Source organism: Salmo salar, chromosome 06 (genome assembly GCF_965601325.2).
Source record: "Salmo salar chromosome 06, fSalSal1, whole genome shotgun sequence".
Classification (NCBI taxonomy): Eukaryota; Metazoa; Chordata; class Actinopteri; order Salmoniformes; family Salmonidae; genus Salmo; species Salmo salar.
In genome coordinates this window covers 40449674-40593852 of record NC_138296.1, presented here as the reverse complement: position 1 = coordinate 40593852, position 144179 = coordinate 40449674, and the positions used below count along the sequence as shown (strand labels likewise).

At 43.8% G+C, this 144179-nt stretch overlaps 6 protein-coding genes and 1 long non-coding RNA gene across 8 annotated transcripts; all 7 read right to left on the bottom strand.

The window, feature by feature from the left end:
* Positions 1–35561: 35561 nt before the first annotated feature.
* Positions 35562–47750, bottom strand: LOC106607219 (ribonucleoprotein PTB-binding 1). 2 transcript variants are annotated; one of them, XM_014203946.3, is made up of 15 exons: positions 47389–47750; positions 45682–45748; positions 45049–45518; positions 43222–43413; positions 42989–43109; positions 42280–42380; positions 42083–42154; positions 41692–41770; positions 41192–41355; positions 40949–41030; positions 40699–40838; positions 38655–38726; positions 38369–38497; positions 37678–37737; positions 35562–37575 (listed from the first exon to the last, which is right to left on the bottom strand). In XM_014203946.3, the coding sequence occupies exons 1-15, from the start codon at positions 47701–47703 to the stop codon at positions 37441–37443; spliced, it is 2199 nt and encodes a 732-aa protein (XP_014059421.1). In that variant the 5' UTR covers positions 47704–47750; the 3' UTR covers positions 35562–37440. The 2 variants fall into 2 exon arrangements, with proteins under 2 accessions (XP_014059421.1, XP_014059422.1); XM_014203947.3 differs by lacking the exon at positions 42083–42154 and having other exon boundaries at positions 47389–47749.
* Positions 47751–48363: 613 nt separating this feature from the next.
* On the bottom strand, positions 48364–62502 carry LOC106607218 (non-receptor tyrosine-protein kinase TYK2). The gene is made up of 24 exons (XM_045720483.2): positions 62329–62502; positions 61556–61764; positions 60008–60131; positions 56976–57108; positions 56210–56373; positions 55624–56008; positions 55307–55492; positions 54871–55028; positions 54637–54754; positions 54319–54502; positions 54048–54166; positions 53639–53806; positions 53151–53238; positions 52762–52889; positions 52401–52536; positions 51298–51449; positions 51024–51174; positions 50802–50893; positions 50452–50644; positions 50105–50223; positions 49699–49871; positions 49463–49580; positions 49206–49316; positions 48364–49111 (listed from the first exon to the last, which is right to left on the bottom strand). The coding sequence occupies exons 2-24, from the start codon at positions 61740–61742 to the stop codon at positions 48971–48973; spliced, it is 3528 nt and encodes a 1175-aa protein (XP_045576439.1). The 5' UTR covers positions 61743–61764; positions 62329–62502; the 3' UTR covers positions 48364–48970.
* A 5347-nt stretch (positions 62503–67849) lies between these two features.
* On the bottom strand, positions 67850–76697 carry LOC106607217 (hsp90 co-chaperone Cdc37). The gene is made up of 8 exons (XM_014203944.2): positions 76334–76697; positions 75794–76075; positions 75541–75646; positions 75343–75458; positions 74827–74949; positions 74562–74744; positions 68807–68878; positions 67850–68652 (listed from the first exon to the last, which is right to left on the bottom strand). The coding sequence occupies exons 1-8, from the start codon at positions 76442–76444 to the stop codon at positions 68512–68514; spliced, it is 1134 nt and encodes a 377-aa protein (XP_014059419.1). The 5' UTR covers positions 76445–76697; the 3' UTR covers positions 67850–68511.
* Positions 76698–76831: 134 nt separating this feature from the next.
* Positions 76832–79362, bottom strand: LOC106607216 (vascular cell adhesion protein 1). The gene is made up of 5 exons (XM_014203943.3): positions 79140–79362; positions 78321–78587; positions 77815–78147; positions 77443–77694; positions 76832–77171 (listed from the first exon to the last, which is right to left on the bottom strand). The coding sequence occupies exons 1-4, from the start codon at positions 79189–79191 to the stop codon at positions 77444–77446; spliced, it is 903 nt and encodes a 300-aa protein (XP_014059418.2). The 5' UTR covers positions 79192–79362; the 3' UTR covers positions 76832–77171; position 77443.
* A 1016-nt stretch (positions 79363–80378) lies between these two features.
* LOC106607215 (intercellular adhesion molecule 2) lies at positions 80379–87738 on the bottom strand. The gene is made up of 5 exons (XM_014203942.3): positions 87531–87738; positions 85563–85838; positions 85137–85466; positions 82931–83167; positions 80379–82427 (listed from the first exon to the last, which is right to left on the bottom strand). Exons 1-5 carry the CDS (start codon positions 87580–87582, stop codon positions 82315–82317), a joined length of 1008 nt encoding a protein of 335 aa, XP_014059417.1. The 5' UTR covers positions 87583–87738; the 3' UTR covers positions 80379–82314.
* Positions 87739–93078: 5340 nt separating this feature from the next.
* Positions 93079–100221, bottom strand: LOC106607214 (vascular cell adhesion protein 1). Its single transcript, XM_014203941.3, has 8 exons — positions 99770–100221; positions 98957–99232; positions 98531–98860; positions 98075–98425; positions 97687–97950; positions 97260–97589; positions 96761–97003; positions 93079–96012 (listed from the first exon to the last, which is right to left on the bottom strand). Exons 1-8 carry the CDS (start codon positions 99831–99833, stop codon positions 95786–95788), a joined length of 2085 nt encoding a protein of 694 aa, XP_014059416.3. The 5' UTR covers positions 99834–100221; the 3' UTR covers positions 93079–95785.
* Positions 100222–121493: 21272 nt separating this feature from the next.
* On the bottom strand, positions 121494–127439 carry LOC106607227 (uncharacterized). The gene is made up of 3 exons (XR_006770405.2): positions 127306–127439; positions 124226–124321; positions 121494–121892 (listed from the first exon to the last, which is right to left on the bottom strand). It is a non-coding gene; the product is annotated as an uncharacterized LOC106607227 (long non-coding RNA).
* Between the last annotated feature and the right edge of the window lie 16740 nt (positions 127440–144179).

The window sequence follows — 144179 nt, the reverse complement described above, 5'->3', positions numbered from 1 at the left end:
ATGAAGATGGATTCTAGGGTGTTAAGCTGATATTACAGATAATTAATGATATAATGTGACATAATAAGAAGCACCGGATAAGAAGCTGTAGGAGGATGATATTAATGGTTGCGCTCGATGTGCTCTTAGAGGAATACAAATTGCGGAACACCTCAAATGTGTATAAACATCTCTTCCTTACATCAATATGTTGGTATTGCTTAACAGTACAGTAGACCTATATTGACTTACAGGTATAGCCAAACAAGATCATATTACAAATAGTAAAGTAAACCAGTAACAGCAGAACAATGGTGAGAACACAGTGATTATCCTTGATTGAGGTAAAATAGTCATTAGAGAAGGTAAGACTGGATAATCTGGTGGATTAATGTCCCTTTAAACTGCCTGGGAGCCACTCACACTGGCCTCTCACAGGCTGAGACTGAGAGAGAGAGAGAGAGAGAGAGAGAGAGAGAGAGAGAGAGAGAGAGAGAGAGAGAGAGAGAGAGAGAGTGAGAGAGAGAGAGAGAGAGAGAGAAAGAGAGAGAGAGAGAGAGAGAGAGACTGAGAGAGAAAGAGACAGAGAGAGAGAGACTGAGAGAGCGAGAGACAGAGAGAGCGAGAGACAGAGACAGAGACAGAGACAGAGAGGGAGGGAGGGGTGGGGATTGGCTGGTGTGGTAACTTGGCCTCCCCTGTCTGTCATTCTTATCAATGTTTTAATTTGTGTGTTTTCAATCTTTTAAGTTATTTCTCCCTCATTAGAAAAAAAAAACTAATTTTAGACATCAAATGTTTCCTAAATTGGACCAACATCAGAGCGTGTTGTTTTGAGCAGCAGGTGTCCTACTTCAACCAATAATAATGTTGTCCCTACACCTGTCCATGGTCAGGACCAATCCCTCACCTGTGTTTGACAAGGTTAAGAAGCTCTAAAAGTCTGAATTCCTCAAGTGTGACATTTCTTTTGGCATCATCTTCCTGTCTGAAAGAAGATGCAAATATAGTTTTTAGGGCTTGCTGTATATTTTGGCTTTGAAGAAACTGGCGGTGGTTAATATGCCGCAGCCGGTGAATCTACCATTTCCTTTATCTGTGTTCTTGGTATAACCCCTACATCTGTGTCCACAATCTCTCTTTAACATTTGTCTCCTTCTCTACCACCATCCTATCTCTCAAGCTCCCTCTTCCACGTTCTCCTCCGTCTATCTACAACCACACCTCTTTCACTATCATCATACGTCCGGATTTCTCCTTGCTGCGATTGATGGATGTCCTTTTAATAGAGTTCAGCTGTGCGCTACATTCATGTAGATAGACATATTTCTCGTTATCTGTAATGAGAAGGGGATGAAGGAGACAGATAGCGTATGCTGGCTGGCCGTGCGTAATACCTGGCTGGCTGGCTGGCTGGCTGGCTGACTGACTGACTGGCTGACTGGCAGGCTGGCTGAGAGCAGATCAGACTGGAACCAGGGACCAGAGAGCACTGGTAATTGATGTTGAAATGAAGGGATGATGAGAGGCGATTTGCTCATGAGACCTGAGGTATGGTCGGAGGAGGAGGAGGAGCTCCAGTTCGACTAGGGACTCCAGAAGTGTTGTAACACCCAGGCAGGCATGCAGGCAGGCGTAACACATGGAAGTGGGTATGGACTGCATGGTGTTGTGAATGAGCAGTATGTCCAAAACAGTCTGGATGTCTCCCACACTACATATCCCCAGACAGACTCACAATAGCATGGCTCAAAACACACAGAAACACATACGCTTGGCCAACATGGCTGCGCCATCGAGGAACTTACTCTGCATGGCATTCATAGTTTATGATTTAACAATAACATGGCAAATGCCTTTACACTGAGGTATTTGTTACCTACCTCCTACTAAAGACAGAATACAAAAAAAAATAGAATCACTTTTCACAGAGAGAACTTGGTTGAACAAGTCCCACAGCGCTGACTGAATACAACACACACCGGGGGAAATGTGAGAGCCTGTCAACAGTCACAACTCTGAGGTTGCAAATACAACATCCCGATGGCAGAATGCTATAGTGACAAATGCTTTACCCTCATGACAAACATCTTTAGAAGATGTGCCATGCCCAGAGGGGTGCAAATGAGGACATTACACACACACACACACACACACACACACACACACACACACACACACACACACACACACACACACACACACACACACACACACACACACACACACACAGACACACACACACACACACACACACACACACGCATCAACACACTCACTGACACACAAACAGATGATCCAAACGCGAATGATCAATCCACAATCTTCCTCCACTCATCCAACCGCAGCAGCCGACACAGTCAATATCTTCCGTGCACACATTGAAAAGCAGAAAGGAAGCAGAAATAAAGCTCAACCAACACTGGAAGCTGAAGCTGGTTGGGTTTAATCTCATTACAGTTGGAGCCTTGGGCCTCCTGTCTCCTCTTCTCCACCTATTTATAGCCCCCTCACAGAGAGGAGGGTGGGCCCTGACATAAACTATGCTCCACTGGCTGGGGCTGATGTGGCCGGATTACTGACGGGCAACACAACCAATCACGGCTGGCTTGAGGTTCAGCTTCCTCTAATATGAAGTGACAAAACGTGAGAGAGCCCCGAAATCATTCATGACAGCTGGGCCACGGTCTCCAGCCACAGTCTCCTCCTCTCCCCCTCCGTTTTCCTCTACTCTCTGGTCTGCCTACGCCCCCTCTCCCTGGAGTCTCCTGTCCTCATCCCACCTGCCCTCCACAAAAGGCTGGGCTCCAGTGTCACCCTGGATGACAGCAAACAGGGTCTAAACACACAACGACATGTCCCTTCATCTGTCACTGGGAATAAACCTCTCAGGAGCAGAACCAGAGGAAGAAGGGGTGTGTGTGTGAGAGAGAGAGAGAGAGAGAGAGAGAGAGAGAGAGAGAGAGAGAGAGAGAGAGTACGCATGGCGTTAACGTCACCCTCAAAGACACCTCATTAGGCTGTTACTGTAGGTTATGTCTCTCAGCAAGGCCAGAATAACACTGGAATATACTGTAGACTCCCCACCCTGACAGTTTTCACAGTAAGTGTATGTGCATAAACTACATAAATCTCCAGCGTATTTGCATATGTGTGAGTCTGTGTATGAGAGATGGGGGCAAGAGGTATTTATGTAATAGGATGGAGCTGAGAATGGACTGATAAGGGTCAAGTGACAGAAAGCGAGAAAGAGAGGAAGAGAGAGAGAGTCAAGGCCAGGACGGCTCATCACTGTTGTTCATTTATTTACCAGTGTCCGAGTAAAACCCAGCCTCCGGCCTGCCTCCTCCCTCCTCCATCCGCTCTCCACGAATCCCATTCCGGCTTCGTGCTGATGACCTGTACTGACCGCCACTCACAGTGCACTGCAGCATGTAGTGCTGCTACTGCAAATGGCCACGGCCCAAGAAACAGTCATGGTATTTTAAAGAGGATCTGGCTCTCAGACTGACAAGTCCAGTATCCACCGGGAATACCATGTCCAGTCAGCAGGGACCTTTTGACCAGCTAATAGCCTGGATGGTGTTGAGCAGGATTTTTTATATTTTAGTCATTTAGCATACGCTCTTATCCAGTGTGATTTACAGTAGTTGAGGGCATACATTTTCATACTTTTTTTCTGGGTAATTCTCTAAAAGCTTGACACACCTGGATTGTGCAACACTTGCCCATTATTCTTTTCAAACTGCTTCAAGCTCTGTCAAATTGGTTGTTGATCATTGATAGACAACCATTGTCAGGTCTTGCCATTGCAGATTTAAGTGAAAACTGTAACTCGGCCACTCAGGAACATTCAGTGTCTTTTTGGTACTTGTAGATTTGGCCTTGTGTTTTAGCTTATTGTCCTGAATTCATCTCCTAGTGTCTGGTGGAAAGCAGACTGAAGCAGGTTTTCCTCCAGGATTTTCCCTGTGCTTAGCTCCATTCTGTTTCTTTTTTATCCTGAAAAACTCCCCAGTCCTTAACGATTACAAGCATAACATGATGCAGCCACCGCTATGCTTGAAAATATGGTGAGTGGTACTCAGTAATGTGTTGTATTGGATTAGTCCCAAACATAACACTTTGTATTCAGGACAAAAACTTAATTGCTTTGCCACATTTTTTGCAGTATTACTTTAGTGCCTTGTTGCAAAGAGGATGGATGTTTTGTAATATTTTTATTCTGCTTCCTTCTTTCAATTAGGTTAGTATTGTGGAGTAAATACAACATTGTTGATCCATTCTCAGTTTTCTCCTATCACAGCCATTAAAGCCTGTTTTAAAGTCACCATTGGCCTCATGGTGAAATCCCTGAGTGATTTCATTCCTCACCGGCATTGAGTAAGGAAGGATACCTGTGTCTTTGTAGTGACTGGGTGTATTGATACACCATCCAAAGTGTAATTAATGCACAAAAGGATATTCAATGTCTACTTTTGATTTATTTTTACCTATCTACCAATAGGTGCCCTTCTTTGTGAGGCATCGGAAAACCTCCCTGGTCTTTGTGGTTGAATCTGTGTTTGAACTTCACTTTACAGGGACTTTACAGATAAATTGTATGTGTGGGGTACAGAAATGAGGTAGTTATTAAAAAAATCATGTTACACACTATTATTGCACACAGAGTGAGTCCATGTGACCTGTTATGCACATTTTTACTCAGGAACTTATTTAAGCTTGCCATAACAAAGGGGTTGAATACTTATTGACTCAAGACATTTCAACTTAATTTTTTTATTCGTTTGTAAAAAAAAAAAAAATGAAAAACATAATTCCACTTTGACATTATCGGGTATTGTGTGTTGGCCAGTGACAAAAAAATCTCAATTTAATCAATTTTTAATTCAGGCTATAACACAACTAAATGTGGGAAAAAAATCAAGCAAGGGGTGTGAATACTTTCTGAAGACACTGTACACAGAACAGATGGACAGGACACTGTGACAAGACAAGCTGTGTTTCCACTTTGATCTAACAGAGGTCAGGAACTGTATAAGTGAATCCTCTCTCCTGAGGCTGAGGGAGAGACCAAGCAGAATAGCAGTGTGCATTACCAGGTTCCACTGTACACCTAACAGTGGGCTGTATGGCTATACATCAAGGCTTCTCATACATTATGTAGAAACCTTGAGTGTTTTCAATAACCTTGTCAAGATGCTATGTCTTGGAAAGATGCTGCTCTATATTCCAAAATCATACATTGCTGTTTGTGCTTGGATGCCTTTTGTGGTAGGATTTCTCAGAATCATGCCTATGCTTTAGCAGTAGCAATGATTTGTTTTGCTTGCTACAGAGAATGAGTAAGGTGCTACGGATGTAGGATCTTAATTTGATCAGAGAAGCAAACGTTAACTTGTAGTGTATTCAAGGTTTAAAAAGGCTTCTAAAGTTTGTAATTTACACTTTAAAATGTCAGACTTGATTTGCCCTGACGAAAAATGTATCAACCCCTAGAAAAAATGTCTATTAATTATAATCCACATAATAATTCACATTTCCTGTTGGTGCAGGATTATTTTCAAATTAAGACCCTACACCTGTAGATGCTGCACTCATATATGCGTGCACATCCACCCACACAAACACTTACACACACATCAAACCCACAGACAGCCATCGACACTCAAAGTTGAAATATGAAGAAAAAAAAGTATAATCAAATTCATGAAGCATTTCAAGCCAGTCAGTGTGTTTCTACGTCAAACATTATTAACTTAAAAATACTAATATCTGCAAAAATCTCAAGTTTAGTCACATCTATCTATAAATACCATAGCAAGTAGTACACTTTAACATTTCCTGGTGCCATCAACTAAATATATATTTGTGAGCAAAATGTTATTTGTCTGGCGGTTATGTAAAGATGGTGAGTCAGAAACAGTTGCTTCCAGTTCAATTCCCATACAACCACAGCAGAGCAGAGCCAAGCAAGACAATTCCCATACAACCACAGCAGAGCAGAGACAAGCAAGACAATTCCCATACAACCACAGCAGAGCAGAGACAAGCAAGACAATTCCCATACAACCACAGCAGAGCAGAGACAAGCAAGACAATTCCCATACAACCACAGCAGAGCAGAGACAAGCAAGACAATTCCCATACAACCACAGCAGAGCAGAGACAAGCAAGACAATTCCCATACAACCACAGCAGAGCAGAGACAAGCAAGACAATTCCCATACAACCACAGCAGAGCAGAGCCAAGCAAGACAATTCCCATACAACCACAGCAGAGCAGAGCCAAGCAAGACAATTCCCATACAACCACAGCAGAGCAGAGCCAAGCAAGACAATTCCCATACAACCACAGCAGAGCAGAGCCAAGCAAGACAATTCCCATACAACCACAGCAGAGCAGAGACAAGCAAGACAATTCCCATACAACCACAGCAGAGCAGAGACAAGCAAGACAATTCCCATACAACCACAGCAGAGCAGAGACAAGCAAGACAATTCCCATACAACCACAGCAGAGCAGAGACAAGCAAGACCATTCCCATACAACCACAGCAGAGCAGAGACAAGCAAGACAATTCCCATACAACCACAGCAGAGCAGAGCCAAGCAAGACAATTCCCATACAACCACAGCAGAGCAGAGCCAAGCAAGACAATTCCCATACAACCACAGCAGAGCAGAGCCAAGCAAGACAATTCCCATACAACCACAGCAGAGCAGAGCCAAGCAAGACAATTCCCATACAACCACAGCAGAGCAGAGACAAGCAAGACAATTCCCATACAACCACAGCAGAGCAGAGCCAAGCAAGACAATTCCCATACAACCACAGCAGAGCAGAGACAAGCAAGACAATTCCCATACAACCACAGCAGAGCAGAGCCAAGCAAGACAATTCCCATACAACCACAGCAGAGCAGAGACAAGCAAGACAATTCCCATACAACCACAGCAGAGCAGAGACAAGCAAGACAATTCCCATACAACCACAGCAGAGCAGAGCCAAGCAAGACAATTCCCATACAACCACAGCAGAGCAGAGCCAAGCAAGACAATTCCCATACAACCACAGCAGAGCAGAGCCAAGCAAGACAATTCCCATACAACCACAGCAGAGCAGAGACAAGCAAGACAATTCCCATACAACCACAGCAGAGCAGAGACAAGCAAGACAATTCCCATACAACCACAGCAGAGCAGAGACAAGCAAGACAATTCCCATACAACCACAGCAGAGCAGAGACAAGCAAGACAATTCCCATACAACCACAGCAGAGCAGAGCCAAGCAAGACAATTCCCATACAACCACAGCAGAGCAGAGACAAGCAAGACAATTCCCATACAACCACAGCAGAGCAGAGCCAAGCAAGACAATTCCCATACAACCACAGCAGAGCAGAGACAAGCAAGACAATTCCCATACAACCACAGCAGAGCAGAGCCAAGCAAGACAATTCCCATACAACCACAGCAGAGCAGAGCCAAGCAAGACAATTCCCATACAACCACAGCAGAGCAGAGCCAAGCAAGACAATTCCCATACAACCACAGCAGAGCAGAGCCAAGCAAGACAATTCCCATACAACCACAGCAGAGCAGAGCCAAGCAAGACAATTCCCATACAACCACAGCAGAGCAGAGACAAGCAAGACAATTCCCATACAACCACAGCAGAGCAGAGACAAGCAAGACAATTCCCATACAACCACAGCAGAGCAGAGACAAGCAAGACAATTCCCATACAACCACAGCAGAGCAGAGACAAGCAAGACCAAGACAGGCCAACGGAGGCCAATTTCTCCTCCATCTCTACACACCCACCTCTCTCTCTCTCTCTCTCTAGAGAACACAACCTCTCCGGCATTTCAAAATCAACACATTAATCATGTCATAAGTCAGACGTGTTGTATTTTCTCAATCAGAATGTATTGCTAAATACTGTACATGGTGATATTATGGAAAAATGATCAACATGTATTATTTCCAATCCAATAGGGAAAAGAGGACATATAGACAAGGCACGGCCATGTATTGGCTCTGCTGAAGCCAGAGAGTACAGTATAGTTTGACAGTCAGCCAGTGACATATTCTGCTGCCTGCGATGGCTGCCATCTGTCCTTCCTCTGTAAGCGAGACCCGGGATCGCCACCTTCTTCTAATTATCCACTGAATTGGGAGATTGTGATCCTGCCAGTAATTCTGGGAAAGATGTATCCCATGGGGCCTGGTGTATTAGGCAGCAGAACGACAGGAAGTAAAACTGCCGTTGCCTCAGCCTGCATACTCTATACAGATACACACAGGACGGACTCTCTCATGTCTGGCTGCATTTCCTGTGGCGAGCCACATTCCATTCCCAGGTGATGTCATTCACTCAGTTCTGCCCTTTCGTTGTGAGTTGCTGACCTAAACGAGGTACTTTCTCCGCCTGTGTGTGTCTGTGTTTGTCTGTGTGTGTCTGCATGTGTGATCCCTTTTGTACCTTGCATTAGTTCTCCATTCTGCTCTGCTTCTTTCCGCTCCTGTCTCCAGTATGACTACTAGGTTATTGATGGATGGGAAATGTGCTGTGACATCCAGCTGACATCCAGTCTCTCCTCTTCAGTCGGGCAGTCTCTCCTCTGAGAGAGAGCAGCAGACTCCTAAAGCACCCTCCAGGGGGTTGGCCTCTCGCCAAGCTGCTGTTGCATCTCTGCCTGTGCCCTCCCTGCCCACCCACCCACCGCACCAGCATCACAATTTGACAATGGGATTGTGGGCCGCTACGCTTCTGCTGGGATTAGAGTGGTCTCTCTAGAGTGTAGAGTCTAGTAGTTCACTGGGCAACATGGGGGAGAAAGAACTCTTCACACCTCTAAACTGCTGTGGAGTTTCTAAGATTGGGTGCTTGGCAGTGTCACACAAGGGAATCGAAATGATGAAATAATACTACAGGTCTCTCTCAGGAATATGACTTGGTCTCAGTAATAAAGGTACATGTTACTTACCAAGAAAACGAGAAAGTCAGGGACTGTAAGGAATTTAAAAATAGAAATATCTTTGAGGGTACATAAATATCACCCTGGCTGTGCTTGTCTAGACAACAATTCTGTGACTCGAGTCCCGAATGGTACTGTCAAAGCATCATATTTCTGTGTCATATACATCAGGCTGTTATATTATTATTATAGTGACACATGATCACACATGGGTTATCCAGCTATGTCACGGTTTTAAATTATTTAGCAGGCTACCAATCTGTATCTAAACAAACTAATCCACTTCCATTCTTCTCTCTAGGTATCCATAGTAACAAGGCTATTCAGTTGAGTCATTACTGCAGATTGCATTACTATGGATTCTTGGAAGGGTGATGATGTAAATGGGAGCGCTGCATGAACAGATATGAAGTTTTATTTGTGACTTTAGGGGAAGCAGGAGATGAGATAATGCACAGCACAATGGTAGTGGTGGGCAGCTCATCTCACCTGGGGAGATGGAGCGACGGCGAGGAGAGCGAGAGAGGTTGAGATTCAGAAAATGCACGGTGAACAGAAGAGATAGTCTGCTATCTAGATCATGATGAACTCAGTGGACGAGAGGCGAGGGGGAGTGGGAAGAAGAAGAAATGAGAGTTAAGATGAAGGGAGGGAACAGCAGTGTGATTAACACAGCAGTTGGCAAGAGAGAGAATCTGAGAGGCATCAGGGATCTTCTGAAGAGGACAGAACCACAGAATTGGGAGAGAAAGAGAGGAGAGAAAAGCCAATATTTCTACCAGTTAACAGCGCTGATGGGAGAGTAGACCAGTGCCGGGAGACTTGCTGTGATCGAAGTTAGTAATTACAGTGGACAAGGAGTCATATTAACAATATTATTATATAAGGAGAAATAGAAGAGTCAACAGGGCTTATCAAGAATAACAAGCCAGGTGAGAGGATGACGGGGTGTGGAACACCTGATATTCTGGAGAGAATGAGAGAAGGGGGGAGAGAGAACGAGAGAAAAGGACAGTGAGAGAGAAATCACTGGAGACAGGTAAGTGGATTCAAGGCGCTTGAAGAGAAAAGGAGACGACTAACCGGAGGTCAAGTGTAAAACGCTGAATATCATAAAAGAGAAAATGTGTTGAGAGTCATGCAGACTAAAGAAGATAACCAAACAGCAAGGTTATAAATAGCTGATATGCAGCAGAATGTCCAATAGACAAACAGCAGGAGAGATGGAGGCTGAGGTTAGCAGAGATGATGGATCTAGACTAGAGAGAGAGGGGGAACATGGAGGAAGCCAAAACAGAGCCTGCAGGTACTTGAGCAGAGAACAAAGTAATGAGCAGGAAAAGCTACATCTGGAGGGGCCCTGAAGGACCCCTGTTTTACTCACTGGCCTGAGATAGTGTGTAAAACAACCTGTTAGGTGTCAGTGGAGAACGCCTGAACGTCTGGCTTTTCTGGATCAGCCTGAGTGAACACTGAACAGATAGAGTGTACTCCGGCTGTATGAGCAGCCATCAGACACTAATTACAACCAAAGGTTAACATGGAAACACACTGTATGTGCAGAGAAAAGCCTACATCTGAACCAAACTGTTTACACTACATAAATGATAACGGAGAAATTGTGGTTATCATACATTATGTATTGTTAGTATAATTCATGCACAGTACATGAACCGCATGTGGCTATGTAGAGTATACGGTATGTGTTGTTGAGTCTGTATATCGGCAGTATGGGAACCTCACAATGCAGCTGGATGTGATCAACTGCAGGTCTATCTAATTAGGTGCTAAACGATTATGGCAGCGAGCCAATCAGCAGTTACAAGAGCAACCACAGAGTTTAACGCTCACTCCTGGATAGGGGCAGCATGGGAGGCGGAGGCGTAGGGAATGCCTCAAGCCGTAGGGGAGGAAGGGAGGGAGGGGTGGAAATGGTTGGAGACTCAGGCGAGTGAATAAGATCGTTTCAGAGCACTGTGACTTATCCGCGGGGGGGTTCAGAGGGCAAGGCTACAGAAACATCCCAACAGCACTGATAATGTATGTGTGGAGGTCATGTGCCAAAACATCACCCAGTAATACCCATCAGAGGCTGAGGCTTTGCCTTTTTAGGTAAATGTAGCTATTATTCACATCCATAAAACAAGTAACCATAGCAACAGGTTCCTCTTTCAGCATCTGTCATTCTTCTGGTAACTAACTTTCCAGAGTGTATTGGGCTTGGGACAGTGACTGATAGATTGAAAGACTGTCATACAAAAAAGAGAGCGAGAGAGAGAGAGTGTGAGAGAGAGAGAGAGAGGATGAAACTGTCTGATACACATGGGGAGACAGTCAGCCACTCAGACTCTGTTACAGGTTACATTATACAGCAAGGACAAGATAACTAGTTGAATTTGTAAAACATTTATGAAAGCAGTCTCTACTCAGGTTGACTGGCTGTTATAAAAATCCAACTTCCACACACACGGTTGGTTTCCTCCACAGGAAGCTGGGGCCCCCAGGGGACCATGATGATTGACTGATGTGGTATCCGTTTGCTATCACTGACATCTAAGCTATAACGTGTGTATTTGAATTTTGCAGCACTATTTACTTATTAGCGTTGATGACCCCTATGTAAAGTATTCATGATGAGGACGTAAAGTGTTTGTTCAAGCCACAGAGATGCCAAAAGCAGGAAGAAAAAATGATTACAGCACCGCTCTCTCCTGCATCTGATAGATGGAAAATAAGATAAGGGCAGAGGGATCCTACAACATAGCAACTGCATGTAAACATCCATTTACCAGTAAAGGTCTAAGCCTTTCGAGGGGGGTTCTACTAAGCTAACAAATGCAATTGTTTTAAGATGGTTATACCATGGATGCTTTTTCTATTTGATTTTGAATTTTAGGACCCCTATAGGTATCCCAAAGAATATTTTTAAATTATTTCATTAAACATTGAATTTAGCGTTACTGCTATTAGCCCATAGAAACGCATTGAATAACATCTTCATATTCACACGTACAGCACCCGATGTCACAGGAAGTCGAAAAAGATCATCAAGGACATCAACCACCCGAGCCACAGCCTGTTCACCCTGCTACCATCCAGAAGGCGAGGTCAGTACAGGTGCATCAAAGCTGGGACCGAGAGACTGAAAAACAGCTTCTATCTCAAGGCCATCAGACTGTTAAATGACCATCACTAGCCGGCTACCACCCGGTTACTCAACCCTGCATCTTATAGGCTGCTGCCCAATATACATAGACATGGAATCACTGGTCACTTTAATAATGGAATACTAGTCCATTTTAATAATGTTTACATACTGCTTTACTCATTTCATATGTATATACTGTAATCTATTCTACGGTATTTTAGTCAAAGCCACTCCGACATTGCTCATCCTAATATTGATACATTTCTTAACTCCATTCTTTTACTTTAGATTTCACAATAACATCTGCTAAATATGTGTATGTGACCAATACAATTTGATTTGATTTGATGCATGGCAAAGCAGACAGTCCAAAAATAAATTAAAAGGAAGATTATTTTAAAGTCTGTATTTTAGAGCTTTAAGAAAGATCAGGATTTATATATATTTGTACGCATAATTAACCTTTTTTTTGTCACCGAACTACTTCCATATACGTATACTTCCATCCAGTTTTTTAACTGGTACCGGGCTACCTTCAGACGAGTCTTGTGGGAATCCTAGAGCTAAACAACCAACACGTATGTGTTTGTGAGAGTCTCACCTTTCGACAGTAGGAGTGCGTGGGTAAAATCACTGGGGAAGCCAAGCCAGGGAAAAAAAGCCATATTACCACATATGTGTTGTGATAATTAACCTGTTAGTTCATATGCCTTGCCTAAAGGCTGAGACAATAAGAAGACACAGTGCAGAAGAAATTCAACCACACCTTTGTTTCATCACAAAACCGGAGAGCAACATCTGTCCAGTGAAGTCCACGACGTATATTGCATGTAACAGACAGTATGACCTACAGTATGGTCAAGCAATTTCATGTTTCCGAAATATTCGGACTACTGAACAACTATTGATTGACAACCACAGAGAGTTACCGCAAGTCACAAAGAAAACAGGAGCTGCCTCCACTATTCCAGCACCATTTCAACTTCAACATTTCAACATCATCAAATCACCTCTGCTTAGTCTAATACAGTAACAACTAAAAGATACCTAAACCTATTTAGTCCAATCAATATAAGCTAAATATGATGTGGCTGTCCATGGTACTGATTTCTGTGTGTGTGTGTGTGTGTGTGTGTGTGTGTGTGTGTGTGTGTGTGTGTGTGTGTGTGTGTGTGTGTGTGTGTGTGTGTGTGTGTGTGTGTGTGCGTGCATATGTAGAAAAAGCATGTTAACTCACCCTACTTGTACAGAAACACCAATGCCATTCTCCTCTCTTTCATGTTGCTGAAACAGTCTATGATGCTGTCATACAGTACACACTTAAAATTTTTGTTGTCCTGGGCTACCTGAATAAATTGCTTGCTCACTAGCCCAACTTCCTTTCATGGGCAAGAATTAGTCAGCTAGTTAACATTAGCCTTCTACATCTAGCTACATATTGAACTTCCATCCTCTCAGGCCAGAGGCACAATGTGTGACTTTATGGATCAGAATCGCCGTTATAATCAATGGCCAGTATGGAGAATGAAGTAAAACCCCAAGTCCAAATCCCTATTTCCATCCATGGCTAATTTAGGAAAGGGCCAATTTTAGCTAGCTAGCTAGCCACAAGAGCGCGACAACACAGCAAGATGCAACAATTCAAGTGTGTTTCTGTTAATGGCATTTGGCTTGATGTGATGTGATTGGTGTGAAACCAAATCCAAGCTGGCTTCCATTGACACTTTTTTTGGTGCGCCAGGACCATTCACAGTTGAGCTCACTCAGTTTATCAAGGCCAAATGCTCGCTGGCTTCCCTTGCCTTCAATGCTACAGGCGGCAACAATATCATACACTTTTTGACCAGACAGCATCAGATAGATGGGCTACACATACAGAGACAGAGGGGCGCTGTTTTGTTTGGTCGGATGCCTTCTCTCCGGTGAGATACATTCAGCCTCTTGTGAATTGAAGGGAAATTATGAAACACAGAGAGATGAAATATACATTATTTGATATTTTTGGGAAGCCTGGCTTCCCTTGGCACCCATGGATACACGCCACTGCCTTTCAATGGTGTGGTCATATTAGTATGTAGCCCAACTGTTCAGACTCTACAGACAGAAGTTGGCGCTTGTGGGGGTCAAATGGTCAAAGCGATCATTTTGCTAGGACTGTGGGAGTGGTCTGAGTGACGGACCTAATGGGAGGGGCTTCATAGGATGGATATGTAACCTGGAAACTAGCTGTTGGTAGAGGGGTTTGGACCTCTCTTTGTGATCGGTCTATTAACTTATACCGCCTGATGATGTTACCAGGCAAGCCAAAACTCATCCCATGCAAAACCTGCTGATTAGAAGGTCCTGCATAGATTGTATTTTCAACCAGCAACTATCAGGAAATAACACACTTACAGTGTTCCATTCATCAGCTGTTGTACAATATTTTACAAAAAACTGGAGAAACTGAATTTTGACTGCACAGGGCCTTTAAAAATGCAGGCATGTGCCATCAGCAGGACATCAGTAATGGAATGAGCAGATGTTCGTGAAGCTGTGTTCCCTTAGATACCATGGGCCTGAAGGAAGCTACACTAGCCCTGGGTTACAGAGAGGGAGAGCTGCCTGCTGGAGACAAACTGTTAGTAATAAAGCTTGATAAATCCAGAGAGGGGCCCAGGCACCCAGCTCACAACTTTCATTATTATTCTGATGTCAGCGCGGGGGGCGGGATATTGCTCGAATAAATGAAAAGAATGAAAATGGTGTGACTCCCCCCATACGATATGAATGTAGATAAAGCAAGCCTTATTACCATCCAGACACAGCTAACACACCATCCTGCCCCCAACACATACAGACACACACACATACACACACAAACACACAGCTACACATGCACAAACATATTTGATTAAAAACAAACCACTCCCATAATATTTATTCATACAACGTACGCATATTCATACATACGCTGTCCTAATTGCAGACACCCACAAACAGATGCACACAATTTCACTAATGACCTAAAGTGCACACAGACATATTTCTGACCTCACAAACACACTCTTGTGTACACACAAAATACACACAATCACAGACACACACACACTCTACTTATCAGCCACGGCTCACAAACACCCTTATGCTGTGTTTACACAGGCAGACCAATTTTGTTCCTTTTTTAACAAACTGTTATTTTTACATTTTTTATTATTATCTATTTATTTATTTATTTAAATTGGGGAGGTTACAGGTATATTATCCATTTCAAATTATATGTTTAGAAAACCTGTACCCGTAGGCTGCCACTCAAACAAGGAAAACAAGTATGAAATACATACAGAGTTTAAGATATAATAAAACAGGAAAACAAAACAAAACATTTGTGTGCCTCCACCCTCAACCTCCCATCCCATTCCCCCAACCCCACTCAGCCAACACCCCAACCCAACCCCACCCAGCCCAGCCAACACCCCAACCCAGCCCCACCCAGCCCAGCCAACACCCCAACCCAGCCCCACCCAGCCAACACCCCAACCCAGCCCCACCCAGCCAACATGTCTCCACACAACCACCCCAACCCCACTCAGCCAACACCCCAACCCAACCCCACCCAGCCCAGCCAACACCCCAACCCAACCCCACCCAGCCCAGCCAACACCCCAACCCAGCCCCACCCAGCCAACACCCCAACCCCACCCAGCCAACATGTCTCCACACAACCACCCCAACCCCACCCAGCCAACATGTCTCCACACAACCACCCCAACCCCACCCAGCCAACATGTCTCCACACAACCACCCCAACCCCACCCAGCCAACATGTCTCCACACAACCACCCCAACCCCACCCAGCCAACATGTCTCCATACAACCACCCCAACCCCACCCAGCCAACATGTCTCCACACAACCACCCCAACCCCACCCAGCCAACATGTCTCCACACAACCACCCCAACCCCACCCAGCCAACATGTCTCCACACAACCACCCCAACCCCACCCAGCCAACATGTCTCCACATAACCACCCCAACCCCACCCAGCCAACATGTCTCCATACAACCACCCCAACCCCACCCAGCCAACATGTCTCCATACAAACACCCCAACCCCACCCAGCCAACATGTCTCCACACAACCACCCCAACCCCACTCAGCCAACACCCCAACCCAACCCCACCCAGCCCAGCCAACACCCCAACCCAACCCCACCCAGCCAACATGTCTCCACACAACCACCCCAACCCCACCCAGCCAACATGTCTCCACACAACCACCCCAACCCCACCCAGCCAACATGTCTCCATACAACCACCCCAACCCCACCCAGCCAACATGTCTCCATACAACCACCCCAACCCCACCCAGCCAACATGTCTCCATACAACCACCCCAACCCCACCCAGCCAACATGTCTCCACACAACCACCCAACCAGCCAACATGTCTCCATACAACCACCCCAACCCCACCCAGCCAACATGTCTCCATACAAACACCCCAACCCCACCCAGCCAACATGTCTCCATACAACCACCCCAACCCCACCCAGCCAACACGTCTCCACACAACCACAACAACCCCACCCAGCCAACATGTCTCCACACAACCACCCCAACCCCACCCAGCCAACATGTCTCCATACAACCACCCCAACCCCACCCAGCCAACATGTCTCCATACAAACACCCCAACCCCACCCAGCCAACATGTCTCCATACAACCACCCCAACCCCACCCAGCCAACATGTCTCCATACAAACACCCCAACCCCACCCAGCCAACATGTCTCCATAAAACCACCCCAACCCCACCCAGCCAACATGTCTCCATACAACCACCCCAACCCCACCCAGCCAACATGTCTCCATACAAACACCCCAACCCCACCCAGCCAACATGTCTCCATACAACCACCCCAACCCCACCCAGCCAACATGTCTCCATACAAACACCCCAACCCCACCCAGCCAACATGTCTCCACACAACCACAACAACCCCACCGAGCCAACATGTCTCCATACAACCACCCCAACCCCACCCAGCCAACATGTCTCCACACAACCACCCCAACCAGCCAACATGTCTCCATACAACCACCCCAACCCCACCCAGCCAACATGTCTCCATACAAACACCCCAACCCCACCCAGCCAACATGTCTCCATACAACCACCCCAACCCCACCCAGCCAACATGTCTCCATACAAACACCTCAACCCCACCCAGCCAACATGTCTCCACACAACCACAACAACCCCACCCAGACAACATGTCTCCATACAACCACAACAACCCCACCCAGCCAACATGTCTCCATACAAACACCCCAACCCCACCCAGCCAACATGTCTCCACACAACCACAACAACCCCACCCAGCCAACATGTCTCCATACAACCACAACAACCCCACCCAGCCAACATGTCTCCATACAACCACAACAACCCCACCCAGCCAACATGTCTCCATACAAACACCCCAACCCCACCCAGCCAACATGTCTCCATACAAACACCCCAACCCCACCCAGCCAACATGTCTCCATACAACCACCCCAACCCCACCCAGCCAACATGTCTCCACACAACCACCCCAACCCCACCCAGCCAACATGTCTCCATACAACCACCCCAACCCCACCCAGCCAACATGTCTCCATATAACCACCCCAACCCCACCCAGCCAACATGTTTCCATACAACCACCCCAACCCCACCCAGCCAACACCCCAACCCCACCCAGCCAACATGTCTCCACACAACCACCCCAACCCCAGCCAGCCAACATGTCTCCACACAACCACCCCACCCCCACTCCCTGAAACCATGTTTTCCACCCTTAGCAACTAAGGTTGCTTGTCAGTCACCCAGCGGTAATCATATATGATTGATTGAGAGGTTCAAAGAGCTAACATTGTTAAGTAACATAATAGATGCAAAGCATTGAATATTTACATTCATGCACTTGAAAATTCATGTTGTAACTTTGCCCCAGAGGCAATTAACCAAAAACATCTGATCTTTTCACATCAGATCTTTTTCAGATCTGATCTGAATGGTCAAAAGACCAATTAGTGAAAAAAAATATCTGAATTGGGCTGCCTGTCTAAACGCAGCCTTACACTCACTCCCCCTCTTTCTCCATCTTTCTCTCTGTGCCTTGCCACCCACAGTAAGGGAGTAGGGTCATACGGAGTTAGCCCTGCTGCACTAATGCTTGGACTGGCTGTGAGCTTGTCCTGGAGACTGGAATACAAATCAGGCTTTTCCACTCCAGTCAGTGTTGAGCTGGCCTTTTTCCCAGGAGCCTGCCGTGTCGGCAGTCTGTGGCCCAGAAGAAACCTGACAGGAAGGAAGCTAAGACTGGGCACCCGGCTCCCCGCAGCCCGCAGGGGCCCACGACACCCACAGGACTCTGTTATTATTACTGTAATAATCAGTGTCTTTACTGGACTACTGCTCTGGAAACCACCGATTTGGAGAGAGAGAGAGGGAGAAACAGAGAGAGGGAGGGGGGGAGAAACAGAGAGAGGGAGGGAGAAAAAGAGAGAGAGAACCAAAAACACTCCAACACACTCTTTCACGCCCACACACACACATTCAGGAGAAACATCTGGGGGTATCAGTGTGTCACATGGGAGGAACAGCTTGGAATAACAGCATGAAGGCCTGCCTCTTTTTCTCACTCTAGCTTTCCTACACATAAACACAAACAGTACACAGACACACACACACACATTCTCTCTTGTGCTTCTGTGTTGAATATGTGAAAATACAATTATACAACATGTGAGTCAGTCAAACAGAGGTGGCGTTCAGTTCTCCTTATTTTCCCCCTGTTCTTTGAACATTTGGGAAATAGCAGCTCAAGAGTTGCCAAAGAAGCCATAGTCATATTGATGAAGTTAAAGATTGATATTGGACTGGGAGGACTTTTAATTGTTGTGAGAGAAACAACAGTCAGATATAGATGTTTGTCTGACTTGGCTCATCCAATTACAATGGTTCATTAGGAAAGCTTTAACAGAGTAGAACTTTCAGTCCTGATGACGCTTTCCTGTGCAACTGTTACTATCTAGAAAAAAACTAAGTACTTATGTGGTAATTCTATCGCCATATTGGATTGAAGCATAATGGATCGCTATTTCATAACCTGTGGGCAATGTCTCTGTGGCAATCATAAAATGAAGCATTGTCAGTAATACCCAACCTAGCCTTGTCCAGAACCAAGCTTCCCTAATCAGAAAGCCTGTTACTTTTTAGTAATTTAGCAGACACTCTTTTCCAGAGCGACTTACAGTAGTGAATGCGTACGTTTCATACATTTTTTCTCCGTACTGGTCCCCCGTGGGAATCGAACCCACAACCCTGGCGTTGCAAACACCATGCTCTACCAACTGAGCCACACGGGAGCAGTACAGACCCGTTGATGTCAATGGCTGTGATCGAGAGCATCAAAACCGTGATGTATCGTGGGTAAATTGTGACGCACTGACTGACTGATATCCAAATAATATTGACTAGTTATTTAGGATGCAAGGTGATTTGTAGATCAGTCCGTCTCACCTCGCCTTTAACGTCAGCTCAAATCACATTGTATTTGTCACATTCTTTGTAAACAACAGGTGTAGACTAACAGTGAAATGCTTTCTTACGGCCACTTCCCAACAATGCAGAGAGAATAGAGAAATAATAGAAAGATAATAACACAACCAATAAATACACAATGAGTAGCGATAACTTGGCTATATACACTGAGTACCAGGACTGACTCGATGTGCAGGGGTACGATGTAATTGAGGTTGATTCTGTATGTACATGCAGGGAGGGGTAAATTGACGAGGCTACAGGATACATAATAGGCAGTAGCAGCAGCGTATGTGATGAGTCAAAAGAGCTGGTGCTAAAAGGGGTTGATGCAGATAGTCCAGGGAACTATTTGGTTAACTATTTAGCAGAGGCATTGTCGTGCCTTCGTCACAACTGTGTTGTTGTGTGTGGACCATATTAATTCCTTAGTGATGTGGACACCGAAGAACTTGAAGCTCTCGATCCCCTCCACTACAGCCCTGTCGATGTGGATGGGGGGGGTGCTCGGCCCTCCATTTCCTGTAGTCCATGATCAGCTTCTTTGTCTTGCTGACATTGAGGGAAAGGTTGTTGTCCGGGCATCAAACTCCCAGGTCACTGACCTCCTCGCTATAGGCTGTCTCATCGTCGTTGGGGATCAGGTCTACCACCGTGGTGTCGTCAGCAAACTTAATGATGGTGTTGGAGTCGTGCGCAGCCACGCAGTCGTAAGGTGAAGAGGGAGTATAGGAGGGGACTAAGCACGCATCACTGAGGGGCCCCCATTTTGAGGGTCAGCGTGGCGGATGTGTTGTTGCCTACCCTCACCAGCCCAGGGGTGGCCCACCAGGAAGTCCAGGATCCAGTTGCAGAGGAAGGTATTCAGTCCCAGGGTCCTGAGCTTAGTGATGAGCTTGGAGGGCACTATGGTGCTGAATGCTGAGCTGTAGTCAATAAACAGCATTCTCACATAGGTGTATATCAGTCCACTAATACAGGACTAGTAAAGGCAATACTTTTGTGAAATGTCTTTCTTCATATATATATTATTATTAATATAGTTTTTTTTAATTCTGATGTTTCAGGGATGCTGCCGCACCCTCAACACCACTACTTCCTGCGGCTATGACGGTTTGTGTCAAGAACTGCAATGCTGCTGGGTTTTTCACGCTCAACAGTTTTCCGTGTGTATCAAGAATGGTGCACCACCCAAAGGACATCCAGCCAACTTGACACAACTGTGGGAAGCATTGGAGTCAACATGGGCCAGCATCCCTGTGGAAAGCTTCCGACACCTTGAGTCCATGCCCCGACAAATTGAGGATGTTCTGAGGGCAACTCAATATTAGGAAAGTGTTCCTAATGTTTGGTATACTCATGGTATGTGCATACTGTATTCTCGACATAGCTCACCCTATATAACTACTGCTGTACATACCTTTTTCCTATTTATACAGTGAGCTCCAAAAGTATTGGGACAGGGACTTTTTCTGGGCTCTGTCCTCCAGCACTTTGGTTTTCAAATGATATAATGACTTTGAAGTTAAGTGCAGACTGTCAGCTTTAATTTGAGGGTATTTTCATCCATATCGGTGAATAGTTTAAAAATGACAGCACTTTTATACATAGTTCCCCCATTTCAGGAGACCAAAACTATTGGGACAAATTCACTTATATGTGTATTAAAGTAGTCAAAAGAGAAGTATTTGGTCCCATATTCATAGTACACAACGGCTACATCAAACTTCTGACTCTACACATTTTCTGGATGCATTTGCTGTTTGATTTGGTTGTGTTTCCGATTATTTTGTGCCAAATTGAAATGAATGATAAATAATGTATTGTGTCATTTTGGAATCACTTTTATTGTAAATAAGAATAGAATGTGTTTATAAACACTTCTACATTCATGTGGATGCTACAATAATGATGGATAATCCTGAATGAAATCGTGAATAATAATGAGTGAGTAAATTCACAATAGCAGGGGAGTACATGACAAATAAACTTTTATACGATTTCTTCAAATATAACATCAAATAAAAAGTTAGCAGCAGGAAGCCAGTGTACCATTTTAGCCGTTTCGGGTAATACAAAAGTCCCCAGACCTCCAAGGAGGCGTAACAACAGCGTGATTTTGAGGTATGGCTACGCTACCGAGACTATAGCCAACCAAACCCAGGTCTGTTCCACCGTTCAGGGCAACAGAATCTGCTGGTTCTCATCTTAACCTTTAATTTGATTCAATTCAATAAGAAAGATGATATCATACTGAGGTACTCAAGCCCTGAAATGAGAACCACTGCCTGTAGGTGATGCACCTGACCTGTCCAGGTATGTTACATGGAGATGCCCAACCTCTATGTGAACTGTACCCATGGATGGCGTATCAGCTATGCCTACATTGCCAATAGCCGAACGTTTCAGTGGAAGATTATCTGAGTCAAGTATGCACGCACGAACGCACCCACTAGACCTTTGAAACCATTACAAACGCGCAAAACAAATGTATTTCTCTTATCTATATAATATGTTTTTCATGGTCATATAGACCTAGGCTACTCTTAAAACGTTATTGATATTTTCCCTTGTTATTCCTGTTTTTGTGTGGGCGGGCGGGTTTACAGACAGTGCCAATCCGAGTGCTGAAACTCATGTTCTCTGACATGCCCAAGACGCATAAAGCATCACCACCGAGAACCCACGCGTCCCGCCTCCCAATACCAAACACTTCATATCAGTTAACCCTTCCGGCATACTTTAACACAGAGCACCACCCACTCATTATTACTGGCTCTATTTATGCATATGTACGGTGATTATAATGTTTGGAAATGTTTGTTGGATGCACGTCATACCGTTTATTTCCAACACAATTGCCGATGGAGGGGTTCGTGGTTCCTTGGAACGAGGATGGCCAGGACATCCGACACTTCCTAAGCCCCGGTCTGTCGCTCGTGTCCATGGCATTAGAGCGCTCTATCCCTCGGTGGTGATGGCGGTCGGTGTCGGAGTATCCCCGGTGTTTGATTTTGATGGGGGTCCGTGGCTGCCTCCAAAGATGTTGCGGAGGTTTTAGGGTCGCCTGCTCCCGGGGAACGGGGAGCGAGAGAGAAAGGCTCTTTTTCGAGCACGGTGGTGGTACTTCCATCATAGTGCAAATTAAAATATCCCTTTTATATCTCAACTTATTGACAAAAATAATAATATGGCTATATATTCTTTGACTTCAAATTACTAACCTATTAATGTCCATCATTGCCACTTGATCGTAGCCTACCCTGTGTAATTGTGTAGACAAAAGTGACCAAGTCAAGTGCAGTCCGATGTTATATGTAATATTCTAAATAAAAACATTTAAACCTTTCGACCATTATCACAGTGGTACTGTCAGGCAGTGAATGTGACTAATTTCACCCAGAAAGTGTCTTTCTTTCTCCTACCGTTTATCCAATTAAATTCCCAACCAAAAGTTAATATCTATTCTAAATGTAAAACGCTTCCCTTCTTTTTTGCTGAGAGCTTCGCCAATCGTTAAAGTATCCGTCTGGTAGGTGACGATAGCCCCTCGCCGGTGCTTCCCCTGAAGTTTGACGCCTCGTCGCCCATTGCGCACTGGATCACTTTAGTTACAGAACAATGTATTGCTTTTATCAGCTCCTTATTGCAGAATCACAGACCGCTGGCTTTTGTGCGATGCGGGGTATTATTACTGCTCCCGACCGCACATGTCTGTCAAAGCTCGCTTGTAACTGTTCGGTCTCCAGCTGTAGCCATAAAAAGTAACACAGAATACCGTCGTGCATCTGGAACTACATAGGCTGAGCCGCACGCGCGGAGCCCACTGTCTCGACTTTCCCCTATATTAAAATGTTTGATCCAATTACTTCAGATTAAATTAGACTTCGAGCAATAGAACATCTCCATTAATTACATAATTTCGGTTGCCTTTGGAGTTGTGGTTGTGCCTGTATCCAAAACCCACGCGATGTTATTTTCTTCGCACAATGCATTATCAAAAGCAAAAGGCTACCAGAAAAGCATTGACTGTCGAAGTCCTGTAGTCGCTGCTTCCATTATCTGTCCATTGTCACGTCTGAACTCCAGATTGACGACAAATGTTACATTAACCATAACGCATCATCTACCCCTCCAGTCTCTCTCTCTCTCTCTCTCTCGCTTCTTTCTCGCTCTCGCTTTTCTCTCCAGCAAGCCCACACTCGCGGCTCCTGTCCAGTTGGTTTATCTCTTTGGACTGAAAGGAATTTAATCATGTATTATTATTTCCCTCATATTGACGGTATTCTCCTGAAAAGCCCTCGATATAAAATCAAAAGAACTGATGTACTTTAACAGCCTACTAAATCGTTTTTCACCACTGTCTGATTTCAGTGCACTGCCGACGTGGTCAAAAGTGTAAGCCGTAGTAAATGGATAACCACTTCTCACAAAACGCGCTATTTGTTGTATCCGTTTTAGCTATTTATCGCAGTCGTTCCACTGGTGCGAGCTGTCACTTTGATTTCTCTGACCGTTTTCAGCATAATTGGATCATATCTGGACACGCAGGGTTGAAACCAAGAGCACTCTCAATACAAGATGCGTTTCTAGAGCGCATTCACAACTGCTTCTCATAGCATTAATCATATTATCGTTTCATCTGCTGATGCATAATGATCAGGGATTCTCAGCTCCAGTTTTTATTAAATCTCCAGGCACCGTGCGCCATCGAATTAACTATTTGTAATATCACATATGAGCACGTCTGCTTACCCATAAAAGCATTAAATAATTTGCTTTTTAATCTGCAGAAATGCTGTCACATCAAACATATTTTTGGGGGGTTTATCAGTTAGATATTCTACAGCTGTGGAGAGAGATGGCTATAGGCTACAGGGATCATTTAAAGTCCCAGTGCAGTCAAAAACGTGATTTTCTGTGTTTTATATATATATAATATATGTGTGTGTGTATATGTATATATATATACACACACACAACATGACCAAAAGTATGTGGACACCTGTTTGTCGAACATCTCATTCCAAAATCATGGGCATTAGTATGGAGCTGGTCCCGTTGCTGCTATAACAGCCTCCACTCTTCTGGGAAGGCTTTCCACTAAATATTGGAAATTTGCTGCGGGACTTGCTTCCATTCAGCCACAAGAGCATTAGTGAGATCAAGCATTGATGTTGGGCGAATAGGCCTGGCTCGCAGTCAGTCTTTCAATTCATCCCAAAGGTGTTTGCCGGGGTGGAGATCAGGGCTCTGTGCAAGCCAGTCAAGTTCTTCCACACAGCTCTTGACAAACCATTTCTGGATGGACCTCACTTTGTGCATGGGGGCATTGTCATGCTGAAACAGGAAAGGGCCTTCTCCAAACTGTTGCCACAAAGTTGGAAGCACATAATTGTTTAGAATGCCATTGTTTGCTGTAGTGTGAAGATTTCCCTTCACTGGAACTAAGGGGCCTAGCCCGAACCACGAAAAACAGCCCTAGACCATTATTCCTCCCACCAAACTTTACAGTTGGCACAATGCATTGGGGCAGGTAGCGTTCTCCTGGCATCCGCCAAACCCAGATTTGTCCATCGGACTGCCAGATGGTGAAGCGTGAATCATCACTCCAGAGAATACATTTCCACTGCTCCATAGTCCAATGGCAGCAAGCTTTACACCACTCCAGCCAAAGCTTGGCATTGCGCATGGCGATCTTAGGCTTGTGTGCGGCTGCACGGCCATGGAAACCTATTTCATGAAGCTCCTGACAAACAGTTATTGTGCTGACATTGCTTCTAGAGGTAGTTTGGAACTTGATAGTGACTGTTGCAACTGAAGACAGACAATTTTTACAAGCTTCAGCACTTGCCGGTCCCATTCTGTGAGCTTCTGTGGCCTACCACTTCGCGGCTGAGCCATTGCTGCTCCTAGACATTTCCACTATACAATAACAGCAATTACAGATTCAGGTTCAGAAAACTTTTAATGTCCTCAGAGGAAATTCATCTTGCAGCAATCATAAAACATATCACATCTAAAAATGAAAATAAGTAGCAAAGGATATTAACAAACAAATAGGCAGAGTCAGTGCAGTTTCATAGTGCAAGTGCTACGTGCAATTAGTCCAACATTTTGGCTCTAGCAGGGCCGAAATTTGACGAACTGACTTGTTGGAAAGGTGGCATCCTATGACGGTGTCACGTTGAAAGTCACTGAGCTCTTCAGTAAGGCCATTCTACTGCCAATGTTTGTCTATGGAGATTTTATGGCTCTGTGCTCTAATTTATACACCTGTCAGCAACGGGTGTGGCTGAAATATCCGAATCCACTAATTTGAAGGGGTGTCCACATACTTTTGCATATATAGTGTATTTCCAAACTGTGAGGTTGGAATAGTACTGTGAAATTGTGAAAATGATGAAAATGCAGTTTAGTGTAAGAACTGTTTGAAAAGAACACCTGAAATGTCAGCCTGTTTTGTTGAGATTAAGTTTTGGCCTGCAGTATAAGTTAATAGATCAATAACAAATAGAGTTTCAAACCTTTCAGGTTACATATCCCTCACATTAGGCTTGTTCAATTAGGCCCCTCACTCAGACCACTCCCAGACAGTCCTAGCAAAATTCTTGTTTGAGAAATTGTTCTTTGCTAAGAAGCTATTTTTGTTTCTTTTTTGTCTTTTTTTTTTTAACAGTAAGGTACTTAATTGTTACCCAGAAATTACTTGATATTGAGGGCAGGTGGGACATATTTTTGGGGGGGCTTGCCTGTTTTGCATCTTATTTTGGCATTAATATGAGTCACATATCAGTTTTCAAACAATGTAAAAAATATAATATTATTGAGTGAATAAAGCCACATACAAACATGGTCTCTTTTTTGTTTTCTTGAGTAAGGCAGCTCCAAAATGCAGGTGTTTCAGCCTAGCTCAGTGTTTTCTGTGGTGGTGGGACAAGCCAGCAGAAAATAGGAGTGTTGTGCTGTATGAGTGTTGTGCTGTGATTGGCTCAGTGTCCTGTCACTCATGGGGAAACTAAGTCACCAGTCCTTAGTAAGGGTAGACATCGAAAATTCTAGCCCTCTGCATCCTGCCATATAGTTACATTAGTAGTGCCCTTCCAAGAAGGCTCAAGGTCATTGGCCACAGATAAAATTACGTCAAATCACGTTATATGTACAGTAGCTTTGATTGGACTGATCATGTCAAAATCTTACTTTCAAAATCTTAGCTAGCAGTCATCATCATGAATCAAGTCGACAATCTACTTGCAAATCCTTTTTAATCCTTGTCATATGAAGAGAAATAATGAAGATAAATTATAGATAAAATGTATCGTGCTCATTGGCCATAGGAGATTAACATTACACAACAAGTTGGAAATCGCAAATTCAACAATGAGTGGTTTGAAAGGAATCGGTGACAGTGGCTAACCGCAAGCATTGCAACTGGAAAGTCGGAAATAAACAAGCTCAGACTGGGAAAATACGTTTTGAACGGTCATCCAACTCGGAATTGTCAATCTTTCTCTTTCTTTGATGACAATATCTGCCCACGAAGGACCGCCGCGCCACCTTCCTGTTTAAGTGAGCACGTCACCACAACGTGAATCCAAAAATGTCTTATATGCTGCTGCATAAATGATGTAATATACCAGGGAGATATGTATACTGTAACTAAGAAAGTAATATGAAGTGTATGTTGTGTAGTAAGCTGTTAGTTGCCCATGTGCTTCACCCTAATAATTTGGTCTATTTTCACCTCTTAATTTCACCTAATGTTACTGTTCTGACTCAGTGGTGCACATGTAGCCTATAACCTGTTTTTGAGAAATGTCATCATCTGATATTGTAAGAGCTTTCATTGTCTTCTTCTTTGCCCCCTTTATTTATCCTATGGTTCTGACTTGGTGAACAGGGAAAATATAAAACATTTCTGCATTTTGTCGCTGTACATTTCAAAAGTGCTGAACACATAGATCTATATATTTTTTCTTTATTTTATTTAACTAGGCAAGTCAGTTAAGAACAAATTCTTATTTACAATGACATCCTACACCGGCCAAACCCGGACAAAGCTGGGCCAATTGTGCGCCGCCCTATGGGACTCCTAATCACGGCCTGTTGTGATATAGCCTGGATTCAAACCAGGGTGTCTGTAGTGACAACTCTAGCACTGAGATGCAGTGCCTTAGACCGCTGCGCCACTTCCGTTTTAGCTCGCTCGTTAACGTCTTAAACGAAATTTACGGAATGCCTCTTATCCGCTCATCGTTCCTTCAATTGTCAGTAGAAACCACATTTGTTTAAGCAAGTCAGCCATATCAACTATGTTTTTTTAAAAGGCAGTAAACGAGGCTGAATTAATTGTTTCGCTGGCAGACAAGGCTCCACTGACAGCCAGGTGTAGCAGTGGTAAGGATTCACTCCATTGTGCTGGAAAGAAAGCTCTGCTGTTGGGACAACTTTATGTAGGCCCTAACAGTTTGTGGGCACCGCTTGTCGCCGTTATAGTGCAATTAATGTATTGTTTAGTGTTGTGTTGTGTTTTGGCTTTGCTGGCATGCATCTAAAAAATGTGGGGGTGTTTGCCCCACCAAGATTTACATGCTAAAATCGGCACTGATTGAGATAAAAAAACAGCTGCATTGGGCCTTTAATACAAAAATAATGGAACCTTGTATATTCACATTTTATAAGTCTAAATGCATTCTCCAAATCATAACAAAGATACCTGAGCCCTGTAACCACAGAACAAGGAATCTACACAGCGTCGAAAGAATTCCACAGGGACGTTAGCCCATATTGACTCCAATGCTCCCCACCGTTGTGTCAAGTTGGCTGGATGTCCTTTGGGTGGTGGACCATTCTTGATACACACAGGAAACTGTTGAGCATGAAAAACCCAGCAGTGTTGCTGTTACATTTAGTCATTTAGCAGACACTCTTATCCAGAGTGAATTACAGTAGTGAGTGAATACATTTTTCATTCTTATCCCCCATGGGAATTGAATCCACAACCCTAGCGTTGCAAGTGGCATTCTCTACCAACTGAGCCACACGGGACCAGCTCTTCACACAAACTGGTGCTCCTGGCATCTACTACCATACCCCATTCAAAAGCACTTAAATCTTTTGTCTTGCCCATTCACCCTCTGAATGGCACACATACACAATGCATGTCTCAATTGTCTGAAGGCTTAAAAATCCTCCTTTAACCTGTCTCCTCCCCTTCATCTACATTGATTGAAGTGGATTCAATAAGGGACATTAATAAGGGATCATAACTTTCACCTGGAAAGAGCAGGTGTTCTTAATGTTTTGTGTATTCAGTGAAAATACTGTACCTGCTATGCTGATGAGGTAACATTATGAACACAGTGTCTTCTGATCCCTCCTGTCTCAGCCTCCAGTATTTATGCTGCAGTAGTTTATGTGTCGGGGGGCTAGGGTCAGTCTGTTACATCTGGAGTATTTCTCTTGTCTTATCCGGTGTCCTGTGTGAATTTAAATATGCTCTCTCTAATTCTCTCTTTCTCTCTTTCTGTCTTTCTCTCGGAGGACCTGAGCCCTAGGACCATGCCTCAGGACTACCTGGCATGATGACTCCTTGCTGTCCCCAGTCCACCTGGCCGTGCTGCTGCTCCAGTTTCAACTGTTCTGCCTGCGGCTATGGAACCCTGACCTGTTCACCGGACGTGCTTGTTGCACCCTCGACAACTACTATGATTATTATTATTTGACCATGCTGGTCATTTATGAACATTTTAACATCTTGACCATGTTCTGTTATAATATCCACCCTGCACAGCCAGAAGAGGACTGGCCACCCCTCATAGCCTGGTTCCTCTCTAGGTTTCTTCCTAGGTTTTTGGCCTTTCTAGGGAGTTTTTCCTAGGGAGTTTTTCCTAGCCACCGTGCTTCTTTCACATGCATTGCTTGCTGTTTGGGGTTTTAGGCTGGGTTTCTGTACAGCACTTTGAGATATCAGCTGATGTACGAAGGGCTATGTAAATAAATTTGATTTGAACACTACCATAGATACCTGCTATGCTGATGAGGTAACATTATGAACACTACCATAGATACCTGCTATGCTGATGAGGTAACATTATGAACACTACCATAGATACCTGCTGTGCTGATGAGGTAACATTATGAACACTACCATAGATACCTGCTATGCTGATGAGGTAACATTATGAACACTACCATAGATACCTGCTGTGCTGATGAGGTAACATTATGAACACTACCATAGATACCTGCTGTGCTGATGAGGTAACATTATGAACACTACCATAGATACCTGCTGTGCTGATGAGGTAACATTATGAACACTACCATAGATATCTGCTGTGCTGATGAGGTAACATTATGAACACTACCATAGATACCTGCTGTGCTGATGAGGTAACATTATGAACACTACCATAGATATCTGCTGTGCTGATGAGGTAACATTATGAACACTACCATAGATACCTGATATGCTGATGAGGTAACATTATGAACACTACCATAGATACCTGATATGCTGAAGAGGTAACATTATGAACACTACCATAGATACCTGATATGCTGAAGAGGTAACATTATGAACACTACCATAGATATCTGATATGCTGATGAGGTAATGTTATAATCATAACCATATAAATACCTGTTATGCTGATGAGGTATCTTTATAAAAGCTACCATATAAATACCGGATGAGGTACCATTATAAACACTACCCTATGAATACCGGCTATACTGATGAGGTAACGTTATAGACACTACCTTATAAATACCTGCTGGTAAGTGAGATAGGAAGCAATGTGAATTATATGAGTTTACTAGATTCATGAAAAGTGACAATCCATTCAGACCAGCCTTACTGACTGAACTTTTGTAAACTATATTACATGCTTCTGGCGAAATAACGTGGAGGTTATTCACATTTATCCCCCTGTAGAAATCTCACATTAGTCCTCTGAATATAGTGTATGCGTGTCTGTCTGTGAGAGAGAGAAAGAGAGAGAGAGCCCAACATAAACCTGTGCCTGCTGGGTATTTGATGTTTTGGAATATTGATATTAAGATGATTCCGGAAAAGGAGTGCTCTCGCTCTTTGATGCATCACCAACACATGAAAGACTCCTCTATTTATATCATGCCAAGAAAGCCCTGTGTCTGTCTGGCCTCTGTCCCAAGCTGTATATAGTGTAACGTAGTGTAGTGTGAGCACCAGGGAATTCTGGGAATTGGGGCTCCTCTTAGCGAGGCCCATGAAACATTAATCCACAACACTTTTCTGACAGTGAAGAATAATCTGGCCTGGCCACTCACTTTGTGTGTGTGTGGTGATCACGTGTGTGTGTATCAGTAAATATGTGGTTGATCATTTGTACTGTAGGACAATGGGTGGTGGAAGGTAGTCCATACATGCTCATATGCCTATGGTGTCAGAGAATGGCCACCATGTGAATGCAGCCATGCATAAGAATGTAATAGATGTATTTTCCTCCAGCGGGGTATCTGATGTATTTTGTTTTACGTGGTCTGATACAAACCTAGAAATGACCTCAGTGTCTACATTTTCTTTTTCTGCAGCGCTGCAGTGGTGGTGGAGCAGCGTGTTCATATTGGCTATGAGCCCGCTACCGACCTGCGTCCTCCTTTAAACTCCATTTGAACCTGCACTGCAGTGTCTCTCTGTATGTGTTTGTGTTCCAAGGCTGAGGTGGGAAAGAAAGAGATATGACGTGATCTAATGTATTAGGAATTGGAGACCTTGAGGAGACTGTGGTTTACTTCGGGGACCAGCTGAGCAATATCTATGACTTTAAAGGCCAGATAAGTAGATTTAGGAGCTTCTTAAGACCATATTGATGAGGCTGAGGGGCTGGAGAGGAAATCTGAGAGTAAGAGCCAGTAGCTGACCCATCCACAAGGCTGTCCAATTTCCTCACTGCCGCACTCCCATCTCCCCATCCACTGCCATGGCTTCTGTTTCAAACACAATTAGTAATGATGCTGATACTGCTTCTGTATGGAACATGGGCATTGGACACCACGGATGTGGCACCACTAATGTTGCACCACTAAAATGGAGAGTACATGGCAAAGCAATTGATTTTTATTTTAACTTTGGAACCAGTGGGGCTAGACCCATTGGCCACCACATAGAGATTCCTGATTAATAAAACATAGCAGGCAGCCTTACATTTTTCACATCACCTACCAAAGCTTTTATACAGTCAGCAATGCAAGCCATGTAGTGGAAAGGGGGGGGTTCAAGAGGTATTCATGCTACAACAGCTCCAGTATCTGAAAATGATTTTAAGAGTGTGATTTGTAAATCAGCCTCTGGTTGATTGAGTGTTCAACTGTCATTTCACTATACTGATTATAAACAGAATTGATCCTGCATAATAGGCACACTTCATGTGTGTAAGTGTAGCACAGGGAAAACATTGTTTTCTCTGCTGCTGATATTTACTGTGCAGTCCTCTGCTTTTCGAAGCACTTCTATCTCCCTCCCTCCTGTATTTTGGAAAATCACAGGTTTCTGCAGCATTCTACGGCAACTGTGTGCAGGGTGACTGCGTGGGTGGAAATATGAAAGGCAGAAATCTAAATATGTCTGACACCGTCCACTGAGCCCCATTTGGTGGTTCCCCCAGAGCTCTCTGGTTACAGACAGCAGGCACCACGAGAGAGATTAGGGGCACTAAAAGTATCAACAAATATACAACTACAAAATGGAGGTGTGCAGATTTATTGTTTCCAATATGCTAAAATGATGCAACCATCTGAGCAACGCTCCATTTCTATGGTAACATGTTTCCTTTGTCATGAAATTGATATGAACGTTCCATTTAAACCATATGAGAACGGTGTTCAGCCAACGTTCGCTGCCTAAATGTAAATCAAACATTTCCTCTACATGGCATCTAATTTGTTTCACCTCAGTGCCCCAGTCAATAACTGCTGCTTCTAGCGGTTGTGACCAGGAGACAGTAATAGCAAACCAAAGTCACCTTGTAGCCTGATTACAGGATGGAGGAGGACCGGCCTCTTCAGTCCCCCTTGTTTCTTACAGTGGAGGAGCTGAGGGGGTGAAGGGCACCAACAGTAAAACGTTAGACCACGGTGTGCCCTAACCCAACCCTGCTGTTTTCACAAGTATCCCAGTACTGGTGCCCTTAACCTCATCAGCGCGTTTTCTGCTGTAAGACACAAGAAAACAGAAAACATTAAAAAAATTATTGGACAAGCTCAGGTAGTAGTAGTCAGGCCAAAAGTTTTGAGAATGACACAAATATTAATTTCCACAAAGTTTGCTGCTTCAGTGTCTTTAGATATTTTTGTCAGATGTTACTATGGAATACTGAAGTATAATTACAAGCATTTCATAAGTGTCAAAGGCTTTTATTGACAATTACATGAAGTTGATGCAAAGAGTCAATATTAGCAGTGTTGACCCTTTTTCAAGACCTCTGCAATCCGCCCTGGCATGCTGTCAATTAACTTCTGGGCCACATCCTGACTGATGGCAGCCTATTCTTGCATAATCAATGCTTGGAGTTTGTCAGAATCTGTGGGGTTTTGTTTGTCCACCCGCCTCTTGAGGATTGACCACAAGTCTCAATGGGATTAGGGTCTGGGGAGTTTCCTGGCCATGGACCCAAAATATCGATGTTTTGTTTACCGAGCCACTTAGGTATCACTTTTGCCTTATGGCAAGGTGCTCCATCATGCTGGAAAAGGCATTGTTCATCACCTAAACTGTTCCTGGATGGTTGGGAGAAGCTGCTCTCGGAGGATGTGTTGGTACCATTCTTTATTCATGGCTGTGTTCTTAGGAAAAATTGTGAGTGAGCCCACTCCCTTGGCTGAGAAGCAACCCCACACATGAATGGTCTCAGGATGCTTTACTGTTGGCATGACACAGGACTGATGGTAGCGCTCACCTCGTCTTCTCCAGACAAGCTTTTTTCCGGATGCCTCAAACAATCGGAAAGGGGATTCATCAGAGAAAATTACTTTACCCCAGTCCTCAGCAGTCCAATCCCTGTACCTTTTGCAGAATATCAGTCTGTCCCTGGTGTTTTTCCTGGAGAGAAGTGGCTTCTTTGCTGCCCTTCTTGACACCAGGCCATCCTCCAAAAGTCTTTGCCACACTGTGCGTGCAGATGCACTCACACCTGCCTGCTGCCATTCCTTAGCAAGCTCTGTACTGGTGGTGCCCCGATCCCGCAGCTGAATCAACTAGGAGACGGTCCTGGCACTTGCTGGACTTTCTTGGGCGCCCTGACGCCTTCTTCACAACAATTTAACCACTCTCCTTGAAGACCCGATAAATGTTTGATTTAGGTGCAATCTTACTGGCAGCAATATCCTTGCCTGTGAAGCCCTTTTTGTGCAAAGCAATGATGGCACGTGTTTCCTTGCAGTTAACCATGATTGACAGAGGAAGAACAATGATTCCAAGCACCACCCTCCTTTTGAAGCTTCCAGTCTGTTATTCGAACTCAATCAGCATGACAGAGTGATCTCCAGCCTTGTCCTCGTCAACACTCACACCTGTGTTAACCAGAGAATCACTGACATGTCAGCTGGTCCTTTTGTGGCAGGGCTGAAATGCAGTGGAAATGTTTTTTGGGGATTCAGTTCATCTGCATGGCAAAGAGGGACTTTGCAATTAATTGCAATTCATCTGATCACTCTTCATAACATTCTGGAGTATATGCAAATTGCCATCATACAAATTGAGGCAGCAGACTTTGTAAATATTAATTTGTGTCATTCAACTTTTGGCCACAACTGTACTTACCCATTTCAAAACATTTTACCCTAGTGGACAACCATGATGTCCACAATACAATGTACCCTAAACACCAGTCATAACCCCCCCCCCCCTCCTGTTACCCACTGACTAGTCAGAGGAAGAACTGGACAAAACTAAGAGTTAACATTTCCACACTCATGTCTCTCCATTGGGATTCCTCTCCATTTCGTATTGACATTTATCCTCCTCGCCACAAATCGCACTGGGTTTGTGTTTATTGATAAGGTTAAGATTTAAATATTATTCTTTGGAGTTGACAAACACAGCCATGGCTTTGGGAGGCTTGCAAGTCAGGCTGTGTCAGCCAGTATGAATTGCCAGAGCCACGTTCACCGAGTCTAAAGTAGACAAACATCCTTCTTCATGTCTGTGCAACTGCAGGACTGTATTGTGCATGTGGGAGAGACGCTTTGGGGCCCAAGGCACAACAGACCCAGAAACAAGAAAAACATAACTATCCTCACCCCTAACAGCCATCCTACGCAGCAGTCATGACCGAAGCCATACTTGGTCAGTTTGTATCTGTATTCTGAAGCCATCTATTGTATCATTGATTTACCTTGACAGTGGTTAAGGCAGCCAACGAAAATGTCAGTTGATGAATAGCAGAATTGGTTTATGAAAGACTATCGAAATGCAGTGTTGGTGCATAGGGTAGACCTACAACCAAAAATGAGTGCAGGTCTGCAGCCAAACATCTGGTATTTGGAATTATGGGGTTGCTTTAAGCCAGTTGCATGAGTACAGGACTCTAAATGTATTAATTTCACAGTTAAGGATTATGGAGGTAATGTTATAAATAACATGTACCCCTTTGGGTTGTTCTAGAGAGAGCCATAGGAGTAACAATCACTTATTTCCAAGTTTGATCTGTGTTCCTCACTTATGAGAGAAGGCGGGGGGGGGCTTCAGGCGTGGTGGCTGCATCCATGGCAACGCTGTCAACCAAACTTTGCAAGTCAGTGTTTTCCTGAGTTAACTGATCATCAAAACGTAACACAAGCGTTGTCGAACACAGCCAGCGTACTGACCATGTAAATGAACTGACCACAAAAAGATTAATTAAATAACATTTACTTGCTCCAAAACAGACACATATGGCAGTACAGATAGCATGTATGAGGAAAAACAAAAGCAATCTTAATTCATATCATAGAGCAGCACCTGTTGGTCTATACAGAACATGGGGAAATCTACCATCAGACAGGTGGCTGCACTTGGTAATGGTCACTAAAACACAAAATATTGAGCAGCAGTTTCAATCTTAAAACAGACCAGAGGCCAAAGATATGATTGAGAAAACAAGAGTTTAGGACTCCGAGGAAATGATCAAGCTTTAAAGTATGTACACAGCAAAAAACAAAGGGATGTAGTCAAAAAGCCCACAGAGGGGAAGATGAGATGACAGGGGGGGAAAAAAAAACAACTGTTAAGGCTCAAGTGTAATTGCAGTTCCCATCAGAAGTCAAGAGGTAATGGTGATCACAATCAAAATGTCAACTAGATTATTCTTCACAGACTAAGAACTCAAATCACTGGACCAATCATAAGCTTAATTTCCATGCAAACCTTCCGAGGCAGACCAAGTAAACACCTGTTAAGAGTCACTGGACACTCCCATCATAGTAACACTTTAGATAGGAAGTCAACTTCTCCTGGACTGGAAAACTGGATGGAAATTCTACAACCTGTTTCAGTTTGTCAACCATCAGTGTGAAACTGTCAAGCTTGATTTAATATCAGTTTAGCCTGAGGATAAACAGCCCCCCCTGATGGTCTACAGGGGAGGGACAGCCAGCCATGGGGGAGCCAACCTAGCCATGGCTCATTAATAAATGATAGTACAGTTAATTCATGTTTAGGCTCTGGGTGGACAGAGGCCACAGGTGTCCCTGCTTACTGTTATAATCTGTAGATATTAAAGTCTGGATAAGGCACAGCTACCATCCTCTCCGAACGAACGAGAGCAAATCAGGTGCCATGGTGGTTGAGATGCAAATACTCAGCCGACAAAGAGCTCACGTCAACACAGAATATACAAGATTCTGCAGAGAACAGAGTGGGGGGGTGGGGAGAAGAAAAAAAAAAAAGTAGTGAGAACAGTAGAAATTCAACAAACCTGGAGAATTGTGACCCACCCGTGCCCTCCAAGTGCAACACTAAACATTCAGTGCAGAGAACGGGCACCCAAATGAGATGGAGAGGTGGAAGAGTAAAGGGTTGAAAACAGCATATTCCAGACTAGTTTTTTGGTAAGGGGACAATTTATCCAAAGGACAAAAGACAGAAAGAGAGTACTGCTACACACTACGTGAATCCAAGTAAAGGCCTGAATCCTGTCCAGACAGTCAGTACATAATCCCTGTAAGAGGAAGGAGTGAAAAAAAAATCCCATCAAACAAAGTATATACAAAAATATTGGGAGGCAAAACTTTTTAAAATAGAAACCTGTTGACACCATCACAACAGGAAGAAAAAAACTAATACAAAATATAAAAATTAAAATAAGTGCTCAGCCAACCAATGAAGGGAATACGCAGAGGAAAAAAAGACCTGAAATCAGATTTTACAATTATTTTCTTATAGTACAAGGTAACTCCCAGTTTGTAAACAAAGGGATTTCCTGATAGAAAAAAAAGACATAAAAAAAAATCAAAAGGATAAAACTTCATTTACAAGCACACTGAAATCATATATTTACAAAAAAAACATCAAAACTCCCATACACTGGCACACATTGTTATGTCCCGATTAGCGACAGGCTGCAACCCCAGCGCCCTCCAGGGGGTCACTGGCAGGAACACAAGTGAGAGACCACTGGACCGCCAAGCCCAAACCTAAAAGCTGATTGGAGGAGCTCCGGGGGGGAAATGGAGCCATGAGCCACATCCTGGCTGTTAATTGACAACTCGTACAACAAGCTTTGATTGGTTTACATTAGAAGATACGCTTGCGTTTCAGGTAGGAGTCAGCATAGTGGCCCCCCAGGCCCTGGGAGTGTTGTCCCACGTAGCCCCCTTCTGGGCTGGGCTCTGGAGACGGGATCAGACGCTTGTGACCACCAATGGGAGTCTAGAGGGGGCAGAGACATAACCACTGTAAACGCCATGGTGAAAAACGGGGACAGAACAGGAAATGGCAGACCAACCGACAATGACAAAGAGGCACACTGACCTTCATCCCCAGACCAGATGGGTACATGTTAGAGTGGCTCACAGGAGGCATGCCCACAGCCTGAACAGACAAACAGTGTTCAGTGATCAAAACAGAACCACAATGCATTGGTCTCATCTGAAAAGGAACAATATGTACGTTTTGATTTCCAGTAAAGACGAGCGGCTTGGGTCTTCGTCAGCGCAAAACTAAGAGGAACAAACAGGCACAGTAAAGCCCGATCTATCCCTTCAACTTTGACACAGTCCACTCAAACAGAAAGATGCGATATCAAACATCCGCATGTGACTTCACAGGATTCTGCTACAAAATCTCTGTAGGACACTCCTCCGCCATTTTGTTTGTCATCGTTCTGCCAGCATGGCTACTGTGGTTATGCAACAATGTGCGGCTTCAAGCATATCGGATAACGTGTTGTCCGCATTCGTCTGAGTGGACCAAGGACACGCAGATTAAGCCAATCATTTCCCGTAACATTTTCAGCCCAACTGTTTCATAATTTAGATAGCACCCATGTTGGGGACAAGGCTAGCCAACAGATGTCAAGGCATCTCCACTAAGTCTAAATAACAGAGGTCAGCCTTTATATTTTGATCAGACACCCAATCCTCATTAGATCTGTTGATTACATTGGGAAGAGGCAGAGGAAAAGTCTAAGCAGCAGTGGGGGTGGGTGTCAGTGTGGGCCTACCTTGTTGAGATGGCTGGAGGGGAGGCTGCCGGGGCCGGGTGCCACCGAGCTGTAGTAGGAAGACGAGGGAGGGCTGGGGGGGTAACTATAGTGGGAGGCCTGCTCACTGTAGCCGGGGTGACCAAACCGCTACAGAGACATTCATCATGTTATTCTGTGCTGCATGTACAGTTACACATGTATATATAAAAAGACAAGACTACAAAGGGGAGTGGAAATTGAAAAGGCAAGAGATGCCACAGTTTGAAGGCTGGATGTGAATAGTGGCGATGGTAGGGTCTCTTACCTGCTGTCCGAACCCTGCCAGAGCTCTAGTGTCCAGAGCCTCCTGCTGTTCATACAGATGGGCCAGAGGGTCCTGGGGAGAGAGGAGCCAGACGCCATTAAACCTGCTGCTCATGTAACCAAGTTAAAACCTGTTAGTGATCCCGTTAGCGGGATCAATTTGACAACATCAAGTGAAATTGCAGAGCGCCAAATTCAAACTACAGAAAAATCTATATTCAAGAATCACGAAAATATAAGTGTAATAAATCAAAATAAAAGCTTAACTTCTTGTTAATCCAGCCACAGTGTCAGATTTCAAAAAGGCTTTACGGCAAAAGCAGACCATGTGATTATCTGAGGACAGCGCCCCGCATACAAACACATGAAAATAATTTTCAAACAGGCAGGTGGCGACACAAAATTCAGAAATAACGATATAATAAATGCCTTACCTTTGAAGATCTTCTGTTGGCACTCCAAAATGTCCCAGAAACATCACTAATGGTCTTTTTGTTCGATAATGTCCTCCTTTATATCTCCAAAATGTCCATTTATTTGGCGCGTTTGATTCAGAAATACACCAGTTCCAACATGACTACAAAGTATCTAATAAGTTACCTGTAAACTTGGTCCAAACATCTCAAACAACGTTCCTAATCCAACCTCAGGTATCCTAAAACGTAAATACATCGATAAAATTTAAGACGGGATAAACTGTTTTCAATACCGGATAAAAACAACGTGAAGCGCCTTCCAGTTCACACCCACCAAACAGTAGAATCCATCTGAAGTGACACTTAAAGAACAGCTGTACTTCTGCATTTCTCAAAAGAAAAACATCAAACAATTTCTAAAGACTGTTGACATCTAGTGGAAGCCATAAACTGCAACGAGGTTCCTATTAAATAGAGCTTTCAATAGAAAACCAATGGGAAATACTATGACCTCAATTTATTTTCCCCTGGATGGTTTGTCCTCGGGGTTTCGCCTGCCAAATCAGTTCTGTTATACTCAGACATGATTTTTAACAGTTTTAGAAACTTTAGTGTTCTCTATCCAAATCTACCAATTATATGCATATCCTAGCTTCTGGGCCTGAGTTACAGGCAGGTTACTTTGGGCACGCTTTTCATCCGGACGTGAAAATACTGCCCCCTATCCCTAAGAAGTTATTAAGATTGTACCATACTCATAGTCCACAGCTGCAAGCTTTTTGGTGGCGCATCTGGCTAGTACGTTGTCAAGCGGGCAGTCCCGTGTTTGCGAGGCAGAGGACCCTAGGTTCAAACCATTGTGAAGACAGGGTAGCCAGACAGGAAGTGGTGCTGATAAGCAGGCCCACTGTGTTCCGTCACACTAGAAAAAAGTCCATGCAATGACCACTGGGCAGCAAGGGAGGTAAAAAACCCACCTGTGGCCACAATGACCTTAACCAAGACAGCAGTGTCCTCATATCAAAAAGACATCAATGACTAAGCATTCTATCACAACACATCAGATCAGCCAGGCCAGGCACTAGGGCTGGACAGTGAAAGTTATTTTTTTATTTATTTTTTATTTCACCTTTATTTAACCAGGTAGACAAGTTGAGAACAAGTTCTCATTTACAATTGCGACCTGGCCAAGATAAAGCAAAGCAGTTCGACAACATACAAAAACACGAGTTACACATGGAGTAAAACACTACAATCAATGATGCAGTAGAAGAAAAAAAAATAAGACTATATACAATGTGAGCAAATGATGTGAGATAAGGGAGGTAAAGGCAAAAAAATGCCATGGTGGCAAAGTAAATAAAGTATAGCAAGAAAAACACTGGAATGGTAGATTTGTAGTTTGAAGAAAGTTCAAAGATAAAATATAAATAATATGGTGCAAAGGAGCAAAATAAATAAAATAAATAAATACAGTAGGGGAAGAGGTAGTAGTTTGGGCTAAATTATAGATGGGCTATGTACAGGTGCAGTGATCTGTGAGCTGCTCTGACAGCTGGTGCTTAAAGCTAGTGAGGGAGATAAGTGTTTCCAGTTTACAGTGAAGGTTAGAGGATAAGGGGAACCTACCTGCTGTATTGGGGAGTAGTCTGGGGTGTAGGACTCCTGGTAGCGCAGCCTGTAGTTAGAGTGGATGTTCTGTGTGCGCTGGTTGGATGAGTTGCCTAGCGCTGGTCTCTTCCTGTAAGGGTGGGGCCTGCAGTTGGCGCCTGAGTGAAGGACGGCAGGAATGGAAAAGGTGAAAAACCCTACAGGTCAGTATTGGGAAGGAATCAGAGCCAAACTTCACAGGCTGCAGACAGTAGGAAGGGCAGCTCACCTGAGGATGGGAACAGGCTGTGGACATTGAAGGGGTTCTGGGGAAGATTCACATCGTTGGGAGGGTGTCCTAGTATGGACACCTATTGGAGAAGATATATATAAAAAATATATGTATATAAAAAATAAAAAAAAAAGAAATCAGGGGACTTGATGTTATGTAATGAGGCACAATGACTTGAGCATCCCTGCTAGTAGGGACAATATTAGAAAAGTATACAGAGCATTTTAATCATCATCATACCCCAGGTGCTGTAAGCCCCTCTGCCCCCATCACTCCACCCAGGTGGGAGATGGACATGCCCTGGAGAGTGGGGGAGGTGTTCTGGGAGAAGCTGGTAGGAGACTCTCTGCCCAGGGGGTGACCCATAGGGTCTGACTGGAGGCCCAGGGATGGAACCACACCGCCTGGGGACACGAGACAAACACCTTATTACTATAACACCCCATCACTACACTGTAGAGAGCCCTGAGATTACACTGAAAATCAATACAACACTAAATGACCTAGATAATAAGTACTGCCAAAATCCACTACATGTGTAAAGAACCTGCAATGGGATCACTAGCAGAGCAGCAGGGCTAGCATAGCATGCATATGCTCAGCATCAATGTAGAGCGTTGCTGTATATGATAAATAAGCCAAACTAGAGAAACGGCTACTAGTGAGTTGTTTTGGCAATACAAATAGACTTTAGTCATGCCAATAAAGAATTCTGAATTGAGATGAATGGAAGGCCAAACCTTGAGGCAGGTCTCCCAGCAGATGGACTCCCTGCTGGAGAGGCATAGCAGCCAGAAGGTTGTCCCCCATCAGTCCTGCCTGTAGGAGACATGAGTTACACACACACGCCTCAGTGACCCACAAGATGCTAAAATAGTCTACATACCAGATATTTACTGAACCAAAAATGTCACATTTCAGAATGTCACTCAGAATTCACAGTAAAACACTTCAAAACCAAACCAGTTGCACATTAATATTACTAGAAAAGCACCTCAAAAAGGCAGCAGCAGAAAGAAACGCTTTCCCCAAGGGAGAGCATTTACCAGCTTTGGTTTAGGGAGCAGTCCCTTCGCGACAAACCTATATCTACCACACGCACATCTACACACACACTCAGTGATCACTCACACAGGGAAGTAGTCGATTCTCTTTATTGTGCAGCACCTGAGCCCAGAGAAGATGATTCCCCAAAAAGGCTTGCTGATAGTAGAGGAGAGAATAAAGTAGGAGAAGTGTGGATGAGAGAGACTAATGAACCAACAAGAGGGGAGAGGAGCTGGAGGAGAGAGAGGTGGTGAGTATGCAGGGCATGGTATGCAGGGTACCTGTTGAACTTGGGCCTGGTTCTGGAGGAGGAGCTGGAGCAGAGCAGCAGAGAGGGCGGGGTTAGCCAGCAGCGGCATGGTGGGAGCAGCACCAAGGAGACCTGCAGAGAAACCATTTGACCTTAAGACCTGACAACCTATTCATTCGCCACGCAATATGCATCCTTGTTGCTAAAATTCTAATAGTTTGCCTAATTTCAGTTCGTGACAAAACAAGCAAGTGTAGAGAATCATTGTGTGATCTAAACCGATGTGAAATATATTTTCAGCTGGTATACAAAACCAAAAGTAAGACTCAAAAACAAAAACCTTAATGAGGAGCATAGAAATCGCGCACATAGAAAATATCGACCACTTCTTAGACTTGCTTACAATGAGAATGACAGAGCTATAACTCACATTTCTATGTGAATTTGGTCAGGTCGCCAAAAAAGTTAACTGTTGTAGCTTAAAAGCACGTGTCAAACTGATTCCACGGAATTTCTACGGGTTTTGGCTCCTCCTTTGTACTTGATTGATGAATTAAGGTCACTAATTAGTAAAGAGCTCCCCTCACCTGGTTGTCTAGGTCTTAATTGAAAGGAAAAAACAGCAGAAACTAGGCCCACCATGGAATGAGTTTGACACTCCTGCTTTAAAGCTTACCCCCACACCAGGGTAAGAGACCCCTACATTGTCTTCCTTTAGAAAATGGCATGATCTTACTCACCTTGTTTCCTGCCCTGGGTGAGGGGGTTGAGCAGCATCTTGAGGGTGGCAGGGTTACTGAGGCCTGTGAGGATCTGCATGGCTGTGGGCTCAGGGAGGAGACCTTTCCCTCGGTTCAGGGCCTGCGGAGGGGGAAGGGGAGGAGAGCCATTCAGAACAGTTGTTTTACCACAGTAACATAAGGGAGCAATAGTTCAAACATATGGTCTGGTGTGGCAACCAAGAGGTCTTTACCATGGTCTGGGCAGCGATGAGGGCAGCCAGCATGCTCCTTCCTGGGGGTCCAGGGGCACAGAAGGAGACCCGGATGTGGGTCCCGCCTAGCGCCCTGCCGTCAGCCTCTCTCTGCACCTGCTCAGCCATCTCCGCCGAGGAGAACTCCAACATGGCAAACCGCCGGAAACTGTCATCCTGGCCCTGAGCCAACTGAATAAAGGAAAATGAAGTTAATTATGCATTCCGTCCAAAACTAATGACTACGTTTGCCATTTAAATAGGTTTACACAGAATTCAGTAATATTAAACATCTTGGCATTGTAAAAAAAAAAATCCACACTGATTTCCTTACAGCAATTAGTAGAAAGGCGTATTTGATGCGATGGTAGAGACAGTAGGTGGGATAAAACTGAATCATGCCCAGTGGCATTCTGTAATATAAAGTAGAGAAAATACTTGGGACTTCATGTTCCCAAATCTTCTCTCCATGGCAAACCGCTACTACTGGAGTCTCAATGTTTAAAAGCAATTACCAATCAATTCTCTCCCGTTTGTCGTTCTACAAAAAGAGGCAATAAACAATGTATCAAGACCAAGTGAGCTAAGAAAAAAAGGAAGAGCTTCATATTCCTGAGTTTTAACCTGTCCAATAGTTAAATTGCCTCACTCACACTATTACGCAACAGTGTTCAGCCAGACCTCGAACTACTGTGCCCTATAGGTATATGAATGACTGTGTGTATGTGTGCTTGTGGTGCCAAAAGGACACTGCTGTCTCATTCCAGAAAGGCCTGTAGGGCCAGAGGCCTGCTGACTGACACCACCTGGGAGTCAGGTGGTCATCACCATAGAAACCAGCAATGCTCATTGCTATAGAAACAGAGTGGCCACAGGAAAAGCAGGTCAAAGGTGAGGGCTCGAAAGCCAGATTCATACAAAAATACTCCCATCTACAGCCACCTTTATGTGAACTGCCCAAGACCCTGTCATCACTACAGATGCCCCATGTTACATGATAACACAGCCACCTCAAACAGTTGTGTCAAACACACTTGCTCAGTATAAACAAAAGCAGTGTTTCCCCTACATGCACATAGTGGCAGTCCACTGCCGTTTTTAAATCGTGGCCAGCACTGAAAATGTAATTAATATACAATAAAAAAAAGTAATACAAATATTTCAGGATGGTAAAACGTTCAGTGTAAACCAGATATAAAGTATGTAGACAAGACCATGGAGATCTATATATATATATTTTTTTTTTATAAAAGAAGATCTTTAAGAACTAACAAAGTAAAAACAGTCCGGGACAATTTAAAATTCTGAAAATGTCACGGCATTGGCACTCCATTGATTTTGTTATAGGTTTGAGTCACCCAGAGAGCATAGGAAAAAGGTATAAGCAATGGCAAAGTGTATAATTGCAAGAAATTTGCTCTAAAACTACTAATTTTCTCTGCACAATGGCAAAATGTGTAGAATTGCAAGAAATTAACTTTAAAACAAAATGGTGTTTGAGGCCAAGAGGGCCTCTAATACCGTGCCATTAGCCATGCCAACGCTAACTTTGCCACCACTGCTAAAAAAAAAAACCTAGGGGGAAACAGTTGGAACAGCTTTCATGACTAACAAAGTAAAAAGAAGTGCCAAAAGTACAAGCAGGTACGTTCTGCTTGCTACTAGAGTATACTGGAGCCACTCAGATACAAATTGAACTGAGAAAAGCTACTAGATATATACTATCAATGAGAGCCAGATACACATGTTGAATCCTCTGAAAATATCAGTGCAAGTTTGTGTGAAAGGGCGTTGGAGTTCCTGTGCGCGTTCTCGCGTGTGACTGACCTGGCAGAAGATGGGTGCGTGCGTGTCGGCCAGGGCATTGCTGAGGTCCTGGGCAGTCAGCAGGCTGGGGGGCAGACGGTCCACACAGAGACACCTGGAGTGCAGCAGGGGGTAGGTGAGGGAGCCCACCTCAGTCCAGTGGACGTACAGCATCCTGGAGCCCAGCTGCTTCCCCAGCAGCTCAGACTTAGCCCTAGCCGCAGAGTCCTTCTTCATGTACTCCACGAAGCCGTAGCCCTTGGAGTGGCCAGTGGAGGCGCTGTGGACCAGGAAGCAGCGCTCCAGGTTGCCGAAGGGTCTCACCAGCTCCTCAAACTGCTGCTGGGAGAAAGCGTGGGGCAGGTTGGCGATGCACAGCAGCGCGTCGGTGGGCTGCAGCTGCACAGAGATCTCCCGCTCCCGCAGCATGTGCTGGTGGAACTCTTTGATGGCACATTGTGCCTGCTCCCCATGGAGCAGTGTGACGAAAGCTGAGGGGAGAAGAGAGAATATGAGCTAAGACATTGTGAAGAACTATGTGGAAGGTTACATTGCTCAAAATAGGAAGAGAATTGAGGAATCTTTGTCTAGCTCTGTCAGAGAGCCTGCTGCATCCAATTAGTCTTACATTTTAGTCTTTTTTTTTTAACCTACCTGTTCCCTTGTATTTGTCCACAAAGCAGTACTTCAAGTCATAGTTGCGCAACAGCTCATGTACCTCCTGAAAGGGAGAAAGTGTGGTTAGCAACAATCAGTGTTTCCCCTATGTTTTCCACAGCATTCTCCGGCCAACATTTTTAAAAGCCCTCCTTGGCCTGAGAATTTTGCTGTTTTGAAGCTAATTTCCTGCAATTCTACACATCTTGCCAGGGCGTATGCAGTGTTCTTACACCATCTGCGTGACTCAAACATAAAGATGGGGGCCCTATGCCATTTTAGATTCTCCCCATCTAGTTTTGATTGTTGGTTCTATCATATTTTTGGGCATGGAAGCAACGATTTTGCAGTATTATTAACTTAACCTAAATGAATACCATTACCTTTATAATACATTAAATGGGTTATTCTTTAACACAGAACAATAAAAAAAAATACATGTGATATTCCCAGATTGGTACAGGTCTACTTTTAAACATACAATGGTGTAGTATTGTAGGCATAAATTATGCTTAAAACTAAGTGTTAAACACTACAATCACTTGAAAACATGACAAACTAATGTGATGTGTGAACATCCCTAATCTAAAGCCATCTGTGGTGTAGCTCCAGCTGCATGTCTACTTTTATTCACTGACCAGCCCAGGGGGAGGGTCGAGGCATGTCCAATTAGGGACAGTGTGACATTGGCAAGTGCTTTCCACAACAATATTTGAGTATACACCATCTGTAGTACCTAAATGCTCAAAACAATTTAGGATGATTGCTTGCTTACAACAGGTGTCTTTGCCAATATGAAACAAAAGCAAAGTCCATCCCCAGCTATTGGGCAATGGTGGAAAAACAGTTTCCCATTCACTGTGCTAGGAGAAATGTTGTTCCACAATGCTTTGCCTGTTCCACAAACGAATCGCAATGCTGTCTAGCATTTTCTGAAAGCGGCTACGTTGCCTCTACACCTTCAACCCTTTGTCACTACTACTCACGCTCCCATCTCGAACTCCCAATACTCACGAACCCACTCAAACAATGAAACGCGCACAGGCCACAGTTCCCCACGAGTCAAGCACATTCCAACAACTTTATTTTAACAAAATGTTCCAGGGCCATGAAGTTTGTTTCAATGAGGGACATTAACTAAAAATAATTTAACGACAGACTTTCGAACTAGTCACATACGATGCATGTCAATCCATAGCCTGACAATTACTGGTCAAAACAAAACAAACAGTTTTGCTAACGTTAGCAACTAGCATTGCCTTTCCGCACGAGGATTTTAATTCTGCACTTTCAACTTGTCCATCAACCACGCGTGATGTTGGAGTGGGCAATCGCAGTCAGGCCGTGAATAACCACCAAACACCACCTACCCACGTAGCGGATACTTTGAGAGCTTAAATAAAAGTTTATTCGCGACATAATTAGTAACGACAATTAGTTCGCAAATCATTGTTAGTTACTAGGAAACTATGCTAACTAACGTTAAGATAAGCTAGCTAACTAGAATACAGACATCACCAAAAGTCAGCGAACTGACAACTGGCAATATAGTTAGATGTCAATTTCATGGCAAGGGTATAGTTATTTATCTTTTATATAACGTTAGATTAACGAGTTGTATCCTGGGCTTGATCTGATGAAATTACTGACCCGCGTTAGTTTTCTAACGCTAGTGAAAACTAAAATAAAGTTTAGGAAACTTACCTGATTGCTAACATCGGATGGCAGGTTTTTAATTATGATTTTCCGGCGATTGTAAAACTCTCGACGAGTTCTGTCCAAGCGACTCTCAATCTCTTCAGGGCTAAGCGTCGTCAACTCTTCCTCGACCCTTCGCTGACACTCGTTGTCCGATGGTGCATCCCCATCACTGGGCTCGACTTCGGGATCCCTGGATACCCAATTCTCGTGTTCGACAGCGGGGTCATAGTTTTTGTGAAGTGGACGGCTAGCGAAATTGGGCCCTGCGTTTGGATTTTCTTCTCTGGCAGCTGCGCTAACGGACACCGCGGCCGCCATCACCTTTGCTTGAACGTTTTCTGAAACTGACAACACCGTCAGATTTGAAGCAGTTTAAACAATACACACATAGGCGCAACTCGGTTTCTAATTGGACGAGAGGATGCATTTTTTTTTTATACCACGTCACGTCATGAGCGGGGCGGGTAGTTGTACTGGAGCTTGACTGTCATGAATCAGAACCAGTGATGCCCACTGCAAGTTCAACAAACCCACATGATCCAGTACATCGAATTGAATTACCGGTATGAAAATATGGAGAAAATCACTATATCATTTCTTATTCAATAGAAGTTAAGGTGTTTGCATTACATTCAGCTGTGCATGTCCCTGATTGACAGAGGAAAATTGATTTTATTTTGGAAAAGCTCAACTAATTGGGAAAATATTTAGGCATAAAATCAAATTAGCTTTCGCCTCTAGGCACACTGGACCTTAGCATATTTATCATAACACATCTGAGTAGACAGTTTGCTCAAGTTGACAAACAGAAGTGGACTTCCCTTTGCTTTGCACTCAAGCCTCTTTTAAAAAAAAAGAAATACACAATTGGGCATTTACATTCGGTGAAAGTGTTACAAATGATGAACTAACAATTCACAACCTGCATTTTTTGGGCTTTGGTCAAATTTATAAAACACAGTCAAGGGATACAAATGCTTAATTTTCAACATTCGCCCACTCAAACATTTAATACAAACAAACATAGGGAAAAACATGATATGATACAATAAAAACAGTAAATGTTTTATATTTACACCAATACAGAAATAAAGAGAAACTGTTGGTAATATACATGCCTCAATTGAAGTGTTATATTAATCATGTGAACATTATGAGTGACAAATCATGTGGAACGACAGCTCCTCTCCTGTTCTGGATAGTAAATATTTTATATGAATGGGATCCTCCAATTCTGGCTAAAATGTAGAACCTAATTGGATCAGTCACGGAACATGGACCAGGTTCTCCTCCGGAGACAGCACTATAGCTGTCATTCAGGGAATTTCACACCTAAAAAAAATAATATCTGTCGCATCAAAATAAAACAAGTGCCATCACTAAGGGCTCATCTATATGAATGAATGGATGAGAATTACTAAAAACCTGAGTTCCTATTTATTAATACAAAGAGCAGTCTACTCCTTCAGAACAGACAGAGGGCACTGTGGTGCAGGGTGTGGTGTAGAATCTAGAGTAGATTTATGTAGCAAAGTGCTGAGGTATACAGGAGTAAGGCCAGCCGGCCTGTGAAAAAGTAAGGTTCTCATTGGCTAATTTGGGCCAGCCGCACATTGGGTTGCCGTTCGTATGTCTTGCGAATCGCTACGATGGACTCAATAAGGGATTTGAAAGATGGCCTTCTCGCGGGGTCAAAGTCCCAACAATGCTGCATCAACATGTGGACCTGTTGAAAACAAAAGACAGGTTCATTTCCCTAGGTGCATCTGGCTTACAGAAATAATGAAGACTGTGTGAGAGTGTTTAGCTGTAGGCTTTACCTCGCTAGGACAGTCTCGGGGGCAGGGCAACCTATTGTGTTTCTCCAGCAGCTTGATCAGCACCATCACTGTCATCTGACCGTGCACGTTACCCATCATCTGAGTGAACTTCTATAAAAAAAAACACATACAAAACGCACACGTCACAACTAATACACTCAGCAAACCACACGCTGACTGCATCAGTATTATGTAAAGGGTTGGTGGCCTTGATTAAATGGATCATGTGGATTTAGACGGAGGGTGTCGTTTCGTACCACTGGAGGGCTCTGACGATGGTCACCGTGGGTCAGGACCTCATAGAGCGTCACGCCAAAGGACCAAATGTCTGAAGAAAAGGAAAACTTGCTCTCCTTCAGACACTCAATTGCATACCTGTAAAATAAAAGTCAAAGGTAAACCGTAAGACACCTTTTAATGCACACATCTGGACTCGAAATTAGCAGCCCAGAGCCCAGCAGGGAAGTAATTGCTCAATGGCTCCAGGACTCACCAGAACACAGGACTGTCTCCATCCTCTCGCACACGGTAGTAAACATCTCCCTCTGGGATGTATTTGGTAAGGCCAAAGTCCCCGATCTTCACCAGATGCTCATTCTCCACCAGTACGTTCCGGGCAGCCAAGTCCCGGTGGATGTATCGCTTCGAGTGCAGGTAATCCATCCCCTTAAAAAGGAAAAAAAGCAGAAGGAGCAGGAGGAGAAATGAGGGAGACCAAGGTGAAAGAGAGTAGTGGTTAGAGAAGAAAATAAAGTACTTTAATCTATTGTTGTATAAAACAATATTCCAATATTGAATAGCAAATCTTCAAACAATGTACCTGCTACAGAACCCTAGAAGGAATCTACATTACCTATATCTATATATTACCAGCCCCCCATGCAGTGCTCTTGTCTCACCTGGCAGATCTGCTGTGCAAAGAGGAGGCTGTGAGCCACGCCCAGGCGGTGTTTGACTAGGTACTCTCTGAGGCTGCCCAGCGGTAGGAACTCCATAATCAGCTGCACCGTCTGCCCTCCTGTGGAGACAACGAAACAGGCATTTACAGCAGTCACTCATACATACAGACGCTACCCTACACATGTAAATGTGAACAGATGCTGGAAACCCCAACACAAGAACATGTCATATGTAGGAAGGAGCCAAGCAAGAAATATAATAAACAAGCATTGTATGAAAATGAGACAGTCATATACAGCAGGTGGATGACAGACAGGTGAGCTTGGGTGGATCACATGCCACTCACCCAGCTCAGAGCAGCAGCCCTTGTACTTGACTATGTTGCCGTGGTAAAGAGACTTGAGGATCTCAATCTCCTTCATCCAGCCTTCACGGAGATGGCTGCCTCCCTCATGCTTCAGGGCCTTCACTGCTACATAGTCTCCTGTCCCGTCGTTGGCTGGGTCATACACATAGAGAATCACCTTCCCAAAGTGACCCTGGAGACAAAGAGAGAGCACAAAGCATTCTCTCAGTTAGAGGGAGGCCAGGGAATAATGTTTTACATAATGCTAGTAAATCACAAAGTACAACAGAAGATGAAGAGCACAGAGGGGTTTATAAGAGTCCTGTTGTCCTGCGGGGAAATTAACTCACCTCTCCTAAGTCCCGGATCTTTTTCAAGTAGCGTTTGAGGAAAACGTTGGGGTCAGCGTCCGGGAGAGACTCCAGGGGGGATATGTCAGGATCTGATCAGAAACCAGGAGAGCAACATTAAAGCAACACTAATCAATCACGAAAATGTGGTCAATCTAAATGCTAGAAGAGGAAACGGAGAGAAACAGACTGTGATCCAAAGAATAAAAGGAGGGGACATACTCTTGATCTGTAGTTCAGTGAGCTCTCGAAGCACAGTGCGGAAGGACGGCCTCTCCCGGGGTTCGTAGGTCAAACACATGCTAATGAAGCTGGCCAGTTCCTGCGACGAGGGCTCGGTGAGGCGACTCCGCGTCTCGTAGAAACGCTCTTTCTGTTGGCAGGAGAGAGGTCAGGGGTCAGCATGAATCACAGGCGTGGTAAGAGGATGGCAGATAAATGAGTTATGATTAGAGAGAGGAGAATTGAAGGGCAGTGACGATAGGGCTGTAGGTACCTCAGTGAGCGTGCTGCCACTCATGGGCAAATCTCCATTGTTGCAGATCTCCAGCAGTGTGGCTCCAAAGCTCCACTGGTCGGCAGCACTGCCGAATGGGGCACTGCTTGGCACACACTCCGGGGCGATCCATGGGATTCGCTCGACACGCTCTGTAGGGCATAGACAGTCTAAGTCAGACCAGGCTATATAATACCACTACATTCAGTAGTTTTTAAATGTTTTATTTCACCTTTATTTAACCAGGAAGGCTAGTTGAGAACAAGTTCTCATTTGCAACTGCGACCTGGCCAAGATAAAGCATAGCAATTTGACACATACAACAACACAGAGTTACACATGGAATAAACAAACATACAGTCAATAATGCAGTAGAACAAAAGAAAAAGTCTATATACAGTGAGTGCAAATGAGGTAAGTTAAGGCAATAATTAGGCATGGTGGCAAAGTAATTACAATATAGCAATTAAACATTGGAATGGTAGATGTGCAGAAGATGAATGTGCAAGTAGAGATACTGGGGTGCAAAGGAGCAAGATAAATAAATAAATACAGTATGGGGATGAGGTAGGTAAATAGATGGGCTGTTTACAGATGGGCTATGTACAGGTGCAGTGATCTGTGAGCTGCTCTGACAGCTGGTGCTTAAAAGCTAGTGAGGGAGATAAGTGTTTCCAGTTTCAGAGATTTTTGTAGTTCGTTCCAGTCATTGACAGCAGAGAACTGGAAGGAAAGACGACCAAAGGAGGAATTGGCTTTGGGGGTGACCAGTGAGATATACCTGCTAGGTTCATGAATCACATGGTCTCACAACACAAACTAAATAACCTCTAAAGCCTTCCTGCTAAGTGTCAATTTGATGGCAAGTGCAAGACAACCAGGAAGTGGGCCTCACAGCAACCAGGAAGTGGTTTGCACAGGACTTCTTGTGACTCAATCTGATCTAAAAGAATAAAGACCAAGCAAAATCACCAGAGACGGAAATTGAGGGTTGACAAAATAACTCACTGTGGAGAGATTCTATTTATCATGTAGTGAGTGTTGCCCAACATGGAAGTGGTCTGGTAGGAACTAACTGTTTTATTGGTCAAGTAGGAACTAACCTTCTCTGGACAGCACGTTGAGGGCGATGCCTGGATCACTCAGCTTGACGAAGGGAAAGGTGCCCTCCTCCAGACCACGGCGAGCCACCAGAATGTTTTTGGCACAGACGTTACCATGTACCAGTTGTTTAGTCTCCTGCAGTAACCAGGTGGTAGAGGTAACAACATAAAGTACATTCAGGACACTCAATAGTGGGAGATGAGGGTTGGCAATACATTAACTATGGACACAAGGGTTTAGAGTTTGAAACGGAGGGGCTATTACAGAAGACAGGAGATCAACATCCTAAAAGATTATTGTTTCATATGAGTGAGGAGTAATCTTAGTTTGTTGTGATGTGAGGGTATCAGGCTGACTTACAAGGTAACTCAGGGCACTGGCCAGCTGTTTTGCTACAGTAAATTTCCACTGAGGAGTGACCAGAGCCCTTTCCCTTCGCAGGAACACATCCAGAGGCCCAAACTCCACAAACTCCTCCACCATGATGTCTGCAGACAGGTCAAAGACAAGGATTATTATCAAGGATCACACCACTTACTGTTAGAGATGACCGACACTTCATTGTATTGAGTCTAATTTAAAGGCTATGGTTTGGCTGAGAGTCAGGCTTGTGGTTGTACTGTACACCAGTCCTGTTGCCTAGTAATTCAAACAACCAATACAATTAACCTTCTGAGAGGGAAGTGTCAGTGCTGAAGAAGGAAGTTGCACAGCTGAAAGAGGAAGTGTGAGGTGCCATGGTGACTTACTCTCAGATCCTTTGACAGACACTCCATGTACAAAGACCAGGTGACTGTGAGATACTTGGCTCATCAGACTGGCTGTTTCAAAGAACGCCTACGAGAGGACAGGAAAGAGGAAGGATTATCATGACATTGTGAACAAAGGTTCACATTCAACAGAGTTGAATTGGTGAAAACGGTAGTGTGATTGTGGCAAACTGTGTTGGAACCTGGGATGGTGTTATCGCCCAGAGCTAAAGTCCAGGCATTATCACACCGAGCTAAAGTCCAGGCATTATAACACCGAGCTAAAGTCCAGGCATTATAACACCGAGCTAAAGTCCAGGCATTATCACACTGAGCTAAAGTCCAGGCATTATCACACCGAGCTAAAGTCCAGGCATTATCACACCGAGCTAGTCTTCAGGTCTCAGGTAAGGTTACTCACCACGCAATCAATTCCTGTAAGAGGATAATGATAGATTAATGATAATGATAGATTAATGGTAACTCACTAATGCTATGTCCTTGTGGCTCTGGTCCAAGATCTTAAGAACCACTCGGATCTCTTTGCGATCAGTAAGATTGTTGTTCCACTTGTCCTCCTCATCCTCCACTCCGCCCCTCACCAACAGACTGCCCGAGTAGATGTTGGTCCTGGTCCCACGGCCCAGATGCTGCTCCTAAGCACAGGGACAAACAGACATAGCCATTTTAGAAGTACTGGGTACAAACCGGACAAAGATAGAGAAGAGCATCAGTGTTCAGTAGGGAAAAATGTATTGGAATTTAGTGAAACTGGGAGATACCGTTGCCAAGTGTTTCGCGACGGTGTGCCCTACTGAATATAACCCAGGTGAAACACACACAAAGGAGGGCGCTGACAGAGAGATGTATAGAAGAGAAGAATGCCCTCTCTCTCACCTGGGTGATCTCCTTGTCTTTGATCTGATGGAACTTCAGCTGAGTCAGACAGAGGGCCACAGAGTCAGGCTGAACACACTGGTCCACACCCTGCCTCATCACCAAGAGGTTGGACAGTTCTGCAGCACAAACGCTCATTTAAATACAGTATAGGAAACCATGGACACACAACACATCTTTACAGAATAACATCTCTGTACAATCTCTGTTGTATGTTAGGGGCAGAACAACACCAATGCACATCTATAAAAAACACATCACACAAACTAACCTGCAGGTCGGGGTAGGCAGCATTTCTTCACAGTGAAATTGTCCGTGCCAGACTTGAGCACAAAAGTCTTGAGGCTGTCGGTGAGCTCCTTGACAGTGGAGAACTCCCGGTCCCAGCCTTCCAGAGCAAACACTGAACCACGATGCAGGATCCTGAACTGCTTGTGGATTGCAGCTTGTCCATCCTATAGGAAGCCAGCAAAGACACACACATGCATCCAAAAATATAACTTCTGACATTGTATTGCTTTTTATGTTTTTGGACTGTACATTTTCCATGTTCCTCGTCCTTCAGGGCTTGGTGTGGAGGCACTTTTACCTGACTCTTGTTTAGAACAGCTAATATGATGCGGTGGTAGTCGAGGACGCTCCAGCGCACAAGAAAGGCTCCCTCTTCAACGGCTTCCTTCCTCAGTCTCTGCAGCACAAAGTCATCACTGAAAAAGACAGTCAGAATTGTAGTGGGAGCCAGGACAGTGTGTGTGTGTGTGTGTGTGTGTGTGTGTGTGTGTGTGTGTGTGTGTGTGTGTGTGTGTGTGTGTGTGTTACTCACTTCATTGGTCCATGGAGGCCATTGGTGGCACTGAGCACTACTCTGGGCGGAGCCACCTCGTGACACAGGTAGTGGTGTGCGTCTGCAGTAAGCCGGAAGTACCCATCCAGCAGGGAGACGAAAGACAGAGCCTCAAGGCTGGAATTCATTTGAACCTCCTACACACACACACATATAAACATATCATCCTCAGAAAACACCACCTACACACATTTCGCAGTCAGATACTCCGCTTCCATACAGACATACATCATATAGTAAGATGCAACTTCACACACACAAACCTATCTTGAGATCTGCACACTAGACTTAGGTTTTCGCATAAATCATGCACTGTTGTCAATGGGGGATTTGCACAAAACATGGAGCTACGTGTGTGTATGTCAAGATAAGTTTGGGGTCCAACAGAAAGCAGGTGAGAGGCAGGTGCTCGAACCATAGAGAAGTTGTCCTGTTTAATGATGCTGACGTTGGCTCCAGTGATGGTGACGTGGGAGATTTCCGGGAAGTCGCAGAAAGACGTCCATGTGTCAGAGGATTTAGGTTCTTGCTGGAGGGGTGATTGCTTCACACTTTTCCGATTCCCTAAGTAATCGTTCCCAAAGTAACTGTTGGCCTGGGCCTAGAATGGATAGACACAATTTACAGAGCATCCCACAGAAGGCATACTACGAGAAACACACAAAGGCAACTCACAGTTCTAACTAGCAGTCAAAAAGCTTGATAGACATCCAATGAGACAGACGGACATACCTTCTGCACTGTGATCTTCCTCCACTGAATCCCCTTGGTACCAGACACCATGACCTCATGCATGACCTGAGGGTCAAAGTTCTCAGGGTCAGAGGCCCCGCGGGCGTGGCTGGTGTTGAGGTAGGAGCCGCTCCCGTCGCCCCCGTCCGTCCTCAGCTCCAGGTGGGCCATGAGGAAGGTCTCTGTACCGAAGCGGGGGGCTAGGTGCTCAAGAGTAGACAGGTATTTATACATGACCTCCTGGGAGCCCAGGCGTCCTAAGTCCACAGTGTGCTCCTGGAAGGTCCTCACAAAGTCAGCAAACACACGCCGGATACGGATCTTGGTCAGGAAGTTGTCCCTCGCTATGTGTTTGGAGAAGGATCTCGGAATGCAGCGCAGGAAGCTACAGTATGGCAAGGGGAATATGGAAGTAAATCAAAACATTACTGTGTTTGTAAAGGCACTAGTTTTCCTATATAATGCACTAGTTTTGATAGTGAATAAGGTGCCATTTTCAACACAGCCTCAGACTATAGTAATATCTGAAACCTTGTCAAAGCCCTTCCGAAAGCAATGCACCCATCCCCTCTGACTCATGGCTTACCTGACAGACTTGGCCACTTCCTGTAGCGTGCAGCCTGAGCACAGGGCCTGATGAGAGAGGTGCAGCACAGCCATCCCCAGACTCTCATTCTTAAAGCGACTCAACTCTTCCTTTCCTTGAGCATCCTCCATCGGCGTGACATCATTCACAAAATCAAACTTTGCCTAAGAGAAACAAAAGGGAAATGTTTTATTTATTTAACCTTTATTTAACCAGGAAAGGCTCATTGAGATTTAAAATCTTTTTTTCCAAGAGCGTCCTGGCCAAGATAGGCAGCACCAAGTCATTACAAAAATTACGACAAACAACATGAAAAACTACAAGTAATCTAGTAAAAACCATAGAATTAACAAGAGTATAACAAAATCAAAAACAGCAAATTAAAAACATTGACAGGTCAGGGAATCAGTCTCAAGATCATTCATCAGTGATTTAAAAATACCAATCAGGACAAGTTCTTCCAGTTTAACAGTATTTTGTAAGGCGTTCCAAGACGATGGGGCAGAGTACATAAAAGCCCTTTTACCAAATTCAGTTCGGACATTTGGAACAGTTAGCAGGATAAAGTCCAGCGAACGAAGAGAGTACCCACCACATTTCTTAACAATAAAAATGGCCAAATAAAAAGGTAGTAAACCCAAAATGACTTGTTTCACAATATGAAAATGTCCGCGTGACACAGGAATATTATGTTAATGCACACTTCCACAGGAATATATGAATACAAACACATTTTGGATAAAACACGCCTCATTCTGAAACTCACCTGGCAGAAGAGGTATTCCAGGGAGGTCATTTCTAGTAGAGGTGAGCCCCCGTGCTCTGTCCCTGACCGTGGGGCATATCGCACCACTGACGGCTCCTTCTCACTCAACCCATGCCAGTTCCGAAAGTAAAACCTGGGAACAGAAAGAGAAAACTCCCTATATAAATATGCCTGTACATAAAAGCATACAGTGCATCGTCTCCCCATACAGACCAATTCTAACTCTCTCTCACACACACACACACACACACACTATAAAAACAGTTGGCTGGTATGCCCTCGCCCTTCTGAACGGTCGGCTGTGAATGCCCTCACCCGCTAGCACAATTATGCTGACTGGGATTTGGGTTCTGATCCTCCACAGGATGTCCATACAGAACAATGCTAATGCTTCTCTGGGTTCTGATCCTCCACAGGATGTCCATACAGAACAATGATGATGCTTCTCTGGGTTCTGATCCTCCACAGGATGTCCATACAGAACAATGCTGATGCTTCTCTGGGTTCTGATCCTCCACAGGATGTCCATACAGAACAATGATGATGCTTCTCTGGGTTCTGATCCTCCACAGGATGTCCATACAGAACAATGATGATGCTTCTCTGGGTTCTGATCCTCCACAGGATGTCCATACAGAACAATGCTGATGCTTCTCTGGGTTCTGATCCTCCACAGGATGTCCATACAGAACAATGCTGATGCTTCTCTGGGTTCTGATCCTCCACAGGATGTCCATACAGAACAATGATGATGCTTCTCTGGGTTCTGATCCTCCACAGGATGTCCATACAGAACAATGCTGATGCTTCTCTGGGTTCTGATCCTCCACAGGATGTCCATACAGAACAATGATGATGCTTCTCTGGGTTCTGATCCTCCACAGGATGTCCATACAGAACAATGCTGATGCTTCTCTGGGTTCTGATCCTCCACAGGATGTCCATACAGAACAATGCTGATGCTTCTCTGGGTTCTGATCCTCCACAGGATGTCCATACAGAACAATTTTTTTATTTATTTATTTTATTTCTCTTTTATTTAACCAGGTAGGCCAGTTGAGAACAAGTTCTCATTTACAACTGCGACCTGGCCAAGATAAAGCAAAGCAGTGCGACAAAAACAACAACACAGAGTTACACAAACAAACGTACAGTCAATAACACAATAGAAAAACCTATGTACAGTGTGTGCAAATGTAGAAGAGTAGAGAGGTAGGCAATAAATAGGCCCTAGAGGCGAAAATAATTACAATTTAGCATTAATACTGGTGTGATAGATGTGCAGATGATGATGTGCAAGTAGAGATACTGGGGCGCAAAAGAGCAAGAGGGTAATAATATGGGGATGAGGTAGTCGGGTGTGCTATTTACAGATGGGCTGTGTACAGGTACAGTGATCGGTAAGCTGCTCTGACAGCTGATGCTTAAAGTTAAAGAGGTGTCATGGAAAATTGCAAGATTATGTTATAATGCTTGTGTTGTATTATAATGGTTGTAATATTTGACAGAATAGAGTATTCTGTTAACTATTGTGTGTGTGTTCTACTGAGGATGGGCCTCTATGAGATAGCACTGACAAGAGGAGATTTACGATGTCTTTGGGTAATAACGCCTAAAAGAGCATTCCAGAGAACATGAGCTAATGGTTCTGTTCTATACCGTCCCAGGGAGAGACAGTTCCAGTTTGGAGTAGGAGGACCAGATACTGGTCTATACAATGAACACTGGTGATACAGCAGTTGTTGCTGTCTGCTATGTTTTATAGATATCTTTCATACAAATCTTAACCTTGTGACCCATTCTATGTATCTGTGGTTTGTCATGTACGTTGAGAGGGGTGTATCTTGGCTATAAAAGATCTTTGTACTTTTGTGTTGACACTTTTCAATGGTTCATTAGAGATAGCACATCATTGAAAGTTAAAGTGCTTTTGCAAAAGCATCTTAATTATTAAAGATGTAGTTTTAAGTATAACTCTGACTGGTGTGTGAAGTTTGTAACTCTCCTCATTTGGTAATGCAGAAATTAGCCACCACAGAGGGAGACATAAGACGCCCTTAGCTTCTGAGATTTTTGCATTTTGTTCCAATCATTGGCAGCAGAGAGCTGGAAGGAAAGGCGGCCAAACGAGGAATTGGGTTTGGGGGTGACCAGTGAAATATACCTGCTGGAGCGCGTGCTACGGGTGGGTGTTGCTATGGTGACCAGTGAGCTGAGATAAGGCAGGGCTTTACCTAGCAAAGACTTATAGATGACCTGGAGCCAATGGGTTTGGCAACGGATATGTAGTGAGGGCCAGCCAACGAGAGCATACAGGTCGCAGTGGTGGGTAGTATACTGGGGCTTTGGTGACAAAACGGATGGCACTGTGATAGACTACATCCATCACAGAATGCTGATGCTTCTCTGGGTTCTGACCCTCCACAGGATGTCCGGTAAGAACAATGATGATGCTTCTTTTTTCAGGGTTTTAATTTACTTTTCCTCTTCACACACTTCTGGTCATATAACATGAATCTAGACTGGGAGTAAATCTGGGTGGAATAGTACTTGTGTTATTCCGAATGAATTGTGGTTATTTTGATGCACGCACCACATTCAGGTATTCTTGTTGCTGTCCACAATAAAAATTGACCTCAGAAATGTGCGTCTTCTTTCTTCGGACAAAGATAACACTCTGACCTCAGTGGGTGCAGTGTCCAGTAGCGCCTTTCCAAGAGCTCTGATTGGTTGGGAACGGCAGAGCTAACTAAGGTAGGCTGAACTGCCAAACTAATGGGACTCAAGGGAAAATGAAGGGAGTGTGAGGGAAATGTAGGTTGAAAGGAGGGGACGGGATGGCCTTTTTTTAAACACACACACACACACACACACACACACACACACACACACACACACACACACACACACACACACACACACACACACACACACACACACACACACACACACACACACACACACACACACACACACACACACACACACACACACACACACACACACACACACACACACACACACACACTAACCTCATGCGATAATGGAGTGTCAGGCTTGTCTGCTCTTCTGGGTTGAAAAAATGGTTGGGACTGTACCAGCAGTGGGATTCAGGGTCATACAGGGAAAACAGGACATGGCACAGTGGAGTGATACCTAGGGGGAGAGATATATAGGTTACGCACACCTTGGATACACCCTTTCAATGACATACAGTGCATTCAGAAAGTACACAGACCTTGACTTTTTCCACATTTTGTTACGGTACAGCCTTATTCTAAAGTGGATTAAATAAAAAAAATGTCCTCAACAATCTACACACAAAACCCCATAATGACAAAGTGAAAATGGGTTTTTAGACATTTTTGCTAATGTAAAAACAAAAAAACTCTAATACCTTATTTACATAAGAATTCAGACCCTTTGCTATGAGACTCGAAATTGAGCTCAGGTGCATCCTGTTTCCATTGATCATCTTTGAGAAGTTTTATACAACTTGATTGGAGTCCACCTGTGGTAAATTCAATTGATTGGACATGATTTGGAACACACCTGTCTATATAAGGTCGCACAGTTGACAGTGCATGTCAGAGCAAAAACCAAGCCATGAGGTCAAAGGAATTGTACATGAAATCCTGCTTGGATTTGCCAAAAGGCACCTAAAGACTCTCAGACCATGAGAAACAAGATCCTCTGGTCTGATAAAACCAAGATTGAACTCTTGGGCCTGAATGCCAAGCATCACGTTTGGAGGAAACCTGGCACCCTCCCTACGGTGAAGCATGGTGGTGGCAGCATTATGCTGTAGGGATGTTCTTCAGCAGCAGGGACTGGGAGACTAGTCAGGATCGATTGAAAGATGAACGGAGCAAAATACATTGTTGATTAAAACCTGCTCCAGAGCGCTCAGGACCTCAGACTGGGGTGAAGGTTCACCTTCCAACAGGACAACGACTCTAAGCACACAGCCAAAACAATGCAGGAGTAGCTTCGGGACAAGTCTCTGAATGTCCCGATTGAAAATAGCTGTTCAGCGACACTCCCCATCCAACCTGACAGAGCTTGAGAGGATCTGCAGAGAAGAATGGGAGGAACTCCCCTGATACTGGTGTGCCAAGCTTGTAGCGTCATACCCAAGAACACCCGAGGCTGTAATTGCTGACAAAGGTGCTTCAACAAAGTACTGAGTAAAGGGTCTAAATACTTGTATAAAAAAAACTACGGAAATATCAAATTTACATATTTGCAAGCATTTCTAAAAACCTGTTTTTGCTTAATCATTATGGGGTAATGTGTGTAGATTTGAGGAAAATAAACTATTTAATCGATTTTAGAATAAGGCTGTAACGTAACATTTTGAAAAAGTGACGGGGTCTGAATACTTTCCCGAATGCCCTGTAAAACCCAGATGCCTGGAGTCATCAACTCAAACACACCCTTATGTGCCAGGCTGCCAATGTCCTCAAACATGAGGAAACAGAACACCACACAGCTAACCTGAGAGCCCTAAATTCATTCTCAATATTCACACAAAATATTGTTTCTGTTTCATTAAAACAATAAATGGTACATGTTCTTACCCACAGTCTGTGCTGCAGAGATTGAAAGCTCCTCAGCTGTCACTTTACCCTCTGTGTGGGTCAGATAGCGTTCCCCTCCCTTGGTCCAAAACAGATAGACATGGACGCCTGGTCCCTGAGGAGGCTCACACTGGCCTGTGGATGACCCTGTCCTGGTACTCTTGGAGCGGCCACTTCGAGACATCATGGACCAGGCTGGGTCACTACACCTGTCACAGCGAGGAAGTAAGAGAAAAGTATTTCACTGTAATCAATTACATGGTAACAAATCCAGAAAACAATTAAGGACATGCGTTTTATACATGGGTTTTGTTCATATCAACAACAAAAATTATACTCAAATACAATGTAAGCCTTATTGTAGCAAGTAAGCACATCTGGATCAAATAGATTTGTTACCATGTAATTGTTCAGCATTATTACCATGTTCTGAGAACTCGCGATATGATCCAATATTTTCTAGTAAGGCCTTCCGGGTATTGCACATGAACATCAGTAAAGACGAAAATGTAACGATAACATGACACGAAAATCCGGATATAATTTATCCAATGTTTCCACATTTTCCAAATCTATCTCACTGTTACATTAATCACTTCGTCATCGAACTGATTGCTCACGGATATGGTGGAATATAGCCTACTGTGTACTGTAAACAATTGTAAAGCCCACTTCCTATAATACTGATATAGTATGCTTTATCCGCCAATGCTGGAATTAACCCGGGTATTTCTAAATTGTATTGCACATTTGTCAAACTACAGGTTTCTTACCATTTAGTTGCGTCCCTAAAACGTGTAGTTAGAAAATCCAATGCAGGTTGAACCGAAGTCCACTACTCGTATGACTGATTTCCTAATGCGTGTTTCCCCTACTCCTACGCATTCCCGTGAAGCGCATAGATAGAGAAGTCAGCTACAAGACGAAAACACCGAAAGACACTTTTGGCCACTCCCCTTGAACCAGCTGTACTACAGTACGCTTGTGGTATAGCTCAAATCAAGTCGTATTTATCACATGCGTCGAATACAACAGTTGTAGACCTTATCGTGAAATGCTTACTTACAAGCCCTTAACCAACATTGCAGTTCAAGAAATACACTACCGTTCAAAAGTTTGGGGTCACTTATGCATTTCTTTGTTTTCCATGAAAACATACATGAAATGAGTTGCAAAATGAATAGAAAATAAAGTCAAGACGTTGACAAAGTTATAAATAATGATTTTTAATTGAAATAATAATTGTGTCGTTCAAACTGCTTTCATCAAAGAATCCTCCATTTGCAGCAATTACCGCCTTGCAGACCTTTGGCATTCTAGTTGTCAATTTGTTGAGGTAATCTGAAGAGATTTCACCCCATGCTTCCTGAAGCATCTCCCACAAATTGGATTGGCTTGATGGGCACTTCCTACAGTACCATATGGCCAAGCTGTACCCACAACAGCTCAATAGGGTTGAGATCCGGTGACTGCTGGCCACTCCTTATAGACAAAATACCAGCTGACTGCTTCTTCCCTAAATAGTTATTGCATAGTTTGGAGCTGTGCTTTGGGTCATTGTCCTGTTGTATGAGGAAATTGGCTCCAATAAAGCGCCATCCACAGGGTATGGCATGGCGTTGCAAAATGAAGTGATAGCCTTCCTTCTTCAAGATTCCTTTAACCTGTACAAATCTCCCACTTTACCACCACCAAAGTAGCCCCAGACCATCACATTGCCTCCACCATGCTTGACAGATGGCGTCAAGCACTTCTCCAGAATCTTTTCTGCATCTCACAAATGTTTTTTTTTATTTTTTGATGATCCGAACATCTCAAACTTAGATTTGTCTGTCCATAACACTTTTTCCAATCTTCATCTGTCCAGTGTCTGTTCTTTTGCCCATCTTTTATTTTTATTGGCCAGTCTGAGATATAGCTTTTTCGTTGCAACTCTGCCTAGAGGGCCAGCATCCCGGAGTCACGTCTTCACTGTTGACTTTGAGACTGGTGTTTCGTGGGTACTATTTAGTGAAGCTGCAAGTTGAGGACTTGTGAGGCATCGGTTTCTCAAACTAGACTCTAATGTACTTGTCCTCTTGCTCAGTTGGACACCAGGGCCTCCCACTCCTCTTTCTATTCTGGTTAGAGCCAGTTTGCGCTGTTCTGTGAAGGGAGTAGTACATAGCGTTGTACGAGATTTTCAGTTTCTTGTCAATTTCTCGCATGGAATAGACTTCATTTCTCAGAACAAGAATAGACTGACAAGTTCCAGAAGAAAAGTTCTTTGTTTCTGGCCATTTTGAGCCTGCAATCGAACGCACAAATGCTGATGCTCCAGATACTCAACTAGTCTAAAGAAGGCCAGTTTTATTGCTTCTTTAATCGAAACAACAGTTTTCAGCTGTGCTAACATAATTGCAAAAGGGTTTTCTAATGATCAATTAGCCGTTTAAAATGATAAACTTGGATTAGCTAACACAACGTGTCATTGGAACACAGGAGTGATGGTTGCTGATAATGGGCCTCTGTATGCCTACAGTGAGGGAAAAAAGTATTTGATCCCCTGCTGATTTTGTATGTTTGCCCACTGATAAAGAAAGGATCAGTATAATTTTAATGGTAGGTTTATTTTAACAGTGAGACAGAATAACAACAAAAATATCCAGAAAAACACATGTCAAAAATGTTATAAATTGATTTGCATTTTAATGAGGGAAATAAGTATTTGACCCCCTCTCAATCAGAAAGATGTCTGGCTCCCAGGTGTCTTTTATACAGGTAACGAGCTGAGATTAGGAGCACACTCTTAAAGGGAGTGCTCCTAATCTCAGTTTGTTACCTGTATAAAAGACACCTGTCCACAAAAGCAATCAATCAATCAGATTCCAAACTCTCCACCATGGCCAAGACCAAAGAGCTCTCCAAGGATGTCATGGACAAGATTGTAGACCTACACATGGCTGGAATGGGCTACAAGACCATCGCCAAGCAGCTTGGTGAGAAGGTGACAACATTTGGTGCGATTATTCGCAAATGGAAGAAACACAAAAGAACTGTCAATATCCCTCGGCCTGGGGCTCCATGCAAGATCTCACCTCGTGGAGTTGCAATGATCATGAGAACAGTGAGGAATCAGCCCAGAACAACACAGGAGGATCTTGTCAATGATCTCAAGGCAGCTGGGACCATTGTCACCAAGAAAACAATTGGTAACACACTACGCCGTGAAGGACTGAAATCCTGCAGCGCCCGCAAGGTCCCCCTGCTCAAGAATACATATACATGCCCGTCTGAAGTTTGCCAATGAATATCTGAATGATTCAGATGACAACTGGTGAAAGTGTTGTGGTCAGATGAGACCAAAATGGAGCTCTTTGGCATCAACTCAACTCGCCGTGTTTGGAGGAGGAGGAATGCTGCCTATGACCCCAAGAACACCATCTCCACCGTCAAACATGGAGGTGGAAACATTATGCTTTGGGGGTGTTTTTCTGCTAAGGGGACAGGACAACTTCACCGCATCATTTGACGGGGCCATGTACTGTCAAATCTTGGGTGAGAACCTCCTTCCCTCAGCCAGGGCATTGGAAATGGGTCGTGGATGGGTATTCCAGCATGACAATGACCCAAAACACACGGCCAAGGCAACAAAGGAGTAGCTCAAGAAGAAGCACATTAAGGTCCTGGAGTGGCCTGGCCAGTCTCCAGACCTTAATCCCATAGAAAATCTGTGGAGGGAGCTGAAGGTTCGAGTTGCCAAACGTCAGCCTTGAAACCTTAATGACTTGGAGAAGATCTGCAAAGAGGAGTGGGACAAAATCCCTCCTGAGATGTGTGCAAACCTGGTGGCCAACTACAAGAAACGTCTGACCTCTGTGATTGCCAACAAGGGTTTTGCCACCACGTACTAAGTCATGTTTTGCAGAGGGGTCAAATACTTATTTCCCTCATTAAAATGGAAATCATTTTATAACATTTTTGACATGTGTTTTTCTGGATTTTTTTGTTGTTATTCTGTCTCTCACTGTTCATATAAACCTACCATTAAAATTATAGACTGATCATTTCTTTGTAAGTGGGCAAACTTACAAAATCAGCAGGGGATCAAATACTTTTTTCCCCCACTGTATGTAAACTCAGCAAAATAGAAACGTCCCTTTTTCAGCACCCTGTCTTTCAAAGATAATTAGTAAAAATCCAAATAACTACACAGATCTTCATTGTAAAGGGTTTGAACACGGTTTCCCATGCTTGTTCAATGAACCATAAACAATTAATGAACATGCACCTGTGGAACAGTGGTTAAGACACTAACAGCTTACAGACGGTAGGCAGTTAAGGTCACAGTTATGAAAAATTAGGACACTAAAAGAGGCCTTTCTACTGACTCTGAAAAACACCAAAAGAAAGATGCCCAAAATTCCTGCTCATCTGCATGAACATGCCTTCGGCATGCTGCAAGGAGGGATGAGGACTACAGATGTGGCCAGGGCAATATATTGCAATGTCCATACCTTGAGACGCCTAAGACAGCACTACAGGGAGACAGGACGGATAGCTGATCGTCCTCGCAGTGGCAGACCACGTGTAACAACACCTGCACAGGATTGGTATATCCAAACATCACGGGACAGGTACAGGATGGCAACAACAACTGCCCGAGTTACACCAGGAACGCGCAATCCCTCCATCAGTGCTCAGACTGTCCGATATAGGCTGAGAGAGGCTGTACTGAGGGCTTGTAGGCCTGTTGTAAGGCAGGTCCTCACCAGACATCACCGGCAACAATGTCGCCTATAGGCACAAACCCACCGTCGCTGGACCAGACAGGACTGGCAAAAAGTGTTCTTCACTGACGGGTTGCGTTTTTGTCTCACCAGAGGTGATGGTCGGATTAGCGTTTATCGTCTAAGGAATGAGCGTTACACCGAGGCCTGTACTCTGGAGCAGGATCGATTTAGAGGTGGAGGGTCCGTCATGGTCTGGAGCAGTGTGTCACAGCATCATCGGACAGAGCTTGTTCTCATTGCAGGCAATCTCAACGCTGTGCGTTACAGGGAAGACATCCTCCTCCCTCATGTGGTACCCTTCCTGCAGGCTCACCCTGACATGACCATCTAGCATGATAATGCCACCAGCCATACTGCTCGTTATGTGCGTGATTTCCAGCAAGACAGGAATGTCAGTGTTCTGCCATGGCCAGCGAAGAGCCTGGATCTCAATCCCATTGAGCACGTCTGGGACCTGTTGGATCGGAGGGTGAGGGCTAGGGCCATTCCCCCCAGAAATGTCCGGGAACTTGCTGGTGCCTTGGTGGAAGAGTGGGGTAACATCTCACAGCAAGAACTGGCAAATCTGGTGCAGTCCATGAGGAGGAGATGCACTGCAGTACTTAATGCAGCTGGTGGCCACACCAGATACTGACTGTTACTTTTGATTTTAACCCCCCCCCCCCCCCCCCCCCCTTTGTTCAGGGACACATTATTCCATTTCTGTTAGTCACAAGTCTGTGGAACTTGTTCAGTTTATATCTCAGTTGTTGAATCTTATGTTCATACAAATATTTGCACATCTTACGTTTGCTGAAAATAAGCGCAGTTGACAGTGAGAGGACGTTTCTTTTTTTTCTGAGTTTAGATATTCCATAAAAAATCTGCCGTTTCCAGCTACAATAGTAATTTACAACATTAACAATGTCTACACTGTATTTCTGATCAATCTGATGTCATTTTAAATGGACAAAAAAACAACACGATTTTCTTTCAAAAACAAGGCCATTTCTAAGTGACCCCAAACCTTTGAACGGTAGGGTAGGTGTAGACCTTATCGTGAAATGCTTACTTACAAGCCCTTAACCAACAGTGCAATTCAAGAAATAGTTAAGAAAATATTTACTAAATAAAATAGTAAAAATAAAGAAGTAACAGTAGAATTACATAACAATAACGAGGCTATATACAGGAGGCAAGGGTACCGAGTAAATGTGCATGGGGTACAGGTTAGTCGAGGTAATTTGTACATGTAGGTAGGGGAAAGTGACTTTGCAAAGATGATAAACAGCGAGTAGCATCAGTGTCAAAACAAAAGCTGGGGTCAATGTAAATAGTAACCTTTTGAGGATCTGGGGACCCATGCCAAACTGTTTCAGTCTCCTGAGGGGAAAAAAGTGTTGTCGTGCCCTCTTCACGACTGTCTTGGTGTGTTTGGACCATATTAGTTTGTTGCACTAAGCATTATAATGCAATGGAAGACAGGTGAAATGATATTACAATGTTTCTAATAAATCTCAATTCAATAACACCCTATCCTGACTCATGTAAACCACATCAGTGTTATTTTTAATAGCAAATAATACTCATAAAAGTGATTCTCCCATCAACTTAAAAGTTGATAGGAGGGGACAACTGCTGGTCAAATTAAGGAGAGAAAACAATGAGCAAAAAGGTCATAAGGGGCCAGTACACTGGATTCAAAATGTCACATGTTGATATGATTCAATTTCAACCTCAGTTACTAGGCTATCCCACGTTACATCACTATGTATAATTCTATCACATCAAGAACTAAAATCCTGCCATGCCTATCCCTATACATGTAGAACCAGTAGTGAGACTATTGAATGAAAAAGAGAAACAATGTTCCCCAGCAACTGAAAGCACACAAATACAAGGTAAACAACAGATTGGCTGGTTGGCTGACACACACACCCAAAGAGACTATGTACAGGCACACACATGTTTAAGAACACAGCTTTACGAATAAGGCCCAAGCAAGAATTATGTTAAAAAAAAGAAAAGCATTCAGCAAGTGATATTGGTGTGATACTGTTGTCCACAAAGAGTGGACTTCACCACAGCGAGGTTACATTGTTCCAAAGCGTTAAGGAGAAATTCATGAACAAACATTGGGAGTAGCAATAGAAGTGATGACTACATAGAGGAAAATATCATCATCGTAAAGTCAATTCATGTCAATCATTCAATCTTCTGTTCACCCATCTCCTTATTCAGCTCTTCATAAGTAGCGTCTTCCTCCTTGTCGTCTCCCTCGTCTGCCCGTGAGTTAGGGACCCAGAGGCCAGAGTCAATGCATCTCTTCATGTGGACCTTAGCCTCCTGATGGGTAGGAACAATGACATTCAGAGCACCAGTTTATAACAACTTCAGGAGGTTTTATGTCACTATTCAGTGTTCCTTTAAATTTGCCCTGAGCATGTGGAAGACAATATAACAAAAGAAACACAGGAATGGATTTGGTTTTGTAACCTACCGTTGGGTCCAGCTTAGTGATAACAGTCTGCAACATTGCAATGTCCTTCTCGTCAAAACATTTCTGCATCTCCTACAAAAAGGACAAAATATTTGTATTTATTTCACCTTTATTTAACCAGGTAGGCTAGTTGAGAACAAGTTCTCATTTACAACTGCGACCTGGCCAAGATAAAGCAAAGCAGTGCAACACAAACAACACAGAGTTACACATGGAATAAACAAACATACAGTCAATAATATAATAGAAAAAGTCTATATACAGTGTGTGCAAATGAGGTAGGATAAGGGAGGTAAGGCAATAAATAGGCCATAGTGGCGAAATAATTACAATACAGCAATTAAACATTGGAATGATAGATGTGCAGAAGATGAGTGTGCAAGTAGAGATACTGGGGTGCAAAGGAGCAAAATAAATAAAATAAATAACAGTATGGGGATGAGGTAGTTGGATGGGATATTTACAGATGGGCTATGTACAGGTGCAGTGATCTGTGATCTGCTCTGACAGCTGGTGCTTAAAGTTAGTGAGGAGATATGAGTCTCCAGCTTCTGATATTTTTGCAGTTCGTTCCAGTCATTGGCAGCAGAGAACTGAAAGGAAAGGCGGCCAAAGGAGGAATTGGCTTTGGGGGTGACCAGTGAAATATACCTGCTGGAGCGTGTGTTACGGGTGGGTGCTGCTATGGTGACAAGCGAGCTGAGATAAGGCGGGCTTTACCTAGCAAAGACTTATAGATGACCTGGAGCCAGTGGGTTTGGCGACGAATATGAAGGGCCAGCCAACGAGAGCATAGAGGTCGCAGTGGTGGGTAGTATATGAGGCTTTGGTGACAAAACGGATGTCAGTGTGATAGACTGCATCCAGTTTGCTGTGAGTGTTGGAGGCTATTTTGTAAATGACATCGCTGAAGTCAAGGATCGGAAGAATAGTCAGTTTTGTTTTACGAGGGTGTCTGGCAGCATGAGTGAAGGATGCTTTGTTGCGAAATAGGAAGCCGATTCTAGATTTAATTTTGAATTGGAGATGCTTAATGTGAGTCTGGAAGGAGAGTTTACAGTCTAACCAGACACCTAGGTACTTGTAGTTGTCCACATATTCTAAGTCAGAACCGTCCAGAGTAGTGATGCTGGACGGGCAGGCAGGTGTGGGCAGCGATCGGTTGAAGACCATGCATTTAGTTTTACTTGCATTTAAGAGCAGTTGGAGGCCACGGAAGGAGAGTTGTATGGCATTGAAGCTCGTCTGGAGGTTAGTTAACACAGTGTCCAAAGAAGGGCAAAAAGTATACAGAATGGTGTCGTATGCGTAGAGGTGGATCAGAGAATCAGCAGCAGCAAGAGCGACATCATTGATGTATACAGAGAAAAGAGTCGGTCTGAGGATTGAACCCTGTGGCACCCCCATAGAGACTGCCAGAGGTCCGGACAACAGGCCCTCCGATTTGACACACTTAACTCTGTCTGAGAAGTAGTTTGTGAACCAGGCGAGGCAGTCATTTGAGAAACCAAGGCTGTTGAGTCTGCCGATAAGAATGTGGTGATTGACAGAGTTGAAAGCCTTGGCCAGGTCGATGAGTACAGCTGCACAGTATTGTCTCTTATCGATGGCGGTTATGATATCGTTTAGGACCTGAGCGTGGCTGAGGTGCACCCATGACCAGCTCGGGAAACCAGATTGCATAGCGGAGAAGGTAAGGTGGGATTCGAAATGGTCGGTGATCTGTTTGTTAACTTGGCTTTCGAAGACCTTAGAAAGGCAGGGTAGGATAGATATAGGTCTGTAGCAGTTTGGGTCTAGAGTAGAGGTCGACTGATTAATCAGAATGGCCAATTAATTAGGGTCGATTTCAAGTTTTCATAACAATCGGAAATCGGTATTTTTGGACACCGATTTGGCCGTTTTTTTTTCTTCAGACCTTTATTTAACTAGGCAAGTCAGTTAACCTCTTACGACACCAATCGCATAGGGCGCAGTATTGTCACTTTCGGATGAAATACGTGCCCATATTAAACTGCCTCCTACTCAAACTCAGAAGCTAGGATATGCATATTATTAGTAGATTTGGATAGAAAACACTCTGACGTTTCTAAAACTGTTTGAATGATGTCTGTGAGTATAACAGAACTCATATGGCAGGCAAAAACCTGAGAATAATCCTATCAGGAAGTGGAAATCTGATGTGTGGAATCTTTCCAAGTCATTGCCTATCTAACACACAGTGACTAAGGATTCCTTTAGCACTTCCTAAGGCTTCCACTAGATGTCAACAGTCTTTAGAACCTTGTTTCAGCCTTTTGCAGTGAACAGAGAGCGAACAAGAAGGCTGGGAAGTTGTTGACTCAGGGAAGGACATCAGTTCATTGGCGCGCATTCACGTGAGGAGGTAGCTGTGTTCCATAACATTTTTCTTGACATTGGAATCGTCCGGTTGGAATATTATTTAAGTTTGACGTTAAAAAGGCCCTAAAGATTGATGCTTTACAACATTTGACATGTTTGAACGAACGTAAATATAACTTTTTTGAACTTTTCGTCGTGACATTTTCCGTGCGCTTCCTACATTTGGAGTAGCTAACTGAACACGCAAACAACAAGGAGCTATTTGGACATAAATTATGGACTTTATCATACAATACAACATTTATTGTGGACCTGGGATTCCTGGAAGTGCCTTCTGATGAAGATCATCAAAGGTAAGTGAATATTTCTAATGCTATTTATGATTTTAGATGACTCCAAAATGGCAGGTATCTGTATTGTCTAGTGTATTTTTCTGAGCGCAGTACTCAGATTATTGCAAAGTGTGCTTTCCCCGTGAAGCTTTTTTAAAAATCTGTCACAGCGGTTGCATAAAGGAGATGTTCATCTATAATTCTTTGAATAACAGTTTAATATTTTATCAACGTTTATGATGAGTATTTTTGTAAATTGTTGTGCTGATTCACCGGCAGTATTGGAGGGAAAATATTTTCTGAACGTCACGCGCCAATGTAAAATGCTGTTTTTGGATATAAATATGAACTTTATCGAAAAAAAATGCATGTATTGTGTAACATGATGTCCTAGGAGTGTCATCTGATGAAGATCGTCAAAGGTTAGTGCTTCATTTAGCTGTGTTTTGGGTTTTTGTGATGCATCTAGTTGCTTGGAAAATGGCTGTGTGGTTATTTTTGTCTATGTACTATCCTAACATAATCTAACGTTTTGCTTTCGCTGTAAAGTCTTTTTGAAATTGGACAATGCGGTTCGATTCAGGAGAAGTGTATCTTTAAAATGGTTTAAAATAGTCGTATGTTTGAGAAATTGAAATTAGATTTGTGGTTTTGAATTTGGCGCTCTGATTTTTCACTGGCTATTGTCAAACTCGGTGTCGTATGAAGTTTTACGAACACATTCTTATTTTCAATGACGGCCTAGGAACGGTGGGTTAACTGCCTTGTTCAGGGGCAGAACGACAGATTTTTACCTTGTCAGCTCGGGGATTCAATCTTGCAACCTTACGGTTAACTAGTCCAACGCTCTAACCACCTGCTTTACATTGCACTCCACGAGGAGCCTGCCTGTTACGCGAATGCAGTAAGAAGCCAAGGTAAGTTGCTAGCTAGCATTTAACTTATCTTATAAAAGACAATCAATCAATCATAATCACTAGTTAACGACACATGGTTGATGATATTACTAGTTTATCTAACCTGTCATGTGTTGCATATAATCGCTTAGGTACATGTTGCGCCAACCATAAACATCAATGCCTTTCTTAAAATCAATACACAAGTATATATTTGTAAACCTGCATATTTAGTTAATATTGCCTGCTAACATGAATTTCTTTTAACTAGGGAAAATGTGTCACTTCTCTTGCAAACAGAGTCAGGGTATATGTAGCAGTTTGGGCTGCCTGGCTCGTTGCGAACTGCGAAGACTATTTCTTCCTAACAAAGACAGCCGACTTCGCCAAACGGGGGATGATTTAACAAAAGCGCATTTGCGAAAAAAGCACAATCGTTGCACGACTGACCCTAACCATAAACATCAAGGCCTTTCTGATAAGTGAAATAAATGAGTAAAGAATCCACTCTGAAACATATCTAATTAGTAATTAATGTAGAATGAATAGTTAAAGTACTGAATGTAAGTCCCATAAAGGTCTAGTAGAGGCTGGAGGTGTGTGTGTGTGTGTGTGTGTGTGTGTGTGTGTGTGGTAATATAAAAGGCTGTGTGCATTGTATGAATTTTAGAGCTCTCATAAACGTTTTGACCATTGTTGGCTGGGTCTCCGTCTGCTTCATTCAACCAGACTCTTACACACTCTGGTGGGGCAGACTGAGTAGTTTAATTGAAGTTCGGTTTAAGAACATTGATAACTTAATTCCCATAACACTTTCTTAAAATCAATACACAGAAGTATATATTTTTAAACCTGCATATTTAGCTAAAAGAAATCCAGGTTAGCAGGCAATATTAACCAGGTGAAATTGTGTCATTTTGCGTTGATTGCACGCAAAGTCGGGGTATATGCAAACAGTTTGGGCCGCCTGGCTCGTTGCGAACTAATTTGCCAGAATTTTACATAATTATGACATAACATTGAAGGTTGTGCAATGTAACAGGAATATTTAGACTTAGGGATGCCACCCGTTAGATAAAATACGGAACGGTTCTGTATTTCACTGACAGGAAAAACGTTTTGTTTTCGAGATGATAGTTTCCGGATTCGACCATATTAATGACCTAAGGCTCGTATTTCTGTGTGTTATTATAATATAATTAAGTGTATGATTTGATAGAGCAGTCGGTGGTAGGCAGTAGCAGGCTCGTAAGCATTCATTCAAACAGCACTTTCGTGCGTTTGCCAGCAGCCCTTCGCAATGCATTGCGCTGTTTATGACTTCAAGCCTGTCAACTCCCAAGATTAGGCTGGTGTAACCAATGTGAAATGGCTAGCTAGTTAGCCAGGTGCGCACTAATAGCGTTTCAAAGGTCACTCGCTTTGAGACTTGGAGTAGTTTTACCCCTTGCTCTACATGGGTAACCCTGCTTCGAGGGTGGCTGTTGTCCATGTGTTCCTGGTTCGAGCAAGGAGAGGGACGGAAGCTATACTGTTACACTGGCAATACTAAAGTGCCTATAAGAACATCCAATAGTCAAAGGCATATGAAATACAAATCGTATAGAGAGAAATAGTCCTATAATTCCTATAATAACTACAACCTAAAACTTCTTACCTGGGAATATTGAAGACTCATGTTAAAAGGAACCACCAGCTTTCATATGTTCTCATGTTCTGAGCAAGAAACTTAAACGTTAGCTTTTTTTACATGGCACATATTGCACCTTTACTTTCTTCTCCAACAATTTGTTTTTGCATTATTTAAACCAAATTGAACATTTTTCATTATTTATTTGAGACTAAATTGATTTTATTGATGTATTATATTAAGTTAAAATAAGTGTTCATTCAGTATTGTTGTAATTGTCATTATTACAAATATATACATTTTTAAAAAGCGGCCGATTAATCGGTATCTGCTTTTTTTGGGGGGCCCTCCAATAATCGGTATCGGCGTTGAAAAATCATAATCGGTCGACCTCTAGTCTAGAGTGTCTCCCTCTGAAGAGGGGGATGACCGCGGCAGCTTTCCAATCTTTGGCTTCGTTAACTTGCAAAACCAAAAACAGAGATAGGGATGATGATTATGATGGAAAGACAGTGCTAAATGAAGGAGGACGTGCAGCAGTAGATGTTCCGTACCTCAGGTAGGGACTCATACACCTCAGCAGGATCCAGTCCTCCGGGCCCCAGGCGTTTCTGTCTCTCCTCCTCTTCGTACTCCTTCATGGCCCTCTCGATCCGAATCTTGGCCCTGCCACGCACCCTCTCCTTAAAGGACTCCAGCTCATCATTGAAGGCATCCTGATACTGCTGATCTGCAGTCTGAAAGAGGGAAATGTAACTGTCTAAATGCTTTGCTATTGAGTGCAAGTGGGAAATGTATTACCTTTACACACAAACAAACCTTTATCTTGGCGAAGAACTGACGGAAGCAACCGCGGGGATCCACCTTTAGGCTCTTAGCCAGCTCCAGGACGAACTGCATCACTATGGTCTGGTGAGCCACCTGCTCCATCAGCGCTTTCTTCTACAGGAGGAAAACATCAACAGGACACTGACATTAACCCTTGTCTATGCTCATCTGTATCAAGAAAAGGAAACTGCATGTGTACTTCGTACTGAGGCATGTTTTGGAAAATAAAGAGGATCAGACGATCATTTACTAACCTACTTCATAACCTTCTCTACACCAGGATTGTGTTCATTATGCACCAAACGTAAGAAAATGGACTGCAACAGGGAGGGACTACCTGGAATTGTTCAACAAGAAACACTATCGTTTTCTGTTTCAAAACGTTTCGCTACCCTGTGCCCTACTGAACATGACCCTGATGAGTGTCCTCTGGGGTAATGTATAGTGAATGAAATCCCTGATGGGTTATTAGAAGTGAGGTTTGTCGTATTACGGTTCTGCTCTCACCTCCTCCACCTCCAGATCAATGCACATGATGACTAGGTAGTTGGCCGTCTCCTCACACACCAGGTGAGGGTTGTCTGATAGGTACTTCTGGCTGTCGTCCCAGCGTTTCATCATACCTGACAACAGAGACAGATACCATGGCCATGACAACTACCTACAAAGAATGGGGACAACAAAGAATGGGATAATGACTCTCACCAAAGTGTTTGATCTCTTTCTCATACTTCTCCACAAAGGTCTTGTGTTTCTGCTCTTTCTGCTCCTCGGTCTCCTCCTTCACATCTGGCTTAATGTTCATAACACTCTAGGAGAGACAGAAGGAGAGAGAGAGAGAGAGAGAGAGAGAGAGAGAGAGAGAGAGAGAGGTCGGAGTGGGGCAAGACAAGTGGCATCAGCAAATAACCATCACCTGCAGCCAGGGCGCACCTGTGGTTCCACACACTAAACCCACCTTGCTGAAGCCCTCCTTGCAGAGTGTGTCTACGCTCCATGGCATCTTCTTCTCTTCCCGCCGATGGTCCTCCAGTTTCTTCTCCCAGTCTCGCTCCTCCTTCTTCAGCCTCTTCTCCTCGGCCTGTGCCTTGCTCAGCTCGGCTTTGGCATCATCCGTGACTGAACTGGACAGATTCTTTGTCTTCTTCTGTGCTTCAGTCAACTTGCGCTTACATTCAGCTAGCCCCTTCTCAAGGTCCTCACCAGCCTTTATGGACTGGTCCATTCGTTCCACACGCGCCTAGGTGATGGTGGGGAGAGGGGTCAGGACAAAGGGATCTCATCGAGGATAACTAGATATACAACGCATAACGCCAAATGTTATGTTTATCTTTCCATTGAGCTTATCTGCGAAAGCAGGATTTTTACATAACGTAGCTAGCTATTTGCTACCTACAGCATCTGCAAATCTAGAAAGCTAGCTAATAATGTGATAATTAGCTAACTTACAGAAACCAAGTAGCTATCAAATGCATCACTCTAATCGACATAACGTTACCTCATGTCTCCATTTGAAAAGGCTGGGTGTATCGATGTTTGGATGAGTGTCATCTTCATCATCTGAAACCTCAATGTGGTCCCACACGCTGTAGTCTATCCTACTTGTCATTCTAGCTACCTAGCTAGCAGGCTAAAATTTGCTTGTAGCAAGAGCACGTTAAAAGTGAAAATAATAGATTTAAGTCTAATGATACAACGTAACTAGCTAACTTAAAACCTTGTTAGAAATTATATCGGTAGCTAATATATTTACTATTGCTTAACAACAATAGTGCACAATGTAGCTTCAGCTAGCTAAGGAAGAAACCCTGGAAGTTTCCGTTTAGACGTTTTCCACGTCTCTACGTAAACTCGTCATTGAAGAACGTCAAGGCAAAGGCATGTGGGTGGGGCATAAGATTTTTATAATAAAAAAATATATATATATTATTTAGTAGATGTAATAATAATAGCCTACCATCATTGATAATAATAAAACCAACTGGCCATATAAATATACATTTGTCATTTTATTAGTGTTTTTATGACACATAAAAAAGAGAGAAAGAACATAAACAACGTAGATTTCCAAAATAAAGTTAATGGATAGCTTATTAATGGATAGAATAATTCACACTACCTCGCGTTCTAGGGTTCTCCACACTGAAAGTAAACTGTATACCCTACATATATATTTAAACACATAAAAGTATACGTTATGTTGCAATAACAACAAGAATCAATCATAACACAATAATATGCTACAATAAACTATTACATGACAAAAGTCTTTAAAAATGTAAGGCGATTCCTTTTTCTGTGCGATGGTCTGGCTGACAATGATGACGCTCTCACACCTGTAACAAAACCGTGCAATTGATATTAGAGACAGACAATATCTTCCCTCTGCTAATCCCCCAAACTTGGACTTTTGTTTTGTAAAGCCAACACTCCACTGTGGGAAAAGTCACATACCTCCAACGTGGCCCTTTTTACCTTCAAGAGACTCCTCACATTGCATACCAAATAAGATCAATGGCTTCTATAACAAGTATGATGGTAGAGAGTGCTAGTTCTATCCTCTAAATGTTTGCATTTAACAATGCCCCCTTCACTGTGTCCTCCTACCTTAAGACTTAGTCTTGATGATGAACTGCTTACTCTTCTTGCCAATCTTATTACAGGAAATGCAGGTGTATGTCCCTGGAAGCAAGGAGGAAGAGGTAAAAACAGGTTGGTCCTCCACCTTCTCTTTGGGATCTGAAGACTGCCAGCTGTACACAGGACTGGGGCTTCCTGTAGCCGTGCAATTTAATGTGATTTCATCACCCACACTGATGTCCAGGGTCTCAGCCTCAGGACTGAGGAAGGATGGGGGGTCTGAGAAAATAAGTATAAGGGAAAGGGATGGATATTGCATATAAACGAATACACAAACGCAATTGGATTTCATTGTTTCTCATGAAACTATTAATGGTTGGGCTGAGTGGATAGACTCACAGTGCACAGAGACGTTGAGAGGCTCTGATGTTACTGAAGGAGGCGGTTGTGGTCCCTCTGGTCCCAAGTCCAGCTGAGCCACACACTTGTACTGGGCTCCGTTATCAGCTTTGGTTGGGGTGATCAGGAGGATGGAAGATACTTGGACAGGGGAGGCAGGGGTCAGATCAGAGAAAGAGTGGTTGTAAACTTCAGTCTGCCCTCTGTACCACCTCAGGGTGAGGTATTGAACGGGGGCAATGTTCTGGACATCACAGAGCAGCTGGTACTCTTTCCCCTCCAACATGGGACCAGTGTGGTTTGTTGAGCTGATAGTGACACTGTCTGGAGTCTCTGTGAAAGATCAGCTGGTTAGTGTGTCAAGCACAACACGTACATGCAGTAGTAGTCGCCACAAATAGAATTCATCATTATGAAGTATGGTCTGATGCATGTACTGCAGCCATGCTCTGCCTTTAATTGAGCTAAGATAAAAAGTCAGCTTTATGTAGGCCAGGTTGACTCACTGTAAAGGATGAGGTTGAGTTTCTCCTCACACTGTCTGGGTGCAGTGAAGAAGACTCCATAGCAGATAGGCTCCTCGATCCAGTCAATCAGACTGTCCACCTTCCATTGGACAGCCCGGTCCTGTTGGGTGTGTGCTGGCCCGATGGCTGACTCCCAGCCTAGGACACGCACCGGGCGAGAGGCTTCACAGCTGACAGACACAGCCTCCCCAAACCCCACCACCACCCTGGAGGGTTTCAGCTCCAGAGAGCATCCTTCACCTGACACTGAGACACGGACAATATCATCATCACCATCATCATCGTTACATTGTCTTCATCAGCATCATCATTTCCCCAATTTTTTTCATTATCATCATGATCATCACATAATCTAATTAGAATGTTCTATTATTGTTGGCATATCCGAAACATTCATATTTGTTAAATAAACATTTACAGATACAAGGAAAATGTTGCTTGCAGTGATTTGATTGTGTGACTTTAGCAGGTGTTTATGATCTGTTTGTATCACTGTGGATATAAGACTGGGTGGGATGCAGGTTCCACTTTGCCATCATCTCTGGGTTGCAAGTTTAATTTCAGTGGACAAAGCACAGGTAAATAATTCACACACTCATATATGCAATATTATATAAGAGTATTTCACCAAAGAGCTTTAAAACCATTTATGACCAATTCTATTGCCAAAAACGTCTTCAAACTACAAACTCGTCGATACAAAGGGGGCCTCTACTGCAGATGTCCCATAACCCTCGACTCCACAGAGAATAAGCAAATCTTAGGAATAATAAAATGTTGTCTCTTGCAACATCTTACCGGTGCAGAACATGCAAAAGGTTAGGATCCATTTTAGAAAGTAGTTTTCCATCTTTTTGCAGACTTTGATGAGGTCCACTATGGTCGGAGTTGAAAGGCGAGTGGAATTCCGACTTGGTCCTGCTTGGCAACTCCAAAGTGAACTGTGATTACTAACAAAAGCCCTCCCTCACCAAACGAGGGCTCTCATACCGTAGTCTGTGTCTGACTGCAGGGCCCCAAGGGGGAGAAGAGGGGGCTAAGGAAGTTTGACAGGCATCAAGGCCATACCTCCTCAATGGTAACTCATTAGGCCTACATCCCACAGGGGAAATTCTTCCTTTAATCATTTATTTGTGGTTTAGTTAGAATCTGTATTTTCATGTTCAATGGGAGTTAATATATCAGACCCATGATATATTTCAGCCCAAAATGTATTCCTACTCCTAGAATCTCAGCCTAGATCTGTTGTAGTTCTGTTCGCTGTCATGTATTGTTACAGCAGCACAACCCCAAGCTATTCAGATGACATCTCTTTTCTGTTTTTAGAAAATACCCATATCGAGTTCTATGACTTCAGAAGGGTGCTACGGTTACAATTTTCAGTTGTTTCATCTGAAATGAAACCCCAATGACCTGTGTTAACTTGCCTCAAACTAAACAGTTCCCGTGTGACTGTGGATTCATACACATAGGTGGTTTGAGAGAACTCACATTGCAGTTCTACTCTCTTTTCTGCAGGCATGTTTGATTCCCATGCGCACACTGCTTGGACACCCCATGCTTTGTCAAGACTCAGCAGGTTGGATTGTTGGACTTGAGTTGTCCGGCATGTAGTGTGTAGGCCTCACTCTGTGATCAGAATGTACCACCACTGCACAACAGCACCGGCCGTGACCAGGCTGCCAGAAACATTGCTCAGTAATTGGATGCTTATTGGGTTTATTTATAGAAGGCTCAGCTGCCAATCCTCAGTGTCTACAGTATGTCTACTCTGTTTTGTGTTTCTACGCTGTGCCTTTGTTTGTTGTGGAAGTACACTACTGTACACTTGTTTCTGAAAATGATCATGTGTGTATAATATAACATGTTTTTGCTCAAGGACTAAATGTGCTGGCAAATTGCCATTATAAGTCTACGCTGCAGCCAGGTTGTTATAGCAACAGTCAGGCTGCACACACAAAGTGTTTCTTGGCAAGGCAGAAGTCCCCTTCACCAGGATGAAGCAGAACCCGAGAGACACAAAAAGGACACACTCAATTTTTAAAAGGAAGTATTTATTTGAGCCACCGTAGGCAGGATAACAGATGGACGTTCATGCTTCGCTTTACATGGACCTTAGTTTGTAGTGATTAGTATGGATGTGTCAGTGTTACAGTAATGTATGAGAGAAATGCCATACAAAAGACAGTAGAGGAACATGTCACAGTGAAAGACTGATCGTTTCAAAACGTTAACTCAATGAGCATAGCTGGTTGATGTTGGACAGTGAATGCTGTGTATGCACGGTAAACATCACCTGCATTGTCGATGCAAAACTTTCAACCAACGTTGCAGCACTATTGAAATGGAAATGAAAGACACCTAAATAGGTTGCAGTAGAACACCGCCTGAGACTGAATCTCTGACACAATGCTGAGCCTGACAGTATTCACATTCCGAAGAGAGAACTAAATGTCTGAACGGAAGAGCAGTCAGATGGAAACACACATCACAGGTCATATAAACAAGCTGACAGAAATGTCTAAATAAATCAGAGAATGAGTGTTAGTGACTGTGAAAGAGAGCATATAACAACATTCAGTGCTGAAATAAAATGGACAATATACACATAATTAGTTAGCGACACAATATACGAACATCGCATGCAAAAAGCTAGTTTACATAGTGCAACTCAAATAGTGTTCTGTGCACCGTACAAGCACCATTTCAACTGTACCAATGCTATTCCAGCCCTGTGCAACGTGAACTGAACATACTTTGCACTTACCACTGTAACCATACCTTGAAATATCTACCATGAATTTGTTTTAAAATTGTAATAAAAAATAAACACAAAATTCTGATTGTGATTCAACAAAAAAAGACAACGATTGAAGGACTGTGCCACTCCACTCGTCAAAACAGAGAATTGTTTCTACTAACACACAGTATAGCAACATCTTAAAGGACCATGTGAGCCACCTATGGTGAGATATGACTGTGTAGCCTATTAAAATCCCTGAGATAGGTAAAACACATTAGTGGCCTTTCTCTCCTCACAGCCCTGAGACTGTGTCCATGGGATTCATGTCGGTATGCATGTTCGCTTCCCTATGGTCCACAGGTTGAGAAAGTGAAAGACAAACGATTAAACCTATCATCAAACATACTGACAATACTGACGACAATGCTGTGACGGTAAAATAGAGAGATAAAGTGGAAGAGTGTGGGCAGAGAACAAAATAAGCAATAGTGAAGAGAAGCAACCTGTGGCTCTTGGAATAGCAAACTTAAATTGGTTAAAAGGTTCTGGTATCACCATTTTAGAGCAACAAGAAAAAAAGCATTAGACAGGAAGTGATGCATTGCATGGCTCATTTCTCATTGTACAGTCACATAAGATCACTTGGTGCTGTCATCAGACATTTTTTACATTTTTTACATTTTAGTCATTTAGCAGACGCTCTTATCCAGAGCGACTTACAGTAGTGAATTCATACATTTCATTTCATTTCATTTCATTTCATGCATTTTTTTTGTATTTTTTTTTTGTACTGGGAATCCCTGCCTTAGAGCACTATTGAGCACTATTGTACAGACTACAGTGATCAGGCTAGCCTGTTTTCCCAGCCGCTTTACCTGCATGACAGAGACACACTGGCTGAGAGAAGAGAGACTACATTCAGACATGCTTGATTATAAAACGAATAATAAAACAGGACACACATGCATGTGAATTAATGCTTTGTAGTGTCGCGCAACATGCTCACACAGACACAGCCCAAGACACATTCAAAACAACACCACATACAAATGGCACAAAGCTATTGTTTGGAGTAGGCTAATAGAAAGCACTCTTTGGATTTATAAGCCATGCAGGATTGAAGCCATCCATCATATTAATTCAATAAACAATCATTCTTATTCATACAATGTCTGTTGAGGAAGTCCTGCTGGTCACACTGGCGATAGAAATTCTCTTCCTCTGGCCTGGTCAGATGATGGAGTTGGGACCTGCTCTGTGTTTGACAACGACATAGACAATCACGATCACAACGGCCAGGCACAGGCCCAATCCTATGATGACCCAGAATGTTGTGCTGCCCCCTGTGGGAAGAGGGTGTGGTTAATGAGGGTTTATTTATTTGTTTGTGAAGAACCACACAGACAGACACTAGAGCAAAGAAAGCCAGCACGACCACTACTATCCCTGCAGTGGTTCCACGACTGCCTGGAGAAACAGGAGCAATGAGATATTTCTCAGAGCAGTCTATTTGGGAAATATTAAGAAAGTAACACATATTCATGGTACGGGAAAAATTGGGTCCCACTTTACATGAAGTGTCCTGAAAAACATATTTCCATGGTAGCTAGTTTCATATGTAGAGTGTAGTTACAATGTAATAATTGCAAAGTAACAAAGTACTTGTGGTCACCTGATGATGTACCCTTACCAATGGACACAGTCTCATTCAGGTAAAGGGTAACATGAATGCACCTAGTAAGTGAGTAAAGGGGGAACGAGAGGGGAAGAGGGAGGGGTAGTAGGTGAGAATAGAAGCATTTGTGAAAAAGATAAGACTAGGTACTAATTAGAAACATGATCCTACCTTCAGGTTTGGGATTCACAGTGAATGTCTTGCTGATCTTGCCTATCTGATTGGAGGCAGTGCAGGTGTAGGTTCCTGGGACCTCGGACGGGGGGGAGAAAATAGCTTCTTTGACATGTGAAGACTGCCAGCTGTACAGAGGAGTGGGCCTTCCAGTAGCCGTGCAGTTTAAGGTGATTTCCTCCCCCACTCCGATGTCCAGGGTCTCAGCTTCAGGTCTGGAAAAGGTTGGGGGGTCTGAAGAATGGGGAGAAATAACCAATCAACATGGACTGTTCCCACAAGATTCGGTGTTCGGGGAGGGTGAAATCATGAGATGATAACAGATTATTGGAAGACTCTGTTAAATATCATAGTAGGATATTGTGGCGGATGAATCAGAATTAGTTGGGTAACATAGATAATTAAGATGTTTTATTTGCATAATATGCATATGTGAGATACTTGTCATTAGAATGTATCCCTTCGGACTCTGGTGTTGGCAGTTGTACTTCTTCCCTCAGCTGGGGCTCAGTCACTTGGGGCCCAGAGAGGGGAGAGGTCAGAATGGAACATTGTCTTCATATGTGAACGTGTCTTTACTTATTCTTAAACCATGTGAAGGGATGGCGTGATTAATGGGGAACCAATTACTTGTCTCCACAATGTCTGTGCGCAAGTCGCTCCCTCCTTTGGCATTGGGGGAAGGTGTATGGCCGTGTCTGGACCATTGTATGTCCTCTTTGATGTTGCACTTATCTTGGGATAGTGTATGACATAGAGGCTCACTCCCCTCAGTGAGCTTGTCCAGGAGTGGAGTCAAGAGGGGGTTTACTTGAGATGGGAGTATTTTTTATTATTATTATTATTTTTTTTAAATCTTTATTTTAACAGGGAAAACAGACTGAGACCTGGATCTCTTTTATGGCTGTGCCGTGTGTAAACATGTTGACATGTACAGTTTTAGGCATACAGACAAGAACATTTCAAACATACAAAACAAAGACACAATTCAACAGAAACAATCACAGACAACATCATATTGATCCTCCATAACATTTTTGAAATGGGCAAGGGACACCAGAGTGTCTAACTTAAGTTGGATCTGCAGTTTGTTCCATAAATAAGGTGCAAAGGAACTAAAGGCAGTCCTACCCAACTCTGTGGAGACAGCAGGAGTCTCTAATGTAATCCACATCTGTGATCTGGTTTTAAAATTAGTATATCTAGTGGAAATTACTGATGATATATATGGAGGTAGTTTTAAAAGAAGTGCTTTATTAATAAACAAGAGAGCATGTTGCTCTCGCCTCACAGATAGAGAGGCCCAACCCATATGTTGACAAAGGATACAGTGATGAGTTTTGTAACTATCACCCGTGATAAACCTGAGTGCACAATGGTAAATAGCATCCAGTGGTTTTAATGTGTTTGCCGATGCATGCATATAGATAATATCACCATAATCTAAAACGGACATAAAAGTAGTCTGCACAATTTGTTTTCTATTTACGGAGGACAGACAAGCCCTGTTTCTGTAAAGGAACCCTATCTTGAATTTGAGCTTTTTTCCCAATTCAGTAACATGTTTTTTAAAAGAAAGCCTATCATCTAACCATACCACTAAGTATTTATATGCAGAGACCTGTTTGATTTGAGTACCATCCAAGCTAATAATTACAAAAGTGTTTCTAACTGAGAGTTTAGATCTAGAGTTGTCAATTGATTTATGCCATTGGATGAGCTAATGGTTCTGTTCTATACCGTACCAGGGAGAGACGGTTCCAGTTTGGAGTAGGAGGACCAGACACAATGAACACTGACCAGGTCTACACAATGAACACTGTTGATACAGCAGTTGTTGCTGTCTGCTATGTTTTATAGATATCTTTCATATAAAACGTAACCTTGTGACCCATTCTATGTATCTGTGGTTCGTCATGTACGTTGAAGGGGTGCATCTTGGCTATAAAAGCTCTTTGTACTGTTGTGTAGTCACTTTTCAATGGTTCATTAGAGATAGCGCATCATTGACAGTCAAATGCTTTTGCAAAAGCATCTTAATTATTAAAGATGTAGTATTAAGTATAACTCTGACTGGTGTGTGAAGTTTGTAACTCTCCTCATTTGGTAATGCAGAAATTAGCCACCACAGTATCAGATCAAACTAAATGATCAGCTGTAAACATGAATGGAATGATTGAAAATAAGACTAGAGGGAACTCACAGAATACGGTGAAATCAAGAGGTTCTGATGTTACTGTAGGATGGGGTTGTGGTCCCTCTGGTCCCAGGTCCAGTTCTGCTCTACATCTATACTGAGCTCCATCATCATGTCTACTGGGGCTGATCAACAGAGTAGCTGACACATCCACTGGTCTCTTACTGACGTTACTGTAAGTTAATTTATCTAAGGGTTCATTCCCTTTGTACCACTTCACAACCAGGTTCTGTAGAGGAGCCATGTTCTGGATGTCACACTGCAGCTGGTACTCTGTCCCCTCCAACATGGGACCAGAGTGTCTCAGAACAGAGATGGAGACGCTGTCTGGAGGCTCTGTGGAGGAGGTCAACAAGGTTAAAAAAATACTCTACCTGATATACAGTTAAATAGAAACATACCTTTCACATTCACAAGGAGCAAAATACTCACTGTAGAGAATGACTGGAAGTACTTTTGAGGGTTGTTTGCCGTCAATGAGAGTCATGTAGCATATAGGTTCTATTGTCCAATCAGTAAGGTTATCCACAGTCCAGGTGACAATGCTGACATTTTGTTTAGAATCTGTACCTCCGAATGTGGCCTCCCAGCCCATCCCCTCATGGTCTGTGGATGATGTGCTGCAGTTAACTGAGACTGAGTCTCCATATCTCACCACCACTCTGGGAGGGTTGAGCTCAAGAGGAAAGGAGGCATGTGTAGGACCACCTACCGGTCAGAGCACATGACATGTGAACAACATGGCAATGATTACATGCAACCATAAAATAACACTGACATAACAATACAATGTCTGTCAATAAATATATCTTTGCTAGTATTTTTGCTGGTTTGTATTACAAACTCTCTGCTGGCCAAGACAACTGGTTTGACTGTGGCCATACATTTCGCTATCAGAGGGTGAGAGAAAGTTGCCTATTGCTTCTGCTAGTTGTTAAATATCACTCAGTCAAGTCAGGAACAAGGGAGTAAATGAATGAAACTTTTAATATTAATAGTGCTCTAAAGCAGGGATTCCCAAACTTTTGCATTCAGACCTCCCTTCCAGCATTGGGGAACATCCCGCGCCCCCCTACGCGTCTATTTCTATGGGCAAAAGCACTTTTCATGACAAAAACTGTTCACACCCCTCTTGTTGGCGAAGAGAAAATCATGCAGGTTTAAAGCTTATTTTCTGCAATTCTACAATTTTTTTCATGAGGTACAGAGAAAATTTTGCATTTTTATTCTATACATTTTGCCATGTCTAATGTCTATTTAAGTGACTCAAACATTACAACAAAATCTATTGGGCACATTGTTTTTTAAAAATGTTTGCTGACATGTGTCCTGACTTTAAAAATAATTTTTCAAACTCAGGCTTTCAATTTATTAATGTGGTTGAGAGTTGTAACAGTAGAACGCACAAGGTGCAATTTGGAAATGTGGTAGTGCATGGGAAGTTTTCCTCTTGTTATGTCATTCACTGACAGACATTTGAGAGATTTTTCTAACATGTCAGTAATGTACAGTTGATCAACTAGCCCATGTTAGCTAGGTAGGTATGTTAGGCTAACCAGCTATCTAAATCTTGTAGTTATCATGGCCATAATGTGTGCCTCGACCCCCAGGAGGCCCCCATTGATTTTGTTGACTAACTCAGGTATCATATGAACACATTTAAGACATGGCTACATTTGTATAATTGCAGGAAATTTGCTTTAAAACTGCAAATAAATTCTCTCCGCCCATGACAAAATATGGAGCATTTTGGGGAAATTAGCTTAAAACATGCTAAATGTTCTTTCTGTCAACAAGAGGATTGTGAACAATTTGAAGTCATATGGGTCGCGACTTGCGAGGTGGAGGTTTGTTACTACGTAGATAAAGACTATACCAACCCAGATTTTTACCGCCTAGGAAATTTGTGTGACCGGACCTTCTCAAATAGTAGTTGAGTACACCTGGGCTAGTTGATCTGGACATTTCTGACAAGTTAAAAATAGCTCTCTAAGGTATACAATGACTGACATGACAAGAGGAACTGATGATACACTACCCAATTTCGAAATTGCACCTTGCATTGCACCCTAGGGGGAACACCCCACAGTTTGGGAAACACTGTTCTAAGGGACCAAATTCTAGAGAGAGAAAAAAAAAACTTGCTTTTCTTCCAAATGAATCTACCACTCCCTTAATAGAGCTCTTTCTTGATCAGACATATTGATTCAGTGGGAGAGATTGGACTTGGACTTCAAATAGTCAAAAACATGACTTCCAGAAAGTTAATCATCATACCTGGAAAATACAATTAAATAGTAATTGAGTTGTTTAAACTTAATGGGAAATTCATACGGTAACGGGAACAGCAAACATCTGTAGTTTAACAAAAAAGTAGTAACATCGATTTGTAGACCCTACCTGTAAACACCAACACACCGAGTGTCAGAAATTCGAAAAGTCCTTTCACCATATTTATTATATCCAGCAAATATATCCCAATGTTGACCGTCACCTTGAAAACGTATATCTACGGTAATCGAAACTAAAAGCAGCAGCACACACAAACGCTTTCCCAAACGAGAACACATCCATCCGTCCATCCATGGGTTGCCATGTCAGGATAAATTCATAGACCAATCAAACATCAAAACCCACCCACAATGACTGAAAGGAGTTGCCACATTTAGTCAATAAAATCCTTTTCCATAACGTCATCGAGCGAATTAAGAATGCATATCAACGTAACTTGTATGGAGCTAAATTCGGGTTTCCATCAAAACAATAATTATTGCGAGCTAACTTGACTAAAATGAATTTAAATATGTTGCAAGAGAAATTATAATTAGCCCTCATTAAACTCGCCAGATAATTTTGTATCATTGGATGATGATTTAACTTGTTTGACTGCTATGATATAGCAATAAGGCCTGGGGAGGTGTGGTACCATATATGGCCAATATACCACGCTTAAAGGCTACAACTCAGAGTGCCTGGATACCACAAACCCGCAGAGGTGCCTTACTGATATTATAAATTGGTTACCAACATAATTAGAACAGTAAAAAGTCATTTTTTGTCATAACTGTGGTATATGGCCTGATATACCACAGCTTTCAGTCAATCAGCATTAAGGGCTCAAACCACCCACTTAAAAAATGAATGTTAGGCAATTTTCTGGCATTTGTGACTTTATTATGTGCCGGATGTTAACACTACAAACAGTTATAAATGGCCTATTTGTTTATTATGTGCCAGATGTTAAGACTACAAACAGTTATAAATGGCCTATTTGTTTATTATGTGCCAGATGTTAAGACTATAAACAGTTATAAATGGCCTATTTGTTTATCATGTGCCAGATGTTAAGACAATAAACAGTTATAAATGGCCTATTTGTTTATTATGTGCCAGATGTTAAGACCATAAACAGTTATAAATGGCCTATTTGTTTATTATGTGCCAGATGCTAAGACTATAAACAGTTATAAATGGCCTATTTGTTTATTATGTGCCAGATGTTAAGACTATAAACAGTTATAAATGGCCTATTTGCGAGATTGACTTGTCATTTCAATAGGCATAGGCTAGGCTTTCTGACTAAAATCTGGGTTCATGATTGTAATGAAACTCTGCCATGGTTTGGTTAGCTAGATGCAGGTAGCCTATAGCCCCTGATTGGACTACATCTAAATTGAAATAGCCTAAAGTAACCTAGGCAAGATGTAGGCAAGATGTAAAATGAATGATTTAGCAGCTTGCTTAGTTCAAATTGCCAGACTCATTTATTCAACATGAGTAGCGAGGCGATTTTGAGGTAAGAAGTGTTTCTGTTGCCCTGTTGGAATAGGCTAGTAAGAATGGGGTCGTCATTTTAATCACTGAATCAAATATTAATAATATGGATATGAACTGAATAGGCCTATGCTTGTCATTCAGTGTTTTATTTTGTTTTACTTGTAGCCTAATCTGACTGACTGTAACCTTCAATCTAATGCATTCTAATAACAGCTGATCGGCAATTGCGATAGAACTGTGACCATGATCACAATTGATAACTTCCAATTTCATTAACTAAACATGGCCATTAATAATTGCACAATTACACAAGGTTAAAACAACAATAAACTGAAGGTATAGGCTATTTATTAAAACAGTTTGACAGATCCAGGAAGGCTACACAAGTGGCACAAATGTATTTCCAATGACTCCAGTGATTTAGTCATTGTATCAAATGCTAGGCTACTGTAGCCTACATAAACATAGAAATGAATAGGCTACTTGATGGTCAACAGATACAAATGTAGGATATCATTTCCACATTTAATGTCAGTTTCATTGTGGTCTTTTTTCCTTAACTGTAGCATGCTAGGGAGTTCCATAACTTCCATTTCAAATTTCCACTGAGCATGCATAAAACACTTTGCTTACTATGGTTTTAAATAAGCAAAGTGGACATTAGAATAGTTTAAACAACTTAGCAAATGTGTCTAATGCGCTCTAGACCAACTAAAGTTGTTTTCTGTGGTTTGTTGCTGTTATTACTTGGTGCACATCAGTTCTAGCGTGTGAATATTTTATAGAAAAAGGTTTGGAAATAGAACTCCATAATGACAATCTAAATAGCCTACCTACAATGGCTAGAAATTCAAATTCAATTCCATTTCCATTCAATTTCAATTTACGGTCTTTATTGGCATGGGAAACATATGTTAACATTGCCAAAGCAAGTGAAGTAGATAATAAACAAAAGTGAAATAAACAATACAAATTAACAGTAAACATTCCACTCACAGAAGTTCCAAAAGAATAAAGACATTTCAACTGTCATGTTATGTCTATATACAGTGTTGTAAAGATGTGCAAATAGTTAAAGTACAAAAGGGAAAATAAATAAACATAAATATGGGTTGTATTTACAATGGTGTTTGTTCTTCACTGGTTGCCCTTTTCCTGTGGCAACAGCTGTCCACTGAAGCACCCAGTCTCAACACACACACACACACACACACACACACACACACACACACACACACACACACACACACACACACACACACACACACACACACACACACACACACACAACCCTCTCTGGCCCTCTCCCTCCCTCACTCGCTCAGTAACAGCTGCCTCACTGCCTGATAGTCAGCAGGTCACAGTGAATTAGGCTACATTTTCACCCGCGACATCGTTTTCAAAGGAGCCCTATTGTACGAAAATCGCGGACATGGCAACCCTGAATCACCGCCCTCATGTTGGTGCTAGCAAGCCAGATACTGCTAAGTATCAACAGCCAATCCAGTAGGGGCTGGAAACCACGGTGAGCTTCGATTGGTCAATAGCAACGCGAATGTTCAATAGTTCAACTTTCCCAAAGACTATGGATATACAGACTTTCAACAATTTTGGTCCCGCCCTGTTCACGCTCCCTTGCCCATGCTCGCATTTCCCAATGGTCGCCTCGTCCACTTCTCTTCCTTCATTGAAAATTATGGACTTCCGTTGTTTAATCCATGACGTAGTTCCCAAAGCGCGCGTCGCAAAGGAACTGTTGTGCAAGATCGGAATGATAACCAGCAGTTTTGAAATCCTGTACATTCCTCATATGAGCAACGTACAATAAAAATAAATTTATGAAAATCACACACATCTTATGAGATAGATTCTTTGAAATTAGCAAATTAGTACGTGTTCAGGTCTCTTCTATAATTCATTAGGGCTAAGGCTATGATTGTTTTTCGAAACGAAAAGCCTATTTAAATATTTGATATCTTTTTCACAAGTTACATTTTAAATACTCAGAGCATCATAAATTGATCTGCAGGGGGCGCACAAAATTCAAAACAAATCCTGTAGTGTGTGGTATCCTTGGCCTATTGGGGCTAATAAAAAAAAGCCATAGGGTCCTAAAGTACATTTTGTGACCACAAATGTAGCACTAAACAAATATTTTTAAGTATAGAATTTACTACTGACAAGGACATTTTGACGTTTGTGTTAGATAAATCTATTTTTAGAGCAATCTTAACACATGATCAATTGTTTTTTCAGTCATTTTCACAATACAACCAGTGGCGATTTTATCATGTAAATCTTGGTGGGGCAACAACAACAAAAAATGTGGCATGCCAGCAAAGCCACTACACAACACAACACCAAACAATACATTAATTGCACTATAACTATAACAGTGACAAAAGGTGCCAACAAACTGTTAGGGCCTTCATAAAGCTGTCCCAACAGCAGAGTCCCAACAGCAGTCCCAACACCTTATCACTGCTACACCTGGCTATCAGCAGAGCCTTCTCTGGCAGCGAAACAGCTCATTCAGCCTCATTTACTGCCTTTTAAAAAAACATAGCTGATATGGCTGACTTGCTTAAACAAATGGGGTTTCTACTGTCAATTGAGATGTACAAACTATGGCATAAGGGGACGACAAGCGGATAAGAGGCAATCCGTAATTTCGATTAAGACATTAATGATTTCTTAGTGACAGTTTACATATCTCTCTGGCATCCTACATAATTTATGAAGCAGCATAAGACATTTTTGGACTCACAATGTTGTGATGTGCTTGAACAGGAAAGTGGCGCAGCGGTCCTTCATGGGCAAATTTTGTCATCAAAGAGAAAGATGCAATTCCAAGTTGAATGACCGTTCAAAAGGTATTCTCCCAGTTTGAGCTGTTTATTCCCGACTTCCCAGTTGCAATGCTTGCAGTTAGCCACTGTCACCGATTCCTTACAAACCACTCATTGTTGAATTTGCGATCTCCAAATTGTTGAGTAATGTTTATGTCGAATGGTCAATGAGCACTGGTACGTTTTATCTATATTTTCTATTCATATGACAAGGATTAAAAAGGATTTGCCAGTGGACTTGATTCATGATGATGACTACTAGCTAAAATTGTGAAAGTAAGATGTTAACATTATCAGTCCAGTCAAAGCTACTGTACATATAATGTGATTTGACATCATTTCTGTGGCCAATGACCTTGAGCCTTCTTGGAAGGGCACTTGTATAACTCAATGGCAGGACCCAAAGGGCTGAAATGTTGGATGTCTACCCTTACTAAGGACTAAAGCTTGGCGATTGCGTAAGGTCCCCATGAGTGACAGAACACTGAGCCAATCACAGCGCAATGCTCCTATTTTCCGCTGGCTGCCCCACCACCACAGAAAGCACTGAGCTAGGCTGAAACACCTGCATTTTGGAGCTGCCTTACTCAAGAAAGCAAAAAAGAGACTATGTTTGTATGTGGCTTTATTAATTAACTCAATTATATGTATTATTTTTTACATTGTTTGTAAACTGATATGTGACACGTATTAATGCCAAAATAACTGTCACGTCCTGGCCAGTATAAGGGTTAATTGTCATTGTAGTTTGGTCAGGACGTGGCAGAGGGTATTCGTTTTATGTGGTTCGGGGTGGTGTTTGTTGAAGGGGCATTTGATTTAAGTATTCCGGGGTGTTTGGGCACTGTTTGATATTCATGTATTCTATGTTTAGTCTAGTGAGTCTGTTTCTATGTTTGGTTAATTGGGGTTGGGACTCTCAGTTGAAGGCAGGTGTTGTCTATTTGCCTTTGATTGAGAGTCCCATATATTAGGGTGTGTTTGTCATTTGTGGGAGATTGTTCTGTGTTTAGCCTTGTGCCTTGCCAGACTGTTTTGTTGATCGTTCGTGCTTTTGTTATTTTGGTGTTCATTTTGAATTTATTAGAATGTCAAGATGAGCATACACATACCTGCTGCATTTTGGTCTCATCACTACGACAACTGTGACAATAACATGCAAAACAGGAAAGCCCCTCCCCCCAATTTATGTTAATAAATATATATATATATATATATATATATATTTTTTTTTTTGTATTATTATTTTTTTGCTAAAAATGTGGGTCTCAAAAAAGCCCTACCTGCCCTGAATGGCGGGTCGCCACTGTATACAACAACAATTATCATAAAAAAACTCTATTTTAATGATAACTCAAAGCAATATTATACAAAAGATTTCTTAACACAGGAGTATTGACATGTGAAACTGTGAAACAAAAGAGAGGACTGTGAAACAAAAGATCTCCACAGAAGTTTGTGTACACTACATACAGTGGTGAAAGGGGATCAGGGGAGATACTTTATCTCCTAACAACCAGAGGACCAATATTGATAGAAAATCAATACTGACCATCCCTTTGTACAATAGTAATTGTTCTCTCCTTCCCTATAAGCCCCCCCCCCCCCCCCCCCTTTGAAATCTATTCTCCAGGTACTCTATGGGCCCTTATAAATGTTGAGGCACTCATTTTTACAGACTTTAATAAATACAGTTCTATATTTTATATTACATACACAAAAGGTTTTGAGTTTACATGAAGTAGCCTAAAACATATGCATTTACATTGTAGTTACATAACTCATCGGCAAGTTTATTAGGTACACCCATCTAGTACCGGGTCAGACCCCTTTTGCCTCCAGAACAGCCTGAATTCTTCAGTACAGGGATTATAAAAGTCAGAAACGTTCCACAGGGATGTTTTTCCATGCTGAAGCGATGGCATCACACAGTTGCTGCAGATTGGACGGTGGTACATCACCGCTACCAGCCTGTAGCATTGACACCAGGCAGGATGGGTCGTGGGCACCCGTTTCTGAGATACTGGATCTTGTGTGCCACGCTCAAAGTCGTTTAGGTCACTCGTTTTGCCCATTCTAACATTCAATCCAACATGAATTGTGTGCTTTGATGCCTGTCTGCCTGCTTTATATAGCAAGCCACCGCCACGTGACTAACTGTCTGTAGGAGCGATCCATTGTACCTAATAAACTGACTAGTGAGTGTATATGGGCACCTTGTAATTAAAAAGTGTAACTACCATGTAATTACAATTACAAAAGTTTTAGGCCACTCAATGTGAAGTGGGACCTAAAAAGTATTGACATTACTCTTGAGCTCCAGGTTTTCTCTTGACTCCTGCATGTGATAATAATGGCTTGATTCAATCTGCTTACAGGAAGAGGCAACCACACACCAACTGCCCCTTCCACACATTCAGAACTCACATGCAGTCAGGCATTACAGTGATGCAGTTAAAACACTGAACACTCCAGATGCAGTGCTGGGTGAGTAGGAGCAGTGTAGAGTAGTAACAGAGTAGCGCTGACCCTCAAATGAGACATGAGCTCCCCTAAATGAGCTCCCCACTGGTTTAAACCTGTTCAGGTTCTTTCAATCGCATTCATTCTCCGCCTGTCTGATGTCTGTTTTGAGCTTTGCAATATTGTTTCAACTGAGCCCTCACATGAGCTTGGGACAGACAGCTGTAGTTGAATCCTGTATTTCAGCCCCTTTTCAGGTGTCCAGATTTTTATATATTTGTTTCTGTCAATTTGTCAGCAAGACGCATCAATTAATTCAGGCTACAAGAGTGTAGGCTTCCTGACAATTGCCGAACGTCATCACACTTTTTGGTGTTTTGTAACAGATGTCTCTTTCCCTTCATGAAATGGCGGGTGCACTGTTTGGAAGCTGGAATTATTTTGTGGACAAAAGTGCACAGGTAGCTTCATTTTTTAAGTGATTTGTTTGAGAATCAGATGAACGCATCATGACTGTTTGTGTTCATGCCACATTAAAAGGTAATAATGTTTACCATTACAATACATCTTTACTATTAGTCCTCAAAATTATTTTCAGGAAGTCGCGTAAAAAAAATGGAGACCCCCTTAATGTCACAATATAATTCGTAATCTGGGGAAATAATACTTTTCACATGAAGGCTACATTAATTGGTTTCAGTGATCATTGTGCTCACAACCTAAAGAGGTTGTGTGCATATACTGTAGCACAGGAGGTTGGTGGCACCTTAATTGGGGAGGACGGGCTCGTGGTAATGGCTGGAGTGGAATTAGTGGAATGGTATCAAATACATCAAACATTGTTTCCTTGTGTTTGATGCCATTCCATTCACTCCGTTCCAGCCATTATTATGAGCCGTCCTCCCCTCAGCAGCCTCCACTGTACTGCAGGTTTACACTCCAAGCTTCTTGTCACGAGCAAGACATCACATCCAGGCAAAGGGGACATTCTCACAATTTCAACCATGTGCTGCTCTTCAAGCAATTGTATAATGTGACAGCAATTACATTGTCATCAGACCAAACAAAAAAAAAAGACATTCAAAATGACATAACAATTCCCTTGTTGGTGCTTATGCAACACAAACCAGTTTTTTCAAAACCAGTCATATAAAACATTCATTTCAATTAAGCCAATTTCCAAAAAGGGATTTTACCTTGTCCATTTGCTGCCTCTTCTTGTCCTTCAGAGAAAACATCAGCTACACTTCGAATGTGTAGACTAGATCATATAGCTCACACTAAAAACAGGTTATTCTACCTCATCAGGTTCTTCAGTAGAAGGGGAAATAGAGGGACTGATCTGTACTTAAAATCTTAGTGCTAAAGAGGAAAGGGAGTGCATATGAAGCATAGGGAGGTTGGAGGAGAGTCAGGAGACACTCCCAACTATCACAATCCAGACCTGCGTCTGCCAGCTGAATGAGTTGTGACCAGCCCCTCAACCACTTGGTCTCTCACTTAGTCTCTCAGCGGGGAAACAGGGCTCTTCATTCAGAGTGGTCCATCCCAGTAAAACTCGTTCTCCTAGACGTAGATGTTTGGCTGAGACAGTTGAGTCATCGGGAGCGGAGTGTCCCGGCCGCCGTTCTGCGCCACGTTGCCATTGGGCGTGCTGCTGAGCTTGGCCTTCTTCAGGCTGTAGCGGCCCATCTTGTTGTTCTTGTAGTAGATGGAGTAGATGAAGACGAAGATGACCAAGATGACCACGACCATGAAGGCCACGAAGCCCGCTATGAGGGGCAGGTAGTCCTCTGTGACCAGAGAGACATAACAAACACCCATTAATCCATCACACTCTGTTAACGTTCTGGCGCCACCTCAGACTGAACCATATTCACCATCAAATAGAGAAGCATCAATACACTGATTTATCCTACTTCCTCCAACAGGAAAGAATAAGCACGTATCACTTAACATAATATTACATGATCCCACCAGTCAGAGTAGATCTACAACATACCGTAAGAGTGGGGACATTGCTCAACTTTACCCTTGAAATAGTCTTCTACAAGGCAACAGACAGTACTGAGCTAAACTGCCAAATATTCAACAACTTCACCCAAAACTCTTCAATGAATGATAGATGCTGCTCAGTTCTACCTAGCCTCACCAGGTGCCCTTCCCAAGGAGTTTGTTTCATGCCTGATCTTATATGTGCACAACAAAATACTGTCCCCTCATCATCTCCTCATGTTTTTCACATGTATCTGACTACAGAATGTGGCAGGAGGAGAGCAGTTCAGAAACCAGTAACTAAGAGGTATTGGATTGGTCAACGGGTAAAGGACATATGATAAAAACTGCATAGTTAAAAGTTAATATTAACATTTGTTCAGAGAACATGAATCAGTCAACCAAAGAATAGCAGACACAGAGAGAGGAGACCAGAGAGATGGGAGGAAGCAGACCAGCAAGAAGAAAACGTCCTGCAAGACTTTCATAAACAGTAAATAATGGGTTAATAAAGGGTTTAATACAGTTTAATAAAGGTACCATTACCATTTAAAACCACCTCTACCACAATGAAGCTCGTCCCCACATCGTTGGTGGCGGTGCAGTTGTAGAACCCTTCCTCAAAGACAGTCAGGTTGCCTCCCGCCACACTGACAGGCTTCGATGGGTCATAGACCCACTGTATCCTGGGCTGTGGGTGACCCTCAGCCTCACACACTAACTCCTCAGGATAGCCCCTGAACACAGGTATCCTCACTGGCAGTCGAGATGCATTGATAAGTGGCTTATCTTAGAGAGAGAGAGGGAGGGAGGAAAAAGGCAGGTGGTGAAAATATGACAACACATTTCTCAAATGAATTACTGCAGTGAAGGAAACAAACACAATTGTAAGTTTGATTATTTTCTTCTAACGTTAAAAGGCAGTGGAGTGAGACTTCACCGTAGAACATTAGGCAATTATGGAAAGTGCTTCGAGACAATATATTAGCATACGTTATACAATGTTAGCGTGGTTTGTATATATGAACAGTTCTCAGCAACTCACAGTGCACAGTAATGCTGAGAGGTTCTGATGTTACTGTAGGATGGGGTTGTGGTCCCTCTGGTCCCAGGTCCAGTTCTGCTCTACATCTATACTGAGCTCCATCATCATGTCTACTGGGGCTGATCATCAGAGTAGGTGACACATCCACTGGTGTCTTACTGACGTTACTGTAAGTTAATTTATCTAAGGGTTCATTCCCTTTGTACCACTTCACAACCAGGTTCTGTTGAGGAGCCATGTTCTGGATGTCACACTGCAGCTGGTACTCTGTCCCCTCCAACATGGGACCAGGGTGTCTCAGAACAGAGATGGAGACTCTGTCTGGAGTCTCTGTGGAGAAGGTCAACAAGGTTAAAAAAAAAACTCAACCTGATATAGAGTTAAATAGAAACATACCTTTCACATTCACAAGGAGCAAAATACTCACTGTAGAGAATGACTGGAAGTACTTTTGAGGGTTGTTCGTCGTCAATGAGAGTCATGTAGCATATAGGTTCTATTGTCCAATCAGTAAGGTTATCCACAGTCCAGGTGACAATGTTGACATCTTGTTCAAAACCTGTACCTCCGAATGTGGCCTCCCAGCCCATCCCCTCATGGTCTGTGGATGATGTGCTGCAGTTAACTGAGACTGAGTCTCCATATCTCACCACCACTCTGGGAGGGTTGAGCTCAAGAGGAAAGGTAACTACTGTAAAAACATACAAGAATGAAGACATCAATGTGAAATCCACATCAAATATAAACTGTTCTGCCTTGTGAGATAAGTGAGGGTGAATTAAATAACGTGAGCAAAGACATGATCTGAAAAATACCTTTTGGCTTGGCTGTTGCTGGGAGGGTGGTCATAGTTCCTGGAGTTGAGGGTGCTGTGGAGAACATCGTTGGGTGTTGTTGTGGAGGTACATCTACTAGGACATGTATCTGCTTGGTGATGGAGCCCAGTCCATTTGTGACTGTGCAGTTGTAAGTTGCATTAGCTGTTACTCTGGAGATATAGAGAGTACGCAGGCGCCCCACAGTGGCCTCATTGGCATTTCCCTCTGCAGTGTTGTTGGTCCACCTCAGCTCAGGAGGAGGGTTCCCCTCAGCACTGCAGTCCAGAGACACATCACTGCCTGCACTCACCTCCACTGTGTCATTCCCTGGAAGGAACTCAGGAGCATCTAAGGAGAAAGGAGGTGCTTTTAGACCGTTTTAAACGTATACAGTTGTAGAACTTCCCTCCTGGTCAGGGGTACAGAGGCAAGATCGAGTATTGATAAACTCACAGTGCACAGTAATGCTGAGAGGTTCTGATGTTACTGTAGGATGGGGTTGTGGTCCCTCTGGTCCCAGGTCCAGTTCTGCTCTACATCTATACTGAGCTCCATCATCATGTCTACTGGGGCTGATCATCAGAGTATCAGACACATCCACTGGTGTCTTACTGACGTCACTGTAAGTTACATTATCTAAGGGTTCATTCCCTTTGTACCACTTCACAACCAGGTTCTGTTGAGGAGCCATGTTCTGGATGTCACACTGCAGCTGGTACTCTGTCCCCTCCACCATGGGACCAGAGTGTCTCAGAACAGAGATGGAGACGCTGTCTGGAGTCTCTGTGGAGGAGGTCAACAAGGTTAAAAAAATACTCTACCTGATATACAGTTAAATAGAAACATACCTTTCACATTCACAAGGAGCAAAATACTCACTGTAGAGAATGACTGGAAGTACTTTTGAGGGTTGTTTGCCGTCAATGAGAGTCATGTAGCATATAGGTTCTATTGTCCAATCAGTAAGGTTATCCACAGTCCAGGTGACAATGCTGACATCTTGTTCAAAACCTGTACCTCCGAATGTGGCCTCCCAGCCCATCCCCTCATGGTCTGTGTATGATGTGCTGCAGTTAACTGAGACTGAGTCTCCATATCTCATCACCACTCTGGGAGGGTTGAGCTCAAGAGGAAAGGAGGCATGTGTAGGACCACCTACAGGTCAGACCACATGACAGAGACCATAATCAGCTAATTTGCATTCTCAAGCAGACATACTGTAGCTTTAAACAAAAATGATCCTATGTCTAGGCCTAGAATGCAGAATGGTAAACTATCAAGAGGTTAAAATTAGTTGCCTTTTTCAGAAGGCAGTTGCTAATCAGTAATTGAAATATAGGAAATACATGTTATAACGTATTATATTGGACAAAGACATAACCATTAAGACACAACTAAAAAAAATAGACATTTTGTGTCATATGTCACATCATCTTCACTGCGAGCATACAGATTATTTTCGCTACTACATTGCCCTCTCCTGGTTATTCCAAAACGTGTTATTGGTTTTAGTTTATCTCTCTGGCCACTATGAAATACGATCCAGTTATTGTGGATTTTAATGCGAACCAAGGCGGCTATTGTTCTTATCCCTCTTAACTGGAATGTGAAATATTTTTGCGTTATCTATGTTCCTATTCTGCTTGAAATTCGTAAGTCTTTCAATACCAAACATAACAAAACTAACTGTACCTGCCATCCAGAGGAGAAGTACGGGAAACCCAAGAAAAATCCGACTAAATATTATATCACACATTTGAAATTAAACTAATGTTTTATTCCCAGAAAGACGTAGAAAAATGGAGGTATTCCTTGTGATCAGTGGCTGATGTCCAAGTGTCCAGTCCCCACATGCACACTACAGCCCAACTCTTCAACAGGCGCAGCGGTCAGTTGTCTCACATTATATTTTGGCTCTGTATTGAATTACAAGAAAAGGACCGGGAAATAGTGAGAAGTCACGTGCTCTTTACTGGAAGACCCCTTCGAAAGATTTCAGCCATCAAGCGCAGGAAACCGATCAATATAAACTTTGGGAATTTCCATGGAACAGGACCCGGCACCTCGTTTGGACTGTAACATTCCGGAACCCATTTTCCATGATGCGGTAGCTCTCTTGGCATGAAAAATAATTTCCTCTGTAATTAAAAAATTATAAAAGCAATCAGAGTTCATTCAAGTTGCCTGCTCTGTATTTATCCTGCCCCCTAAAAAACGTAATGTTAAAACGTGCCTGATATTCTACAGTAAGAATTTATTCGAGTTGGGCCGGACCGGTTTATGGTTTGCGAAACATTGTAGCGTCTACAGACAGACGCGTGGCCATTGCTGTGGTCGGAGAGAGAAGCGCGCCTGTATCTCTCATATAACTAGATTTGACATTCACTTTGTGATCTCTCTCTGCACTGATAAATACGAGCCTCCAACTGTCATCTCTCCAGCGTTCTCTTAATCATTTATTTCACCGCTGATAAATTGAAATACATTTGCCAAAATAATAGAATTACTGTTGTCTGTTCAGAAAGAAATGAAACAATTCAGAAAACACCAGTAGTAGGCATATCATTTATCCAAAGAGGATCAATAGTTATTTGTATAGCCTAGTTGTGGATTGTGTGTAGCCCAATCACAAGACATGCCTATAGTCAGGGAACTAAAAAGATTGATGGAAAATGACAAGATAGTTACACGGAGTGGAATCCAAGAGCAGACTCAGACGAGGAGACTGGGATGAAGTGACCACGGTATTTATTGAAAAACGGGGAAGATGGTATGCAGGCCAGTGGAAACTCAGGTGGGTTGCAGGAAACCAGGTGCTGAGGCTGGAGCGAGAGGGGTTGGGACAGGGTAAGCAGGTCTGTAGGGGAATCCAAGGGAGTAGTAGAGTGGGGAATCCAGGACAGAGTAGCAGGATGACAAGACGTGGAACTGGAGACAAGGACCAGAGTCAGAGCAGCCAGTACTGTAGTGGAGAGGAAAACAGCGTCAGGAGAGGAAAACAGGCACAACAGGCTCTAACAGTAACAACCAGCGAGAAGCGTAGACTGACTGAGCAGAGATTACGATCTGGCAGCGTGGAAGTGGCAGGGCTGAGTATTTGTAGAGGTCTTGATTATGGAACAGATTGCAGCTGGTGGGGATCTGCTCTGACTCCAGCACACCTGTCTCCGCCCACACAATCACACACAGAGAGAGAGGGAGAGAGTACTGAGGGAGTGGCGGCAAGTCAAGGAGACACAGGATGAGCAGTAGAGGGCATGGCAGGAGCAGATGTAACAAAGACAGAGATTTAAATAGCAATATAATTTTTTGGCTGAAAGGCTATATGCCTAATCATCTCAGGTCACCAGCTCACAGATTGACACCCACTTACCAGAATTAGGCAATGTGATGCAGTGTTTGTGTTCTTCCATTTCAGACAACATTAACAGTTCCATCAAATTGACATAATAAGTAATTTGTCTTTTAATTTTATATTTTAGTCATTTAGCAAACGCTCTTATCCAGAGCAACTTACAGTAGTGAATGCATACATTTAATTTCATGCATTTGTATTTATTTTTTGTACTGGCCCCCCGTGGGAATCAAACCCACAACCCTGGCATTGCACACACCATGCTCTACCAACTGAGCCACAGGGAAGGCTATTTTGTTGTGTATATTATTTATTTCAGGGAAACAGTTGCTCAATTGATTGCATCTATTTAATTTCAGAATATTTATATTCATATTTTTATAATAATTTTTCATAGTGTTGACATTAGCACAGTAGGGCGGCATCTCTGTGCATTCTAGAATGACCTGTTATTTCCAGTTTCTCTCTACAGTTTCCTGTCTATTTATGAGACTGGTGGAAAGTACTAAATGTCTTGATCATGTGATGTCTGCTCTGGTAGAGTGGATGCAGAACTGAGTGGTTGTCACGCCCTGACCATAGAGAGCCTTTCTATTTCTCTATTTGGTCAGGTCAGGGTGTGATTTGGGTGGGCAATCTAGTTTTCTTATTTCTTTGTTTGGCCGGGTATGGTCCCCAATCAGAGGCAGCTGTCTATCGTTGTCTCTGATTGGGAATCATACTCAGGCAGCCCTTTTCCCATCTGTGATTGTGGGATCTTGTCTATGTGTAGTTGCCTGTGAGCACTACGATGCTTCATGTTTTGGTTTTTTGGTGCTTTATTGTTTTCTGTGTGTTTCACTTATCAAATAAAAGATGATGGAACCATACCACCCTCTGCCTTGGTCCGTTTCTACACACAAGCGTGACAGTGGTGAAGTGGTGATGATATAATAAGTCATCAGATGAGGGGGAGGTAGTGGGCGGTGGGATGGCTCCAACCACAAATAACATCTGTTGGCTTAGACTGATATTTAGTTAGAATAGAGATGTTGAGAACACAGAAATGCCTCACTATCTTATACACTATACAGGCTTTATAGCAACCCACAGGTGGACAAGTGCAGGTGGGAAGAAACTCAAGAGCTCCGTCCAATCAAAAGGCGGATCTGCTACTCGTCTGAATGGGACCGTCAGTCTAGTCACAGTAGCAGTCTGGACTAATACAATGGAATTATTTAGCTAAAGCTCTAGCCTTTTAGATTATTTTTTAGCCCTCCATTATCCATCAGCCCAGGTCTGGTCCGTGTTTATAAGATACGGTGATAAGTCATACCAGGGGATCAGAACAAGAGGAGTATTTACAAAATACCAGCTGCTGCTATTTCTAAGCAGACCTCTAGACTTGAGTTAGGGTCAGAGGCTGTTCTAACTAGTTGTCAGAGAAAGGGGAGGTGAAGGGAGAGGAGAGACAAAGTGATATACAGGGGAGGACTGGACTCCCCGTAAGAACAAACAGTGTGTTCTTGTTGCAAAAACAAGCATTGGAATTCCAGTCATGTCTCTGACACGCTCACTATTCGATAGTGCTCTCATACCGTAGCGCTCTCAAGACATTCTGAGTATGTGTTTTATGTCCTGCATCCACATGTAAAGTTTCTATTCAATGTCCAAAAACGCTATAGAAAGTTCATACACAGACACTCAATGTGTGTGTGTAAATGGATAGATCAAAGATGTTGTTATTGACCACCAGCCAAAAGGAAACTTTAATCTCCACTCAGGGGCTCCGTGTATCTAAGCAACAAGGACAAATACAAAGTAAATAGTTGCCAAATGGGACAGACATTTTCAGAACTGTAGCTGAGGAAACCAACACTCAACTTTCCTCTCGCTGCCCTTTGTCAGCCCTGTGTATGTTTTAATTCTTTACCACCAGAGATCCTGTAGCTCCCCTACTTAAAGCAGAGAGACCTGGAGGGAGTTGACACCTTGCATGTTGGGTTTCAGTTTCCTGTGGATAAAACATTTCACTTTCCTGTGGATCAAACATTTCACTTTCCTGTGGATCAAACATTTCACTTTCCTGTGGATCAAAGGTTCAGTTTCCTGTGGATCAAAGGTTCAGTTTGCACCTCAGTGTACTCAGATGTTTCAGAGAGCGACCTGTCAAACAAATGCAAATATACTAGAGGATTTGAAACACAGTAGCTGTTCATCCCACACATGACTTCCCCTTAAGATGACACTTTCATTCCTTTTTTTAGCAACTTTGACACCAGAACACGTGGCAACAGTGCAGCATTTGCAGGACAGTACATCCCTGCTGGCAACATAAGAAGAACAGAGAATGCACCAGACAAATGAACACACTACACAGAGGAACACAGTGCAGTGTGTTCCAGAAGGTAGAAATTGGGGAAAAGGAAAATGTTGGCACCCTCTTACACTGTTTCTGAAATGTAGAATGTGGCCCCTTGTCCCTTGTGTCCCTCTTACAGTGTATTCATCTATTCACCCTTCGGCAGGCCTCTCACATTCCATTTCTCTCTCCTCACTGTTTCATTGCTCTCTGTGCCCCTCAGTGTGTACGTGTGTGTGTGCGTGTGCGTGTGCGTACAGTCAGTGTGTGTCCCACTCCAAGGCCAGCCTCTGATAGCTTTGTAATGCCTTGATACTGGACACTGATGGCGTGACCTTGGTTTCTGTTGACAAACTAAAGACCACGTCAGCTTTGGTGACCAGACTGTATTTTCTCACACTTCTGAGTACAGCCAACAGTCTCGTTGTTAACACAGTTCAGTAAGCTGTTTGAAAGTGTGGAAGATAGCAAGTAAAAAATGGTTACATTTTGTGGAGCACATTAAAACAATCTGGTTGTTGTTCATTTAATTCCTGACGCAAACCTCTGAAATATGATTATGTAGAATACATGAGCTCAACAAATGCCCCTCTGTGTCTACACATTCTCCATGGGAATACTGGAATTTAGAAGCCATTTCCCATATCTTGCCAACTAGAATAAGGCCTGGTGAGTGGATGACTAAGTGGGTTGGGTACTCTCTGGGTAGGGGGTATTTTCCCAAAAAGTATTTAGAGCATTTCAAAGGGGGTTTCTAACTAAACACCCACAAGGATGAATCAGAGTATGTGAAACACATATTATTCTCAGAACACACACTCACAACCACGTCTGCACATGCTCTACGTTTAGTCCTGAGTTTTAGAAAGATAAAAAACAACCCTGACCTCTCAGCTGCCCCAGACTGGTCTCATAGACTAGACGTAACATAGTTAACGTCAAATCCAGGACACTGAAATGAGTATGATATGTAACGTTTGGTACGGTTACATAAGATTGTAGGTTACTTATGACAAAAACGAAAGGATGGTAGGTGGGCGTATAACGCGAACGTCTAGCAACTCAAAGGTTGTGCGTTCGAATCTCATCACGGAAAACTTTAGCTAATTAGCAACTTCGCATCAACTTACTACTTTTTAGCACGTTACCTAACCCTTCCCCTAACCCTAACCTTAACCCTTTAACCTAACTCCTAACCTTGACCCTAACCTTAAGCCCTAACCCGTCGAGCTAGCCAATGTTAGTGTTAGCTGTCTAGCCATCTAGCTAACATTGGATTGGAATTGGAATTCGTAACATATCATACATTTTGCAAATGTGTAACATATTGTACAAATTGCATTTCGTGCATATTCTATGAATTGCAATTCGTAACATATCAAACGAATTGTAACGTGTAACCTATCATACGAAATGGATTACATTTACATTTTAGTCATGATGGAAGGTCCACAAATGAATACTTACCATATGAAACATAACATAGCTTACTAAATGGAGTGTCTCGGATTTACATAGAGAATAATAGGAAATGCTCTGAGACCAGGTTGCTGAACGATGGCTGCCCAGAGGACTATAACTACTTCCATAATGATTCTTGCCTGAAGACTCAAACTGAATTATTCCGCTGCTCTATGTTTGCTACATATAGTACTACATACAGAATTTTAAAAACGCCGCATTGCCCACCTGTGTTACGACTCTGGCTCAACCCATTGGTTTCTGGAACCAATCAGAACGGTTAGAATGTGATAGCATTCTAGAAATGATTGGGGAGGAACTCAGATCCAGACTAATAACAGAGAAGAAACTAACGTCTGTGGGCGTATCATTTGACTGGAGCAAGGAGTTTGGGTAGCCAGGCAATAATGATTAATGCTGACAACAGAACTGCAGTCTTGATCATCTGCAATGGTGTGATCGATATCAGCTATTCCTAGCTCAAATCAGTCACATACATGAACGTCCTGTAGGCCTACATGATTCACATGGCCATATTCTTAATCAAAGTTAACATGATTGCCATGAACATTTAAAAAAATGATTTTGTTCAAAAAAAAGTTAACCTGTAAATGTCATTTGACATTGGTATGTCCTAGGGAGAGCACAAACGGCTGTTTTGGGCTTCTCTGACAGATTCGTCTTGGTAATAGTGAGGGGAGGCTGACATGAACCTGACATACCCCCAACCTGAGTCTTATGGACTAGACAGGTTTGTCTGCTCCAATAAGGCATTTTATTTTCATTGACCAGTTAAATTGTGAAGTTTGGAAATAAACTTTTTTTTTTATTGATTTGTAAATATTGTTATTTACAAAATACAATTGCACATCCGAACCACCATCCTCTTCTGTAAATAAAAGTCAACTTCTGCACCGAATTCTGTCTGACTCCTGAAACTCTTCTGCTCTTACGCTACAAGGTCCCTATTTTACAATTGATGTAAACGTTTTCTCCTGGTCAATCTTTCTCTATCACACGCCCCTCAGTGCTCATGTAAGTTAACAAACTTTCCTGGCCAAAACCAGTCACTTGTTTTCCCTGATTGGGTCCAATCTGGACTACGTAGTGTATGTGCTCTGAGGGAAGGTATACTCTAATTCCATACGAACTGTTCTGGGAAGGATTCAACTATCCAGATGTTGCCGTTCTTTGTTTGCCAATCATCATGAGGAGTAATTCAGGGAAAAATCACTCACAGAGAGCACAATGTTAGCCAGCACAATGTTTGAGTATTATAAATTAAAGATTGTTTGGCTGCGTTAACACAGGCAGACCAATTCTGTTTTTTTTCCCACTAGTGGGTCTTTTGAGCAATCAGATCAGCTCTTTTGACAGTAATCAGAATTGGGCTGCCTGTGTAAATGCAGCCATAGAGCATAAACTTGGTTCTGTCTGAACTTTTAAGAATACTCGTATCACATGCTGATAACTAGATGTGTTTTTTATCATACAGTATACTAGAGTCATACTCCAGAAGGGTTTAGCCATTACTCCCCATATCCACTGTAAATGTGGGGGGCCGTGGTTGTTAATTGCTCAATCATAGACTTCCCAGTCAGGATACTTAGAAGTCGTTATCAACGTTACTTCCACTTTTCCAGTCATCTCAAAAGAAAAACCATTCAACATATTAAGAAACAGTGTACAGCAAATAGATGGGTGGGGAACTTTCTACACTCTAATGGACAATAGTTGAGGTACTTAAGGAAATACAAGCAAAAGAACTGTCAGGAACCAGATAACAGACAGGAAATGTCTACTTTACAAGGATATTGTAAGGACAGGGAAGATAGGAGCCATGGAGCACGAAGAGTCTCCTCCAACCAGAGTCAAATCAGGAGTAGGGGCAAGAGCAGCAGAAATAGTCTAGTGATATTGATGACACTGACGGAGGATACAGCTCTCTTCCTGCTCTTATTTGTATCAGGGTCACTTAAGCCAAATTGCTCTGGATAAGAGCGTCTAAAAAATCTTTTTTTAAAGTAGTCAACAGGATACAGAATTTGAATGAAATCCAAATACCTCTTCTATTAAGGTTAGGGTTAGATCTTCGACATCAACATCAAACATGTTGTTATATACATATGTAACAGATGTCATCACACTTCATAACTCTCTTGCATTGTGTTTAAAAAAGGCCTGTCCAGCCAGCAATCCCAGTTGATTGAGGCAACTCAGGTGTGCAGCAACAACAGTATGTTGATGGCTGTAGATTCGTGATTTGCCACTTGCATGTCAATATCAGACTGGGTATTTTGTAATCAAACGTCATAACAATAACAAAAATAGTACAAAATACAATAAATGTAAGTACCTCACGATAGACACAAGGAAGCACATTAGATGTGCAGGACAACAGTATGTTGATGGCTGTAGATTTGTGATTTGTCTGTTAGCATGGAAATAACTGTGAATTAGCAGGGAGCTAATGCGACCATTACAATTAGAGCATGCTAGCTAACTTGCTCTTACAGCAACAACATACAAAAGCACATCCAAGGAAGCCCCCAACATTTAACAGGTACCGTACACACAAAATGCTTTATTTCAGAATGTGACCAACCGCTTGCATGTCAATATCAGACTGGGAAAAAATTGAAGTTTGTGATCTCCCCCTTCCTTATTTCACTCTGTCATGCAGGTTAGTATTGTGGATTAACTATGTTGTTGATCCATCCTCAGTTTTCTCCTATCACAGCCATTAAACTCCGTAACTGTTTTAAAATCACCATTGACCTGATGGTGAAATCCTTGTGCGGTTTCGCTCCTCTCCGGCAACTGAGTTAGGAAGAACGCCTGTATCTTTGTAGTGACGATTAACCTGTACCCCTCAGTACCGGTACCCCCTGTATATAGCCTCGTTATTGTTATGTACATTTATTGTGTTACCTATTGATTGATTCGATTTTTATTTAGTAAATATTTTATTAACTCTATTTCTTGAAACATGGTGAAGCCCCAAAATTGCCCTCCCTGGAGGCCTGTGTTTCAGACATAAAGAGGTGGATGGCTGCAAACTTTCTACTTTTAAACTCGGACAAAACAGAGATGCTTGTTCTAGGTCCCAAGAAACAAAGAGATCTTCTGTTTAATCTGACAATTAATCTGGATGGTTGTACAGTCGTCTCAAATAAAACTGTGAAGGACCTCGGCGTTACTCTGGACCCTGATCTCTCTTTTGAAGAACATATCAAGACTGTTTCAAGGACAGCTTTTTTCCATCTACGTAACATTGCAAAAATCAGAAACTTTCTGTCCAAAAATGACGCAGAAAAATTAATCCATGCTTTTGTTACTTCTAGGCTGGACTACTGCAATGCTCTACTTTCCGGCTACCCGGATAAAGCACTAAATAAACTTCAGTTAGTGCTAAATACGGCTGCTAGAATCCTGACTAGAACCAAAAAATTTGATCATATTACTCCAGTGCTAGCCTCCCTACACTGGCTTCCTGTTAAGGCAAGGGCTGATTTCAAGGTTTTACTGCTAACCTACAAAGCATTACATGGGCTTGCTCCTACCTATCTTTCCGATTTGGTCCTGCCGTACATACCTACACGTACGCTACGGTCACAAGACGCAGGCCTCCTAATTGTCCCTAGAATTTCTAAGCAAACGGCTGGAGGTAGGGCTTTCTCCTATAGAGCTCCATTTTTATGGAATGGTCTGCCTACCAATGTGAGAGACGCAGACTCAGTCTCAACCTTTAAGTCTTTACTGAAGACTTATCTCTTCAGTAGGTCCTATGATTAAGTATAGTCTGGCCCAGGAGTGTGAAGGTGAACGGAAAGGCTGGAGCAACGAACCGCCCTTGCTGTCTCTGCCTTGCCGGTTCCCCTCTTTCCACTGGGATTCTCTGCCTCTAACCCTTTTACAGGGGCTGAGTCACTGGCTTACTGGTGTTCTTCCATGCCGTCCATGGGAGGGGTGCGTCACTTGAGTGGGTTGAGTCACTGACGTGGTCTTCCTGTCTGGGTTGGCGCCCCCCCTTGGGTTGTGCCATGGTGGAGATCGTTGTGGGCTATACTCGGCCTTGTCTTAGGACGGTAAGTTGGTGGTTGGAGACATCCCTCTAGTGGTGTGGGGGCTGTGCTTTGGCAAAGTGGGTGGGGTTATATCCTGCCTGTTTGGCCCTGTCCGGGGGTATCATCGGATGGGGCCACAGTGTCTTCTGATCCCTCCTGTCTCAGCCTCCAGTATTTATGCTGCAGTAGTTTATGTGTCGGGGGGCTAGGGTCAGTCTGTTACATCTGGAGTATTTCTCTTGTCTTATCCGGTGTCCTGTGTGAATTTAAATATGCTCTCTCTAATTCTCTCTTTCTCTCTTTCTGTCTTTCTCTCGGAGGACCTGAGCCCTAGGACCATGCCTCAGGACTACCTGGTATGATGACTCCTTGCTGTCCCCAGTCCACCTGGCCGTGCTGCTGCTCCAGTTTCAACTGTTCTGCCTGCGGCTATGGAACCCTGACCTGTTCACCGGACGTGCTTGTTGCACCCTCGACAACTACTATGATTATTATTATTTGACCATGCTGGTCATTTATGAAAATTTTAACATCTTGACCATGTTCTGTTATAATATCCACCCTGCACAGCCAGAAGAGGACTGGCCACCCCTCATAGCCTGGTTCCTCTCTAGGTTTCTTCCTAGGTTTTTGGCCTTTCTAGGGAGTTTTTCCTAGGGAGTTTTTCCTAGCCACCGTGCTTCTTTCAGATGCATTGCTTGCTGTTTGGGGTTTTAGGCTGGGTTTCTGTACAGCACTTTGAGATATCAGCTGATGTACGAAGGGCTATATAAAAATAAATTTGATTTGATTTGATTTGATTTGAACTGCATTGTTGGTTAAGGGCTTGTAAGTAAGCATTTTACGGTAAGGTCTACACCTGTTGTATTCGGCGCATGTGACAAATAACATTTGACTGGGTGTATTGAAAAACCATCCTAAACGTAATTGATAACTTCGCCATGCTCAAAGGAATATTCAGTGTCTGCTTCTTTTTTTTTACACATCTATCACTAGGTGTCGTTCTTTGCAAGGCATTGGAAAACTACTCGACTGAGGGAACTTACAGATAACCATATGTGTAAATTCATGCTGTAACACAACAAACGTGGAAAAAGTCAAGGGGTGTGAATACTTTCTAAAAGCACTGTATAAGGTATGGTCTAATATAGAGTAACTGCATTTGTTGTCGAGAAAATAGAATTGGCTATTCTAAGCACTAAGGAGTAAATTAACATTGTTTTCAGAGGAAGTGAGTGATATATTCTTTCGTATGAGGAAGTGTGACCTGTTAGATTCAACAGAACTCTCTCATTGTCACGCCCTGGCCATAGAGAGGGTTTTATTCTCTATTTTGGTTAGGCCAGGGTGTGACTAGGGTGGGCATTCTATGTTCCTTTTTCTATGTTCTTTGTTTTCTATGTTTTGGCCGGGTATGGTTCTCAAATCAGAGACAGCTGTCTATCGTTGTCTCTGATTGGGAACCATACTTAGGTAGCCCTTTTTCCCACCTTGTGTTGTGGGAGGTTGACTTTGTTTAGGGCACATAGCCTTTAGCTTCACGGTATGTTGGATAGTGTTTATTGTTTTGTTCGGCGTCTTTTCAAATAAAAATAATATGTACGCTCACCACGCTGCACCTTGGTCCTCTCCTTCCAACCGTCGTGACACTCATGTTCTATGACAGTGGAATTTCTTTGAATTGCACTGAATTAAATACTACTCCCTGTCACTCAAACTCTAATTCTACATCCTGTGGGTTGTGGCTAATTTAATTCGAATTTCAATTTATATGTTGAATGGGAGTCAATTCCAAAATTCTGAATTGAGCCCCACCCTGAATCCTACATATCCTCCTGTATGTCCATCTTTCTGGATCCATCCTGAATGTGCCCCTTTCCCCTTCCTTTTTGTGTTTGTCTTTTGGTATGTTCAGTTAGTTTCTATATTGTCTGAGCCTGTTTCCCTCTTTCTCCTTCACCTTCACCATGTATGTGGTAAACCATTAAGGACCTGAGTTTCACAGGGAGAAAATATTTCTTAATGTTACACTTCAGCCCCTGTTCCCCAATTCAGATTAGGCTGCCCTGAATATGAACAGGGCCGGAATTATGGGTGAGAACTAGAGGGGCTGGCCCGCCCTACCGTACGTCCTTGTCGTCCAAATAAAATATTGAAATTTGACCGAGACACGCGCAGACAGAAAGACGCATCAATCTCAGATAAAGCATCCGAATGAGCAAAACAGCTCCCCTCTGTCGCGGTATGTGTAGACCATGTATCTGATGCTGTCTGGACAAAATTAGTATGGCACGACATCATTTTTCTGTCCAGACAGCATCAGATAGAGTCGAAGCGAGAGGGCTCACTCTCGCCAAAATCTTTGCTCAATAAGCACAATACATTTCTATGGGCATAATATGCAGACCTAAGCTTGTTGCCTGCATTCCCGCCTTTGGGAAAACGACTAGCATTGTTAGGGCGGAGACATGAGCATCTCGTCATTATATACAGATCTCTGGTTTCAGCCACTTGCAAATTAGAAAGGAAAATTGGCGGGTTCACGTTGCACTGTTTGGATACTGGCTTCCCCTAAAGTAAATTGATGTTTTGCCAACATTATATAATGACTCCTGTCTAAATAAAATAACTCAAATTACTTTACCTTTTCAGATGGGATTTTAAAGGGGTGTCCTGACTCTCTGTGGTCACTAAAGATCCCATGGCACTTATTGTAAGAGTAGGTGAGTTAACACCGGTGTCCTGGCTAAATTCCCAATATGGCCCTCATACAATCACTGCCACCTAATCATCCCCAGTTTCCTATTGGCTCATTCATCTCCCCTGTAACTATTCCCCAGGTCGTTGCTGTAAATGAGAATGTGTTCTTAGTCAATTTACTGAGTAAAATAAAAAAAAACAATTGTTAAAACTACATTTTGTCCTATGCCGAATTGTAGTTTAGAACACCTTTAATTTAACTGCTACAGAACTAAAGAAATATGGAACCCGATGAGAAGTATTGATTTTGATGTATGTTTAAATCCTTTCACAGTGTTTTTGATACTCACATGGATGAAAATCCTGAAGATCTATGGTGGACAATAATATGCATTGTGAGCAATAAGATTGGGAAGAGAAGATGTATTATGACTATAAAACTACTTTTTGTCACCTCAAACATTATTTTAAATAAATCAAAATGGAATTAAAAAGAAGAAAAAAGCTGGACTCCAAAAAACAAGTTGACGTACAAAAACCTCCTATTAAATATGTAGATCATGTTAAGTATGTAACGCCCTGGCCATAGAGAGGGTTTTTTTGTTCTCTATTTTGGTTCGGCCAGGGTGTTACATGGGTGGGCGTTCTGTGTTGGTTTGTTTCTTTGGTTTGGCCGTGTGTGGCTCTCAATCAGGAACAGCTGTAGATCATTGTTGCTGATTGAGAGTCGTACAGAGGCAGCCTGTTTTTCCTTTGGGGTTTGTGGGTGATTATTTTCTGTCTAGGTTTGTGTTAATCCTGACAGGACTGTTTGGCTGTCGTTTCTTTTCGTGTTTTGTTTGTAGTGTTCATTCGGTCATTAAAACCTTTTATGATGAACACATCCTCCGCTGCACCTTGGTCTCATTGCGACGACGGTCGTTACAAAGTAGCCTAATAATGAACGTATTGATGTGAAAAAAGATTTGTATTTATATTAATTAATCTGTTATGTTTGTAAAATGTGAGATCAAACTTCAATAAAGATTATTTGAAAAAAAAGCAAAGGCTAGTGCTCTTGTTTAGTTGAATATTAACTTTTCAATTTTTATCATTTAAATTACGTTTTTTATAATTAAACACATTATTATTGAAGTGAAACTCTTCCACGAAAATGTGCATATCAAAATAATCATACACATGTGTAACACGCTGGTAAAACCTGACAAGACAAGACGAACTGGCAACAGACAAACAGAGAACACAGGTATAAATACACTGGGGAAACAGGAGACAAAGGGCTGTGATACATAGGTTTAATTCTGGACACATGAAAAGTGGGATTTATATTGAGGGAAAGGGGCAACAGAAGACAAACAGCAGAGGGGCTAAGGACTTTAGAGATGGGTAAAGGACCAATAAAATGGGGGGAAAGTTTGCGGGACTCCACCCGGAGGGGCAGATCCCAAGTGGATAGCCATACCCCCTGCCCAAGACGGTAGCGGGGAGCAGGGGTCCGGTGGCGGTCCGTCTGTTGTCGGTACCTGGAGGTGGTCTTGAGAAGAGTGGCCCAGGTTCTCTTCCAGGTACGGTGACAGTGGAAGGTGTGCTGACCTCTGCTTCTTGCTCCAGGAAGAGTGGGCCTGATAACCTAGGGAACATTCAAAAGGCGTGAGGCCCATAGCAGAACAGGGAAGGGTGTCGCGAGCATATTCCAACCATACGAGTTGCTGGCTCCAGGTGGTGGGATTAGTGGAGACGAGGCAGCGAGGAGTCTTCTCCAGGTCCTGATTGGCTCTCTCTGACTGGCCATTGGACTGGTGATGAAAACCAGAGGACAGGCTGGGCGACAACCCAATAAGGGTGCAGAACAACTTCCAGAACGAGGACGAGAACTGGGGACAGCGGAAGACGTGCTGCACCATGAGCTGGGTCGTCTCCTTAGCTGAGGGCAACTTAGGAAGGGCAATAAATGGCCGGCTTTGGAAAACCGGTCCACCACCATAAGGATGGTGGTGTTGCCATCAGACGGCGGAAGGCCCGCGACGAAGTCCAAGGATATATGGGACCAGGGGCGGTGAGGGACAGGAAGTGGTTGAAGGAGGCCAGCCGGAGCTTGACGCTGAGTCTTGTTCTGCGCACACATAGTACAGGCGGCAACAAATGCAGAGACATCAGGAACTATGGTGTGCCACCAAAAACGTTGTCGGACAAAATCTGAGGTTCGACGGGATCCAGGATGATATTTGAGTCTCGGGAATATGCCAATTCTAGAACAGGAGCACGGGCAGAGTCCGGGACAAACATCTGGTTAGCTGCCCCCCCCCCCCCCGAGGTCCGGCTGGGAAGACTGTGCCTTGCGGACCAGACTCTCAATTTTCCAGACAATAGCAGCCACTAGACAGGAAGTAGGGAGGATGCTCTCGGGGTACGAGGGTGTAGTAGTGGGGCTCTACAGGTGTGATAGTGCGTCAAGCTTCACATTCTTGGACCCCGTGCGGTAGGAAATAGTGAAATGGAAGCGAGAGAATAGCAGGTCCCATCTCGCCTGCCTGGAGTTGAGGCGCTTCGCGGTGCGGAGATATTCCAGGTTCTTTTGGTCCGTCCACACCAGAAATGGCTGTTCCGCCCATTCTAACAAGTGCCTCCATTCCTCCAAAGCCATCTTGACAATGAGTAATTCTCGATTTCCCACGTTGTAGTTCCTCTCGGCGGGGTTAAGGCGATGGGAAAGGAAGGCGCAGGGATGCAGCTTCTGGTCCTGGGCAGAGCGTTGGGACAGGACAGTCCCCACTCCGAAGTCTGAGGCGTCGACCTCCACCACGAACTGACGGGACAGGTACGGATGGATTAAGATGGGGGCGGTAGTGAATCACTGCTTGAGGTCAGGGAACACCCAGTCAGCTGCTGGAGACCATATAAGCGGCACCTTGGGAGAGGTGAGTGCAGAGAGGGGGGATGCAAGGGTGCTGTAACCCCGGATGAAATGACGATAGAAATTGGAAAACCCCAGGAAATGCTGCAGCTGCACTCTGGGTGTAGGTTGAGGCCAATTCATCACCGCTCTCACCTTGTCAGGGTCCATCTGAAGACTCCCTGCAGCAATGACGTATCCTAGGTAGGAGATGGTGGTGCGATGGAACTCACACTTCCTTCACGAACAGGTGGTTCTCCAGGAGACGCTGGAGGACATGTTGGACATGGAGGACGTGAATGAGCCTGTGCCGGTGGGGGAGGAAGAAGGACACGTAAACCCAGCAGTAAGAGAGTCCTCAATATACCCTTCCATCGCTTTGGTCTTCGGACCCGACAGGGAATAAAGCCGCGCCTGAGAAGGTTTAGTGCCTGGGAAAAGGTCGATGGCACAGTCATAGGGCCGATGCGGAGGAAGCGAGTCTTGCTGAAAGCCTCCCGGAAGTCCTGATATTCCGCAGGAACGGTGGAGAGGTTCGGGGCTTTTCTCCCAAGCCCACAGGAAGATGTCCCGGGACAGGCAGCGCCGACTTCAGGCATTGCACATGGAAAAATGGGCTCGAACCCAGGATAGAACCAGTAGCCCAGTCGATCAGAGGATTGTTCCTCTGGAGGCAGGAGAACCCCAAAACCACAGGTGCATGAGGGGATTCGATGGGAAGGAACTGCATACTCTCACTGTGATTGCCCGACACTCTCAGGTAATTGGAAAACGTAGTGTGGGTGACTCTGCCAATAGAGCGCCCATCCAACACTCTGACATCCATGGGAATGGAGAGGTGTTGTGTGGGAATTCCCAGCTCCGACACAAGGGTAGCGTCCATAAAACTCTTGTCGGTCACCCCACAACAGGGTAGCATGGAGAGGGGTACGAGCAATGGAGGACGGGAAACTCCCCGTACGGCTCACCAGCGTACTCATACCTACTTGATGAGCCTGGGTTTTTAATGGGCAGGTAACTAAGAAATGTCCCATAGGTCCACAATATAGACAGCTCTGGGTGTTAAGTCTGCGTTCGCGCTCAGCCGGAGACAATCTATCCCTGCCCAGTTGCATGGGCTCCGAAGGAGGTGAGTTGGCAGCCCTCTGTGATTCCAGAGAGAACTCGGGTGACATCGGGTTCACTTGAACATGTAGACTTCGGGGGTCTCCGGGATTCCTCGGAGGCGAGGTGGGAATCGAGGGCGAGCAAGGGTGACAGGGCTCAGATTCCCTCTCCCTCCTACGTTCTCGTAGCCTCCCATCAATCCGGATGGTCAAGGCTATGAGGGAGACAAGGTCCATGGGCAGCTCCCGGGCTGCGAGCCACAAACTCCTCCAGACTGAGGCAGACGGCGGACTGCTGCTCCCACATCGCCTTAGCCCAGGCGAGTGCCCTCCCGGACATCAGCATTATGAGGTCCGCTATCTTTGAGTGGTCCAAGGGGAACGAAGACGGATGCAGCTCAAAGATGAGGGAGCACTGGGAGAGAAAGGCCCGGCAGGTTCCAGAGTCTCCAGCGTAGCGCTCCGGAGGAGGTAAGCGGGGTTCTCGGGAAACTGGGGTAGGCTGGGAAGAAACGCCACTGGTGGCAGGGTTTCTGAGAGTCTGGGGGATTACAGGTGTGGCCCACTGCCTAGTAGGGAATCTGAGGTATTGCTCCAGCAATGTCTTGAATGCCTGGTCATCGCATTCTGCCAGGGTATGGAGTCCCTCCATAACTCCTCGTGTCATCCAATGGTGGCTCCTTGCTGGGAGACATCATTGTGGAGCTGGTCTGAGTCTGCTGGTTCAGTCATGGCTAGTTCGTACTATCACAACTCAGGATATGACCCAGATGCAGACACAGGAGGCGGATAGCCCAGTTCTCAGATTATTTATTGTAAAAACAGGGCAGGCAAAGGGCAGGCAAAGGGCAGGTTGAGGACAGGCAGGGGTTCATGATCAGGTCAGAGTCAGGCAGGTACAGGACGGCAGGCAGGCTCGGGGTCAGAGCAGGCAGAGGTTCGTAATCAGGTCAGAGTCAGGGAGGTACAGGATGGCAGGCAGGCTTGGGGTCAGGGCAGGCAGAATGGTCAGAACCGGGAAAACTAGGAAACAAGAAAAAGGAAGACTGGAAAACACGCTGGTAGACCTGACAAGACAAGATGAACTGGCAACAGACAAACAGAGAACACAGATATAAAAACACCAGGGATACATTGAGGAGACAGAGGAGACATTGAAAATTCTAGCCCTTCGGCTGCTGCCATAGAAGCGCCCATTCAAGAAGGCTCAAGGTCATTGGCCACAGATAAAATGATGTCAAATCATGTTATATGTACAGTAGCTTTGATTGGACTGATCATGTCAACATCATACTTCCACAATCTTAGCTAGCAGTCATCATCATGAATCAAGTCGACAATCTACTGGCAAATCCTTTTTTTAATCCTTGTCATATGAAGAGAAATAATGAAGAGAAATTATAGACAAAACATATCGGTGCTCATCGGCCGTTGGACATAAACATTACACAATCAAGTTTGGAAGGAATCAGTGACAGTGGCTGTGTGGTCCCAAATCTAGGATTAAGGGACTCTTTTCCAAATTTAAAATGAAAAACATTCAACATTGGCCATGCTGTCAAAGAAGCGTGATTTGTGCTGCGATCTAAACAACTGTTAACTTGGAGGACTGCTGTGCCACCTTCCTGTTCAAGTGAGCCGAGCACAACAATGTGAGTCCAAAAATGTATTGTATGCTGCTTCATAAATGATGTAACATGCCAGGGAGATATGTATACTGTAGCTAAGAAAGTAATACTAAGTGTATGTTGTGTAGTAAGATGTTTGTAGCCCATGTGCCTCACCCTAATAATTTGGTCTATTTACCCCTCTTAATTTTGCCTACTGTTCTGACTGTTCTACTGTAGCCTATAACCTGTTTTAGAGAAATGTAATCATTGAATATTGTAAGAGCTTTCATTGTCTGCTTATATGCCCCCTTTATTTATCTTACGGTTCTAACTTGGTGTACAGGGAGAGCACTGTAAGAATGACCCATGTTCTGAATTCTGTCGCTGTACATTTCAAAGGTGCTAAAGAAATAGTTATATTGACTAACATTACGTCCGTCCTAGCTCGCTCATTGTCTTAATCGAAATTACGGATTGCTGCTTATCCGCTTGTCGTCCCCATAGTTTGTACATCTCAATTGTCATTAGAAACCACATTTGTTTAAGCAAGTCAGCCATATCAGCTATGTTTTTTTAAAAGGCAGTAAATGAGGTTGAATGAACTGTTTCGCTGCCAGACAAGGCTCTGCTGATAGCCAGGTGTAGCAGTGTTAAGGTGTTGGGACTGCTGTTGGGATAGCTTTATGTAGGCCTTAACAGTTTGTGGACACCGTTTGTCACCGTTAGAGTGCAATTAATGTATTGTTTAGTGTTTTCCCCACCAAGATTTACATGCTAAAATCGCCTCTCATAACACCCATTAGCAAGCGCATGCACACAGGAAGTCCCGTGAAAAAAACAGGCCGGCCTATAGAAATCAAATTCCCTTCCAACTGATTCGTTCTGGAGCCAGCCCTGAATGTGAATACATGTCTGGCACATCAGCATGAGGTAAACATTGGCTTGATGAATCAGAGGCTCATTCACACTTTCCCCTTTTCTCTTTGCTTCTAGTCTTCCCCTCTATTATCTTATTATGTCCTCTCCCCCCCTCCTTTGTCCTTTACTCTCTATTATCTATCTGTTCTTTCCTACCAGTTATATTGAATCCTGGACTGGATCTCCAGCTTTACATGAGGAAGGGTTGGGGAGGGGGGTAGTGATGGCTGTTGAGGGACAGGATATTACAGTCCCCCCCCCCCATTCCCCTTCAGATTAATCACATGGTTTCAGGAAAGGGACCTCTCTCTCTCTGCTGAGTCATGGGAAAATGAACACTCCTGCATGAAGAATCTGCTCTCTCTTTCCCATGTAGGAGTTAGCCCTCATCCTTTCCTCCTCCCTCCTCTCCTCCTCACTGACAACAAGCAGATCCAGCCAGCACCTCCTGTGTGGTAGAGGAAGCGCTCCATCATAAACTGCAGCTGCTGCCTGACAGGCTGACTGGCTCTTATCATGTTATCATGTGACTGAATAAAGATAGACCCTGTAACTATGTGTGTGGGGGTGATATGTACGGCTGTGCCCAGAACAAAAATAGCCTGGGCTTTATCGCCCCCATCAAGCCAAGGCAACTTCTAACAGGAGTCAAACTGCCTGACATCATACTGTAGTCATCTGGGAATGGTTCTGTAGAAAGGTTGAATGGGAGGGTTCTGAATGATGGCAGCTCCAGCATGCAACTGTTGCTTGGAACTGATTAATTAAACACAGAAGTCTGATGTGTTATGTTTTATGAAAGTATGGACCTGGCTGTGCTGGGTGGTTTATGTTTAGTTTTTTTAGGGTGGGGGGGGTGGGGAGAGATTGTGGAGATTGTGGAGGAATTATAACAGATTGTGTAATGCGTTAGGGGATAATAAAGTGTAAATATTTTCAGTCAAGAGACCTTTCAATATCATCTGATGATGCTGCTCCTAGGAGAAATTCCAGCCCTGTTGCATGAAATAATATATGCTTACATTCACTACACTTCACTCACAGGCACACAAGCACCCAGGTGCACAAACAAGCACGCACACACCAGAGCCAGTGCCCGAATGAATCAGTTGGATGGGCATTAGATTTTTATAGGCGTCCCGTTTTTCTGTGTAATATACCCATAGCAACTCATTGGGTTTATTCAGGACAGATTTTGGTGAAGGGCTTCGCCTCGTCCTCTCTGCTGAAACTTGCGAGCAAAACAGCGCCCCTCTGTATTACTATATCTAGCCCATGTATCTGAGGCTGTCTGGCCAGAAAATGTATGACATGCCATGCTCATTTTGTCCAGACAGCATCAGATACATGGTCTACACATACGGAGACAGAGGGGCGCTGTTTCGCTAGCTCTGAAATGTTATCTGAGATTGATGCGTCTTTCTGTCGGCATGCATCACGGTCAAATAAATGATAATTATTTCAATATTTTATTTGGACGGGCAAGGGGGTATGGTAGGGTGGGCCAGGCCCCCTAGTGGCAGCCCACAACTCCAACCCTGGCACACACACTTGTACACGCAATGTACATATTGTACAGTATACTGCTGTAGACGAACAAATCAATAGTTCTCCTGGTTCAGAGTCATGTCCTCAGTCATTGTAGTAGTGTGTCTATAACCACTAGATGGCAGTCTCTTATCATATCAAAGACCACAGCTAACTAGAAGCTAAAAACCTTTGCCATTAGGGTGTTTATTTACCCTGGAGAATGATTCATGTTGTTTCTTATTTTCTGTCAGCAAGCTGTTCTACTACTTGAGAAAGGGGTGTGGTGGTGGGTATGGGGAAGAGGGAAGGTGGTTCTCACAGCTAACAGTCTCATGTATCTCATGGATTTGGAAAAACTCAACAGTGGTGACCACATGGGGATACAATTAGGTCAGAGCGCACGCAGACAGACAGCACACACACACACACACACACACACACACACACACACACACACACACACACACACACACACACACACACACACACACACACACACACACACACACACACACACACACACACACACACACACACTAACATGATGTTTCTGTTTCTCACATTCACCTTGCATTCATCACTATTAGCAGAGGAATAGGAGAATGAGAAGGAGTCTCTGTTGTGGTCATTAAGTTCTCCCTCTAACTGAAACCATTAGGCAATACACAATTCTTCTCCTTGTCATCAAACACTGCACTGATATAAACAAATATCTGAATAATGGTTCAACAGGACACAGGACAGGAAACATGATTGATAGGCACATTTCCTGTGACATATTTCACCTGAAAGAGAGATAGAGATGTAAACAGTTGTTAGAAAGCTGATGGACGGTTTGTACATATGGTGCTGCTGGGTGGTTTGTACATATGGTGCTGCTGGGTGGTTTGTACATATGGTGCTGCTGGGTGGTTTGTACATATGGTGCCGCTGGGTGGTTTGTACATATGGTGCTGCTGGGTGGTTTGAACATATGGTGCTGCTGGGTGGTTTGTACATATGGTGCTGCTGGGTGGTTTGTACATATGGTGCTGCTGGGTGGTTTGTACATATGGTGCCGCTGGGTGGTTTGTACATATGGTGCTGCTGGGTGGTTTGTACATATGGTGCTGCTGGGTGGTTTGTACATATGGTGCCGCTGGGTGGTTTGTACATATGGTGCTGCTGGGTGGTTGAAGAGAAACAGCATTATCTTGCAAATGAAACCACCCCCTGTCAGAGTAAATGTAACCCCCCCCCCCCCCCCCCCCCCCCCCCCAAGTCCTAGAGATCAAGATCAATAGTCTGAGCTGAAATGCAATCTACATTATGTCCAGACCAGAAACAACCTACATAATCACATTTTTGCTCTATGATAGATACTCAACAATAGTGTATTATTACAGTACATGACAACAGACTGTTTAGCAAGACCATTGGCTGTATTGTGGTAGGATTTAGACAGCATTATTGGTCCTTTCTCAGAGCTTTACAGATGGTATAACACAGTAATCCTCTGTTTGTGAGTACTTTAAACACGGAGCTTGGCTGTCTTGCTGTGGTTTAATTTTAGTCTGTTTCTTTTGGGCGGGCTCCAGCGTATGCTGCAGATGGACACATTCTCACAGAACAGCTCCTCGGTCTGGAGGCTGGAGTTTGTTCCCGCTCTCTGCTCTCAGCTCTCCACCCTCCGGCCGGTCTCGTCTGGTTTGTGGCCCCAGCCATGCTCATGCCCCCTGGAGCCGCTGGACCCGCTGGACTACCAAGATGTTGTGTTATCTAGTATAATGTCTCCGTGCCCCAGTTGTATACCGTCTTATTTCTGTGTCGTCACTTTTTCTCCACCTCAGTGTGCCTGAGACATACAGAGACATTTGTCATTTTTCCCATGTGTGTATATGCATGCATGTGTGCGTGTGTGTGTGTGTGTGTGTGTGTGTGTGTGTGTGTGTGTGTGTGTGTGTGTGTGTGTGTGTGTGTGTGTGTGTGTGTGTGTGTGTGTGTGTGTGTGCGTGTGTGCCACAGCCATCCTTGATTTCAGTTATGTACCATTCATATTCATATTTCCTCTTCCAACCACCCTAAGGTTGTCTAGCACAACAACATGAATAAAACACTCATTATAGTGGAGTCTGGCAGCCGAATGAGATGTCTCATCCTTGTTTTAAAGAAGGGGATTACAATTATAAACATGGGCTGGCAGGAGGGACTGGGGCTCTGGGGCTGGAGGGACTGGGGCTCTGGGACTGGGGGAACTGGGGCTGGGGGGACTGGGGCTCTGGGACTGGGGGAACTGGGGCTGGGGGGACTGGGGCTCTGGGACTGGAGGGACTGGGGCTCTGGGACTGGAGGGTCTGGGGCTCTTGGGCAGGAGGGACTGGGGTGGGGGGAACTGGGGCTGGGGGGACTGGGGCTCTGGGACTGGAGGGTCTGGGGCTCTGGGGCAGGAGGGACTGGGGCTGGGGGACTGGAGGGACTGGGGTGGGGGGAACTGGGGCTGGGGGGACTGGGGCTCTGGGACTGGAGGGACTGGGGCTCTGGGACTGGAGGGACTGGGGCTCTGGGACCGGAGTGTCTGGGGCTCTGGGGCAGGAGGGTCTGGGGCTCTGGGACTGGAGGGACTGGGGCTTTGGGGCAGGAGGGACTGGGACTGGAGAGACTGGGGCTCTGGGACTGGATCCCTTGTGGCCCATATGAGGTTTCATACTGAGGAGCAGAAAGAGCCTAATGATGGAGCTATTCACACTAACGATTACAGCATGTATCCCTGTATGACACACAGAGATCTAAGATGGAGGTTTAATCATACTGCTTTAATGATCCTCTCCCATTAGCAGGGTGTGGGGAGGGAGGGAGGTAAACCAAGCCAGCGTTTGAGATTACACTCACTGGCCATTGATTTTCTACAGTGGATAGATGTTCATCATTCAGACTGGGCGATACAGTATGATGAACGAATACAGAGGGAGCGAGGCACCTCGCTGAACAGCAGACCACCGACACCAGATACCCCACCATGGTTACAGCCAACAACCTAAGCCCATCATCCAGTGGCTGCAGACAGTTGGTAACCCAACATGAACATCACTAACCATCTGGAGGAAGGACAGCAGTGGACCTTTCACATCTGCTTTAGAGATTATCTGTGTACTGAAATACTGTCAGAATGTCTTTCAACTCCGTCCCAGCCATGTATTGTATGTAACCCTGCAGATCAGGGCGAAGAGACGACAGGTCAACAATTACTTTGTGAAAGGGAAAGGAGGGAAGAGAACTGTTTTAGCGGCTCAGTGGGAGCATGAAAGGGCTGCTGACCCCTTCCCCCTCTCAGAGACCTCCTGGGCACCATTAACGCCTTGAGAGGGGGGCATTTCCAAAGTTGGGTAAGGGTGGATAATATACAGCATCTGGAAAGCATTATGCTGTTACTGCCCAGGGGTGAGGCATAGGAAGAATAAGAGCAGGGAGAATGTGTGTGTGTGTGTGTGTGTGTGTGTGTGTGTGTGTGTGTGTGTGTGTGTGTGTGTGTGGTGTGTGTGTGTGTGTGTGTGTGTGTGTGTGTGTGTGTGTGTGTGTGTGTGTGTGTGTGTGTGTGTGTGTGTGTGGTTTGGTTTTTGCTATCCTTGTGGGGACTGCTTTTTTAGGCTTAGGGTTAGGTTTAGAGTTAGGTTTAGTTTTAGGGTTAGGGTTAGGGTTAGGGTTAGGATTTTGGGGTTGGGTTAAAGTTAAGAGTTAGGGTGAGGGAAAATAGGATTTTGAATGGGAATCAATTGTTTTGTCCCCATAAGGATAGTAAAACGTGTGTGCGTGTGCATGCGTGTGTGTGTGTGTGTGTAGCCAATTGCATTTGTGGGTCAGAGAATGTATGAGCAATTTTCAAAAGACAGAGAGAGAGAGGGTGATGGAGAAGGCTGAGAAGGAGAAAGGGAGGGGAGATAAGGATCAAGGGACAGAGCGATAGTGTGTACATAGGCAGTGGGAATGTGTGAGTGTGTGACCTAACGCCATGCAGTTTGCTGTATGAGTCTTTGTTCCTGCTAGTCGTTTGAAGACTGGACCTTTTCACTGGGAGGCAGGATGTAGAGATCAGGAACCTTGGCAACAGAACAGTTCCATCTGGGCCTGGGCTAGAAACAAAATGGCTTTGTGTGAGTGTGTTAGAGAGAGACACCCTTATCCCATCCTCACCCCCAGCCGGCCCGGCTCAGCCTCAGACAGGGTACACGAGGTGTTCCCCCCTCATCAGTCGTCCCAGCAGCCCAGGCCCAGCCAGCTGCCCTGGGCCTGTGGAGAGGGAACAGAGTAGCTAATGGCTCACACACAGCACATGACCTTCACTGAGACACATGCAGGTCCCACTCCAATCATCAGCACACACTTATATCATCTAGAATTTCAGGGAGTCGGGGAAGCCAGCTGATTCAGAACAGATTGTGATACAACAGGTTACGTAGGGGTTACACGGGACAGGGAGGGACATGTGACGTAATACTCATAGTTCCTTTTATCCAAAGGAGCTATTGTGGGGATTTGGGGGTTGTCAGGAAGATATTCTAGGTTGGTGAAAGGTTCAACATTGTCAGATACGAATGAAGCAGGCCCCAGGGAGAAGTAGAGCATGCTGGGTATTGGAGTATACTGATCCATATCTCTCCCCATAGGTCATAAGACTGATCACAAAGCAAATACTCCCCTTGTCTCCACTCACAGAGCAATTTACTGTTCTAGGGCCATCTGGGATAAATGAAAAGAAGAGGGTTTCTCGGCCAACTCTGGAACTCGCTCCCCCATTTAGTGAGATTTTCCTGGCTGTGGAGCGTTCACACCCCCACCCCCTTGGAGTAATTTTTTAAGAGCTAGTCGAGCCTTCTCCATAACATGAGTACATGCTGTACTCATGTACTCATGTACTCATGGCCAAGTGCCCGCGGCACGCTAGAGACAATCGCTGGACGTTTAAGCTACCTCCCCCCTACCCCAGCACCCCAGCTCATTCCCCAGCCACCCTCCACTACCACCTCACAACCCCTATAGTACTCTAGTCCTCTACCTCTCTCTGTCCATCTCTCTCCTCCACTCCCTCACTCTCTGCCCCCCCCTGGCCTCACTCTCCACCCCCTCCCTCTCTTCCACATACTTATTTTCTCAACCCCCCTCTCTCTCCTCCACCCCCTCCCTCTCTCCTCTCCTCCCTGCCATCCATCGCTTGGGCTGTTATTGAGCATACATTTCACAGACACTCCCTTAGAGACCGGTGACCTCATCAATGGGCAGGAAGTCAGGGATTCGTGTTCCTCCTTTTGTGAAAGTAATCCCACACTCAATATTTTATTCAGGAGTGGAGTGGAGGAGTGGAGAGAGGTCTGGCGGAGGGAAGGAGGGGGTGTGGAGGCCCCTAACTCAGTTGATTCTCAGTAGTGCTCACTGCTCATGCCACATCATCATGATCACTTGACTATACGTATAGACTAGAGCTTTAACTGCATTAGAACCATGGGAGGCTGGTGAGGGGAGGACGGCTGATCATAGTGTCTGGAATGGAGTGAATGGAATGGTATCAAACACTTGTGTTCCATTCCATCCATTACTAAGAGCCTGTCCTCCCCAATGAAGGTGCCACCAGGAACCAAAAGGAACCAAAAGGCCCTCTGTGAAAAGCATTTCTAGATCCAGGTCCAAGTGGCTGAACTTTCACAACTGGTCTAGACTGGACTGCAATGTGGCAGTGGAACAATGTGGAAGAGGAAGGACTGAAACAGAAAAGCAACAGAAAAGAAAAGAGAAGAACAATTCGACATAGAGAAGTTGTAAATAAAGCACAAAATATCAAAAGGAATGGAGAACAGATCCGTCTGATTGGTTAGACACATGCTGCTGTAGGCTACTGTATCTTTCTGTGAAAACCCAAGTCAATATGTCGTAAAATCATGGAGACAGAGAGACAAACTGACTGGAAACTTTTGTCCCTGATGTGAGTCAATGAATTTGACTGACGGTTTATTGCTGCCAGGGTGCTATTGCTGTATTCTGATGACATCAAGGAAACGCCTAGGCAAGAGGCTGTAGCAGAGCTGATTCAACTCTACAGCTGCTTCTCCTCAGGCAGCAGCAACAGGAAGAGACCTGACCTGCTGCCTTCTACACAGAGGAGGTGTGGGGGCAGGCATCAGCTCTTTCTCTCAGGGGGCCCTACTGTGGACTAGGAAGATCACACACATACGTGCACACGCACATGGACATATATGCACGTGCACATGGGCACATATATACATGAATGCACACACACAAACACACACACACACACACACACACAGACACACACACACACACACACACACACACACACACACACACACACACACACACACACACACACACACACACACACACACACACACACACACACACACACACCTTTAACAATGTGAGTATTTTTACAGCATTCTGGAAAGATCCTCGGTCTTCTGGCCAAGAAAACCATTCCCCATTTACAGAAACGCCTGTGAAAAGAAAGATCCTTCCAATCCATTCCAATTTCTAAGTGATTCTAAAGAAGGAATGGAAAGTACCTGACTCCCTTTTTTGACTTCATTGTTGTCGTTGAAGTGGCAGCAGTGGGTCCGCACCAGTGTGCACATTAGATCAGAGTAGAATAGATCATTCGTCACATTACATTTACACTACCAAACTCTTAGATTTGAATAAACACTGTCTGTAAAGGCTATGAAAGTAATTGGTTATTATGATTTTGGCTGTGATTTACATTAGTGAGAGTGTTCATTTTTTATGTAAAGTATCAATATATTCATTGCAATGGTTAGGCCTATTTAAATACACGGAGCACGCCAAACATTAGGAACACCCTCCTAATATTGAGTTGCACCCCCCCCATCCCCCATCAATAAGGGATCATAGCTTTCACCTGGATTCACCTGGTCAGTCTATGTCATGGAAGGAGTGTTCTTAATGTTTTGTACAGTCAGTGCATGTTACCTTATCATCAGGTCAAGCCCTACAAGACGACCTTCCCTTTTCAATTTCTCACAAGAAGTTTTATCTAAGAAGGAAGATAAGAGAGTGAAAAAGAAAGAGAGAGAGAAATGGAGCGGGAGAGAGAGAGAGCAGCGAGAAAGCCCATTTTTGATCAATGCCTACTGCCCACAGCAGATCGATTCAGCACTGGGGGGCAAAAGCATCAGGATTTTGAGGCTAAACTTTGCACGCACAGTCACTCACAAGAACAAAGTCAAACTGACTCATACACTCACCTATCATTTATACCACTTTCACAGACACACCTGCATTCCCTCCTTCCCTCAGTCTCCAGGACAGTCATCCCCAGTAAGTCTGTACATGTCTGTTACCGCCAGGTCTGGCTTTCCGCTGACAGCGCAGAAATACACACTGTTGCTCCAGAGGGGTGTGTTGGGGCCTGGCCACTCCCGGCCCGCACGACACAAAGACAGCAGCGCTGCCAGAAAGCAACACACAGCAGCTCCACAGAAAAGGAGAAAAACAGACAGAGCAGGCCAGGGAAAGAGGGGGACAGAGAGGAGAGGGGTGGGGGTGAATTTACGGAGGAGGCTGTGGAGTCTGAGCACTCTGCCTGCAGGGACATTGGTGGGTCTGTGCCCAGATGTGAGGGAGGGGATGGAGGGATGGAGGGATGGAGGGGATGGAGGGATGGAGGGATGGAGGGATGGAGGGAATGGAGGGATGGAGGGATGGAGGGATGGAGGGGATGGAGGGATGGAGGGATGGAGGGATGGATGGACACAGAAGTGACAGTAAGATCCAGTGTGTCTGAATCCCTGCCAATCACTCCAGTCATTCTCATGGTGCTGCTCTGCTGCCTCTACAACAAATCTGTTACGTTTCCAGGACATTTCATTCCCCACCCGCTGCTGATTCTGGCACACACCACCTTCTCACATATTATAGTGTTGGACACACACTCTTAGTAGACACCGCACATGCACATACACACACACACGCAAGCACATGCACGCACACACACAGCGAGTCAGTGGAACAGAAGGCAGCAGCAACACATACTCTGTCATCCTCTATCTTCCAGAGATATGCTAATTAGCAGTGACACAGTCGTCCAGTGATAAGGAAGTACTATAAAAACAGTGCCTCATGTCTTAGGAAGTGAATGTCATCCGTTACGCTCTCAACCAGCCCTTTCTGCATTGTACTCAATGTGGAGTCTCTCTCTCTCTCTCTCTCTCTCTCTCTCTCTCTCTCTCTCTCTCTCTCTCTCTCTCTCTCTCTCTCTCTCTCTCTCTCTCTCTCTCTCTCTCTCTCTCTCTCTCTCTCTCTCTCTCTCTCTATGCTGTGGTGAAACAGAACACTCAGATAAAATAACAGCTAGGAGACTGGTAGGACATTCACAGATAAACTATGAACGTACTCCTTAAACAATAAGAACATTCAGACCTGCATTCAGAGATGACGTGCACTCACTCACTGACACTCAGTCCAAGATGGTGCCTCGTCCACTGTTGGCCAAGTGGAGAGTCTGTGATTAGTACGTGTTTACCTCATTGGTTAGAAATCTAATGATGCAGTTACTGCCATAAGATTGTCCAATTAGCATAGCCCCTCACTGTCTAATTATATATCAAACCTTTATTTAACTAGGCAAGTCAGTAAAGAACAAATTCTTATTTATAATGATGGCCTACCCCGGCCAAACCCGGACAATGCTGGGCCAATTGTGCGCCACCCTATGGGACTCTCAATCACGGCCAGTTGTGATACAGCCTGGATTCGAACCAGGGTTTCTGTAGTGACGCCTCTAGCACTGAGATGCAGTGCCTTAGACCGCTGTGCGCATTATCTCACAAGCTGAAAGCTTTACCTCAAAACTAGGTCAAGGAAAAATAGCACATAAGATGAAGTGCTTGCCAAGGGCCAGAGTGACACTAAAGTGTTACAGGGATTAAATAATCATCAAGAGAAAAGGGGGTGAGGGAGGGAGGGAGGGAGCATATAACTGTGAGGAGAGGAGCAGGGTCAAGGGGGAGATTGGGAGCGGGAGATAAGCAAAGGTTGGTGGGCGTCTGGTGGCTCCAAGGTCACAGAGGTCAGCCAGAGCGGAGGAAAGGTGAAACGTCATGACTCATTGCTATGTGGGAAAGAAGGAGGGAGAGAGAGAGGAAATAGTTTCAGGTCTGTTTGGGATAATTGAAGTGCATCCCTCAGCTGTAGTTACTTGTGAAGTGTGGGAGTGTAGGGAGAGAGGGAGAAAGAGAGAGAGAGAGAGAGGGAGAGAGAGAAAGGAAGGAGAAAGGGAGAGAAAAAGAGAGAAAGAGAGGGAGGGAGGGAGGGGTTCAGTGCCTGGGCAGGTCTGGTTCCCATTAGACAAGAGGCCCAGAGGGTGGGTTTGTTTGTACAGGCAGAATGTCCCATAGGAGCAGGGGAGGCAGAGGAAGGCTGATGATGTCACTCCGCCCTATTGGGCCCCTACAGAGGGAATATCAACTGCTCTGGTTCACTTTTTCACCCTCTCACCCCTCCAATCCCCTCATCCCTCCATCCCACCCGTTTGGAAAGAATTGAAACAAACGGCTGACTTCTAAACTGTTTATGGATGTTCTCTGTTTGTGTGTTATTCACGAGAGCTGAGCTGAGAGGTCCTGTCATGACTCCTCTTCTCCTTGGCCCGGCCCAGAACGGAGGATCATCTGCTGCTGCCCTTTGACAGATGTGTCATTCACCTGTAAACGAACCAATCTAGCACTGCAGACGAATCAGCCTACTGCCTCACTGCGGCCTAATGGGCATGTGCAGACAGGTCTATCACTCACATGGCCAATGGGCTGGGTTGTATCAGAGCCAGTTACACACACACACACACACACACACACACACACACACACACACAGACTCCCTTTACACATTATAATTACAGGCAATTAATTACTGATGTGACTTTCTATCATTTCATGAATCATAACAAATGCCTCTTATGCCACCCATTACATGTGTGGGTGCTATTATTGACAGCTGTTATATTGCATGCTATCCCCAGCTCATTCATTATCTCCGTTGACCACCATCTCCATAGTTTGTGTTATTTTAACCATGACAACAATGGTTTCCTTGGTGTTTGTGACCTAACTGTTTCTCACTTTTCCCTCCTGGTAGATGGCTGTTAGAGATAGCAACAGCCTCAGGCACAGAAGGATGAATTGAAGGCACCGCCGTTGATTGCGGCCTATAAAGGTGTAACAAGGAAACTATGACTAACACGCTGCAGCATTAATAGGTTAATAAGGCCTGTAGGGTCTGATTGGAGCATGACTCTGACTCAACTATGGTGCAACAGACAGACAGGACTAGAAACAGTTGAGGTTAGAGCAGAGACAGAAGAGGAAGCAAGACATCCCACTCCCTCAATTTTTCCGTTTCAATGTGAATCAGTGAACTAGGCAGACCAGACCCAGCTGCTATCGCATTGGTGTCTATGGGAAAGCCAACCCTTAAGATCCTGAGTGGCGCAGCAGTCTAAGGCACTGCATCTCAGTGCAAGAGGCGTCACTAGAGTCCCTTGTTCGAATCCAGGCTTTATCACATCCGGCTGTGTCACGTCCTGACCAGTTTAGGGATTATTTGCTATTGTAGTTTGGTCAGGGCGTGGCAGAGGGTATTTTGTTTATGTGTTTCGGGGTGGTGGTGTATGTAGTAGGGTGTTTGATTTATTATTTCCGGGTTTTGGTCTATGTTCTTTCTGGTTTGTTGTATTTCTATGTTTAGGTTGATGGGGGGTTGGACTCTCAATTGGAGGCAGGTGCTTTCTCGTTGCCTCTGATTGTAGAGTCCTATATATGGGTAATGGTTAGGTGTTGTGGGAGATTGTTTTGTTGTTCGTGCGTTCTTTGTTTGTTATTTTGGTGTTCTCTTTATTTAAAAATAAATAACAAGATGAGCATCCACATTCCTGCTGCGTTTTGGTCCTCTATTCCCGACGACAGCCGTTACAGGCTGTGATTGGGAGTCCCATAGGGTGGTGCATAATTGGCCCAGCGTCGTCTGGGTTTGGCCGGGGTAGGTTGTCATCGTAAATACGAATTTGTTCTTTACTGACTTGCCTAGTTAAATAAAGGTTAACTAAAAAAAAGTAGACCAGTACTGACCATTTTTTTCCACTTCCCCCAGTCTATCCCTATAGGGTAGATCTCTTTCTCAAAGATGGAACCCTACAGTTCAACTGTGTTATTTGAGCTAAGGGGTCAACAGTGCACATGATTAGGTAACTAGCATTTCCCTGGCTCAAGTAGTCAGCTGAAGACTGTAGAGGATAAGTGGACTGGTTTGTAACAGGCCAACTGATTACAATAGTTCAGACTGAACAGTATGCACATTGAGACAATGAATCAGCCACACCGTTGTTCTGTTGGCTGTGGATGCACATGTACGTAGAGGCAAACATGTGTAACCTTATACGTATACAGAGTCTCTTGAGTAACTGCATATGAGTTTGTTTGTGTGTGTGCGTGTTTGTGCATGCACCTGTGTGTGTGTGTGTGTGTGTGTGGGGAGTGTACTAATAAAAAGGACCAGAGTGTGTTAGTGTACTAATAAAAAGGACCAGAGTGTATCTCTATTAGTGTACTGTTCTGCCCTTTGAACCAGTTTCTCAATGAGTCACACCAGTGGCCTAGTAAGTTATTGTCAGCACCAATGCCTCTTACGCAACAGAAAGAAGACAAACCCTCCAGTAAGTTACCAACACCCACGCAGACCCACAGCGTATTAGCATTATAAGCCTGTTGCTGTTATAGTTTCACCATGGAGTCGTAAAACTATCACAACCATCTCAACCAATCTGCTTCAATTTAACATGATCACTGATAGCCCTGGAAGAGGGGTTCGTGTGAGCCTTTATTTAAGCCAGCTTTCTTTTGTGTTAGCTAGCAGCGATGTTCGTCACTTTATGGAGCATTCTTCAGGACTTGCACAGTTGCCAAACTCTGACTTTCCAGATAAACACTGGATGTTTTCCAGCATTACAGCTCGGTCCATGGTCACAAAACACTTCCATACCACCACAGTTTGTTAGTCTCACACACGCACACGCACACACCTCCCGCTCATGGGGTAGTGTAGCAGGAATCTGAGGCTGAACAGGCTTGGTTCTAACAGGGATCTAATGTGGCCCCTGTCTCTCACATTTCCCATAGGCCACACCAAATTCCTAGCGAGGGAAGTTTCCATAATTCCTTGGAGGGACGACTGCTCTGCTCAGCCTGCCCTCCTCACAATGAACTCTGTCCCATGTGTCAACTACTCTTTTCATGAACAAACCAGTCTTCCTGGTGTGTGTGTGTTGCAGTGACTATTCTATCTGCTGCCCTAGATTAGCTTTGACTTTTGTTTGCCGTGGATTTAATGGCATGACTCACATCATACTACCCAGAGGGTCCAGCTGGCAGGCCCGGAGGCTGAAAGTGGGTTCACAAATGAAACTACTTCCAATCTTCATCATGTGGAAACCTCAGTCACAGTCTCAGTGTACGCCAGGCAGACAGCTCTGTTTGACACCGTGACTCCCATCATATTATTTAATAAGAAATCCAATATATGGCGGCACACTCCGCTCATCTGTCATCATCTACTTAAGCTGGAAAAGTGTCGGCTCGGTCTGGGCTTCAGCCGGGGAAAAAAATCGACGTATTAATGCAATATGTCCAGAGTCAGGTTTCCTCATCAATGTTCAGTATGATGGTGAGACGGCGAGGGTGTTAGTTTTGATTATAAACTGGGTGGTTCGAGCCCTGAATGCTGATTGTCTGACAGCAGTGGTATATCAGACCGTATATCACAGGTACGGCAAAACATTTATTTTTACTGCTGGTTGATGCTTATTCATAAAACCCTCCTAGGCCTCACTCCCCCCTATCTGAGATATCTACTGCAGCCCTCATCCTCCACATACAACACCCGTTCTGCCAGTCACATTCTGTTAAAGGTCCCCAAAGTACACACATCCCTGGGTCGCTCGTCTTTTCAGTTCGCTGCAGCTAGCGACTGGAACGAACTGCAACAAACACTCAAACTGGACAGTTTTATCTCTATCTCTTCATTCAAAGACTCAATATGGACACTCTTACTGACAGTTGTGGCTGCTTTGCGTGATGTATTGTTGTCTCTAGCTTCTTGCCCTTTGTGCTGTTGTCTGTGCCCAATAATGTTTGTACCATGTTTTGTGCTGCTACCATGTGTTGCTACCATGTTGTTGTTATGTTGTGCTTCTACCATGCTGTGTTGTCATGTGTTGCTGCCGTGCTATGTTGTTGTCTTAGGTCTCTCTTTATGTAGTGTTGTGTTGTCTATCTTGTCATGATGTGTGTTTTGTCCTATATTTATATTATATTTATTTGAATCCCAGGCCCCTGTCCCCACAGGAGGCCTTTTGGTAGACCGTCATATTTAAATAAAGGTTAAATAAATACAAAAAATGTCTTGACTATATTTCCTATTAATTTTGCAACTCATTTCATGTGTGTTTTCATGGAAAACAAGGATCTAAGTGACCCCAAACTTTTGAACGGTAGTGTATATAATTACGTTGGTAACCAGTTTATAAAAACAATAAGGCACCTCTGGGGTTTGTGATATATGGTAAATTTACCATGGCTAAGGGCTGTGTCCAGGCACTACACGTTGCGTCGTTGTAACGGCTGTCTTCGTCGTCAGACGAAACAGAGAAGTCATCGTCTGAGAAAGTGGACCAATATGCAGCGGAGTTAGTGTTCATCATTGAAGTTTAATTTACTAAAGAACACTACACAAAGCAAAACAAGAAAACCGACAGCCAAACAGTCCTGTCAGGTGCAAAACACTAAACAGAAACAATTACCCATAAAACCCCAATGGAAAAACAGGCACTTATGTGTGACTCCCAATCAGCAACAACCAACAACAGCTGTGCCTGATTGGAAGCCACACGGCCAAAATCAATGAAACAGATAACATAGAAAATGAACATAGAACGCCCACCCAATGTAACACCCTGGCCAAACCAAAATAAAGAACAAAAAACCCCTCTCTATGGCCAGGGCGTTACAGTCGTGCGTAAGAACAGCCCTTAGCCATGGTATATTGACCATATACCACACCTCCTCGGGCCTTATTGATTAAGTAGACCATGTGTGGGTGGAATCTTAGCTTTGAGTATTTAGAGCACACTGTGTAATAGGTGAGTGTTTACAGTTAACATTGTGTTTATACATTAGTGTCTATAGTGTATGTAATAAGGGTGCTGGCGTTCAATTTCCTATTCTTTTTGGGCTCCTAGTCTTCCAATCCTTTTCTTTGAATTGCCAAATGTGTTTGCCGTTTTGATTGGCTGTGGCCGACGTGTTATTTCAGTTTTGATTGGATGTGACCGGTGAGGTCATAATGTAATTACGACACAGCTGTATCAACATCACCAAACTCTGACAAAACCCTCCTTCCCCTCCTCCATCCATCCCCCTCATCCATCCTCCACTCTGGTCTCCCCTACCCTGGCCTGGCCTGTTCTGGTCTGCAGCCTTCCTGCTCCCTGCTCACTGTCTCAACACCCAGTTACCAGGTCATGGGAAGGAAAGAGGAGTGGAGGCAGCAGCTGCAGGAACCAGAAGGAGAATCAACACAACAGACCCAACCTGATGACGACTGTGGAGACAAGGTGGAGTGAGAGAGAGAGAGAGAGAGAGAGAGAGAGAGAGAGAGAGAGAGAGAGAGAGAGAGAGAGAGAGAGAGAGAGAGAGGGTGCAGGAGAGAGAGAGTGCAGAAGAGAAAGAGAGAGAGAGTGCCGGAGAGAGAGAGAGAGAAAGAGAGAGAGAGAGAGAGAGAGAGTACTGGAGAGAGAGTGCAGGAGAGAGAGAGGGGGGAGAGAGAGAGATTGCAGGAGAGAGAGAGAGAGAGAGGGAGACAGAGAGAGATGATCTCCCACCGTCCCATGCTATAAAAACCCCTGACCTTCGTGCAAAAAATAAACAGTGCCATTATTGACTATGAAAATAGCCACTATCTCATGTGAGAGCGAAAATGGGTGGCCATGAAACATTTACAATGCTGTGTGATGATTCCAATGTTGCACAATACGTTCCCTCCTTCCCTCCCTCCTGTGATTGCGTAAAGGAGTGAAATGAAAATGAGAGTCGGAAAAGATCATCACTTTTTTGGCCAACAGCAGCGGTGGTTTGTCAGGGTGACCGTTGTGGTGACCCTGGTGACCGTGAAGACAGAGGTCTGGGCGACTGGACCAGTGTTCAGTTCCTGTTTGCCAGCCCCTCATAAACATGGGAGAGGGAAGGGAAGTGACATGGAGAAGGGAAGAATGTGTAGAGTGTGTAGGAGATCAAAGCACCAGACCCCAGGGTGGTGTGTTGTGGTGAGCAGCAGGGGACCTACCGCTGCACAGTCAGTAAATCTCTGCTCAATTTCAAGTGTGTTTCAACTGTGATTTACAATAACAACACCACTCCCAGATCCCTGGTGGAGGCTAGCTAACACCATGGTCCCTTTCATGGCAAACTGCTGAGTGCCGAGACCTGCACATCAAAAGACCAATCTGCACTGAAAAGAAGGCAAAATTGTATTTTATATATCAACTGATCATGAACATGGATGGTACAACTGAAATAGCTGTGTCATGGACGGTCTCAGCTGGACAATTGGTGTCCTTTGTGGCCATTTTCTTGTCTAGGTGATTGTGAATGTCTGGTGCTGTGTCTGAGCTGTCTGTAGACTGCACTGCTCCAGGCTGTGTGGGTAGGGTGTCTGAGCTGTCTGTAGACTGCACTGCTCCAGGCTGTGTGGGTAGGGTGTCTGAGCTGTCTGTAGACTGCACTGCTCCAGGCTGTGTGGGTAGGGTGTCTGAGCTGTCTGTAGACTGCACTGCTCCAGGCTGTGTGGGTAGGGTGTCTGAGCTGTCTGTAGACCGCACTGCTCCAGGCTGTGTTGGTAGGGTGTCTGAGCTGTCTGTAGACTGCACTGCTCCAGGCTGTGTTGGTAGGGTGTCTGAGCTGTCTGTAGACTGCACTGCTCCAGGCTGTGTTGGTAGGGTGTCTGAGCTGTCTGTAGACTGCACTGCTTCAGGCTGTGTTGGTAGGGTGTCTGAGCTGTCTGTAGACTGCACTGCTCCAGGCTGTGTGGGTAGGGTGTGAGATCTAGACCCTCACTGTCTCCCTGTCATCTCCTCTCACAGCCTTTGTTATTTTACGATGCGCACATTCCACCACCCTGTCACTCTGTCTGTCACACAAGCAAACATAGACACACACTCACACACACACTCACAGATATCCCTTAGTCATCTTCACATTAGTTTTCCCTCTTAACTGAAGTACTCCTTTTAACCTACTGAGCTGAGCCGAGCTGTACTTCACTGGCCTGGTTACCATCCATCATAGTTGCTGGAACTGTGCTGGAGAGGACAAAGTGGAAAGAAAATATCCGAGCCAGCACAGTACGATTCAGGACGGCACAATAGTGTGAAAAGGACCAGGGTGTGAAGGGAAGTGCATGGGGGCCATAGAGGGGGTTTGTCTGGTCTGGGCAGCAGAGAGAGAGAGAGAGAGAGAGAGAGAGAGAGAGAGAGAGAGAGAGATTAAAGCTGTGCTCTTGTTATGGCCTGACCCTGATCCTTGTTATCTGATGACCCCAACATTGACCCCTGCAGTCAACCAGCCAATCCTGCCCGGAGAGAATAGAAGATAAGGAAGTGGAGACGTGTCGGGGCAAACACTCTTTTGTAAACACACTTATATAAACAAATCCTGCATGCAGTCATCCCTGTCACAAATACACGAAGTGAGAAAGACATGCACGCACACACACACACACACACACACCACACACACACACACACACACACACACACACACACACACACACACACACACACACACACACACCACCCTGATCCTCTGCTCTATCTCTCAGGTAAACAACCCGGCAGTGTGCGTGCAATCTTACCGAAAGCTTATTTTACCCTCTACTGACCCACTTCTTTCAACTCCTCTGCATCCATCCATCCATCCATCCATCCTTCCTCTATTTCCTTACCCTATTTTCACCTTTTTCACCCAACTCCCTCAGGTCCCCCATCCTCACACATCATTTACTATCCTCCAAAACACCACCCTCCACCCTCTCCTTCCCAAAATCTTCAGGGTAGCAACAGTCTGCATGAGTGCATTTGGGAGCCCAAGCGTTCCTTACTTCAGGGTGTCCTGCTGAGCTGTGCCAACGCTGTGAAACATCTGTGCTCCAATTTCTTTCTCTTTTATCTGAGTACGCATGTACAGTTGAAGTCGGAAGTTCACATACACTTAGGTTGGAGTAATTAAAACTCGTTTTTCAACCACTCCACACATTTCTTGTTAACAAACTATAGTTTTGGCAAGTCGGTCAGGACATCTACTTTGTGCATGACACAAGTCATTTTTCCAACAATTGTTTACAGACAGATTATTTTACTTATAATTCATTGTATCACAATTCCAGTGGGTCAGAAGTTTCCATACACTAAGTTGATTGTGCCTTTAAACAGCTTGGAAAATTGCAGAAAATGATGGCTTTAGAATCTTCTGATAGGCTAATTGACATAATTTGAGTCAATTGGAGGTGTACCTATGGAGGTATTTCATGGCCTACCTTCAAACTCAGTGCCTCTTTGCTTGACATCATGGGAAAATCAAAAGAAAGCAGCCAAGACCTCAGAAAAAAAATTGTAGACCTCCACAAGTCTGGCTCATCCTTGGGAGCAATTTCCAAACGCCTGAAGGTACCACGTTCCTCTGTACAAACAATAGTACGCAAGTATAAACACCATGGGACCACGCGGCCGTCATACCGCTCAGGAAGGAGACGCGTTCTGTCTCCTAGAGATGAACGTACTTTGGTGTGAAAAGTGCAAATCAATCCCAGAACAACAGCAAAGGACCTTGTGAAGATGCTGGAGGAAACAGGTACAAAAGTATCTATATCCACAGTAAAACGAGTCCTATATCGACATAACCTGAAAGGCCGCTCAGCAAGGAAGAAGCCACTGCTCCAAAACCGCCATAACAAAAACTGACTACGGTTTGCAACTGCACATGGGGACAAAGATCGTACTTTTTGGTGAAATGTCCTCTGGTCTGATGAAACAAAAATAGAACTGTTTGGCCATAATGACCATCGTTATGTTTGGAGGAAAAATGGGGAGGCTTGCAAGCCGAAGAACACCATCCTAATCGTGAAACACGGAGGTGGCAGCATCATGTTGTGGGGGGTGCTTTGCTGCAGGAGGGACTGGTGCACTTCACAAAATAGATGGCATCATGAGGTAGGAAAATTATGTGGATATATTGAAGCAACATCTCAAGACATCAGTCAGGAAGTTAAAGCTTGGTCGCAAATGGGTCTTCCAAATGGACAATGACCCCAAGCATACTTCCAAAGTTGTGGCAAAATGGCTTAAGGACAACAAAGTCAAGGTATTGGAGTGGCCATCACAAAGCCCTAACCTCAAAAAAAAAGAAAAAGTGTGTGCGAACAAGGAGGCATACTAACCTGACTCAGTTACACCAGCTCTGTCAGGAGGAATGGGCCAAAATTCACCCAACTTATTGTGGGAAGCTTGTGGAAGGCTACACAAAATGTTTGACCCAAGTTAAACAATTTAAAGGCAATGCTACCAAATACTAATTCAGTGTATGTAAACTTCTGACCCACTGGGAATGTGATGAAAGAAATAAAATCTGAAATAAATCATTCTCTCTACCATTATTCTGACATTTCACATTCTTAAAATAAAGTGGTGATCCTAACTGACCTAAGACAGGGCATTTTTACTTGGATTAAATGTCAGGAATTGTGAAAAACTGAGTTTAAATGTATTTGGCTAAGGTGTATGTAAACTTCCGACTTCAACTGTAGCTGTCTCTAAGACTGCCCATCCAGTTAGTAGGCTACATACTGCAGGTGAACCTATGGGTCCAGATGTTGCACAGCTGGAGCGGGAAAACATGCAAAACACTATTCAGTGACAATTTTACACATCAAACACACACACATACACACACCCATACGTGCACAAACACACACACACACACACACACACACGGGGGAGAGAAAGGCACACCGCCATAACCATTGATCTAAACCTGCGAGTATATTAAGCATTTGAACTCACACACAGGTCAAAGAATTATCTGGAAATGTCAGTGTTGGGTTTCTCCACCAATGACAAGGGGAGACACTGATGGCTGCCATGTGGTTTCAGATTTTGCCCTTGTCCTCTCTGATGCATTTTACATTTACATTTAAGTCATTGATGCTTCGGGAATATAATAGAGCCCATCCATGACTGTCACCTCTCACGCTTAACTGACTCCTAAACTCAGTCTGTTGTTCCTGTTTATCTGTGCTTGCTGCTCATGCCTGTTTTAGACTTGAGAAGTTGAGGAGGACGGGTGAAAATGACTGGGGAAATACATCTATTATTATTCCAGTTGTTAGGAATTATTTGTTTACATCTCGCACGTAAGTAACGCCCTGGACCAGAGCTGGCTAGTAGATAGCTGACAAGCTCATGTGTGCATAGCGGCACCCCAATTAAAAAATCACAAAGGCTTGCCTTTTGGTAGTTAATAACTCCAATGTGAAACATGCTTGCTATAGCATCCTTAGCTGGCCTTGAAAATGTTAATCAGTTCTTCATCAAAATCACCCGAATCGCACATGCCTACAGTATGAGAGTTTATTCAATCCTTTGATTGGATGGGAAAGATGTCAATTGCTACTGCAAGACATCTGATTGGTTATCTGTTCATTTGTCCTATGTGGTATGCCATACGTATAGGCTGTCTATTGACGTTGTTTATATATATATTTTTTAAACCGTGTGTTTCTAGAGGAGGACTAAAAATAGCCGTCCTCACATGATGGGGATGCTATTGAGATTAGACCATTTCAGAGCAGTGTTTTTAAACAGATATTTCTCATAGATGTATCTAAAAATGTTAAATGTTTCCAATGACCAGCCTCCTCCGCTATGTACATTTACTTGTGTTTCAGCCAGACACACACAGAGAAGGAGAATCTAAGCTGACTGACAAGAGTTGTATGACAGCACAAATGACAGGTCCTATTTTGGAAAACATTATCTCTGAGTTATCATGTTCATCGAGCCTAGTTTAATAATGAATGTGCGGAAGAGAATGTGTTTTCCTACTGGTACTTCAGCAAGGCTCTGTAAACACAGGTCCTAAGCTCCAGGAAGCCCCAAAACCCAAGCCCCCCAACCCCTACCTCGTGTCCCTCATCTCCCAATCCCTATGTCCATACCGTCCCTCACCATGGAGCTCTCTGGACCTCCCTGCCCTCCTCATTTCTTTCTCCACCCTGTCAGAGGGAGAGAGGTGATGGCAGAGTCACACACACTGAATGGAACATAATAGATATGGCCCAATAAACCAGTAGAGTAACCAACACACAGACCCACAACAACACATCCACACACTCACACATATGAATAAAGTGGAACATGGGAACAGTCTATTGAGTCCAGGGTATAATAATCGAGGTAACTCTATACTGTGAGAGATTCCTGGGCAGAAGGGGTGGAGCCCTTTAACATTGACTACACACTGAGATCCACTGCACCACGGAGACGTCTCACTCATACCCACAGAGAGCTCTGCTAGGAAAATAAATAGACAGATCATATAGATTCAGAGAGACTCCCCTCACACAGCCAGAGAAAACACAAAGACACACGGAGAAAACACTAACAAAGGACACACAGGAAGCAAACAGAAGATGGGTACAAGAAGGCCTGGTAGTTATAAAATATGTATAATAACAATGTGCCTGTAATGAAATCTGGTGTTATAAGTGGCTTCACATGGCTTCATGTACACATCATGTACATAACCAACAAAAGCACATACGGTTTCATTTGTGTGGGGGGAAACAAAGCGCCCTCCATGTGGTGTGGACAATGAGGTGAACCTCACCCCACAACGAAGAGATCAAATGTTTCTAACAACTACAAGTCTACTGTGTAGGTAAGAGAACACTAGGAGATCAGGTTAGAGATAAGAGGGGAAGGTAACACTTGAGGTATTTATAGAGGAGGGGGAGCAGGGGGACCTGTTTTACCACATAACCTGTGAACAACAGACAGACAGACAGAGACAGAGCGAGAGGGAGAGAGACATGTGGCATGACCAACACTTAAGCCACTAATGGGTGATTTGGAGAGAGGAGAAGACCAGCAGACGTCCAAGCTACAATGTTTACTCTGTCTGTTAAGGGGTATGGGGGGAACAAAAACACCCGGCAATGAAACACACACACACACACACACACCTCCTCTACAACCAGCAGCACACACAGCCTGCTGTCTTCATTTGTTTATTTAACCTTTATTTAACTAGGCAAGTCAGTTAACAACAAATTCTTATTTACAATGACGGCCTACCCTGGCCAAACCCTCCCCTAACACGGACGACGCTGGGCCAATTGTGTGCCGCGCTATGGGATTCCCGATCACGGCCGGTTGTGATACAGCCGGTATCAAACCCGGGTCTGTAGTGACGCCTCTAGCACTAGTGCCTTAGACTGCTGCGCCACTCGGTCCCATTGCTCCATTGATTGAATCACACAGCACCTCAGGATACTTACTGATGGTTAATGGCACAGGTTTAGTGATTTTTCAGAGTGGCTGGAAGCAGCTGTAGCTGAGGCCTCTGGCTGGGATGCCTGTTCATCTACAGTAACACTATTGATTTGAACATCCAGAACTCATATTGACAATTCTCAGAACATGCCCTATGCTGTATTCATAAAATAGGGTGCAGAATATGGTGCTGAACCACCACGGTCACATGCAAGCATGCAAAGCCCCTTCAGCTGTGTCCTGTTCTCTCATGTTCTGACTGTTTGCAGCACTACCCTAGTACCAAGATAGAACCAAAAATAGGAGTATTGTATGTAGTATAACTGCTTTGTGGTAAAGCATATTTGCGCTAGAAAAGTTACTGGTGAACCTAAACTAAAATGAGGCCATGAGCTAAGGCACAAATTACCCTGCACCCCTTCTGTATCAATCATCAGTTGAGAAATATGTCACTCTGGAGACTTACGGTGACAAAAGTGTTGCAGAACCAAAATCATTTCCACATCATTTGACCTGAATGTGAATACTCAGAGTATCATTATGCATGTCATTGTGACCATCAGGTCTCATTGTATCACAAGAACGGGTTACAGATGCACATGACTTAAGAAAAATTCACAGTGCTAAAAATATAAAGTCTAACTTTGGGTACTTTGAAGCATCTGTGGCGGAAAGAGGAAGGCTTTTGTCCTGGCTTTGTGGAGCTGCTCTCTGACTTCAGAAGAGGAAGTGATGTAAGAGATCCTTCCCCTGCATTTCTCTTTACATCTCTATTTCAAATCAAAACAAGGTAATATTAACAGGAATATACAGTGGATTTCACCCAGCAATCCTCATGCAGAATAGAACAGTAACAGAATATTTTCTTAGTATTGTCTCGCCTGCTCTTTGTGCAGACCAGTTTAACCCTAATTGACATTCCCATACACGATGTTGACAACATCCTTGCATCTGTAAACACCGTAGAAAATAGGTTAAATGTATACCATTTGGCCATGGAAATTCCCCTTTCACTGAAATAGAGCATGAGAACAGTTACGCTTGACTGCTGTGATGACTTCCCTAGTGAAGGCTGGCCAGCATCTAAAAGTAGAAACAAAGGAAATTCAGATCCTCAGATCCTCTAATACCACTCTGCCTTGTTGGGTCTGAGAGGAGGTATGGAGATGAGTTGAGGAGTCACAATATCTGCTCTTACTCAATGGGACATTTTGCTTGCTAGTTTTAAATATGCTAAATCCAATAATTAAGGCCTAATGAATTTATTTCAATTGACTGATTTCCTTATATAAACTGTAACTCAGTAAAATCGTTGGATGTTGCGTTTATATTTTTGTTCAGTATACAGTTGAAGTCGGAAGTTTACATACACCTTAGACAAATACATTTAAACTCAGTTTTCACAATTCCTGACATTTAATCCTAGTAAAAATGCCCTGTCTTAGGTCAGTTAGGATCACCACTTTATTTTAAGAATGTGAAATGTCAGAATAATAGTAGAGAGAACAATTTATTTCAGATTTTATTTATTTCATCACATTCCCAGTGGGTCAGAAGTTTACATACACTCAATTAGTATTTGGTAGCGTTGCCTTTAAATTGTTTAACTTGGGTCAAACGTTTCGCATAGCCTTCCACAAGCTTCCCACAATAAGTTGGGTGAATTTTGGCCCATTCCTCCGTACAGAGCTGGTGTAACTGAGTCAGGTTTGTAGGCCTCCTTGCTCGCACATGCTTTTTCAGTTCTGCCCACAAATGTTCTATAGGATTGAGGTCAGGGCTTTGTGATGGCCACTCCAACCAATACCTTGACTTTGTTGTCATTGTCCATTTGGAAGACCCATTTGCGACCAAGCTTTAAACTTCCTGACTGATGTCTTGAGATGTTGCTTCAATATATCCACATAATTTTCCTTCCTCATGATGCCATCTATTTTGTGAAGTGCACCAGTCCCTACTGCAGCAAAGCACCCCCACAACATGACTGCTGCCACCATCGTGCTTTACGGTTGGAATGGTGTTCCTCGGCTTGCAAGCCTCCCCATTTTTCCTCCAAACATAATGATGGTCATTATGGCCAAACAGTTCTATTTTTGTTTCATCAGACCAGAGGACATTTCACCAAAAAGTACGATCTTTGTCCCCATGTGCAGTTGCAAACCGTAGTCAGTTTTTTTATGGTGGTTTTGGAGCAGTGGCTTCTTCCTTGCTGAGCGACCTTTCAGGTTATGTCGATATAGGACTCGTTTTACTGTGGATATAGATACTTTTGTACCTGTTTCCTCCAGCATCTTCACAAGGTTGATTTGCACTTTTCGCACCAAAGTACATTCGTCTCTAGGAGACAGAACGCGTCTCCTTCCTGAGTGGTATGATGGCTGCGTGGTCCCATGATGTTTATACTTGTGTACTATTGTTTGTATAGAGGAATGTGGTACCTTCAGGTGTTTGGAAATTGCTCCCAAGGATGAA

Coding starts and splice junctions, on each gene's coding strand:
- LOC106607219 (XM_014203946.3), bottom strand. CDS start 47,703: ATGGCGGCCGCGGTGTCCGTTAGCGCAGCTGCCAGAGAAGAAAATCCA. Junction 45,519..45,681: donor GGACAAATACAAGGGAACAG/GTAGGTTAAAAA, acceptor TTCTCCCCTCAG/CTTTCGTCACACTGCTCCAT. Junction 42,155..42,279: donor ACCAGGCCCAAGTTCAACAG/GTACCCTGCATA, acceptor CTCTACTATCAG/CAAGCCTTTTTGGGGAATCA.
- LOC106607218 (XM_045720483.2), bottom strand. CDS start 61,742: ATGATGTCTCGAAGTGGCCGCTCCAAGAGTACCAGGACAGGGTCATCC. Junction 55,029..55,306: donor AACAGGACAACTTCTCTATG/GTTCGAGCACCT, acceptor GTGTGTGTGTAG/GAGGTTCAAATGAATTCCAG. Junction 51,175..51,297: donor GTGGCAGCACGCTCACTGAG/GTACCTACAGCC, acceptor TCCTGCCAACAG/AAAGAGCGTTTCTACGAGAC.
- LOC106607217 (XM_014203944.2), bottom strand. CDS start 76,444: ATGACAAGTAGGATAGACTACAGCGTGTGGGACCACATTGAGGTTTCA. Junction 74,745..74,826: donor AGTTCTTCGCCAAGATAAAG/GTTTGTTTGTGT, acceptor TCCCTCTTTCAG/ACTGCAGATCAGCAGTATCA. Junction 68,653..68,806: donor TCACTAAGCTGGACCCAACG/GTAGGTTACAAA, acceptor CCTACCCATCAG/GAGGCTAAGGTCCACATGAA.
- LOC106607216 (XM_014203943.3), bottom strand. CDS start 79,191: ATGGAAAACTACTTTCTAAAATGGATCCTAACCTTTTGCATGTTCTGC. Junction 78,588..79,139: donor CTTTTGCATGTTCTGCACCG/GTAAGATGTTGC, acceptor TCCGTGTCTCAG/TGTCAGGTGAAGGATGCTCT. Junction 78,148..78,320: donor ACTCAACCTCATCCTTTACA/GTGAGTCAACCT, acceptor GATCTTTCACAG/AGACTCCAGACAGTGTCACT.
- LOC106607215 (XM_014203942.3), bottom strand. CDS start 87,582: ATGGTGAAAGGACTTTTCGAATTTCTGACACTCGGTGTGTTGGTGTTT. Junction 83,168..85,136: donor TCTTGATTTCACCGTATTCT/GTGAGTTCCCTC, acceptor CCCATTCTTCAG/ACCCCCCAACCTTTTCCAGA. Junction 82,428..82,930: donor TGTGAATCCCAAACCTGAAG/GTAGGATCATGT, acceptor CTCTTCCCACAG/GGGGCAGCACAACATTCTGG.
- LOC106607214 (XM_014203941.3), bottom strand. CDS start 99,833: ATGTGTGATATAATATTTAGTCGGATTTTTCTTGGGTTTCCCGTACTT. Junction 97,951..98,074: donor AGCAACAGCCAAGCCAAAAG/GTATTTTTCAGA, acceptor ATGTTTTTACAG/TAGTTACCTTTCCTCTTGAG. Junction 96,013..96,760: donor GGTAGAGGTGGTTTTAAATG/GTAATGGTACCT, acceptor CTCTGGTCACAG/AGGACTACCTGCCCCTCATA.